Source organism: Trichomycterus rosablanca, chromosome 4 (genome assembly GCF_030014385.1).
Source record: "Trichomycterus rosablanca isolate fTriRos1 chromosome 4, fTriRos1.hap1, whole genome shotgun sequence".
In the NCBI taxonomy this organism is placed as follows: domain Eukaryota; kingdom Metazoa; phylum Chordata; class Actinopteri; order Siluriformes; family Trichomycteridae; genus Trichomycterus; species Trichomycterus rosablanca.
Genome location: NC_085991.1, coordinates 50,984,619 through 51,110,428, shown reverse-complemented (window position 1 = coordinate 51,110,428; position 125,810 = coordinate 50,984,619). Strand labels below are relative to the sequence as shown.

General features: G+C 42.3%; 7 protein-coding genes across 10 annotated transcripts; 1 reads left to right on the top strand and 6 right to left on the bottom strand.

The window, feature by feature from the left end:
• The first annotated feature begins 4,204 nt into the window (after positions 1-4,204).
• On the top strand, positions 4,205-20,219 carry LOC134312496 (phospholipid phosphatase 3-like). The gene is made up of 6 exons (XM_062994487.1): positions 4,205-4,313; positions 13,177-13,334; positions 15,902-16,182; positions 18,413-18,470; positions 19,220-19,396; positions 20,091-20,219. The coding sequence occupies exons 1-6, from the start codon at positions 4,205-4,207 to the stop codon at positions 20,217-20,219; spliced, it is 912 nt and encodes a 303-aa protein (XP_062850557.1).
• Positions 20,220-42,138: 21,919 nt separating this feature from the next.
• LOC134312487 (tripartite motif-containing protein 16-like) lies at positions 42,139-49,255 on the bottom strand. The gene is made up of 6 exons (XM_062994473.1): positions 48,652-49,255; positions 47,549-47,644; positions 47,187-47,420; positions 45,369-45,528; positions 44,598-44,657; positions 42,139-44,420 (listed from the first exon to the last, which is right to left on the bottom strand). Exons 1-6 carry the CDS (start codon positions 49,240-49,242, stop codon positions 43,894-43,896), a joined length of 1,668 nt encoding a protein of 555 aa, XP_062850543.1. The 5' UTR covers positions 49,243-49,255; the 3' UTR covers positions 42,139-43,893.
• A 3,327-nt stretch (positions 49,256-52,582) lies between these two features.
• Positions 52,583-77,091, bottom strand: LOC134311993 (tripartite motif-containing protein 16-like). The gene is made up of 9 exons (XM_062993641.1): positions 77,082-77,091; positions 76,518-76,774; positions 73,923-74,018; positions 73,655-73,797; positions 73,202-73,217; positions 71,618-71,777; positions 70,255-70,314; positions 65,083-65,575; positions 52,583-52,598 (listed from the first exon to the last, which is right to left on the bottom strand). Exons 1-9 carry the CDS (start codon positions 77,089-77,091, stop codon positions 52,583-52,585), a joined length of 1,251 nt encoding a protein of 416 aa, XP_062849711.1.
• Positions 77,092-79,644: 2,553 nt separating this feature from the next.
• Positions 79,645-92,810, bottom strand: LOC134312476 (tripartite motif-containing protein 16-like). Its single transcript, XM_062994459.1, has 6 exons — positions 92,208-92,810; positions 91,926-92,021; positions 91,532-91,765; positions 90,677-90,836; positions 88,272-88,331; positions 79,645-80,198 (listed from the first exon to the last, which is right to left on the bottom strand). The coding sequence occupies exons 1-6, from the start codon at positions 92,796-92,798 to the stop codon at positions 79,672-79,674; spliced, it is 1,668 nt and encodes a 555-aa protein (XP_062850529.1). The 5' UTR covers positions 92,799-92,810; the 3' UTR covers positions 79,645-79,671.
• A 5,705-nt stretch (positions 92,811-98,515) lies between these two features.
• Positions 98,516-100,226, bottom strand: LOC134312477 (E3 ubiquitin/ISG15 ligase TRIM25-like; the record flags this gene model as incomplete). The annotated part of the gene is made up of 2 exons (XM_062994460.1): positions 99,665-100,226; positions 98,516-98,538 (listed from the first exon to the last, which is right to left on the bottom strand). Coding segments are annotated over exons 1-2 (585 nt in total), but the record flags the coding sequence as incomplete, so codon positions are not given.
• A 4,786-nt stretch (positions 100,227-105,012) lies between these two features.
• LOC134312473 (tripartite motif-containing protein 16-like) lies at positions 105,013-108,672 on the bottom strand. Of its 4 annotated transcripts, none has more exons than XM_062994454.1 (6): positions 108,070-108,672; positions 107,543-107,638; positions 107,175-107,408; positions 106,415-106,574; positions 106,202-106,261; positions 105,013-105,549 (listed from the first exon to the last, which is right to left on the bottom strand). In XM_062994454.1, exons 1-6 carry the CDS (start codon positions 108,658-108,660, stop codon positions 105,023-105,025), a joined length of 1,668 nt encoding a protein of 555 aa, XP_062850524.1. In that variant the 5' UTR covers positions 108,661-108,672; the 3' UTR covers positions 105,013-105,022. The 4 variants fall into 4 exon arrangements, with proteins under 4 accessions (XP_062850524.1, XP_062850521.1, XP_062850523.1 ...); XM_062994451.1 differs by having other exon boundaries at positions 106,202-106,257; positions 106,393-106,574; positions 108,070-108,660; XM_062994453.1 differs by having other exon boundaries at positions 106,202-106,231; positions 108,070-108,660.
• A 14,020-nt stretch (positions 108,673-122,692) lies between these two features.
• LOC134312472 (calponin homology domain-containing protein DDB_G0272472-like) lies at positions 122,693-124,898 on the bottom strand. The gene is made up of 3 exons (XM_062994450.1): positions 123,308-124,898; positions 123,065-123,220; positions 122,693-122,950 (listed from the first exon to the last, which is right to left on the bottom strand). Exons 1-3 carry the CDS (start codon positions 124,881-124,883, stop codon positions 122,799-122,801), a joined length of 1,884 nt encoding a protein of 627 aa, XP_062850520.1. The 5' UTR covers positions 124,884-124,898; the 3' UTR covers positions 122,693-122,798.
• Positions 124,899-125,810: the final 912 nt, after the last annotated feature.

Below are 125,810 nucleotides of genomic sequence, written 5' to 3'. Positions count from 1 at the left end.
CACCACAAGGAGCGGCTGCATTGGGCAAGCAGGCATCGGTCGCAAGTAATTAGTAAGACTAAAGAAATTGAAATGAATCTGTGCTTTATTCATTTTAATGCCCACTTCATATAGAACCACTTTAAACCAGAGGGATGTTTCTTATTCTTATCTTGTTCTGAACAAATTGATTTGGATTAATTCAGCCCATCACTCATTACCCCATGAACTAAATCTAAGTGGGATGGCAAATCTTTTGGGGGCTACTACTGTCAGGAATATGAGCTTGACTGTCTCTTGGGCAGAAGTGTGTGTACTAGAGAATGCCACCCCACCCTCCAAAGCAGTGAAATTTATTACCTGATTTGGTGGGTTAACTCAGGCTTTTAAGCCAGTGATCAGATTTTAAAAAACTTAACATTACCAACACCACAATTTTCTCAGTGGACTTTTTCAGTACATTATATAATTAAATATATTTCCCTATAAGTATTAAGCAAGTTATTTCTTAAATATCTTAAATGAGTGAACCGTATTAGGAGTTATTATGATGATTATAGTTTATTAGCATTACCAGCAAGCAGCATTAAGTAAACAGCCTCTACAAAACTCATTAAATCATAGCTCATGGATCAGACACACGATCGCTCATCTATTGCTGCTGTTTGAGTTGCTTTTCTTCTAGACCTTCATCAGTGGTCACAGGACGCTGCCCACGGGGCGCTGTTACAGTGACAGTGAGGTGTTTAAAAACTCCAGCAGCGCTGCTGTGTCTGATCCACTCATACCAGCACAACACACACTAACACACCACCACCATGTCAGTGTCACTGCAGTGCTAAATATATATACAGTATATATTAGTTATTAAATATATTAAATATTAATACACTTGTATATACATACCAGGTGGCTTTTTTCTTCTAAAGCGACTTAGATTTGTGACGTGACAATCAATCCAAGGGCGTAATCATGATATACAATATTCAGATATACTCAAAATGCCCCCCAGTATACTGATATAACAATTATAAATAAACATATTCCACTCTCTAGCTTTTCCTTATAATAGGAAAAAAGTTGCCCCCCGAGTTGCAGACCTTGCTCGAGGGCCCAACATTGTCCTTGAACTAGCGAATTTCAATCAATAGTCCAATACCACTGAGCTATCACTGCTAATAAAGGTTGTGGCTTCTTTTTTTTATATGAGCAGTGGCCTAATGGTAGAGGTACTGGACTAGTAATAGAAAGGTTGCTGGTTCAAGCCCCACCACAAGGCCCTTAACCCTCAATTGCTTAGACAGTATACTGTCACAGTACTGTAAGTCGCTTTGGATAACAAGCATCTGCTAAATGCCATAAATGTAAATATGAATTATGTAATTACACCAATTCACCACTAGATAACACCAAACAACTCCTGGTTTAGAAGTGTAAGTCAGAGCAGCCGCTCATTCTGTGCTTTTTGTACATTAAAAATGTGGACACAGATCAAACCTTTTAAATGCTGTTAGTTTAACCTGTGACAGGAAGTTGTAGATCTTTACCTGATGCAGTGTTACACTATGCAATTTATGTTTATTATGCACTCAGCAGCTCCCACGCTTCAGTTAGCCGACCATACAAAGAATTCTACAGGTCAAAAGCTACAGCTAATGTGTCCAATTATAGCAGTCAGGCATCATTTAAACACCACAGGCTATTGCTGCAGACCATGTGCAGTCTAGTTTTAGAACTACAACAAAAATACACTGTTCAGGGTATTTTATTGGCTTTTACAGTCTCCAAATCTGAATCCAACAGAGCAGATTCAGGATGTGGTAGAAGAGGAGATTCGCAGCATTAATATGCGTCTGACAAATCTACAGCAGTTGTGATGCATTCATCTCAGCATGGAAATAAAAAGGAATGTTTATACAGTACTTTCTTACATTTTCATTTTCGGCATTCAGCAAATGTTTTTATCCAAAGCAACTTATAGTACTGAGACTGTAGTCATGTCCAATTACCCTGATTGCGTCCTCTATACTGATTCAACCCTTCACCGCTGACTGAGGATGCCTCTCAACTGACAACTGATGCCTCTCCAGTACAGACGGCATTTTTCACCTGCACGGGTCGAGTTCATACACTTGACGGGCACTGTGATCGGAGGGCCACACCCCCATCAGCATTATTCCTCAGCCCTGTGCCAGCAGGGGCCGCAGTCGCACCAGTTATGAGGACCTATGATCCGACTTTTTACCCTCTAACCCTGAACAACAGCCAATCGTTGTTCATTCTGCTGCCCAGCCTTGTCGGAGAGGCAGAGCTGAGGTTCGATACGATGTATTCGAAACCCCAACTCTGGTGAGCTAGTGTACTTTACCGCTGCGCCACCTGAGCGGCTTGTTTAAAACATTTAAAACATTTCATTTTTCTCCTAACATGGTTTTAGCAGATTTGTGTTCCCACTATGTATGAAAACACTACAAAAATGTCTTCTATTTTTTTGCCAATTTGTCACATTTAAATATTTCAGCTCTTCCATCTAATTTTAATAAATGATCGTTCCATTTACTAAAGACAATTTATTCAAAACCTCTATCACCCATGCGAAAAAAGTCCTGTGATGGATTGGCATTCTCACCAGTGTGTTAAAGCATGGGTACACTTTAATTCCAAGGAAACCGTATCCACTGCAACCCTGACCCGGTGATTTTTAACTAAATGTGTATAAGTTCATTAATTACCAAAAGTATGTTCTTTGTTTTCTTCTTTTAAAACCTACCTTTTATTTCAGTAATTCCTTTCTCCTCCTCTGCCCTTGGAGTTTGTTTTTACCTCTCACTATAAAAAGCGACATTTGGTATTAGAAAAGCACTATATAAATGCAACTAATTGTTATTATAATTACTATTATTATTATCATTATTATATGGAGTTTGCATGTTCTCCCTGTGTCTGCGTGGGTTTCCTCTGGGAGCTCCTAGTTTCCTCCCACAGTACAAAGACGTGCAGTCTGTTAATTGGAGATACAAAATCGTGTATAATAATAATAATAGTAATAATAATAATAGTAATTATAATAGTAATAATAAGAGTAGTAAGAACAGTAATAATATTAATAATTATAATAGTAATAATAATAATAATAGTAATAATAATAGTAATAATAATAATAATAGTAATAATAATAATAGTAATAATAATAATAATAGTAATAATAATAGTAATAATAATAATAACAGTAAAAATAATAGTAATAATAATAATAGTAATAATAACAGTAATAATAATACTAATAATAGTAGTAATAATAATAGTAATAATAGTAATAGTAATAAAAATAATAATAGTAATAGTAATAATAATAATAGTAGTAATAATAATAGTAATAATAATAATAGTAATAATAATAGTAATAATAACAGTAATAATAATAATAATAATAATAGTACTAATAATAGTAATAATGACAGTTATGATAATAATAATAGGAATAATAATAATTATAGTAATAATAATAGTTATAATAATAATAGTTATAATAATAATAATAATTAGTTATTGTGGACAGTGGTTATGGGCAGTGGTAGCTCAGTGGTTAAGGTAGTGGACCAGCAATCAAAAGGTTGCTGGTTTAAGTCTCATCACTGCCAAGTTGCCACTGTTAAGCCCCTGAACAAGGCCCTTAACCCTTGTGTATCATAATTGTAAGTCGCTTTGGATAAATGCATCCGCTAAATGCAGCAGATGTAAATAATTGTTAGTTTGTCATTGTTAGCAAGGCTTTTTTTATTTAATACGTTAATTCACCATTAATTTTATTTTGCAAATGATTATTAGTTGTTAAATATAAAAAATAAATAATATTATGATTATTTTATAAGTGTATTTGTAACTTTTAGTCAACAATGTTTACAAATAATTAAAAAAATAATAAATGTTTATTTTAGAATGTATATTTAAGAAGATATATCAGTATTACTAAGTAGATGGGATTTATGAGGTCAGTAAACCAAAGTGGGCGGAGTTATGTGTAATGAAATAAGCGGGGTTTGTTGTGAGTGGGCGGAGTTTGTGTTTTACTATAGTAAAGCGCAGTGACTAGAAGCTCAGTGGTTCAGTCCTGCGCGTTAGTGCTGTTGTGTTGATTCGGGCTCAGTGTGCAGTCTGCAGGAGTTTGGAGGTTCGAGTCCCAGTTTATTTCAGTGTAATAGAGGAGTGAGCTGAGCTGAACTCAATGCAGCGGTTACTGTGTGAGAAGGTGATGGCCTCGGAGAACAGTGAGGGCAAGGACACCAGCCAGAGGAAGATCCTGGTCCTGCTCGATCTCTTCTGCCTCTTCTTGGGTGAGTTACTGTCTGATGGTGGGATTTACATCCACTGCATGATTCTCAACCTCAAGTGTGAGTTCATAAAGAATTACATTTATATATTATCCATCAGTTGGTCCATCAAACAATGTGATTTACATTCAATCTATAAGTATAATCTAATATTGGAATCGCAGCTTGTTTGCTCAGGATGTAGTGCATATGTTTTATTTTCATAACTTTGTCTTGGTCAGAGTCTAAGTGGGTCCGGGTTCCACCAGGAACACTTGGGTGCAATGCAGGAATGCACCAGGTGGGGCCAAACAAGCCAATCATGCCCACTGAGGAGTTTGTTGTGGTAGCTCAATGGTCAAGGTACTGGACCAGCAATCAGGATTTCCCTGGTTTTAGCACCACTGTTGCCTAGTTACCACAGTTGGGCCCCAAAGCAAGGCCCTTAACCATAAGATAATCCTTTATAAGATAAGATAATTCTTTATTAGTCCCACAGTGGGGAACCTGCTTGCATTGTTTAAGCAGAATTTGGAAGTCATCTTGGATAAAATCATCTGCTCAGGTTTACATAAATGTAATTGGAGGAGAGATGCTGCTTCAACCAATAACCTGGAGGGCTGTGTTTCAAACCACACATTGTTCAGTACATAGGGAAGTACTTAGGGCACACTTCTGCTCTGTGGTGAGCCGGTAGTATCAGTGCCGCTGGAGAAATGATGTCTTGTGATGCTCTCTTTATACTTTGTGTTCTTGTTTACATGCTCGATATGTTTTGACTGGAACTAGTTGCTGGGTGTTGCACATCACATGTTATTTTCTATGGCCAAAAGTATTTAGACACCTGAACATGAGCTTGCCGGACATCCTATTTCACCCTGTTTCCTTTTTTCTCAGAAAACTTCCTACAATTCTTCGAAGTATGTCTGTGAGAATTTGTGCCCATTCATTTGAAATAGCGTTTGGTCAATAAAGCCTCAGTTGATGTTCCAATTCATTCCAGAGCTGTTCATTGGGGCTGAGTTCAGGGCTCTGTGCAGGACGCTGGAGTTTCTTTAAGCCGAGCTTTTCTTCATGCCTTTATAGAGCTATGCTTTGTGCACAGGGGAGCACTCATGCTGGAAGAGGAAATGGCCTTCCCATAACAGTTGCTGCAAAGTTGGACGCGTATAATTCCTCTTTATGTTATGGATTTATTACACTTGGTAGCGATTGTGGCTGAAACACCTACATTTAACATTTAACTGAACAGTAGACGGTGTGATCAGCATGTTGAAGGTTCCTTCATCTGAACTCGAGCTCATCACAACATCCAGGGGAGATTCAGGACATGAAATTGAACCCACTATTGTTTGAGGGTTGTTGGGTTCTTTTAGGAGCTGGGGTCAAGTTTTGGTCCTCCACTCACATCACAATAAAAAGGTTCAGGTTCCTAAGCTGCTTGGGGTTCCTAAGCTGATTGGGTACCAGAGTGCCTGATTTATCTCTGTAGGAGGACGGCAGGCTGATAGGGATGTTTTGCTTAAACTGTATTCATGGTCGTTCCTGGCACCCAAAAGTATCCGGACACCTTACAATGAGCTTGCTGGACACACCGTTCCAAAGCCATCAGCATTAATACGGTGGCACCACCACCCTCTTTATTAACACAATGGCTTTACTTTTTCTTTTGGGAATCTCATAAGAACGGGTGTGTACAAAAGATCTGGATTTATTACACTTGTTACTGATTGTTGTGGCTGAAACACGTGAATTTAAAAATCAAAAGGGGCGTCTCAATACTTTCTGTAAGAATGACCAGTAGACGGTGTGATCAGCATGTTGTAGGTTCTTTCATCTGAACTAGAACTCATTAAAACATCCAGGGTGCCGGATTTCTTTTAGGAGCTGAGTTCAGGTTTTGTTCGTACCCCCCACATCACAGTATTCAGGTTCCTAAGCTACTTGATGAACTGTCTTAAGTTCTGACTGGGTACAGACCTCATGATTTATCTCTGTAGGAGGACGGCAGGCTGATAGTGATGTTTTGCTTCAACTGTATTCATAGTCGTTCCTGGCACCCATGTCTGTCAGTGCCTCTTATCTGGACACCTTACAATGAGCTTGCTGGACAACCCCACAACCACAATGACAGCCTGTACTCTTTGGGGAAGGCTTTATATGAGATTTTGAAGTGTATCTGTGGGAATTTCCTATTTCCTATTCTATATTATCCCAGTTGTTTTCAACAGCTCTGTATAGTTTCTCCACACCAAACTTCTCCACATCAATTCAGTTCAAAATTCACATCTTTACTGAGGTTGTGCATACAGGAGCGGTCATACTGGAGCAACAATGAATGAAGAAATGACCCTTCCCAAACTGCTGCCACATATTTGAAGGCGTATATATTTATTTTACATAATTGATGTTCTATATCTCACAGGAACATGTGTACAAAATATCTGGTGGGTGTCCCAGTGTGTTTGTCCACATAGTGTATCTTAAATACGACTGAACTGTAAGATCTGGGGAGCACTGGGGGGTCGGGGGAGATCAACCCATTAACATCTTAAAAGGACCCCTTATATCAGGTCTTATGCTAATTCACATTCATGGCTCATGTGTTGATTAAGTAATAACAGCCACTAACAAGCTAATGCGAGTAAATGATGTTGATCTACGTCTGCTGCTGCTGCGCAAATCCCTGCACTCTTTCTAAGTCCAGCTATCTTATCAACAGCAGGAAGTTATCTAACTGGTGAAGTACCCAGGGTGGTCTGGTATTGCCCAGAATCCCAGACTAGAATTCACCAGGACATGTAGAGAAGATGTGGAGAAGATCACGTAAAACGGTGGTATTTGTTGTTAAGTGTTTGGTTTGATGGCCGGCCACATTTGCGGCTGCGGCGGGTTCAAGATGGAAGTAGGTGTTTGGTCAACGCCGGAAATGCTGGAGTAACTGCGCTCGTCCATCAGCGCACCGACGTCCTCTGGCACGGCCTCCGCTTCTCCACCGCCGCAGCACGGTGAGGGCTGAGGGGAAAAGATCAGAGTGGTGGTGGTTTAAAGGGTTCAGATTCATGGCTACAGACTGAAGGGTTGTGAGTTCAAATCTCAGACCGATGCCGCATATGATCTACAGCTACTCAGCTGAAATCCACCACATTTGTAAATCGGTTGGATCAAATGGAAAAACTGTTCACTGAAGTTTTAGTTGTAGTCTAGCTGTTAAGGTACTGGACTAGTAATCAAGAGGTCGCTGGTTCAAGCCCCACCACTGCCAGGTTGCCACTGTTGGGTGCTTGAGCAAGGCCCTTAACACGTAATTGCTTAGACAGTATACTGTCACAGTACTGTACGTCACTTTATAAAAGCATGTCCTTATGTCCTAATGTGTAAGTTAGCCAGTAAATGGACCCAGTGTGTCCAGGTGGACCACGACCTACGTCTGGATTTAATTCCATTTAGCGTTTCTTATGCTAGAGCGCTCGAGTGGCACAGCGCTGATTTACACTAAACCACATCCACTTGGATCAAGGGTTTGAATCCTCAGTGCTTTAGACAGTCAGGCAACCTTGATTGCCTATGTCTGGAAGGAATGTATATAAAGTAAACAGTAAGATTTGTGCTTTGATTTTTACTTTTTTTTTATACACAGTATGACCAAAAGTATTTATACACCTGATCATGAGCTTGTCAGACAAAATATCATGTCAAAAACAAACTGGTATTAAAACAGAGTGACCTCTGTGTTATGTTTTCAGTTAGAACAATAGCCACACTTATGAGACGGCTTCTTACAAGACTTTGTCTGTTGGAATTTGTGCCCATTCAGTCAAAAGAGCATTTTTATGGCTGGACACTGATGTCGCGACAGCTCAGTTGATGTTCCAAAGCTGTTAAGTGGAGTTAGGGTTAGAACTCTGTGCAACACTCTTCATGTCTTTATAGATCTTGCTTTGTGCACAGGAGCACAGTCACGCCGGAATGGGAAAGGACCTTCCCTAAACTGTTTCTGCAACTTTGGACGCATGTAATTTCCTTTATATAACTGATTTATTACACCTGTTAGCAACTCTTGTGGCTGAAACATGTGAATTCAAAAATTAGAAGCCGTAGCCTAGTGGTTAAGGTGCTGGACTAGTAATCAGAAGGTCGCTGGTTCAAGCCCCACCACTGCCAGGTTGTCGCCGCTGGGCCCTTAACTCTCAAGTGCTTAGACTGTTTACTGCATCAGTAATGTAATTCGATTTAGATAAAGGCGCCTGCTAAATGTGTCCCTATTTTTTTGTCCATATAGTTTAGGTTGCTAGAAGAACGCAGATGACACCCCCCCCCACACACACACACACATTGGAAAGAGAGATATTAAGACAACAGGTGTAGCAATCGGCTCTCATTCGTCCCTCAGTTCTTCATCCGGACTAAACCTCTGTTCTGTTCAGTACTCATAACGTCAGGCTGCGTATGAAATGAAATCTCGGCAGGTTTCCTAATCAGCTTTGTGGCTACGCTGACCGCTGTGCTGCTAATGCTAAGTTCATTCAGCTGGAGCAGATTACCAAAATCCTGCCAACCTCACCGACTCGGATCAGATCAGCACAATACTGTTCATCAGCGCTGGACTAAATTGCTTCAGTTAATGTTGATTATTACTGCGAAACAATATCAGAGCTGCACCGATCAAACTGTAGGAACGTCTCTTAGGGATGTAACGATACACTCTACTCACGATGCGATTCACGATGCTGGGTTCACGATACGATTTTGTCCTGATTTTTTTAACTGAAATTGAAGACAAATTATGACAAAGTTTCCTTTTATTATTTCTCTTTAAAAAAGAAAAAAAACTTTTTATTATCTAAATAATGTACATCCTTTTATTTCTGAGGTAGGTACAAACTACACAAAACAACTTTGAATTAATTAATTCGGCTAAAAAATCTTGGGACGGCACGGTGGCTCGGTGGGTAGCACTGTCGCCTCACAGCAAGAAGGTCCTGGGTTCCATCCCGGGGGGGGGGGGGGGTCCGGGTAGGTTCTGTGCAAAGTTTGCATGTTCTCCCCGTGTCTGCGTGGGTTTCCTCCGGGAGCTCCGGTTTCCTCCCACAGTCCAAAAACATGCGGTCAGGTTAATTGCAGACACTGAATACCCCTAAAATACTTAAATAAAAATATAAAAATAAATAAAATTAAGTTAAATTAAAATAAGTTTAATTTCCTTCGGGATCAATAAAGTATCTATCTATCTATCTATCTATCTAAAAGTGAATGGGTGTGTGTGTCTGTGTGTGTGTGTGTGTGTGTGTCTGCCCTGCGATGGACTGGCGTCCCATCCAGAGTGTTACTGTGTGCCTGGGATAAGCGGATAAGAAAATTAATGAATGAAAAACCTTGAATCTAGCAACCAGGCATATAGCACCAGTGACGTCAACCAGGCGAGGTGAATAGCGCAAGTGCCCTCTGCTCTTTGAAGTGAATATCGATTCATCTTGCATGTCAAATCAATTTGAATCGTGGATTTTTTATCGGGCACCTATGTCGCAATCAGTCAATCAACCAACCAATCAACACCCAGTACAGTGAATCCATTAGTAACACAATCACTCACTCACACCTAGAGCTAATTATGAATATTTATCTCTGCATGCGTTTGAAAGGTGGGTTGGGGTTCAGTCTAGACAGAGAGCACGCAGAATTAACACACACACCGCAGTGAAAAATTACTGTGTGTGTAGCAGTATTACAGCAGTTGTTGGGATGCATGGAATGCACGTTAATTCAGCTCACGTTTCTCACCGGTGTTTTTAAGCGCTCTGAGCCGGTACCTCAGACGAGGGTGTGAGTGGGTTCATTCCAAACACCTCCGTAAATGAACTCCAGACCCACGGCAGACCAGAGTCCGGACTGGTACTGGATGCATTAAACACACTCAGAAACGTTAATCCGTCGCTCACGGCTTTATGAAATAAAAAACAGCTTAACAGGGCAGGAATGTGCAAGAGTAATGAACACGAACGTCAGAACCAGCTCAGAAACACAATCAGTATAAACTGTGCACAGGTTCCTCAAAACAGGTGCGAAAAAAACAATCAGTATAAACTGTGCACAGGTTCCTAAAAACAGGAGGAAAAACAAACCAAAATGAGCAGCAAAATCCTCCCAATCACCACGAAACACTCCACGCCACTTCTATTAGCTTAAGAGAAACCAAGAATTTAAAAAAGTTAAAGCTAAAATATGTTCTTTAAAAAATAATTTTCTTGAAGCTAATATAAGAACCTAAGCTAAAGCACGTTATTTAAAACAACATATTTGTTTCCTTTATGGTAATAAAAACTAAGCTAAACACTTTCTTTATTCTAATAGAAGAAGCTAATCTAAAAAAAATAACTTTCTTTAAAAAAGTGTTTCCCTAAAGCTAACTGAAGAAGCCAAGCTGAAATTGCTTTCTAAAAATATTTGTTTCCTGTAAGCTATTAGAAGCTAAGCTAAAACACTTGTGTGTTCTTTTAAATGTTTTTTCTTTAGGCTTATAGAAGACGCTAAGCTAAACACTTAACTTTATTCTGTTTCCTTTAAGCTAATAATAGAATCTAAGCTAAAACACGTTATTTAAAAATGTATTTGTTTCCTTTAAGCTAATAGAAGCTAAGCAAAAATATTTTTAATTTATGTTGTCTGTAAGCTAGTCGAAGCTTAGCTATAACACGCTTTTATTAGCTTAAATGAAACAAATATTTTTAAAAGAAAGTTAAGCTAAAAAGACTAACCTTTCTTGTAAATAAAATATTGTTCTCTATAGACTAGAAGGAGAAGCTAAGCTGAAACACTTTCTTTAAAAATATAGTTTTCTATAATCTAGGAGAAGCTAAGCTAAAACACATTTTTTAACATTCAACATCAGTGCCTGACCTCACTTTGAATATATTAATTGAATGGGCACAAATTTCCACAGGCACAGTCCAAAGACATGTATAAAACAGGGACCAATTCAGTATAAATGAACATGTTGGACATCTCATTGGAATGAGATGTCCAACAAGCTCATGGTCGTGTGCCAGTACTTGTGTCCATATGGTTTACATTTTAGCCTCTCTTTAAATTATAATTTCTGTTAGCCATGTTAGCATCGTCATATACCAGTCATATCCTGACTGAGCAGCTACATCCAGTCAGAGGAAGCTCTCGTTTTAGGTTCTGCACAAGTCTGCAGGGTTTCCTTCGCCCTGTCGTACCCATTTTATTTATTTATTTCTCCAGAATAAACACTCGGCTCTTTGTTTGAGATGCTACGTTTCACTCAGTATTTCCTGATAGTTCAGTTCAAAGCTAGCATTGCTGCTGTTGGCCGGAGTACAGAAAGAAAAACCCATTTGATCTGTGTTCTCTACCCCAGAACCCTATCAGATCTCACACTGACGTGTTTCATGTTCTTCGAACCCGAGGCCGTACGATCCGCTCCTGATGTCGAGTAGCTCCAGTAAACACTCAGGGCTATTATACGCTGGTGAAAACATCTTCCGCAGTAATTAGCTGTGTTGTGGTCTGGAAGATCTCAGATCCAGCTGGATTAGCACGCTTCAGAGAGAAAGCCCTGGAGGAGGAACCTTACAAGAACCACATGCTGTTCCTGAAGCTTCACTGAATAAAGCAGAACGTGTGGGTGAAGCAGAACACAGATACACATACGCTCACAGTGTCCTCAAGGCCCTTTCCTGTTCCTGCATGGAGAGAAGCTCCTGCACAGAGTCCTGACCTCAACCCCACTCAGCAGCTTTGAAATGAATCGGAACACCAACTGAGGCTTGATAGCATACAAATGCTCTTTTGACTAAATCATCACAAATTTCCACAGAAATACTTAAAAGCACATCACAGTCACTCTATTTATTGTAATACTTTTTGTTTTTGACATTGGACATCCAGCAAGCTCATGGTCAGGCGTCCAAATAGTTGTGGCCATGTTGTGTACATATTAATTTATTTTTATTTATATATTTGTTCTCACTGCCTCTTTCTCTTTATTTCTTTACTTTTCTTTATTTCTTTCTTTTTTTCTTTCTTTCTTTTATGTTTATTTATTCAGTTCTTTCTTTTTTTATTTGTTTATTTCTTTATTTTTCTTTTATTGTGTATTTATTTATTTTTCTTTCTTTTTTTATTAATTTATTGATTTATGTATTTTCTTACTTTCATTTTCTTTCTTTTTCTTTCTTTTTTTACTTATTTTTCTTTCTTTCATTGTTTATATATTTATTTATTTTTCATTGTTTATTTTTCTTTCTTTTTAATTATCTTTTTTCTTTCTTTCTTGTTTATTTATTTTTCTTTATTCATTTGTCTTTCTTTTTCTTTCTTTCTTCCTTTTTTAATTATTTATTTATTTTTCTTTCTTTCTTTCTTTTTTCTTTCTTTCTTTTCTTTTTTAATTATCTTTTTTTTCTTTTTCTTTCTTTCTTTCTTTTTCTTTCTTTCTTGTTTATTTATTTTTCTTTCTTTCTTGTTTATTTATTTATTTATTTTTCTTTCTTTATTGATTTTTCTTTCTTTAGTTATTTTTCTTTTTTCTTTTTTTCTTTCTTCCTTTTTAATGATTTTTTTTTCTTTATTCATTTTTCTTTCTTTCTTTTTCTTTCTTTCTATCCTCTTTTTTCTATCGCTTGTTTTTTTTTCACTGCCTTACTTTTTTTTCTTTATTTCTTTTTGCTGCCTCTTTTTTTTATCTTTTTCTTCATTTTCACTGTTTCTTTTCTCTCTTTACATTTTTAGTTTTTCTTTCTCTATGTTGCTTCTCACTGTCTCTTTATTCTTTATACCGTTCTCTTTATTTCTTGTCATGTCTGACCACTGTTACAGCCTCCTGATAACCTCATGCTGTAATGTCTCTTCTTTCTCTCTGTAGCCGGTTTGCCGTTCCTGATCATCGAGTCCAGCGCTATTCGGCCGTACCGCTGCGGCTTTTACTGCAACGATGAGTCCATCAAATACCCAGCCAAGAACGGAGAGACCATCAGCGATGGCGTGTTATCGGCAGCAGGCACCATCATTGTCATCCTCTCGGTATGTTTCCTTTTTACTAAAACTAAAATTTTTATAATATTAATAAAAATAATAAAAGCACAAAAAGTGAAAACTTACTGAATTTAAATTAATTCCACAATTTCCCTTCGGGGATTAATAAAGTACTCAATCAATCAATCAAAATCGTCATTTTTTTTACTGCCTCATTCTTTCTACTTTCTATTTAATTATTTTTACTCAGTAGGTTTTTACATTTGTTACAAAAAATGAATAAATAAACATAAAAATAAAGTAAAATCAAATAACAATAAAAAAAATCGTTGGTTGTTGGTTGGCTTTGATTTTTTATTTAAATTCAGTAAGGTCTGACCGTTTTGTGCTTTTATTATTAAAATATATATATTTTTAGTTTTATTTCCTTTTTATCATTTTTAAATTGTACCCCCCAGGTCTTTATGTAGACACTGGCTGGTAGCACAGTATCGATTCAAACCCTGGATCCCTGCGATAGTGAGCTAGGGTAATTTACAGCTGCACCATTCGATCGCATCAGCTGGAGCGCAGGAACTGAGGCATTGTTTACCAGCATCAGTGCTCTTTTGACTGCATGAGCACAAAGTCTTGTGAAAAGCCTTCTAAGAAGAGTGGCTGTTGTTCTAGCTGAAAATATCACATAGCAGTCTCTCTATTTTGGTCAGGTGTCTGATTACTTTTGGCTTCTTACATAAAATAAAAGTATGTCTGTGGGGATTTGTACCTATATGGTCAAATGAGTTTATATAGCTGGGCACTGATGTTGATGTTCCGGTTCATTTCAGAGCTGTTGAGTGGGGCTGAGGTCAGAGCTCTTTATGGACCTTGCTTTGTGCACAGGGGTACAGTCATGATGGAACAGGCAGGGACCTTCCTTAAACTGTTGCTGCAAAGTTCAAAGCATAGAATTTCCTTTATATAATTGATTCTTTACACTTGTTAGGATGTCTTGTGGCTGAAACACATACATTTAAAAATTAGAAGTGATGTCCCAATACTTTTGTCCATGCAGTGGTTTTGATTCACTGTGACCACAGAAACCCGAACCCCCTCGTACTCCTCTGATCTGTCATCTACAGTCCCGAAACGGAACCGGTCCCGTGTCTGCTGCTCCCTCACCCCACTGTTTGTACAGTCCATGCAGGCGTTTTCACCTCCTAAAAAACAGGGCGTGTGGGGGTTCCTGCCGGGTTCGTGTAACCCAGGAATGTCCAGGTGTTTCCGCCCGAGCCCGAAATCCTGATGAAGGAACATGAGAACGTAAACCTGCTCTCAGAGTCCGAGGGGCCCCGGGTTTCAGACTGAGGGCCGGAGAGCACAACACCAGCGTGAGAGTGCAGGTCCAGCTCAGCACTTTGTTTTATTGGAACCAGACTCGCACCCCTCAGACCCCCCCCCCCCCCCCCCCATCCCCCCCTACCCTTCCTAAATCCCCCTCGTAAACATCTCTGCGCTCTTCGGGGAGCAGACAGACGAGGGACGTCAGGGCTCAGACATGTGGACCAGATTAGAATCGTACTGCAGAAAAACAAACCCGCACAGATTCCTCAGAAAGAGCGACATGATGTTCATCATCACTGATCAACATGTGTCCATAATCATCTTTATTATACAGCTCTAACTAACACTGATCAACACGTGTCCATAATCATCTTTATTATACAGCTCTAACTAACACTGATCAACACGTGTCCATAATCATCTTTATTATACAGCTCTAACTAACACTGATCAACACGTGTCCATAATCATCTTTTCATCATTATAACCCTATCACCATCACCGGTGCTATCACCACTCAGGTCTCTCCATACAGACATGATTAGCTGTGTCTGGGTCTTTTTAAAAAAAAAATTTTCAGTTATCTCTCTGTCTTTATGCACTTTCTTTAATTTTAGCTATTTCTTACTTTCTCTTTATTTCTTTTTACTGCCTCTTTTCTTTCTTTTTTTATCGTTTCATTTCTTTTCACTGCCTCATTATTATTATTTTTTTTTACTGTCTTTTTCATACTTTTTTTTCATTGCCTCTTTCTTTTTTTCTTTCTCTTCATTTCTTCTCACTGCCTCATTTTTGCTTTTGTTCTTCCTTTCTTTCTCTTCATTTCTTCTCACTGCCTCTTTCTCATTCTTTCCTTCTCTTTATTTCGTTCCATGTCTTCTTTTCATGGCTGCCTCCTTTGTTCATCTTGTTTTCTCACATCCTCTTTTTCTTTCTTTCTTACTTTCTCTCTTTATTTCTTTTTATTTTCTTTCTCCTCATTTCTTTTCACTTCCTTTCTTTTTTCTTTTTGTATTTTGTTTCACTGCCCCTTTTTGTTCTTTTTGTTTTTTTCATTCATCTTACATTCTTGCATTTTTTTTCTTTTATTGTTTCATTTGTTTTCATTGCCTCTTTCTTCCTCTGCCTCCTCTTTCTTGTGTTTTTACTCTCTTTTGTTCATTTTCTTTTTTTCTTTTCACTGCCTCTTTCTTTTGTTGTCCTTTTCTCTTCATTTCTTTTCCTTGAATATTTTTTTATCTTTTTCTTCTCGTTATTGAACCCTCGCTTCTCTCTGCCTCGTCTCCTCACAGATCACTATAGGAGAGAGTTACAGGATTCACTACCTGCACGAGGGTTCGAACGGCTTCGTGAGGAACCCGTACCTGTCTGCGCTCTATAAGCAGGTGGGCGTTTTTATCTTCGGCTGTGCTATCAGCCAGTCCTTCACCGACATCGGCAAGGTGTCAGTGGGCCGGCTGCGACCTCACTTCCTGGACGTGTGCAGGCCCGACTACTCCCGGATCAACTGCTCGCTGGGTTACATCACTGACTACATCTGCACCGGGGAGGACAGCAGGGTTCAAGAGGCCAGGTACGATACACCCAGAGGAATAAACAGGGCGTGGCTTCCTTCCTTCAGACCTACTTGATGCAATAGTCCCAGGTAGATTCATTACTGTTTAGTGCTTCCTCTATTCTGAGATAATTGCTTGCACTGTGGTTCGGTGCAGTCCTAAAGTCTGAAACATGGCTATGAATCTTTCTGCTCAGGGCAGGCACAGCTTCCCCCCTTTCAAAGCATAGTCAATCATGTCTGTATATATGCCTGGCCGGTTGATAGCACAGCTGAGATTCGAACCCTGGATCTCAACACATGTGGGCCAGCGTATTACACTGCTCTTTATTTTCTTAACTCTGAATGCTGTAATATTGAGGCGTAGTGTTCCTGTAGAAACTTTAAGTTGGCTGCTTAAGTGATCAAGCATGTACTATTGGGCCAAAAGTATGTGGACACCTGACTACAAGCTCATTTGATATATCATTTCAAAACCACAGACATTAATAAATAAGTAAGTGAATCTTTTAAGGATTGTAAGATCAGAAGCTGGTGTTGCTCAAGAAGGCCGAGCTCACAGTTGACATTCCAGTTCATCCCAAAGACATTGAGGCTCTGTGCAACAGGGTTCTGGAGTTATCTCAACAGCACTGAATTTACTGGAAGGACCACAAAGTTGGAAGCGTCCTTTATTTTGTATACAATCCAAGCGATTGAAGGATTAGGGCCTTGCTCAGGGGCCCAACAGTGGCAACCTGCACAGTGGTAGATCCTAAAGCAATGAACTTCTGATTACTAGAGCAGAACTTTACAATAAGGAAGGGTGTCCACATACTTTTGGCCATATAGCGTGAATACATACTGTACAAGTCTACAGATTGAAACCCGCATTTCCTCTAACGTCAGCGTTACTCTGTGTGTGGTTATGTAATGATATTAGCATGCTACGCTGCTGTATTATCTGCACTAATATCATTACGCAGACTGATGGATTAGCAGAACTTCCTCCACCTGTTGGTCCATGGTTCTGGTTTAACACTGTGTAGCCAAAAGTATCTGGACACCTTAAATTGAGCTTGCTGGACACCCAGTTCCAAAAGCACAGACATTAATATGGTGGCACCACCACCGTCCTCTTTTTTAAAGCAGTGACAGTATTTACTTTTTTGAGAAGAGTGTCACTGTGTGAATTTGTGCCTGTTTATGAGGTCAGGCTGCCTTCAGTGTTCCAAATTATTCCAGTTGTTTTCGGCAGGGTTAAAGGTCAGGGTTCTGTATAGTCTCTCCACACCAAAACATTTACACATTGAATAAAGCAGATGCTATCATCCAAAGCAGCTTACAATTATAACTGATAGTGTCTGAGCAATTGAGGGTTGAGGGCCTGGTTTAGGGGCCCAACAGTGGCAGCTTGGCGGTGGTGAGGCTTGCTAGTCCAGTACCTTAAACACAGGTTTGGTTCCACCAGAAGACAATGAACGCAGGCAGATATACCCTCGTTAGGTCACCAATCCATTACAGCCACCACCCCCAGAAACAACTGATAGCACCGCTGAGATTCGAACCCTGGATACGCTGGACCCTGGGCCAGCGTATTAGACTCTCAATGCTGTAATATCAAGGAGTAGTGTTCCTGTAGAAACTTTAAGTTGACATTTAACCACTAAGCTTCCACTGCTCTAGTAAATAACTGCTAAATCGCACATCTTACAGGCTGTAACTCTGAGGGGGGCGGCCAGATTCATACCCAAAACCACCAGACCACATCACACTGGAGGAACGGGAAATGGCCCTTCCCAAACTGTTGCCACATATTTGGATGCATATAGTTCATTCTACATAACTGATTTTATACATCTGATAGGAACAGGTTTGTTGGCAGAATATCAGAACACGTGAACTATGAGGAACCTCCATCAGTCCAACATCTAATAGTTCCCTCAATGTGCAATATTTTTTCTCATGTGCAATTATTATTTGTAATTATTTGTAAATATTTTAGTTTTTCAGAGTTTTTTCTGACTTTTTATTATTATTATTGTTATACACTGTACTTTTTATTGTCTATTTTTTTGTACTGAGTGCTTTACTGTCCCTTCGCTGCTGCAACACTGTGAATAATAAAGGATTATCTTATCTGATCTTATCTCACCCTCACATCTACCAGTGTTATGAAATAGTCCCTGCATGCACTGCTTTATTGGTGGGTGGTTTTAATCTTTTGACTCATAATTCAGTACTAATGATGTCCTTAATCTCTCCACAGGAAGTCCTTCTTCTCAGGCCACGCCTCGTTCTCCTTGTACACCATGCTTTATTTGGCTGTAAGTATCATGACACCCATTTATTCACCCATCTGTCCATTTATTTAATGAAACTGCTCCAACATTCATTCATGTATTTATTGTGTGTTTCACCACCGCTTTATCCTGGTCAGGGTCGTGGTGGATCAATTAATTGGGTGAAAGGCAGAAAACACCCTAGACAGGTTGCCAGTACATCACAGGGCAAACACACACACACATTCATTAACCCACACAGACACGGGGAGAACATGCAAACTCCACTCTGGCCGGGGAATCGAACCCAGGCCCTTCTTGTCGTGAGGCGACAGTGCTACCCACCAAGCCAGCTGTTTTTACAGTTTCCCACAGCGCTCAAAGCTCAGTCCAATTGAGCTTTGACCCAGTTTTCCGCTGAGCTTCTCGAAGCGCCGCCAATGAGACGAACTGTTTACATGATGTAGTCAGCAGTGAAGCACAGACACGGTGGAGAGAGAAACGGATTCAACATGACCAGCTTTAGAATGAACTGGACAACAACATCAGCGTGTCATATTTGGACTGAATGGGCACAAATTCCCACGGACTCGTGAGAAGCCTTTGAGAAGCTAGGCTGTTGCTATGGTCACTCTTTTTTAATAGCACTTGTCCAACAAGCTCATAGTCAAGTGTCCAAATACTTTTGTCTATATAGTGTATATACAGTACATGTAATATTGTGTGTGTATCCCATGATGGCTCTGTTAGGATTTGATCCATGACTAACTGCATCCTGCTTTGTGTTTGTCTAGCTGTACCTGCAGTCCAGGTTCACCTGGGAAGGGGCCCGACTCCTGCGGCCCCTGGTGCAGTTTACGCTCCTCATGATGGCGTTCTACACCGGATTATCGCGCGTCTCCGATCACAAACACCACCCCACCGACGTGCTGGCTGGATTCGTACAGGGTGCCCTGGTGGCCTACTTCATGGTGAGAACATACAAGTACAGATACACTATGTTGCCAAAAGTATGTGGACACCCATCCTGATCACTGAGTTCAGGTGTTTGTGCCTCAGTTAAACTTCATGGTAACACCTAGTACATAGTGGGTTGGTTTCACAGACAGGGATTAAGCCTAGTCCTAGACTACACAGCATTTTGAATGGAGATTCTCCATTTAAAGCAAAATGTAGTCCTGGACTAGCCTTAATCCCTGTCTGTGAAACCAACCCAGTGAGATCAATGATGATCTGGTTTAAAACAGTATGACCTTAGTGTGGAGGAGCTTTGGTGGCCTGAACAGACCCTTGATCTCAACCCCACTGAAGACCCCAGCCAATGCCTGACCTCTCAACTGCACAAATTCCCACAGGCACACTAGTATCTTGTGGGACAGCTCCATAAGCAGGCCTGTGGTTTTGAAATAGGATGTCCATCAAGTGCGTGGCCAGGTGTCCACATACTTTTGGCATATGTATGGTGTAAATAATGTCACACACAGGGTTTGTTTCCCAGACAGGGATTAAGGCTAGTCCAGGACTACATTTTGCTTTAAATGGAGAATCTCCATTCAAAATGCTGTGTAGTCTAGGACTAGGCTTAATCCCTGTCTGTGAAACCAACCCACAGAGTCCACATAATTATTTTCTTACCCCCAAACCCTTTTGTGTTTCATCTCTCAGGTTTTTTACGTGTCGGACCTTTTCAAGTCCAAGGACGGAGGTTCTTCCCTCCCGCCAACTCCCATAAAGAAAGACCTTCTGCAACCGGTGGACATCAGAGAACGCAACAACCCTCTGGCTTTAGCATGACGCTAAGGCTAACATCCTATCATAGACACTCTATAAACCTAGCCCGCGCGGGCTCGCCGAGTCGTCGGGCCGCTGCTGGGTCTCCGCCCGCCGGCCGGCAAGCCGCCACTGGACTGCTCTAAACCACATGTAAAGCTTACTGTGCCAAACCGACGCCACGATGGACTTCAGGCATGAACCCCGCCTCGACGCGGGGGCGACGCCGAGCTCCAAATCTCCGAGTCTCTGTGTAAAGTTGTTGTTTTTGTGTGAAGCGTATAAGCTGTGAGGTGCGACGGGTTCTTTCTTCATGTGAAAGAACAAATTCCTGACCCTGGGGGAGGGTTTTTAATAGAACTGGCAACCATGCACTGCAAAGCGAAAACATCTGGAATGAAGGCTGATTTGGGGCCTGTAGTAATTATTGAGTGCTTTATCATAGTACTTGTGCAAGTACACCCATGGGACACAAAAGTATTGGGACACCTTTTAAAATTTGAAATCAATTATATTTACAGCATTTATTCAAAGCGGCTTTACAGTACTGTGACAGTATATTTTGGCTAAACAATTAAGGGTTAAGGGCCTTGCTCAGGGGCCTAACAGTGGCAACCTGGCAGTGGTGGGGCTTAAACCAGCGACCTTTTGATTACTAGTCCAGTGCATTAACCACTAGGCTACAACTGCCTTTATATAAAGAAAATGATACGCCTCGGGCAAGCCGTAGCCTAGAGGTTAAGGTACTGGACTAGTAATCAGAAGGATGCTGGTTCAAGCCCCACCACTGCCAGGTTGTCACTGTTGGGCCCTTGAGCAAGGCCCTTAACCCTCAATTGCTCAGACTTTGTACTGTAACTGTAATGTGACGTGCTGACACCTGGTGGGACTGTACGTGAAGGTTGGTGTCTCCAGGTGCCCACACAGACACACGATTGGCTGTGTGTCTGTAGGGGGCGGGACAATGGCTGACAAACATCAGTGCCCGGCCATACAGATGCTTTTTTGACAGCATGGGCACAAATTCCCACAGATATTCAATAAACAGCCACTTTTCTGAAAAGCCCTGAGGTTTTTTCTTTTATTACTGTAGAATGGCAGTTAAGGTAGTCTGGGGGTTAAGGTACTGGACTAGTAATCAGAAGGTTGCTGGTTCAATCCCCACCACTGCCAGGTGTCACTGTTGGACACTTGAGCAAAGCCCATAAACCTCAATTGCTTGGACAATATACTGTCACAGTACTGTAAGTCGCTTTGGGTAAAAGCAATCACTAAATGCTGTCTGTTTTTGAAATGGGATGTCCGACATGCACATGATCAGGTGTCTGAATACTTTTGGTCTCAATATGTGAAAACAATTCCTGTCCTGGTTCACGAATCGGGGCTGAATTTCATGGGCTCACAACACACCTCTCCATTTTCAGGTATTTATAGTGACACCCTTACCCTAGATCAGACATACATAGCAAAGTTCGGGGCGCTCGGGTGGCACAGCGGTACATTACGCTAATCTACGACCGCTTGGAACCCGGGTTCAAATCCCCAGCCAGTCGGGTGTCTAAATACAAAAACGATTGGCTGTGTCTGAGGGGGGAGGGTTGGTGGCCGAGGCCCTGCGATTGGGATTACTGCACTGTACCCAGTGATTTCAATTTCAAGAAACTGGACCCAGCAAGACCCTGACCAGGATAAACCAGTGATAAAACATAAAAGTATTGCATTTATGATGGTGGCTGAAATACCTTTGATCTTTGAAGTGTGGTGGTATGGCAGTGCTGTCATTCCCCTAATTTGGCGCTCTGGTGGCACAGAGGCAAAGTATGCTGTGCCACTAATGCTGAGATCTGGGGAACCAGGGTTCAAATCTCAGCAGTGCTATCAGGCGGTGAGGCATCTGCATGGACATGAATGGCATAAACATCCAAGGGGTGGAAACCTCCAGGCCACAGGGAGTGCCAGTCCCAAGCCCGGATAGAAATAGGTTTGCTCAAAAAGGGCATCCGGCATAAAACTGTGCCGAGTTTGGTATGCGGACCAGATCCGATATGCCGACCCCCTCATTGAGAGGTGTGGGGTGAGACCGTGAGCTCCAGACCCGATTTGTTAGACTCCACTGTTACTGTGTTGTAGAAGGACGCGTTATTCAGCGTCTCAGTATCGTGTGTAAATGTTCACGTAACGGATCGTATCGGGCCCTTCGTTATTAAATAGGGGCCACGTTCACGTCCTGACTAAAAGAACACTATTCTTGTATAATTCTGTGGTGAGAGGAGTCAGTACCGCTGTATTTACTGTGTGTGTCGTGTATGAATGTGTGTTTGATGATGATGATGATGGTATAATCACATGTGGTTGAGAGACCAGTATAAAAGGGTCTCTGCAGATTTCGAGGCTGGGAACCTACGAATCTGTGTTTTTTTTATCTGAAATATATTTTTGTGTAACCGTGAAGACTGTGGATCTTAAAAGCTCTTCTGATACCACTTACTAATAAAGGTGCTTTCAAATGTGAAGGTTTTTATTCTCTCTCAATTTATTCTGCTGGAGAGAAGAGAAACAGAATTCAGCCATTCACTCATCCACCCATTTATTCACTCACCTACTTATCCACCCCTCCATCTATCCACTCATTCACTCATCCACCCATTTATTCACTCACCTACTTATCCACCCCTCCATCTATCCACTCATTCACTCATCCACCCATTTATTCACTCACCTACTTATCCACCCCTCCATCTATCCACTCATTCACTCATCCACCCATTTATTCACTCACCTACTTATCCACCCCTCCATCTATCCACTCATTCACTCATCCACCCATTTATTCACTCACCTACTTATCCACCCCTCCATCTATCCACTCATTCACTCATCCACCCATTTATTCACTCACCTACTTATCCACCCCTCCATCTATCCACTCATTCACTCATCCACCCATTTATTCACTCACCTACTTATCCACCCCTCCATCAATCCACTCATTCACTCATCCACCCATTTATTCACTCACCTACTTATCCACCCCTCCATCTATCCACTCATTCACTCATCCACCCATTTATTCACTCACCTACTTATCCACCCCTCCATCTATCCACTCATTCACTCATCCACCCATTTATTCACTCACCTACTTATCCACCCCTCCATCTATCCACTCATTCACTCATCCACCCATTTATTCACTCACCTACTTATCCACTCCTCCATCTATCCACTCATTCACTCATCCACCCATTTATTCACTCACCTACTTATCCACCCCTCCATCTATCCACTCATTCACTCATCCACCCATTTATTCACTCACCTACTTATCCACCCCTCCATCTATCCACTCATTCACTCATCCACCCATTTATTCACTCACCTACTTATCCACCCCTCCATCTATCCACTCATTCACTCATCCACCCATTTATTCACTCACCTACTTATCCACCCCTCCATCTATCCACTCATTCACTCATCCACCCATTTATTCACTCACCTACTTATCCACCCCTCCATCTATCCACCCATTCACTCATCCACCCATTTATTCACTCACCTACTTATCCACCCCTCCATCTATCCACTCATTCACTCATCCACCCATTTATTCACTCACCTACTTATCCACCCCTCCATCTATCCACTCATTCACTCATCCACCCATTTATTCACTCACCTACTTATCCACCCCTCCATCTATCCACTCATTCACTCATCCACCCATTTATTCACTCACCTACTTATCCACCCCTCCATCAATCCACTCATTCACTCATCCACCCATTTATTCACTCACCTACTTATCCACCCCTCCATCTATCCACTCATTCACTCATCCACCCATTTATTCACTCATCTACTTATCCACCCCTCCATCTATCCACTCATTCACTCATCCACCCATTTATTCACTCACCTACTTATCCACCCCTCCATCAATCCACTCATTCACTCATCCACCCATTTATTCACTCACCTACTTATCCACCCCTCCATCTATCCACTCATTCACTCATCCACCCATTTATTCACTCACCTACTTATCCACCCCTCCATCAATCCACTCATTCACTCATCCACCCATTTATTCACTCACCTACTTATCCACCCCTCCATCTATCCACTCATTCACTCATCCACCCATTTATTCACTCACCTACTTATCCACCCCTCCATCTATCCACTCATTCACTCATCCACCCATTTATTCACTCACCTACTTATCCACCCCTCCATCAATCCACTCATTCACTCATCCACCCATTTATTCACTCACCTACTTATCCACCCCTCCATCTATCCACTCATTCACTCATCCACCCATTTATTCACTCACCTACTTATCCACCCCTCCATCTATCCACTCATTCACTCATCCACCCATTTATTCACTCACCTACTTATCCACCCCTCCATCTATCCACTCATTCACTCATCCACCCATTTATTCACTCACCTACTTATCCACCCCTCCATCTATCCACTCATTCACTCATCCACCCATTTATTCACTCACCTACTTATCCACCCCTCCATCTATCCACTCATTCACTCAACCACCTATTCACCCCTCCACTAAAAATCCATTCACTTATTCACCCAACCACTCTTTACTGGTGTTCCTTTTACTGGTACTTTTCACTGATGTTCTTTTTCACTGGTACTCTTGTTTTCCACTTCTACTATTTTTACTGGTACTTTTCACTGGTAATGTTGTTTTTACTGGTGTTCTTTTTCCACTTAAACTATTTTTACTGGTACTCTTCACTGGTGTTCTCTTTACTGGTACTCTGCTTTTTACTTATACTCTTTACTGGTGTTTTTACTGGTACTCTTCACTGGTACTTGTATTTTTACTAGTACTCCACTGGTGTTCTTTTTTTACTGGTATTTTTACTGGTACTCTTCTTTTTACTGGTACTCTTCACTGGTGTTTGTCTTTTTACTGGTATTTTTACTGGTACTCTTCTTTTTACTGGTACTCATTTTTCCACTTATACTATTTTTTACTGGTAATCTTTACTGGTGTTCGTCTTTTTACTGGTGTTTTTTTTTACTGGTACTCTAATTTTTACTGGTACTCTTCACTGGTGTTAATCTCTACTGGTACTCTTATTTTCACTGGTGTTCTTTTTACTGATAATCTAATTTTCACTGGTGTTCTTTTTAATGGTACTTTTCACTGGTGTTCTTTTTAATAGTACTCTTACTGGTACTCTTGTTTTTACTGGTACTCTTCACTGGTGTTTGTCTTGTTATTGGTACTCTTTTTACTGGTACTTTTCACTGGTGCCCTTCACTGGTGTTTGTCTTTTTACTGGTACTTTCTTTTTACTCATACTCATCTTTTACTGATCCTCTTTATTAACACTTTTTTACTGATCCTCTTTATTAACACTCTTTACTGATTCTCTTTTAATCTTTACACAGAGAAATATAGAATCGTATTTTAAGATTTATTTATCACGCTGTAATGGGTGAGTAGAGTGAGTGCCTCGTGAACCAGGGTCACTGGGAACTGGGTTTAATCCTTTTTCCATTTCCTTTTTTCCCTAGAAACATAAAAAACAACAGTTTGGAATATTTAAAATTAAAAAAGGTAAAACATGTAATTATATGTTTTTTTTCTGATTACAATTGTTAAACAGATCAGAATGAGAAACACGCTGTTGCCTGTGAGTTGTGCTCACTGTATTTCATTTTGGTTCTAATGTAGATAGTTAGATTAGATAGATTGATATTTATTTTCATTGCTCAGTATAAGGCAATACAATGCAGCTGGCATCCATTAAAGTCCAAGTAGTAGCACTGTGCAAAACCTCAGAATGAAGTGCAGATTGTGCACCAGTGTATATCATATAACAACAGAAACAGTAAACAGTGCAACACATGATGAACAACAATAGATAATGCATAAAAAAAACAACAGACAGCGTAAAATACATTGAACAATGCAAAGAATTAGGCAGTTCAGCCAAGTAACAGTGATAAACACAGTGGACAGGATGTTGGACAGTAAATGACAGGAGTGGACAATGAACGGTACAAAACAGTAGACAATGTGGATGGACCGACAAGTTCATGTGTACCAGAGCTGTAAAGTATCCACTTAACAGCTGGAAAGAAGCTACACCATATTGCCAAAAGTATTTGGACATGAGCTTGTCGGATGACCCATTTCAAAAACCAATGCATTAAAACACAGTGACTCACAATACTTTGGATTATGTCTGTGTATGGGAATTTGTCCCCATTCAGTTAAAATATGACAGCATTTGTATGGCTGGGCACTGATGTTGGTCAAATAAACCTCAATTGGTGTTCCAGTTCATTCCAGATCTGTTGGGTGGGGCTGAGGTCAGGGCTCTGTGCAGGACACTGGAGTTACTAGCTTTATGCACAGGGGCACAGTCATACTAGTCAAATTAGAAGGGGTGTCCCGATACTTTTGGCTATATAGTGTAGATGCAGGCCCTTGCAGGTGTTCCTTTGAAATGAAATCCAAGACGTCCACACCTACACGCTGTTCTCATCATGAACTTCACCCAAAACGCTTCTATTCATGTTTTTTTTCCTCAAAATCGACGTCTTGTTTGAAGCAGCAGACAGGAATTCTAACAGGAAGTGGGCTGCAGCGGAAAATCTCTGTCTCATTCCAAGTGTTTTTTGCCCGTGTGGTATTTTAACTGGCCCCAGACCCTGGAATGCCCTTCATGTGGCAAACTGGCATCTTACATTTTCATACGGTCCATCGACCCTAATTTATTCCCCCCCATCACAGGGGCTTAAGATGAAAACACATGGACCTGCATTCTCACCCCACTCAGCTCCTTCAGTCCAGACGCTTCCTTCAAAGATCCTTCAGGGGTTCAAAGATTTAACCAAACATTTTCATCTGCAGCTTTGATTTCTTTAATGTCGGCCTACACAAGGACGGCGATTATTTGTGTAGCCTTGGTGCTGTAGTCACCCCTTACTCAGTCTTTCCAAAACTCCTGCTCGAGGGGGGAGGAGCTTCTTCTTAATGCTGAGTTAATGTCTGCAAAACCGTTCAAAACTGTTTTCCTGATGGTAATGCACTGAGGTTCATACACTACTGGCTGAAAGTATTTGGCAATACTGACCATTAGGTCCAAAACCATGGTAGTTAATACATACAGGCATAATATTATTCCTAACACCTTCCTAACTTCCTAACTGACTGGTCTGCAGTCCAATACACAACAAACTGTGATGCAGTACTGTGTATTCCTGCAGGCACCTTTCTATAATAATAATAATAATAAGTTCAACTTATATAGCGCCTTTCACCAAGCTCAAGGTCGCTGTACAGTATAAAAAGTGAAAACAAACGACAACACGCAAAACAAGACAAAACAAAAACAAAACAAAAACAATTCAACAGTGTGTAAGGATAGGTTAGAGATATAAGTTCAAGAAGTAGAATGAAAATGTTGTGAGAAGAGATGAGTTTTTAGAGACACCTTGAAAGCAGAAAGAGAAGAAATAGAGCGAAGAGTCGAGGGCAGAGAGTTCCAGAGTGTTGGGGCGGCAACGCTGAAGGACCTGCCACCCATAGTGGACATCCTAAATCTAGGAACAGAGAGCTGATTTTTGTCTGATGACCTTAGTCTGCGTGATGGTGTGTGGCGTGTGAGGAGTTTAGTAAGATAGGCGGGAGCGAGACCATGAAGTGCTTTAAAAGTCATGACCAGAATTTTATATTTAATGCGCATGGAAATTGGCAGCCAATGTAGTTCTTCCAAAACAGGGGTGATGTGGTCAAACTTTCGGGTAAATGTCAGGACCCGAGCAGCTGCATTTTGTATGGTTTGCAGGGGACGGAGGGTTTTGGCGGGAAGTCCGTGCAATAAAGAATTGCAGTAGTCCAAACGGCTGGTGACAAAAGCGTGTATCAGTGTTTCCGCCACCTCAAATGAAAGATATGGACGGAGACGAGTAATATTGCGAAGCTGAAGGAAGGCTGATTTGGATAGTGATTTCACATGAGGACCGAATGAAAGCAGAGGGTCAAACAGAACACCAAGATTGCGTACACAGCTGGAAGGTGTGATGGAAACATTCCCAATGAGGAGGGGAGAGTTTGTGAAAGAGGAAAGTGAAGTTTTAGTGCCCACGTAAAGAAGCTCAGTCTTAAGGGGATTAAGCAGCAAGAAATTTGAATGCAGCCAGGATTGAAGTTCCTGGATACACAAGGTGAGCGAGGCGGGAGGAAAAGAGATGGATGGTTTGAAGGCAAGGTAGAGTTGGGTATCGTCTGCGTAGCAGTGAAAGTTAAGACCATGTCTGCGTATGATGGAACCAAGTGGAATGATATAAATAATGAAAAGAAGAGGCCCCAGTACAGAGCCTTGCGGTACCCCTTGTTTCACCAAAGCAGTGTCGGAAACATGATTACCCAAGCGAATGAAAAAATGCCTGTCAGATAGATAGGATTTGAACCAGGAGAGTACAATGCCAGAAATCCCAATATCAGACAGACGAGACAGAAGGATGTTGTGGTTAACCGTATCGAAGGCAGCAGAGAGATCTAGAAGAAGAAGAGACGAGACAAAACCAGAGTCCGAGGAACGTATTAGATCGTTCAGCACATAGAGTAGAGCAGTCTCAGAACTGTGTTGGGAACGAAAACCTGACTGGAAAGTTTCAAACAGATTATTTGTGCTCATAAAGTCAAGAAGCTGAGAAGCTACGACTTTTTCGAGAACCTTAGAAAGGAATGGAGGATTCGAGATTGGTCTGAAGTTGTTTAACACAGATCTGTCCAGACCCGGTTTCTTTAGGATGGGAGTGACAGCGGCAGTTTTAAGATCAGAAGGGACAGAACCAGAAGAGAGTGAGAGATTGACAAGATGACAGATAGGAGCAGCTAAGAGCGAGTCACAGGATTTCAGAAGATAAGTAGGAGCGGGGTCAAGAAATGAGGTAGTGGGCTTTGAAGCGGCCAAGATCTTTAAAATAGCAGAAGAATCGACAGCAGTGAAAGATGACAGAGAACTAGGAGAAGAGAGTGAAGGAACAGTAAACGGAGTTTGATTTGTAGAATTTGATAAAGTCTTATAAATAGTAGAGACCTTATCCTCAAAAAATGTCAAAAAAGAATTACAAAGCTCCCGTGAAGCGGGAGAAGAGTCAGATGGGGGATGCAGTAGCCTCTTGACAGTAGAAAATAAGTGAGAGGGGTCTTGTCCTGCTATCTTAAATTTATCAGTAAGGTAAGTAGTTCGAGCAGCATTAAGTGCCGCTTTATATTTGTCTAGGTGAGCAGAAAAAGCAATGGAATGCACGGATGACCTGGTTTTCCTGTATAGACGCTCTAACCGTCTACCAGTAGTTTTTAATACACGTAGTTCCGGGGAGAACCAGGGAGAGGAGTGGGACCGTGGAACATACCTGGTTTTCACCGGAGCTAGGACCTTAATGGCAGATGCGATCGATTGATGGTAAAGTGAGACAGCCTCCACCAGTAAGCATACAGAAGTAATACTGGTAAAGTTTGAGTGTTCCAGAGTAGCCATGAGGGATTGAGGACTGATAGCAGAATAATTTCGATAGGAAATTAATGTCTTCGGAGAGGATTTGGTAATAGGAAGAGAGAGACAGAAAGTAATGAAGAGATGGTCAGAAACACCAGTAATATGTCCAGACACATTACTGACAACATTGCCAGTTGCACATATGAGATCTAAAATGTGGCCTTGTTTATGTGTTGGAAAAGTTACATACTGCTGGAGATCAAAACAATTCAACAGTGACAAAAAGTCTGCAGCGGGGGAAGAGTTAACGTCGAGATGTATGTTAAAGTCACCCAACAGGACTATGGAAGTAGAGGTTGCACTGATGAAATTTAGAACTTCAGCCAGCTCAGACATAAATACAGAGATAGAGTTCTTGGGAGGACGGTATACCAATACTATATATGTTGTGATACGACCGAGGATCTTAACGATCATGTACTCGAAAGACGAGACCAACTGGGACTCGCATAGCCTTACATTGACACTGTTAGGAAAAAACACAGCTAGACCTCCCCCCCTACCAGTTAATCTTGGTGACGAGAAATGTCTAAAACCAGATGGTGTAGCAATGTTCAGATGAAAGTATTCGTCTGGCAATTGCCAAGTCTCGGTGAGGAACAGGAGATCAACATGGTAATGAGCAATGCGATCACAGATTAAGGCAGCTTTGTCCGAAAGTGATCGACAGTTGAAAAGTGCGAGGGTAAACAGTCTATTTTGGGATGTTGTGGACTGGGAGGGTATATGCGGTGACGAGGATGTGGCAGATCGAGGAAACTCGCGAAGGACCCTCGGAGCCGCACGCTGCGATGACCACTTGGAGCTCTTCTTAGGCCGGCGAACCGTAGACCAGATGACTGGAATAGCCGAGACAGAAGATTGATAGCTGTGAAACAGGGTCGCACGTTGAGAGTGATGCCTCCTACGGCCGCGATGAATATAGCGTGGGCGCCGTAGAATTCCAATACTACGGCAGAAGCTATAAGTTGCAGAATCAAGGTGATAGCAGGATCGTAGGTGAAGAAGTTCAGTTGAAGAATAAACATGGAAGTAGCCATCGGAGGAAGCAGCGTAGTTATTGCAGTCTGTAATGCAGTCTGGGATTCCAAGAATTGCAATGGAGTGACCAAACAATGAAAAAACGGAGATGGCGAAGAGCATAAAGCCAGCAGATGGCATAATGCACCATATATGAAAGGTCAGTAGCCAAAATAACAGTTCAAAACAGAAATTAAGCAAAAAAGAGTTTGCAGCAGCAGCACAACCTCACAGTCACACTACACAGGTGAAAGTAGCTGATGGCAAAATCTGGAAAAACTACGTTAGCCGACCTAGTGGCAAGTACCCACATACAATCAAACAGTCGCTCAGCTAGCGATATAACTGAGGGAAAGCTGACAGCACACAAACGAGTGAACGAGAGATGACCCACTCACCACAGTTGAGGCTTATGCAGGACGTCCTAGGAGAAGGCTCGCAGCCAGACAGCCAAGCACAGTCACCGGCGAGGTTAACTGAGAGGAAGCGCAGCAGCTGGCTACTCAGCAGGTAGCAGTGGTCATCAGATGATGTCAGTTGCAGCAGAGATGAAAAATAAAAGGGCTATAGCTGGTAAAACTGGTAGAACTGCTACTTCAGCCGCTACTTCAGCCGCACGAAATAGCAGCATGCCCACGTAAACAAACAGTAGCGGCAGCGGTATCACAGCGGTATCGCCGTTAAGTACCAAGCTACATGAAAAACAGCAAAAAAAACTGAGAAATATCCGAAAAAGAGTGAAAAAAAGAAAAAAAGAAAAGAAAATCCAGCTATGAGAAACCGAAAATGGAGCGGCAGCAACACAAGCGCACAGCGTACCCAAAACCGGAACCGGAAGTTGTTCATTGGATGGATGGATGGATGGATGAACCAGCATTAACTTCTCCAGCTATTTGATCTACAGTTGAGCTCTCCACGTGTATCAATGAGCCTTGGCCGCCCATGACCCTGTCGCCGGTTTACCACTGTTCCTTCCTTGGACCACTTTTGATAGATACTGACCACTGCAGACTGGGACACACCCCACAAGAGCTGCAGTTTTGGAGATGCTCTGACCCAGTCGTCTAGCCATCACAATTTGGCCCTCGTCAAACTCGCTCATTTTTCCTGCTTCTAACATCGACTTTGAGGATAAAATTTTCACTCGCTGCGTAATATACCCCCCCCACTAACAGGTGCCGTGATGAAGAGATACTCAGTGTTATTCACTTCACCTGACAGAGGTCATAATGTTATGCCTGGTCGGTGTATGTTGTGAGTTGCCGTCCACCCTTTATAGGTTATACACTATATGGCCAAAAGTATTTGGACACCATGAGCTTGGGGACATCACATTTCAAAACCAAATAGTATTAAAACAGAGTTTCACTCTTCTTAGAAGACTTCTCACAAGACTTTGAAGTATGTTTTTGGGAATTTGTGCCCATTCAGTCAAAGAAACTTTGCATTGCTGGGCACTGATGTTGGTCAAGAAAGCCTCAGCTGATTCAGTTCTGGTTAATCCCAAAGCTGTTGAGTGGGGCTGAGCTCAGGGCTCTGTGCAGGACACTGGAGTTTATCACACCTGTTAGCAATTGTTTATGGCCAAAACACATGAATTAGAAATTAGAAGGGGTGTCCCAATATAAACAGGACTAGTCTGACTGCATCTATAAGACTGGGGTTCAAACATTACGTCACTTGGAGCCATTTCTAGACGATGTTATGTTCCAAGATCACCTGCACAGCTACTGTCTGTAAGTACAAAGCTCATGGAACAGTGGACCATTTATTTATATGTCACTCTATTTTCATTCTGGGTGGCACGGTGGCTTACTGGGTAGCACTGTCGTCTCACAGCAAGAAGGTCCTGGGTTCGATCCCCAGGTGAGGCGGAGTTTGCATGTTCTCCCCGTGTCTGCATGGGTTTCCTCCGGGTGCTCCAGTTTCCTCTTAAAGTCCAAAAACATGCAGCCAGGCTGATTGGAGACACTGAATTGTCCTATAGGTACCCGGCCGCTAGGATGCATAAACCAGTGCATTGTAGTGCCGGTCCCAAGCCCAGATAAATAGGGAGGGTCGTGTCAGGAAGGGCATCCGGCGTAAAAACTGTGCCAAATCAATGATGCGGATCACGATCCGCCAGCGACCCCTAATGAGAGCAGCTGAGGAAATAGAGACTGTAATTTCATTCCGTTTGTTTCTAAAATGGGATGTCCAACAAGCTCATGGTCAGGTGTCCAAATACTTTTGGCCATATGGAGAAAAACAGACCAGCGGGCGTGCTGGTGAAAACCCCTCTAGAGACCCACAACCATCCCCTCTCAGCGTGGAGAACCAGTCCGTCTGTATTCGCCTCTTCACTTTTTGTTTTCCTTCTTCTGTTTTCCTACCAGTCAGGAATCTGGATAAATGAGCTCCACATGTTCAGAGGAGCTCTCGTGGGAGGCAGCGCGGCTCTATAAGACCGCTGAGTGGACACAAAAACATCGTAAGGACCCGGCCGTGTTCTCATACAGCCCTGCCTGGCTGCAACAGTAAAGAAAAACCCGAGCTGCCTGCTGGGAAATGAGGTCTGGTTTGAGAGGAGCGAGAGGGGAAAATATTTCTGTGTAGAAATCAGATTAGGGAGTCTCCTGTGGGTCCTGTGTGCTGGAGAACAACACGGCTACTGAACGCCGGTGCAGTTAAAACAATCGTTGTTTTTAAAGGCTTGTGATTGTTAAAAGTGATTTAGAATAAAAACTCATCATACATACAGAAAAAATACAAATGTATTAAACTTCCTCTCAGTAAATCTCTTCCTCTCAGGGTCATGGGTTCAAGACCAACATTGTGATGGACTGGCAACCTGTTCAGGGTATTTTCTGCCCTTCGGTCAGTGAATCCGACCCCCCGCAGCCCTGACCAGGATGAAGCTGTGGTTAAAAAGACAATAAATGAATTAACTACCTATGCAAAACAATCCCTGATAAAACAACAGAACAGAAGAGTATCCACCAGTTTCTGCCAAAATCCTGGTCTGTATGGTCAGCATGGTTTATGCAGAACTAGTTGGTTAGTAAGTACTGGTTTAGGCAGGATAGTTACACTATACACCAACCAGGCATAACATTACGACCACGGTCAGGTGAAGTGAATAACACTGATTATCTCTTCATCACGGCACCTGTTAGTGGGGGGGGGATATATTATGCAGCAAGTGAACATTTTATCCTCAAAGTTGATGTTAGAAGCAGGAAAAATGGGCGAGCATGAGGATCTGAGAGAGTTTGACGAGGGCAAAATTGTGATGGCTAGACGACTGGGCCAGAGCATCTCCAAAACTGCAGCTCTTGTGGGGTGTTCCTGGTTTGCAGTGGTCAGTATCTATTAAAAAAGGTCCAAGGAAGGAACGGTGGTAAACCGGCGACAGGGTCATGGGCGGCCAAGGCTCATCATGTGAAGAAGTTAATGCTGGTTCTGATAGAAAGGAGTCAGAATAAACAGTGCAGCACAGTTTCACCCTATGGGTAGAGCTTTAGGCTGTCAATCAGATGACAGTGGGTTTGGGTCCTGGCTCTGCCATGCATCCAACTGTTGGGCCCTTGAGCAAGACCTTTACAAGACCAGGCTGACTTGGCGCTCTGAACCCAACAAATGAACCTAGCCAGGGTGGAAGGGAGGGTGGCGGCACATCAGTCCACTCCTAAGCTTGGATAAATACGGGGGTTGGGTCAGGTCAGCATCTGGTATAAAAACTGAACCAAATCAAATGCAGTTGAAGGATCCACTGTGGCGACTCATTTCATATGATAAACCACATCTTATTTGTTATTTTATAACCAGCTCCCTTACAAAGAAGAACAAATTATAATAGTTTGTAGCCAGTGTTTTATTTACCTAAATTTCTGTGTTTTGTTAACTAACTTACTTAAATGTTTTTTATTGCACTAGTAATTTTACAACCCCAAATCAGAAAAAGTTGGGACAGTATGGTAAATACAAATAAAATAAAAACACAGTGTTCCTTACATTTAGATAAATCACTTTATTAATCCCAGAGGGAACGTCTGGGATACTTTGACTATTTGATGTCAGACAGGATGAACCTGAGATATTTCATGTTTTATCTGCTCAACTTAATTTCATTTATTAATAAACATCCATTCCTGCATTTCAGGCCCTCAACAATAGCTAATATAATGGGTGAGGGATTACTTTATCAAACCTTTATCAAGCTCTACAATACAGAGTTACTGCACAAATGGCACTTAAAACTTTCTTGTGCAAAAAAGAAGCCTTATGTTAACCATGTCCAGAAGCGGCGTCGACTTCTCTGTGCTCTGAAGAATTTAGGATGGACCATCACACAGTGGAAACGTGTATTGTGGTCAGATGAATCAGCATTAATGCAGAAAAGTACATTCAGATCTTAGAGCAACATCTGCTGCCTTCAAGACGTCGTCTTTTCCAGGGACGTCCAGCATTTTTTAACAAGACGATGTAAAACCACCTGCTGCACACATTACAAAGTCATGGCTGCGGAAGAAGAGGGTACAGGTACTGGACTGGCCTGCCTGCAGTCCTGACCTGTCCCCAATAGAGAATGTGTGGAGAATTTTGAAAAGAAAAATACAACAACGACGACCCCATACTGTTGCACATCTTAAGGCATGTTTGCAGGAAGAACGGGACAAAATAAAACCTTTGGAATGTGTTGCAGGCCTGAAATGCAGGAATGGATGTTTATTAATGAATGGAATGAAGTTGAGCAGATAAAACATGAAATATCTCAGGTTCATCCTGTCTGACATCAAATAAAAGTCAAAGTAAATGTAAGAAACTCTGTGTTTTTATTTTATTATTTACATTTTCCATGCTGTCCCAACTTTTTCTGATTTGGGGTTGTGATTGTTTTTGTTTTCTTTTTCACATTGTGATATTTTGCTTTTAAAAAACAAAATACAGTCCTTGATTGTAGTATCTTGCATTCTAGTTGCGTCCCACTGGACTGGGTGGACGATCCTCCTGCAGCCCCTCCATCCGCACCAATGCTTTATAATACTTCCCTGAACTCTTGCAATCTTGCCCTGTGCCTAGAATGTCTGTTTATGAGCAAAGTTATGAATGAACTGTGGCAGGTAGGAACTGAAGACTTCCAGCTCCTCGTGCCACGATTTAATGACCATGACCTGCTTCTGCTCCTCATTAACTTACTGCACATGAGATGTCAGCTGCACTGGATTAATGCACGTTCCACTTTTCATTCTGTTATTTTAACTAGTAACTGACCATCATCAGTCAACAGTTAATCTGGTAGGAATGTACACTGTACGACCATGAGATTGATGGACGTCCCATTTCCAAAACAAATGGTATTAAAATTAAGTGACCTCTGTGTGATCTATTCAGCTATAACAACAGCCACTCTTCTGAGAAGGCTTCTAACAAGACTTTGAAGTATGTTTGTGGGAATTTGTACCCATTCAGCCAAAAGAGCATTCGCTGATTTACACCCATCAGCCATAACATTAAAACCACCTCCTTGTTTCTACACTTACTGTCCATTTTATCAGCTCCACTTACCATATAGAAGCACTTTGTAGTTCTACAATCACTTCTCTACATGCTTTGTTAGCCCCCTTTTATGCTGTTCTTCAATGGTCAGGACCCCCACAGGACCACCACAGAGCAGGTATTATTTAGATGGTGGATCATTCTCAGCACTGCAGTGACACTGATATGGTGGTGGTGTGTTAGTGTGTGTTGTGCTGGTACGAGTGGATCAGACACAGCATACGCTGCTGGAGTTTTTAAACACCTCACTGTCACTGCTGGACTGAGAATAGTCCACCAAACAAATATATCCAGCCAACAGCGCCCTGTGGGCAGCATCCTGTGACCACTGATGAAGGTCTAGAAGATGACGTTGCTAGAAGATGAGCGATCGTCTCTGACTTTACATCTACAAGGTGGACCGACTAGGTAGGAGTGTCTAATAGAGTGGACAGTGAGTGGACACGGTATTTAAAAACTCCAGCAGCGCTGCTGTGTCTGATCCACTCGTACCAGCACAACATACACTAACACACCACCACCATGTCAGCGTCACTGCAGTGCTGAGAATGATCCACCACCTAAATAATACCTGCTCTGTGTGGGTCCTGAGCATTAAAGAACAGGGTGAAAGCAGGTTTAAAAAGTATGTAGAGAAACAGATGGACTACAGTCAGTAATTGTAGAACTACAAAGTGGAGCTGATAAAATGGACAGTGAGTGTAGAAGCAATGAGGTGGTTTTAATGTTATGGCTGATCAGTGGGGTTGAGGTCAGGGTCTGTGCAGACCACTAGAGTTTCTTTAAACTTTTGCCAAACTGGTCAAACCAATTCTTTATGGATCTGCTTTGCTTTGTGTACGTGAGTGTAGAATATTATTTATTTATATAATGAATTAATTACAGTAAGTAGAAAATAGAAGAGGTGTCCACATACTTTTGACCATGAAGCGTATTTCATTTCATTTGTTACTTAGCAGAGTTCTGTTTCTAGGCTGGCGGTGTTAGTCTGAGCAGAGTGGTAAATATGACCTCAGCTTTTTGGGACATGGAGAGGAAAGTTTAGTTTAATGACGGCATGACAAAACCTTGATGGGTCATTTAATCAGGAACGTTAATGTGCCCTGATTCTGCTCCACTTGATCCCTGACCTTTCCTGGCTGTGTGGACAAATTAGAGTAATAAGGTCAATCCCAGGACCAGATATTGTATTTCAGTGTGTTATGAGCTGGATGGGAGCTCTGAGAAACATAACAGTGCTAGCCTGGATCCGTCCTGAGGGACACTTCTGTGGTTTCTGGGCTCAAGCAAACCTGAATCATCAAGCTGGCTGTCAACCATTTCCTGAGATTTTAGCACAGGAATGAAATTCCAGATGTTTTTCATAATGTGGATGAAAAATTTGCTTCCATGAAACTGGGGACAAATTATAATTCATCTCTGAAGAAAGGTTTTTTATTTCACCGTAATCACTGGGCGCAACGCGGTAACACACCCTGGACAAAGCCCACCAGACTCGACCAATCACGTCTGTATGTGGACGGCTGACCGGCCGATGGCACCGCTGGGGATTCGAACCCTGGATACCAGCAGTAGTGAGCCAGAGTAATTTACAGCTGCCCACACGAGCACGCTTAAAGAACATCTGTAACTATTTCATTTGTGATCCAAGCCTTTAAATATTCAGGTGGTCATTTATTAGCTACACTTCCATTGTACTAACACCTGTCCATTTTATTAGGAACAACACAATGTACAGTATGTACAATGTTAGGTACTTTGCACAATGTACAGTACATGGCCAAAAGTATTAGGACACCCCTTCTAATTATTGAATTCATGTGTTTTAGCCAGAAGAATTGCTAACAGCTGTAATAAATCAATAATATATAGTAAAAAATGGTTCCAACTTTGCAGCAACTGTTTAGGGAAGGTCCCTTCCAGTTCCAGAAAGGGAACAAAAAAGCAAGGTCTATAAAGACATGAAGCAAGGTCTATAAAGATATTTTAAAAAGTTCTGGTCGCTCAGGTGGCGCAGCGGTAAAATACGCTAGCACACCAGAGCTGGGATTTCAAATACCTCGTATCGAATCTCAGCTCTACCATCCGGCTGGGCTGGGCGGCTATATGAACACCGTTTGGCTGTTGTTCATACAGGGATGGAGCCGGAAAGGGACCTCATAACAGTCGAGGAATAATGTTGATCAGGGTGTGGCTCTCCATACACAAAGCTGATCCGCATATGAACCCGCCTCGTGCAGGTAAAAAGATGCAGTTGGCTACTGCGCATATGTCGGAGGGAACGTGTGTCAGTTTGATCTCCTCAATCGGAGCGGGGATCAGCACCAGTAGAGAGGAAGCATAGCACAATTGGGTTAAAATGGAAAATGCATTAAAAAAGTCCTTGGTTTAATGAAACTCCAGTAGCCTGGAGTTGCTGGACAGTGTCTCCTCTGTAACACTGGTGCTCTTGAGGGTTTAGGCTGATGGTAGTTCCTCATAGCTCAGATGTTGAATGCAGCAGATCACTGCATTTTATTGGCTCTGCAAAATGACATTAAAGTTGAATCTAAGACCTGAGAGACTTTTATCAGGACCAGATTGTTATGGCAAGTTGACTGGGTTGAAGCATCTCAGAAACAGTAAAGGATGTCACAGGCAGCCATGGTGAGTACCCAAGACACAAATCGCTGACAGGTTGCTGGACGGCCATGACTTATTGATGCCAGTGAACATGAAGGCTTTGGTGTCTGGTACATACCAACATAAGATCTACTGTGGATCAAGCTGCAGATCATTGTAACCCTGGTGATAGACGTGTGGTAGACGTGTCACAACATGGAGTGTACTGAGCCCTTCTGTGTACAGCGATGCATAGTCAAAATGCCTGTGGTAACTTCTGTCCACCACTGTGAGTGGCAACAATGAGCACCCCAGTATCAGAACTGGACATCGTAGCTGTAGAAGAAAGTCAACTGGTCAGATAAATCTGTTTTAGTTCAAGATCATGTGGACGAGTTTAATGTTTTGGCTGATGTATGTCCTGATTCTAAATAACCTCTAATAAATCCATATTAATGAACAATAAATCTACATTTCCAACAAACTGCACTACAGGGGGCATAATACTGACATCACTGGGTCAGAGTCATGTGTCCTTATATTTTATGATCTCCTAAGCATGTGAGTCAGAAGCAGAACATAAAAAGCAAGACTAGTGCGATAGTTTACGGCCCTTTCGCGAAGTCTTCAACACTTTTCCAGTTCATGCAAACCCCCAAAGAACCACAAACAGCTGAAAATGTGCCAAGGAAATAGTCATGGTTTATAGTAAGCACATTTTACAGCATTCGGTGCCGCACCTGGTCCCTAAAAAGGGTTCGAACTGACCCTGCACTCACATTTATGTTGGGACGATGAATATTTTACACAGTTTGTGTGTGAGAGGAAACGGTGGTGGTTTGAGCAAGGAGGTATAACATGATGCAATTACAGACACTACTGATCCAGTTTCACTACTGCAGTGAGGTCAACTTCAGAATGAGGTTATCACACCAAATGGCCAAAAGTATGTTGACAACCCAGAAATGATTAGGTTTAGGTGTTTTGGCCACAACATCAGGTGAATACACATCAGTTTATTATCATTTAAACTGTGTGGAAACAGTTAGTGGAAGGCCCTGTCCTTTTCCACAAAGCGTGGTCTATACATGGTCTGATGATGTCTGACAAGCATTTATGCATCCTTACTTCCTTCCTTGCCTCCATCTGTCCGTCTGTCCTTTCTACTGTCCGTCCGTCCGTCCTCACATCCTTCCTCCCTCACATCGTAAACAATTCCAGCACTTTCAGAACCTCACATGGTAAACCATCACAGCACTTTCAGAACCTCACATCATAAACCATCACAGCACTTTCAGAACCTCACATGGTGAACAATCACAGCACTTTCAGAACCTCACATCATAAACAATCACAGCACTTTCAGAACCTCACATCATAAACAATCACAGCACTTTCAGAACCTCACATGGTAAACAATCACAGCACTTTCAGAACCTCACATCATGTCAGGATGCAGGACATCACATCTTACAGCAAAATCATTAGAAATGGCCAGCGACAACCAAAGGGTATTATTTAGTAGTAGTATGCTTTGCCCTTCCTTATTTGTGGACCATAAAATTGCAGTATGTCATTGCCTGAGTGCAATAAAAATGACTATTAATTTATTTAAAATCCCAAGATTACTGGGCAAAATCCACAAATCCCAAATCGATCCCCCAAATCCCAAGGAATGGCTACACTGGGGGTGAGCCCCGCCTCCTCACTGAGCTGAAACTCTTAGCTAGAAGTTTTATAACTAAGTTAAAAGTTCTTTGCTAGGATTTTCAGAAGCTTTATGAATGCAGCTCCAGATCTTTTGGATACAGAGTTAGACGGTGCTGCCCTCTAGAGGACAAACTGACAATCCTGGTTTGTTTGGGTCTTTTAGGAACAGGCGGTTTTATTTGAGAATCAAACATTCCTACAGTTAATCTTAGATGGAATTGGAAACCAGTTAGCCTTATGTGTGATCTAGAAAGTGACAGACCTTCACCTACATTTATATAATCATGTGTTTCATTGAAATTTTGAAATGCCAATTATTACAGTTTTCTGCAGTGGCAAAATGACAGGAAAATATTTGTTTAAGAAAGAAAGAAAGAAAGAAAACAATAAGTTATTTTAGTTATAGAAGATGCTTTCTTGCACAGCAACCTTCAAGCCAGAAGTGATATTGAATCAGGTGTTATACTGTGGCGCCGGCAAGTATGGAGGAAGGGGCGTCGGGGCCGCCAGATGGTTATTTAGACATTCATTCATACACATTAACATTCACACAACAGACAGACAATCAAAGAGCTGTCTATCCAGCCCTTACCGTAGCCAACCCATCCCCAACACTGGGCTACACGGCCATGGTAAGTCCGGATATCACGGCCGCAAGGCTTTCTGGGTAAAGCCCGTTCCGGCCCCCCAGTGGCTGACGCTACAATATTATAACTAGTCTCACAGGTTTAGACTTTTTCTCTGACGTGATTAAAATCTGGATAATCTGCAGGTGATTTTGGTTTGAGAACAAGACTCATCAGGGACAATTTGAATTGTACAAGCCAATGTCTCCTAAAGGTGAAGCTTCAAGTTACATCAGTGTTTAAAGCTGCTGTGTCCCAAATCACACACTACTGTACTTGATGCCGTTTAAAAGCCTGAAAATCACTGGAATTTACAATGTCTTTATGAGAATTAATAAGATAGAAATTCAAATTGAAATAAATAATAAGATCGTAATTCAAATATTTTTAAAAGAACTAAATACAACTGTATATTCAAGATTTTAGATGTTTAGAGCCAAGTCTTATAATGAGTTTCTCCAGATGTTGAATCTTGTTAAGAGAACGGATGCTGACCTCATGAGATGGTTTAACTCGAGCTACTTTGGCCTTGTTCTTTTTACACAGACATTTTCCCCGGAATCTCTAAATCTATAATGTTATTATTTTTCGAACTGTAGATGGTAAAACCCCTAAATTCCTTGTGCACTGTAAAGCCCTTAAATTGATGGATAAACCAAATTAGATCAAATTAGAAAATGATTGAGGCTAAAACATTATCTATTTTGGGGGTTTAAACAAAGTCACTTGTACAAGTTTGGACATGTGCAGCTGTGTTATTTTCTACATGATGCTGCTAAATAAAAAAGAAACAGAATGAACTGATGCTGATGTTACAGAGTTGAAGCATCTGCATTTTGTTAAGAAATTTTAAAGTGTTAAACTATTAGAAATAAAAACACACTGAACTTGATTACTGTAAAGTTTATTGGTTGTTATTAGATACAGTAGAATATTAGATGCTATACATTGCAGAATCATATTGTATAACCCCAAACCCACATTTGTATAGAATCATTTTTGTTGTGTCATATGGGGAAAGCCATTAGTTAATTCATTATATAATTACTAGTACATAATAAATCACAGAGCACCACTGGCATTTTTGAGGAGAAAATTACCAGATAACCAGAAAACCAAATTCATAACAGATCAGTCACTTTCTGTTTGTTAGGTCGATTATTCCTCTCTCCTGAGAATCAAACTCATAGTGCACGTTTTGGATAATTATAATAAACATTAAAAATATAGCATAGACAAAGTGATTAATCATGGAACAAAACAAATAAGTCAATGCAAAGAACTTACACCGATCAGGCATAAGATTATCACCACCTTTCTAATATTGTGTTGGTTCCCTTTTTGCTGCCAAAACAGCCCTGCAACTGTGATGCTCTGTGTATTCTGACACTTTTCTATCAGAACCAGCATGAACTTCACAGTTTGAGCTACAGTAGCTCATCTGCTGGATCTGACCACACGGACCAGCCTTTGCTCCCTACGTGCATCATTAGGATTGTATGTTCAAACTCTACCTTGGTCAGTGGCAAAGTTTCAGGTGCTAATGATTGTGTCCAGTAGACCAGCGCACTAAACTTGACCAATTTTCTACGAATGTAAGATATGGCGCACCTTGGTAATTCACCAGTTAGTGAATCGGGACTATGAACTCTGAGATCTTCAAAGATGAAGAGGCAGTTCACTAAGGCTCAGAATGGTTACCGCTCTTTTTTAAGGAGTGTGGGAGGTGTGGTTATGGGTAACCAATGAGCAATAAGCAACCAGCCCTTTTACGAGAATAATGGAATTGGATACTTTTCCTGTTGCACACCACAGAGACCAACCACTTGTGGTGCCACAAGCTCAGCCTCAACATGAGCATTCTAAGTTGGCTCACAAAAGAAGTGCATACAATTATAAAAGCTATTTCCTAATACAAACTGCTACAAGAGAGATTTAAACACCTGATAGGTTCAACAACTTAGCACACACAGTCAATTACAACAAACACACTGTCCATTAGGTGAAATAACAACTTAATATTCATTACATGATATAAGTATATTAACAAATGAAATGAAGTTAAGCAGACAAAACATGAAATATCTTGGGTTTAAACTATCTGCAATCAAATAAAAGTCATTTGATTTTATTTTAATTTGCATTTTCATACTGTCCCAACATTTTCTGATTTGGGGTTGTACATTTTCAGCATGTAGCAGACACTTTTAAACAGAGCGACTTACAGAAGAGATTGCATAGTAAAAATCATTCTACTCTAGTTTAAGTAGATAGCAGTTCAAGAATACAAATCTGCTGAAACCCTGTTAGAAAAAATGTTTTTTGTTGTTGTTGTTTTTTTAAGAGCATTAGTAAGTACATGTCAGCTTAAGTGCTTAGTAAAGAGTTAATGAAGGTTTTTAATCGTCTTTTGAAGGCAGCGAGAGACTCAACAATATATTTAAATATGTTTGGGGTTTACACAACTTTGGATTTTTCTCTTTTTTTCCCTCCCAATTAAAGATGGGAAACATCCATGCCAAGTAAGCAACAAGCTAGCACAGTTGCCAACACTTTTTTTTTTTTACCAAACAGCAGAGATGTACAGAGGAACACGCTGTGGGCTGGGATGGTGCTGCACCACCCAAGCATAATTATCTAATTTCAGGATGACAGTTTCACTGTCGACCCATTACAAACCAAAAACCCCGGGTAGAGGAGCTGAGTGAACGTGGTCTGAACTCTGAAGAGAAGCTTCATTGTATCAGAGACGTTGTAGAAGGACAGAGTTCCTGCTCTGTAATCCACATACACTCCTATTCTAGTAGAACTCTGCATTATGGGAATTTCATTTCCTTTACTATTGTGCCAGAATGAAAATCTGGATTGAGAACAGAACAAACTCCAAGAATGATCATTCCATCCAAACACACACTTATTAGCAACTTCCTTCCTGCTGATGCTTTTATATGACACTGCTATAGAAACCCCAATATTCCCACTCCACTCCACCTCCCAGTAACAGCGTCCACTCACACTCTCTCTACACAGAGCCTGGGAGTAATAATCAAATCTATCTGGATGATCAGGATACGACTGTAATGTTCCACTGCAGGTCACCACTTTGTTCTTCTCAGACAGACGGAGGTGTTTATTTACTGTGTTTGGATCCAGTGTGAACTGACAGAAATCTGATGGAGAGGAAAAACACCAGTGAAGTGAAAGATTTAAACATGTTTCTGTTAGTTTAAATAGTGGTGACTGTGTTCTCTAATAAAAATACTTTCCACATTTTAGGTTATACAGTATATAGTGTACTGTAGGTTCTGATATTGCTGTGTTTATGTTTGTGTGATTAATAGACTTACATTGTAGAAACTCTCGTCTGGTTTGTGGTTCAGGTGAAGAAATCATCCAGATTTTTCTCACTACAGAAACACAAACACAGTTACAGTTCATGCAATCATTCATTTATTCATTCATTTGTAGTAACTGATTCAGCCTGGTCAAGGTCATGGTGGATACATCGCCACCTACAATCACTAATCACAGGGCATCAGATCCCAATTCATACACTCATTCACATTTATTTACTCACATATTCACAGTCACTCACACATATCTACTAACTAATACATTCATTTACTTACTAACACTGTGATTAAATCACTCTAACATTAATTCATTCATATGTTCATTAACTTACACATTTACTAACATATACATTTATTTAGTCACCCACACTTTCATTTACTTACTACTTAGTGTCAAGTAATGACACAATAAAGTGTGCAAAAAGTCAAGGCGTCTGAATACATTCTGAATCCACTGTCCACTGTATGCATTTGTAAATCTGACAGCCAGCACACCTTATTTTTGGTTTTAGACCCCTTATCTCTTCCCACATTAATCTGATTAATTTGTTAAACATTAACTGAAACAACTTTGAGCTATGACCCACTTTCTGAGTTCTGTACAAAGCTTTGTAGACTTCCCTAATATATATATATTCTCTGGCTTAGTCTAACAGGTGCAGTCAAACTTGTTCTATGTATATGGGCACAAAAATTCACCAGCTATGGTCAGTCATAATCACTAATAAGAAATGATACAGCATAACATTGAGGCCTGTAGCTCACCTCCACATGATATCTTCTCATTCTCCTCTTTACAAAATTCCTCTAGTTTCTCTCTGAGCTCAGACATGGACTTTGTTACACCCTTGTAAGTGATTAGAGGATTTAATTTGATGGTGGGTGATTCTGCAGGACCAGCAGAGACCAAATGAGACTGGAAAGTCTACAAAGAGATAAAATGACAAAAAGTAACTAAAGATGAAAACATGGCATGACTGGCATGAAGACATGAAGAGTTTGTAGAGTTAAGGTAACTAAACACTGTTCTCACAACTTTGCACATACAACCAGAAATTCATAAACAAACATCTTTTAGATTAGACAGTATTTAAGATTTTAAGCTCTCACACAAATTAAGTTGTACCGAATTCACTTAATTACCAAGATTCTCATATTTTAAGTTTCTCTCACCGTTGTGGATTTTAGGTTACATTTAAATTGTTTTTACTTTTAACGTTGCTGTGTGAATTACAAAACAATAGTCTTACAATTAGTACTTACAGGGGTTGGACAAAATAACTGAAACACCTGTCATTTTAGTGTGGGAGGTTTCATGGCTAAATTGGACCAGTCTGGTGGCCAATCTTCATTAATTGCACATTGCACCAGTAAGAGCAGAGTGTGAAGGTTCAATTAGCAGGGTAAGAGCACAGTTTTGCTCAAAATATTGCAATGCACACAACATTATGGGTGACATACCAGAGTTCAAAAGAGGACAAATTGTTGGTGCACGTCTTGCTGGCGCATCTGTGACCAAGACAGCAAGTCTTTGTGATGTATCAAGAGCCACGGTATCCAGGGTAATGTCAGCATACCACCAAGAAGGACAAACCACATCCAACAGGATTAACTGTGGACGCAAGAGGAAGCTGTCTGAAAGGGATGTTCGGGTGCTAACCCGGATCGTATCCAAAAAACATAAAACCACGGCTGCCCAAATCACGGCAGAATTAAATGTGCACCTCAACTCTCCTGTTTCCACCAGAACTGTCCGTCGGGAGCTCCACAGGGTCAATATACACGGCCGGGCTGCTATAGCCAAACCTTTGGTCACTCGTGCCAATGCCAAACGTCGGTTTCAATGGTGCAAGGAGCGCAAATCTTGGGCTGTGGACAATGTGAAACATGTATTGTTCTCTGATGAGTCCACCTTTACTGTTTTCCCCACATCCGGGAGAGTTACGGTGTGGAGAAGCCCCAAAGAAGCGTACCACCCAGACTGTTGCATGCCCAGAGTGAAGCATGGGGGTGGATCAGTGATGGTTTGGGCTGCCATATCATGGCATTCCCTTGGCCCAATACTTGTGCTAGATGGGCGCGTCACTGCCAAGGACTACCGAAACATTCTGGAGGACCATGTGCATCCAATGGTGGTGCCGTGTATCAGGATGACAATGCACCAATACACACAGCAAGACTGGTGAAAGATTGGTTTGATGAACATGAAAGTGAAGTTGAATATCTCCCATGGCCTGCACAGTCACCAGATCTAAATATTATTGAGCCACTTTGGGGTGTTTTGGAGGAGCGAGTCAGGAAACGTTTTCCTCCACCAGCATCACGTAGTGACCTGGCCACTATCCTGCAAGAAGAATGGCTTAAAATCCCTCTGACCACTGTGCAGGACTTGTATATGTCATTTCCAAGACGAATTGACGCTGTATTGGCCGCAAAAGGAGGCCCTACACCATACTAATAAATTATTGTGGTCTAAAACCAGGTGTTTCAGTTATTTTGTCCAACCCCTGTATGTGCCTGTAATAAAAATATCTTCTAAATTTGCTAAATAGCAGTTGCTTTTTATCTGGATTCAGATGTTACCTGGAGGAAATGGATGGGATCTTCACTGTGTGAAAGCTCCTCCAGTTCAGCATTTCTCCTCTGTAACTCCTCAATCTCTTGCTGCAGTTGCTTCATGAATTCTTCAGCTTGACTCACTGCAGCTTTCTCCTGATCTCTGATTAGTTCTGTAACTTCAGAGCATCTTCTCTTAATGGAGCTGATCAGTTCAGTAGAGATTCTCTCAATGTTCTCCACTGCTGTCTGTGCAGAGCTCTGTTAGAAGATAAAGAAAGAAGAAATTTTTTTAACACCTTTCTCATGTACCATGACAGTGACTGGCTGAGTTTATGATGATCCTGAAAAAGCTCTTTTATCAGTCAGTTGTTCTTATTAACACTCACCCTGTGAGACTCCACAGCTTTTCTCAGCTTCTGAATCTCCTTCTCTCTGTTCTGGATTCTCTTCTGTGATTCTCTCTGTATCTCCTCCAACTTCTTCTGCTCAGAAACACAAATTATGATTAAAAATCAGTGTTAGAGGAATTACACTTGGCAGAAATGAAAATAATTCTGCAACTGTAATTTCGTGTGACTGAATGATGAAAGACATGCAATGTTTTTATAAATTTGAGTTTAAGTTTATTGAGAGTCAGATTTTTCATGAATTAACATTCAGAAACTTTAATCGTTTTAAGAATGTTCTATAATGTCCTTTAACTTTGTGGCATGCCCTCCAATTTTTTGTGTCTGTATTAATAGGGGTAGTTTGACTGCACCCATTTCAAATTGCATAGAATAGTTGTCTTTTGTCAAGGTATAAATAAAACTGGTCACCTTATATGTGTCTGGTTAGATGTAATTAATCAAACAAGAAAGTGTACCATGAACTAGAAGCTGCTAGAACCCAAGTGATACGGTCCACTGTTAAACAAATGCTATGTTGCCATGGGTTTAGAATATGATTTACCCCTGCTTCTACTTTAGTCAAGCATAACACTAAGTCTGTGTAAAGCTCACTTGATTGTGGACAGGTTTTGCATACTGAATTTTTTATTTAATTAAGGGAAAAAAATTTAACACCAACTGGAACATAAAAGCCACGTTAAATAATCTCCAGGAGAAGTTGATTGAGCTGTAAAACACAAGTTTTCGAGTGGATTTGATAGTTGTTTCACACAAATGGATATTTGTGTTGTAGTGCACTCTAATGTTTTATTACCCACACCGCTCAAAGGTTGCATCTGAAGGTTTTACATTTCTATTGAAATAGCTTGTTCTGTATGTTCTGATTTGTTTATCTGAATGCTCACATTTGGTTACTTTGTTGTTTGCTGTGTGAAAATAAATGATTTGAATAAAAGATTCGAAATTGTCTATATTCAGAGGTTTTGAAACTGTTTAATGTGCGAAATATGTTAAAATAAAGAAACTCAGGTAAGGCTAATATGTTTTTCACAGCATTATGAAAACAATCAACTGCATTAGAAAGCTGTATAATATTTTACCTGTTTCTCAGTTTTTTCTGCTGCAGCTGATATTGTATCATGTCCTTTATGATCATCCATGGTGCACAACATGCAGATACACTGCTGATCAGTACGACAGTAAACCTCCAGCAGTTTATCATGCTGAGAGCAGATCTGCTCCTGGAGTCGTCTGGAGGCTTTAACCAGCTTGTGCTTCTTAAAAGCAAGAGATTCATAGTGAGGCTGGAGGTGAGTTTCACAGTAAGAGGCCAAACACACCAGACAGGATTTAACAGCTTTGTGTTTTTTTCCAGTACAGACATCACACTCCACATCTTCAGGTCCAGCAAAACAGTGAGCAGGTTGTGGAGCTTGAAGTTCTGTTTTCTTCAGTTTCTCCACAACTTCAGACAGAATGGTGTTTTTACTCAAGACAGGTCTTGGAGTGAAGGTTTCTCTACATTGTGGACAGCTGTATGTTCCCTTATCATCCTCCTGATCCCAGCAGTTGCTGATACACACCATACAGAAACTGTGTCCACATGGAACAGCAACTGGATCCTTCAGTAGTTCCAGACAGATTGGACAGCTGAACTGGTCCTGAGCGACTGAAATATTTGCTTCTGCCATTTTACAGCAGTTTTATAAACTAGGACAGAAACACCAGTATAAACACACCGTTACTTACAGCAGCTCAAACTTCCTGCTTCAGTCTAAGACAAACACATTAAATAACAATACACACAATAATTATTAACTTACAGTTTACAAGTGTACGTGTATAATAAATATACACTTAAACACCGAAATTAACAAAAACTACAATCGCAGATACAAAATAGATCTGAACTTACTGGTACTGAACAGGAAAAGATAAGTTTCAGTTCTGTCGAAATACAGGAGGGAGGAGGAGACAATAGGTTTCACCCATTAACCCTTTTACAGTGGTGGACCGTGAGGGCCAGCAAGGCCTTCTCTGCTGGCCTAAACACTGTCAGAATCACTGACTTATGTTTTAATATATTTTCCCATGAATATTTATAAATTAATTCCAAATAGTCTGTTTTTTTTTTCTTTCATAGATTTGTTCTTGGTTGCTTTGCTTCCAGGCGTGTATATGTATACTAGAGCTATTATCCAATCATATTTCAGTCATCATGTGTGGCCAGGGTCAAAGAAATCTGCCTTAAGGCCATCAAAATCAGTAGTGTGGGCGCCTCTAGCCTAAAATAAATGGCAATGAAATTGATACTTTAACCAATCAGGTTTTGAGTTGGCGTTAACAGTGCCATCTAGCAGGTGTGCAATTACATTGGAGTTTTCAGTCCTCTGATTGTGTGGTCAAAGAATGTGAAGTGTCAGATCTAACAAACTTTATCTGTAGTACGGAGCCCCTTAGGGGTCACTAAGGAAAATAAATATGTGAAGACAAAATCCGTACCCTCGGTTTAGTAATCCGTACCCTCGGTTTAGTAATCCGTACCCTCAGTTTAGTAATCCGTACCCTCAGTTTAGTAATCCGTACCCTCGGTTTAGTAATCCGTACCCTCAGTTTAGTAATCCGTACCCTCAGTTTAGTAAACCGTACCCTCAGTTTAGTAAACTGTACGCACAGATTTGTAAACTGTACTCTTAGTTTAAAGTCCGTCCGCAGTCACGCTAACTGCGCTACAAGTTTTACTGCGCGCCTAAAACCCGTTTTACGGTAATACAGTTGCAAAACATTGAAGAGGATAAAGCATCTTTTTGCAGCTTAATATACTATATATTAGATATCATAACACACACACACACATATATATATATATATATATATGTGTGTGTGTGTGTGTTATATCTAATATATAGTATATTAAGCTGCAAAAAGATGCTTTATCCTCTTCAATGCTTCGCAACTATATATACAGTGGGGTCAAAAAGTATTTAGTCAGCCACTGATTGTGCAAGTTCTCCTACTTAGAAAGATGAGAGAGGTCTGTAATTTTCATCATAGGTACACTTCAACTATGAGTGACAAAATGAGAAAAAAAAAATCCAGGAAATCACACTGTAGGATTTTTAAAGAATTTATTTGTAAATTATGGTGGAAAATAAGTATTTGGTCAATAACAAAATTTCAACTCAATACTTTGTAACATAATCTTTGTTGGCAATGACAGAGGTGAAACGTTTCCTGTAAGTCTTCACCAGGTTTGCACACACTGTAGCTGGTATTTTGGCCCATTCCTCCATGCAGATCTCCTCTAGAGCAGTGATGTTTTGGGGCTGTCGCTGGGCAACACAGACTTCACAAATTTTCTATGGGGTTGAGGTCTGGAGACTCCAGGACCTTGAAATTCTTTTTACGGAGCCACTCCTTCGTTGCCCGAGCGGTGTGTTTGGGATCATTGTCATGCTGGAAGACCCAGCCACGTTCCATCTTCAATGCTCTCAATGCTCTCTTAAAATCTCACGATACATGGCCCTGTTCATTCTTCTCTTAACACGGATCAGTCATCATGTCCCCTTGCAGAAAAACAGCCCCAAAGCATGATGTTTCCACCCCCATGCTTCACAGTAGATATGGTGTAACTCAGCATTCTTCTTCCTCCAAACACGACGAGTTGAGTTTTTACCAAAAAGTTCCATTTTGGTTTCATCTGACCACATGATATTCTCCCAATCCTCTTCTGGATCATCCATATGCTCTCTGGTAAACTTCAGACGGGCCTGGACATGTACTGGCTTAAGCAGGGGGACACGCCTGGCACTGCAGGATTTGAGTCCCTCTCGGCGTAGTGTGTTACTGATGGTAGCCTTTGTTAATTTGGTCCCAGCTCTCTGCAGGTCATTCATCAGGTCCCTCCGTGTAGTTCTGGGATTTTTGCTCACTGTTCTCATGATCATTTTGACCCCACGGGATGAGATCTTGACCCCAAGGGAGATTATCAATGGTCTTGTATGTCTTCCATTTTCTTACAATTGCTCCCACAGTTGATTTATTAACACCAACCTGCTTGCCTATTGTAGATTCACTCTTCCCAGCCTGGTGCTCCGTACCTTAGGGGTCACTAAGGAAAAAAAATATATGAACAGCAAAATCCGTACCCTCGGTTTAGTAATCCGTACCCTCGGTTTAGTAATCCGTACCCTCGGTTTAGTAATCCGTACCCTCGGTTTAGTAATCCGTACCCTCGGTTTAGTAATCTACGGAGCCGTGATCTTCATAAACAGCTGGTTCTTCTAAGATTTCAGTGCATCTGTGGCCACAGACGTACGTATAATATTTACATTTACATTTTCAGCATTTAGCAGACGCTTTTATCCAAAGCGACTTACACAATGAGCAATTGAGGGTTAAGGGCCTTGCTCAGGGACCCAACAGTGGCAACTTAGTGGTGGCGGGACTTGAACCGGCAACCTTCTGTTTACTAGTCCAGTACCTTAACCACTAAGCCATCACTGGCCCATAATACATGAACATGGTTCATAATACATGAACATTTGATGATACATGTATATTATTGCTTATGTATTCATTAACGTCATAAAACGTTTTTATTTTGTCAAATGTGGCATTTGTTGTCAGCATGTATTATTGTTTTCACATATGAAACTTATTTCTCCTCCTATTCGTTGCTAGGTATTGGTGAGGATTTCTTCACCGTGAGCATTGCATATTAACCCCATCATGAATAGGCTGGATCTAATTGAGCATTACTTTCACTTGGGCATAAAATATGAGGAAATCCTGTATATTCTTTGTGTAAAACACAGGATAGTTATCAGCATGAAGACCCTTAAAAGAGTCTTGAAAAGAAACAGACTTTTTCGCAGGAAGGATTTTGACAACTGGTTAGATATTATTAATGTCATACAGGAAGAACTCCAAGGCTCAGGCATTTTGCATGGATATAGGTGGATGTACAGTAAATGCAAGGCAAGAGGACTGAGTGTTCGCAAAGAAGATGTGCGACTTATTTTGTCCACTCTAGATCCACTGAGCACTGAAATGCGAAGAAAAAGAAGATTACACAGAAGAGCATACTTTGCAAAAGGCCCCAATTTTGTATGGCATGTTGACTCTTACGACAAATTGAAACAATTTGGCATATGTATTAATGGTGGTATTGACAGATTCTCAAGGAAAATGTTGTGGCTAAATGCATACTGCACTAGCAGTGACCCCAGAGTTATTGGAGGCTACTTCCTTGAGTCCTTCCTTCCACAGTAAAAGAGCTTGGTGGAACAGCCCGAATCATTAGGACAGATATGGGAACAGAAAACAGCACGGTCAGGAACATTCAACAGTACTTGCGCCACAGTGATGGTGATCCACAAGCTGGAGATAGATGCTTTATCTATGGCCGCAGTACTAGCAACCAGAGAATAGAGAGCTGGTGGGGTTTCCTGCGAAAGGAATGTATGGAATTCTGGCTTGAACACTTCCATCAACTTAAAAATGATGGGAACTTTGATGGAGACTTTTTAGACAAGAACCTCATCTTATTTTGCTTCCTGGGCCTGATACAGGTAATCTTTTCAATAACATTCCCATGCCTATTCCTATATGGTATACATACTTTGAGTTGTTAGTTCATTAGCTATACCAATGTTGTACCTTTACTTGTAGGTCCTTTTTTCATTGTAAATTTACAAAGTGCACCCATATAGTTGGTACATTCACATCTGTGTTGTATGTTCTTTTTCCACACCTTGTCAGTGTCAATGCTGTACAAAGAAAGGCTTACTGACTCAAACATAGTCAGTATTGGCCCTGTGGTAATCCCATTACATTCATGAATGGGGTAGAAAGAGCTGATCAGTTGTGGAGCTACAGATGGGCTACAGTTACAACTGTACTTTTACAAAGTGTACCTATGTATGTATATGTCTGTATATGCATAAGTGTATATGTAAGCTAGGAGTATCTAGAAAAATGGTAACGAAGTGTATATTATATTGAGTAATTTTTGTGCAAGGTGAAATATGCTAAGTTGTATAATAATGTTCATACATATGCATAATAATGTTTAAAACATTAAAAAGTAATTGTACAAACCACTGTCATCCTCTTGAAACCAACTGTAATATGTTAAATTGAGATGCTGGTAATAAAAAACTTTACAAGAATATAAGCACTATATGTTAGAAACCTAAATCTAAAAACCTTTTTCTATTTTATCTTACAGGATGAGTTGGATTCTGTTAAAGATACCTGGAACAGCCACCTCATTCGCCCTTCAAGGAATGAACTTGTACCCCATGGTCAGCCAGATGTGATGTACACGCTTCCGGAGTTATATGGCACAGAGGACCACTTATGCCTTGTGCAACCGGTAGATTGTACCACCTGTGAAGATCAGTGCACTCACCGTTGTGATGTACCTTGTGACAAGGATGTGTTCACCATGTGTATACACATCATGGCACAGCACCAACTCAGTGTCCCTATAGATGTGTATGGTGCCCTTGACCTCTATCTGTCCTTAAGGCAGGAGCTGACTACACTGTTAAATCTTGGCAGATAAAGAGCAAGGTAAAAAGTTTAATAAGAATAATTGAAATGATTTCTGTCAGCACAGGCGTAACAATTGGTTAGTCATTAGTATCAGTAGACTTTTTTTTCAGTATAGTTTTGTCCTACTCTAGATTCTTAATATTAGTTAAACTGCTTCTGTAATAAAATCACATTTAACCGAATGAAGGGCAAGATTTTCATATTAAAAAAACATTTTTATTTAATAGAACAAAGATTGTCTCATACAAATTTTCTCTGTTTGTTAACAGAAGCATGTACATTTTTAAACTATTAAATAGTAACTCCCAGGAGTTCCCCAGTTTCAATGAGCAGTGTTCTTGTAAAAATGCTCTTAAATAAATGTTAAATTGAATATGTGTTTCTGAGGTTCTTTCACAGAAAGGAAAAATTCTAAGACTAACAAAACTGCAGAACGATACTGGTAACAGCAGTGATTTGTAACAGTAACAGTGGGACAAATGATAATTAATGATAACACAGATCTGTTTTAACTTATCTGTTGAACATTAAACTACAACCCCAAATCAGAACAAGTTGGGACTGTATGGAACATGCAAATAAAATAAAAATGTTCCTTGCTTTTATTTGATTGCAGACAGTTTGAACCCCAAATATTAAATTTTTTGTCTGCTCAACTTCATTTCATTTCATTAATAAAAATCCATTCCTGCATTTTAGTCCTGCAACACATACCAAAAAAAGTTGGGACAGGGGCAATTTATGGCTAGTAATAAGGTGAAAAAAACAAATAATGATGCGATTTTAAACAAGTTATGTCAACAGGTGATTGTAACTGGGTTGCTCAGGTGGTGCAGCCGTAAAAACACACGCTGGAACCAGAGATACATCGAGAAGCTAGATGGGGTCTCTCTCATAACTAATGCAATTAGGACCTCTGCTGGCTGATTGATGGCACCTGCACAGAGATGAGAAAATAGTTTTTTACACTCCATACACAGTGCTGAGCTGCACTGCACTCGTCAAAGTGTAGGTGATAAGATGCATACGGCATGCTGCCCATGTGTCGGAGGGTTAGCTTTGTTGGATCAGCATTGGTGGAGAGGAAGCATGACGCAATAGGGAAATTGGCCAAGGGCGCAAACTTAAGCTGAACGCCCGTGATCTTCTATCACTCAGACAGCACTGCATCAAGAACCGCCACTCAACAATAGCTGATATAACCACTTGGGTGAGGGATTACTTTATCAAACCTTTGACAAGCACTACAATATGGAGTTACATTCACAAATGCCACTTAAAACTTTAAATGCTTTACTGTCCCAATATTGACAAAAACACATTTAATAAAATGATCAAGAATATTTCACAGAAAATATGTAATTACCACGCACCAGTGCAAAAACGGAGGAATTTCCCTAGACGAACATCACTGCAATTCCTGATGAACCTCTTAAGGAAATCCATGATTTGATTTTCTCGGTTACTGAGGCCTTCATGTTGAAGAATGGCCACAACCTTTCTTGTTGTAGGAGTGAGACAAGTCATCAATTCATCTAATCCTCCTGGAGGCAATCTCAATCCTTTCAACACATGGCTCCACTGCTCTGCTATGTAAGCAGGATGTTGCACAATTTCTTTGTGTGCCACCTCAAGTAATGTTTTTCTGGCATTTGTCTCAGTGACAAGAAGTTTCACATCATGAGCCTCTAAGAATTCAAACCATTCTTCACTTTCACAGACAGATAAAAAGTCTCTCATTGCTTGTTCAGCAAGTTGCTTTTCCTCTGAAGGAATTGTTTCCAAAAATGCTGCAAAGAGGTCATCCTCAGTAAATTCTAGTCCAAGAGAGTAGCAGAGGAAGGGTTTGGCAAGCACAACGGGGAAGTACTTAACAGTGTTATAACCTAGTACCATCATTTTGGCTACAAAGTCCCATTCATCTTTCATGTCATGTCTTGTCATTGGTACTTTCAGTGTATTTCCTGTCGTACATTTCATAAAAAAAGTCTCCCAGTACTCACTCAGTGCATCCCGCAAAATCCCACCATTATCCTCCCCCTTTTCAGTGATACCATTAGGCAGAATCATCTCAACTTCTACTAGTGAGTCATTTACTGATAACAAGCCATCTTTAAAAGCAGCATTCACGTCTTGAAAAACATTTCCCCTCCGAAGCCTTAACTTTGTGATGTGTGGTGGTTGAAATGCTTCTTGATCAGGGAATAAATGTTGTGCCCCTTCAAATGGATCCAGTGGAATTGTGTCATCAAGTATTACATCTTCTTGCAAGAAAGCGTAACCAATCTGGATTTCTTCATCAACTGAAATGGCACTTAAATCTTGTGTTGGATTAACTGTATCTTCAATCAACACCACACTGTCTACTGGAAGAGACAGTGAATCTACAATGACATTGCCAATTTTTGCTGTGGAAATGTTTGCAACAGAGGTAGATGGTTCGTCCAGTGATTCCTCTGCTGTGGTGGTGGCTGTGTATTTTTTTTTGCAAGACAGATAAAGTCTTAGTATTTTTACTTTCTTTAATTCATATTGGTCACCCAGTGTGGTCAGAGGATCTAGCTCTTCCTCAAGAAAGTCTCTTATCGTTATTTCAAATTCAGTTATGGCACCCAATTTGTTTCTTCCATTTGGAAAGAATAGTTTTTTCCCACATTCTAAAAGCTCTGCCATTGTAGCAGTCTTTATAGCTTTAAGGTGCCTGATTCCACCTCCTCGTTTCCCTCTGACTTGAACAAATGATTTACCCACTTCCTCAAATAAACCCATTTGGTAATTCCGCTCTGCTTTTTGAGCATTTGAGTTTCCATACAATTTTTGAGAACGATTATCCTGATGTTTTCTCTTCCAGGCGTGTCTTTCTTTCAGTTTTGACATTAGATTTTCAGTTGCCTTGGTACTGCTCATTCCCTCGGATGTGGCCACTTCCCTTCTGCAGTACTGTCTTATTGCTATGCGGTCTCCAAATCTGGGCACATATTTCATCAGTTGTTCATCTGACATGCTGTTAACAGCACAACAGTCAATCTATGGGAAATATACAAAAGAACATATTTAAGAAAAATATGACTGAAACTTCAAGTCTTCAGGTATGACTATAATAATAAGTCTAGACTCTTTAAAATGGTTTTCAATGGCTATTTGTCTGCTGCTTTTTTGGACTGTTATTGAGTTTTGATCTATGACACACACACAAACACTCACACATACATACATGTACAGGTATGATCTGCTTTACATATGTTTTATATATGTAAAACAGATCAGGCTGCCAACAACGCCATCTTCTCTTATTAGACAGACTTGACCTTGGGCTTACATTATCTGACCAAACTAAGAAATCCTCTCCTTTCTGAGTGTTGTTGCACTTCCTTTGCTGTCAGAATAATGTTCATTATCAAATATACACCATGAATATCATATAAAAAACAGTTGGTCGTTAAAACGTAATCCCAATGGCAATATTTTCCTGTACCAGATTTAATACATGTACATAAATAAAATCCAATATATGCCCATATTTATGCAAACTATATACACTACATTGCCTAAAGTATTCGCTCACCTGCCTTCACACACATATGAACTTGAGTTCATCCTGAAAAACTTACCATATAGAAGCACGTTGTTTACAATTACTGACTGTAGTCCATCTGTTTCTCTACATACTTTTTAACCTGCTTTTACCTTGTTCTTCAATGGTCAGGACCCCCCACAGGACCCCCACAGAGCAGGTATTATTTAGGTGACACACCAGCGCTGCTGGAGTTTTTAAATACTGTGTCCACTCACTGCCCACTTTATTAGACACTCCTACCTAGTTGGTCCACCTTGTAGATGTAAAGTCAGAGACAATTGCTCATCTATTGCTGCTGTTTGAGTTGCTCATCTTCTAGACCTTCATCAGTGGTCACAGGACGCTGCCCACGGGGTGCTGTTGGCTGAATATATTTGGTTGGTGGATGATTCTCAGTCCAGCAGTGACAGCGAGGTGTTTAAAAACTTCAGCAGCACTGCTGTGTCTGATCCACTCATACCAGCACAACACACACTAACACACCACCACCATGTCAGTGTCACTGAAGTGCTGAGAATCATCCACCACCTAAATAATACCTGCTCTGTGGGGGTCCTGACCATTGAAGAACAGGGTAAAAGCAAGTTAAAAGGCATGTAGAGAAAGAGATGGACTACAGTCAGTAATTGTAGAACTAGAAAGTGATTCTATGTATTATGTTTTTCAGGATAAACTTAAGTTCATATGCATGAACAGGTGAACAAATACTTTTGGCAATATAGTGTATGAAACCTATTCAAAATTGGAACAATTTCATATATTTACATATATGTGTGGCCCATAGAAATATGTATGCTCACGTGAGTTTGTGTAGTCTTAGTTATGTATATAGCGAGAGAGGGAGAGCCAACCGAGCTTCGAACCTGGGACTTCAGATTCTCGATGTAAAAGTAATAACTAAACATCACACTGCGCCATCTGGATACTTTAGGATGTGAGTTTGAATTAAACCTTAAAAATATTACATTTTGTGTGGGTTATTCCTGTTTCCACTTCTACGTGGATTAGGGGTCGAACCTCCGTTCCTATGTGCCTTCGCTTGCCGTGTGGTTTGATAATATGAGATGCATGTGGGAGAATGTACCTTAACATTGCACATACACATAGAGACTCAGTAACGGGTCTGTATTTAATTTTAAACAAATACATCACCATAAAACATGTATACAAAACACTCCAGTTAAGATGTAAAGTTGAATTTAATACTAAAACCACTAATAACGGTGTGTGAAGAAAATACAAGGTGCTTTTTGCTACTTACTGTTTACCTCCATGATAATTTAGCCACTTCATGGTCTCGTTATGTTACTTGCTTATATTTACCTTTTCATCACGGAAAGTCGAAACAGTAATGTCGTCCAATTGTCTGCCTTCTTTAAGAAATGTCAAGAAACTGTCCATTATTTCAAATTTAAGTTAAAATGAGTTCTATGTGGCATATAAACTAGAGTTGCTGTGGGAATTCACGAGTTTTGAAAGTACCATTTACGATTACTATGGAGTGACCCCTAAGGGGCTCCGTAGATTACTAAACCGAGGGTACGGATTATATCTAATATATAATATATTAAGCTGTAAAAAGATGCTTTATCCTCTTCAATGCTTCGCAACTGTATTACCGTAAAACGGGGTTTAGGCACACAGTAAAACTTGTAGCGCAGTTAGTGTGACCGCGGACGGACTTTAAACTAAGAGTAAACTGAGGGTACGGTTTACTAAACCGAGGGTACGGATTACTAAACCGAGGGTACGGTTTACTAAACCGAGGGTACGGATTACTAAACCGAGGGTACGGTTTACTAAACCGAGGGTACGGATTACTAAACCGAGGGTACGGATTACTAAACCGAGGGTACGGATTAGGGTACGGTTTACTAAACCGAGGGTACGGATTACTAAACCGAGGGTACGGATTACTAAACCGAGGGTACGGTTTACTAAACCGAGGGTACGGTTTACTAAACCGAGGGTACGGATTACTAAACCGAGGGTACGGATTACTAAACCGAGGGTACGGTTTACTAAACCGAGGGTACGGATTACTAAACCGAGGGTACGGTTTACTAAACCGAGGGTACGGATTACTAAACCGAGGGTACGGTTTACTAAACCGAGGGTACGGATTACTAAACCGAGGGTACGGATTACTAAACCGAGGGTACGGTTTACTAAACCGAGGGTACGGATTACTAAACCGAGGGTACGGTTTACTAAACCGAGGGTACGGAACACTAAACCGAGGGTACGGAACACTAAACCGAGGGTACGGATTACTAAACCGAGGGTACGGATTACTTATATTACGGATATAAGTTATCATGCCTGTCACAACAGGGAAAAGGATTCGTTCGGCACTTTCAATTGAGTATATACGAGTGGTACCCTTGGCTCACCGGCTCCGAGATGCATTGCAAATTGTATTGCTGGGAATGCCTTGTATTTGCAACTGATCGACATGGTGTTTGGATGTATGATGAAGACTCTTTGCATTGTGCTGATGGATTTAATGCGCGTCTGAATGATTTTGAGTTTTGCTTTTTGCTTCACACATTTAATGGCATTTTTGCGTATTCAGACGTGCTTTTTGCAATATTGCAGAACAAAACACTGGATGTACAGTACAGCCTCAGGCGCTCCGAGTGCACAAAAAGGTCTGGGCCAAAAAGACCTTCGTGCACACTACCACCAACTCCACAGCAATATTCTGGACAAGATTATTTTCCAGACACAGAGCAGATTTCAAGACCATGGAAAATTTATGTTTCTCTCCCTCCTTGACCCCCGGTAGTTTCAGGCACACCGAAAAAAGAAAGGAAGAGAAAGGAAGAAAGGTAGGAAGAAAGGAAAGAAAGTAAAGAAAGGCAGGAAGATAAGGAGGAAGGAAGGAAGGAAGGAAGGAAGGAAGGAAGGAAGGAAGGAAGCTTTCTCCAGCTTAACACAGAGTCATGAAACCTTATTTGATCTGCCCCAACTAAAAACAGAACTGACTGTAATGTATGCCATGACTGATTTTGAAGGTAAAAGTCCAGCTGATCTCTTTGATTTCCTCCAGCAGATAAATCTGGGTGAGAGCATGGGGCAGATATACAAATTAGCATGTTTGGCGGTGACTATCCCTGTATCCACTGCTTCTGTCGAGCGGGCATTCTCAGCTCTAAAGCGAATTAAAACATATGCCAGAAATACAACAGAACAGGCTCGACTTTCAGCATTAGCACTGATGGCAATAGAAAAGGACCTCTTGATAAAACTTCAGTGCATGGACACTCTATACAACAGGGTCATTGAACTTTTCTTAAAGAAAAGAAAGGAGGATGGATTTTGTGTACAAATAATCATGAGTTTTGGTGAGTAAAATGCATTTTATTGTCTTTTTTAAAATAATATTTTCATTTTATTATCTTATTATTGATGCATTTTGATGTGTGTCGCAGCTGTGGCTGCAGTGGAAGGACTGTATGTAGGACCATAATGATGTTATTAAGAGGTGGATTTATTCAGGCAATATGCCACTGAAGGCCTAGTTGTGAAATACAAGGCTCGCCACTACCTTTTAGTCATATGATCCTTCATTTATTTATCTTCAGTAGGCACTTTTTATGATCACAGTGAGTCAAGCACCATCCATAAATACTGGGCACAAGGCAGCAATACTCCCTGGACAGGCCATTAATCCATCACAGATTAACACACACTTACTCTATTACCTATTTACTCACTTTTATGTGTATTTATTTACATCTATTTAAAATGGTTAAAAAAGTAATATTATTCTTTGTATTAGTACAAGGCAGTGTTTGTGTTAATATTGACAATCTATATATTATATATACACCGATCAGCCATAACATTAAAACCACTTCCCTGTTTCTACACTCACTGTCCATTTAACAGCTCCACTTAACATATACAACCACTTTGTAGTTCTACAATTTCTGACTGTAGTCCATCTGCGTCTCTACATATTTTTTTACCTGCTTTAATTTTGTTCTCCAATAGTCAGGACCCCCACAGGACCACCACAGAGCAGGTATTATTTAGGTGTTGGATCATTCTCAGCACTGCAGTGACACTGACATGGTGGTGGTGTGTTAGTGTGTGTTGTGCTGGTATGAGTGGATCAGACAAAGCAGCACTTCTGGAATTTTTAAATACCGTGTCCACTCACTGTCCACTCTATTAGACACTCCTACCTAGTTGGTCCACCTTGTAGATGTAAAGTCAGAGACGATCGCTCATCTATTGCTGCTGTTTGAGTCGGTCATCTTCTAGACCTTCATCAGTGGTCACAGGACGCTGCTCATAAGGTGCAGTTGGCTGGATATTTTTGGTTGGTGGACTATTCTCAGTTTAGCAGTGACACTGAGATGGTTAAAAACTCCAGCAGCGCTGCTGTGTCTGATCCACTCATGCAAGCACAACACACACTAACACACCACCATTATGTCCTGTGATCCTGTGAAGATGGAACCGATTTCCAAATATGGTCAAAAACCATCAGTTAGGATGTGGAAGCCGTGTCCTTTTCTCCCAAACTAATACTGCTGTCCAGAACGTATTCCTGCATTACACCCGTTTCTAGGTGGACATCACTAGTGTGCCTAAACCTGGAGTTTGTTTGTGTTGGGTAAATTTAATATAATAGCAAAGGTGCAGCTATATTATTATTTCTATATGAACGTGTGTTGAGAAATTTTAAAAGCATGAAAATTTTAGAAATAAAAACACATTGACCTTGTGATTATAGTAAAATGTATTGATTGTTATTAAATACAATTTGTTTATTAGGATTTTAACGTCATGTTTTACACTTTGGTTACATTCATGACAGGAACGGTAGTTACTCATTACACAAGGCTCATCAGTTCAAAAGTTTATATCGCAACACAGTCCTGGTCAACTTAGTGTCTCCAATTAACCTTACTTGCATGTCTTTGGACTGTGGGAGGAAACCGGAGCCCCCGGAGGAAACCCAAGCAGACATGGGGAGAACATCCAAACTTTACACAGAAAGGACGCGGACCGCCCCACCTGGGGATCGAATCCAGGACCTTCTTGCATTTAAATACAGTAGAATATTAGATGCTATACATTGCAGTATCATATTGTAAAACCCAAAACCCACATTTGTTTAGAATCATGTGTTATACTGTCTCACTTGTTCTCTCATATGATTAAAATCTGAAAAAGTTTGGTTTAAAGAAACAAGAAGAACAAGCTCAGTTTGAACTGTACAAGCCTATCAATGTCTCCTAGTGGCAGATCTTAAAATTACATCAGTGATTAAAGCAGCTTTGTCCAAAATCACACACTAACGTACTTATATAGCATGTCTAATTAGTGAACTTCGAATAATGTAGTTACTCCCTATGTAGCAAATGGGATGCGGTTCGGAACACAGCCTGGAAATCACTGTAAAATCACTTAAATATGACATTTTGTAAACTGCAGACTGTGATGTATTAAATGGAATTATGAATAAATGTGTGTTCAAATCAAAACACTCTTAAGAGGAGTAAATACAAGGGTAAATCTACAGTGTATCACAAAAGTGAGTACACCCCTCACATTTCTGCACATATTTTATTATATCTTTTCATGGGACAACACTATAGACATGAAACTTGGATATAACTTAGAGTAGTCAGTGTACAGCTTGTATAGCAGTGTAGATTTACTGTCTTCTGAAAATAACTCAACACACAGCCATTAATGTCTAAATAGCTGGCAACATAAGTGAGTACACCCCACAGTGAACATGTCCAAATTGTGCCCAAAGTGTCAATATTTTGTGTGACCACCATTATTATCCAGCACTGCCTTAACCCTCCTGGGCATGGAATTCACCAGAGCTACACAGGTTGCTACTGGAATCCTCTTCCACTCCTCCATGATGACATCACGGAGCTGGTGGATGTTAGACACCTTGAACTCCTCCACCTTCCACTTGAGGATGCGCCACAGGTGCTCAATTGGGTTTAGTCCATCACCTTTACCTTCAGCTTCCTCAGCAAGGCAGTTGTCATCTTGGAGGTTGTGTTTGGGGTCGTTATCCTGTTGGAAAACTGCCATGAAGTTTTCGAAGGGAGGGGATCATGCTCTGTTTCAGAATGTCACAGTACATGCTGGAATTCATGTTTCCCTCAATGAACTGCAGCTCCCCAGTGCCAGCAACACTCATGCAGCCCAAGACCATGATGCTACCACCACCATGCTTGACTGTAGGCAAGATACAGTTGTCTTGGTACTTCTCACCAGGGCGCCGCCACACATGCTGGACACCATCTGAGCCAAACAAGTTTATCCTGGTCTCATCAGACCACAGGGCATTCCAGTAATCCATGTTCTTGGACTGCTTGTCTTCAGCAAACTGTTTGCGGGCTTTCTTGTGCGTCAGCTTCCTTCTGGGATGACGACCATGCAGACCGAGTTAATGCAGTGTGTGGCGTATGGTCTGAGCACTGACAGGCTGACCTTCCACGTCTTCAACCTCTGCAGCAATGCTGGCAGCACTCATGTGTCTATTTTTTAAAGCCAACCTCTGGATATGACGCCGAACACGTGGACTCAACTTCTTTGGTCGACCCTGGCGAAGCCTGTTCCGAGTGGAACCTGTCCTGGAAAACCGCTGTATGACCTTGGCCACCATGCTGTAGCTCAGTTTCAGGGTGTTAGCAATCTTCTTATAGCCCAGGCCATCTTTGTGGAGAGCAACAATTCTATTTCTCACATCCTCAGAGAGTTCTTTGCCATGAGGTGCCATGTTGAATATCCAGTGGCCAGTATGAGAGAATTGTACCCAAAACACCAAATTTAACAGCCCTGCTCCCCATTTATACCTGGGACCTTGACACATGACACCAGGGAGGGACAACGACACATTTGGGCACAATTTGGACATGTTCACTGTGGGGTGTACTCACTTATGTTGCAGCTGTTTAGACATTAATGGCTGTGTGTTGAGTTATTTTCAGAAGACAGTAAATCTACACTGCTATACAAGCTGTACACTGACTACTCTAAGTTATATCCAAGTTTCATGTCTATAGTGTTGTCCCATGAAAAGATATAATGAAATATTTGCAGAAATGTGAGGGGTGTACTCACTTTTGTGATACACTGTATTTCTGAAACATTTACTTCTGATCCTGTTAAATCTTTCACTGTGAATTATCCTGGTGTTAACATGAGCTACATTCAGTAAGATTAAACTTAGTGTAGAAGATTTAGTGTGGAAGATCAAATGCAGCATCAATAAATTAAAAAAACACAATAAACCCACATACATTCATACAGAAGTACAAGATGTGCAGTCCAAACATTGTAAAGCCTTAAAAGATAAAATAAAATTATGTAGTGCAATAAAATATTCAAAAATAACGTCCTGCTGTACCCTTTACAAACCGAAAACCCCGGGTAGAGTGGCTTAGTGAATGTGGTCTGAACTCTGAAGAGAAGCTTCATTGTATCAGAGACGCTGTAGAAGGACAGAGCTCCTGCTCTGTAATCCACATACACTCCTATTCTAGAGGAACTCGGCATTATGGGAATTTCAGTTCCTTTGTTATTGTGCCAGAATGAAAATCTCGATGTAGAACAGAACAAAATCCAGGACTGATCATTCCATCCAAACCAACACTCATCACCACGTCCCTTCCTGCTGATGCTTTTATATGACACTGCAATATAAACCCCATCATTCCCACTCCACTCAACCTCCCAGTAACAGCGTCCACTCACACTCTCTCTACACAGAACCTGAGTGTAAAAATCAAATCTATCTGGATACAACTGTTCTGTTTCACTGTAGCTCACCACTTTGTTCTCCTCAGACAGAAGGACGTGTTTATTTACTGTGTTTGGATCCAGTGTGAACTGACAGAAATCTGATGGAGAGGAAAAACACCAGTGAAGAGAAAAATTTAAACATTTGTACACTATAAGATCAAAAGTATGTGGACACCTGATCATTACTATAGAGTGGGCCTTTCCACTTAACCATATAAAAGCTTCAATTCTTCTGGGAAAACTTCTTACAACATTATGGAGCGTGTCTGTGGGAATTTGTGTCAATTTTGTCAAAAAAGATTTGTGTAGTAGCACTGATGTTGGATAAGAAGACCTTGTCACAATCTGCGTTTCAATTAATCCTGAAGGTATTCAGTAGAATTAGGGTCAGAACTCTGCAGGCCTCTGAAAATACCAAACTCATCATCACATCTTTATGGACCTCACAGGGAAACAGTAATGCTGAAACTGCAAGAGGCCTTCCTCAAACTGTTGCCAGAACTTGATTAGTTTGGATTAATTGAGTTTATGCAGTTAGACCAGTTAGCAGTGGGAGTGGCTAAAACAGATAAGCTAATAAATTGGAAGTGGTGGGGTGTCCACATACTTTTGGTTATACAGTGTATATATGTATATAGTCTACTGTAGGTTCTGATATTGCTGTGTTTATGTTTGTGTGATTAATAGACTTACATTGTGTCACACTGCTAGCCTCTGTGTGCTCATATGTGCCACGCCCCCCTTCTCCGTGAGCACACTCACTCCTGCCATGCCTCACTCCTGATTGGTCCTCCTGAGCAATCAGCCCCAGCTGATCCTAATCAGGGACCATTTAAAAGGAGAGCTGTGGAACAGGCTGGTGGGGGTTATTTTGGTCTGGACTCTTTTGGACTCTTTTGGACTCTTTTGGACTCTTTTGGACTCTTTTGGACTCTTTTGGACTCTTTTGGACTCTTTTGGACTCTTTTGGACTCTTTTGGACTCTTTTGGACTCTTTTGGACTCTTTTGGACTCTTTTGGACTCTTTGCTTCTTGACTTTTGTCTGTCCTTGTGTATTTACCTTGTTTGTTCTTGTTTCATGTTCTCCTTCTTTGTTCTTGTTAGCCCTGTTTAGTTTGTTAGCTTTGTTAGTTTGTTAGTTTTGTTAGCCTAGTTTATCATGTTTAGTTTGTCTAGTCCTGTTTAGTCTAGTCTGTCTTGTTTGCTTAGTTTGTCATTAATAAATATTATTTAGTTTGAACATCGCTGCGTGTGTGTCCGCCCCCTTTGTCTTGTGTTAGTCTCGACCCCCGCGTGACATAATAACCCCGCTTTATTTCTTAGGACACAGCAAGATGTCTTTTGTCCAGTCATTCCCGGAATTTGACTCTCTGCGGTTACCTCAGACCTTCACTCTCGGTCGGCCAGCTCCTTATGATGGAAGCAACCATAGTGTTGAAGCCTTCCTCCTTCAGAGCCGGCTCTATTTGCAGTACCTCAGTGACCCTAAGCCCACTGAACAACAGCAAGTGCTGTTTATGATGTCTCGGCTTAGTGGTGCAGCTCGCAGATGGGCTAGGAAGCTCTGGACTGAGAAGGGAGCTGAGCTTAACTCGGTGCAAGGGTTTGAGGGCCTCATGCGAGATAAATTTTCAGGTACTCTGGTTCGGGTGAGTCCTTTGCCAGGTCCGTCTGTTTCCTTGACTCGTAGTCAGTCTAAGTCTTTGGTTAGGAAAGTTTATGATTGTATCCTGCCAGTTTGGGTAGCTTTACGTTCGCCAGTGTCAGTCAGTCCAGTCCATGTCTTCTTCACTAGTTCTAACTAGTCCAGCTAATGTGTCGAGTCCAGTTAACTCTGTCAGTCAGCCTGTCATGTCTTGTCCGTCTGTCCAGTCTTGTCCTAGTCCGTCTGTCCAAGTCTGTCCTGTGTAAGTCAGGTTCAGTGAGTTCTAGTTTGTCTAGTTATGTTCCATGTTCCATGTTCATCGGTCTCGGTCAGTTCTAGGTGTCAGTCAGCAGGACAGGGTTTCAGAGATGGTCTGTCTGTACTTTCTGGCCCTCCTGCCGCCCAGGCAGAGTCAAACAGTTCCAAGTCCTCTCCAGTTTTGTTTCCAGCTAAAGTTCCAAGCTTTATGTTCCAGTCTGCAGAGTTCAAGCCACAGTTTACTACAGACAATCCTCCTTCAGCTCTCCTGCTGCCGCCTTCAGGTTCCGAGCAACTGATTCAAGACGAATCTTCAGGTTCCGAGCAACTGATTCAAGACGAATCTTCAGGTTCCGAGCAACTGATTCAAGACGAATCTTCAGGTTCCGAGCAGCTGATTCAAGAAACCTCACCAAGTTCCGAGCAGCTGATTCAAGAAACCTCACCAAGTTCCGAGCAGCTGATTCAAGAAACCTCACCAAGTTCCGAGCAGCTGATTCAAGAAACCTCACCAGGTTCCGAGCAGCTGATTCAAGACGCTTCACCAGGTTCCGAGCAGATGATTCAAGATGAATCTTCAGGTTCCAAGCAGCTGATTCAAGATGAATCTTCAGGTTCCAAGCAGCTGAGACAAGAAACCTCTTCAGGTTCCAAGCAGCTGAGTCAAGAAACCTCTTCAGGTTCCAAGCAGCTGAGTCAAGAAACCTCTTCAGGTTCCAAGCAGCTGAGTCAAGAAACCTCTTCAGGTTCCAAGCAGCTGATTCAAGACGTCCCTCCAAGGTTCAAGCAGCTGATTCACGACGTCCCTCCAGGTTCCAAGCAGCTGATTCAAGATGTCCCTACAGGGTTCAAGCAGCTGGTTCAAGTCGTCCCTCCAGGGTTCAAGCAGCTGATTCACGTCGTCCCTCCAGGTTCCAAGCAGCTGATTCAAGACGTCCCTCCAGGGTTCAAGCAGCTGTTTCAAGACGTCCCTCCAGGGTTCAAGCAGCTGACTTCAGACGCCTCCCCAGGGTCCTCGCAGCTGACTCAAGGAGTTTCTCAAGGGTTTTTGCAGTGGATTAATGATGTTTCTCCAGTGTTTTCACAGCTGACTTCGGACGCCTCTCCAGGGTCCTTGCAGCTGGTTAATGATGTTTCCCCAGTGTTTTCGCAGCTGACTTCAGATGCCTCTCCAGGGTCCTCGCAGCTGAGTGATGTTTCTCCAGTGTTTTTGCAAGTGACTTTGGACACCTCCAGGGTCCTCACAACTGTTTCAAGGAGTTTCTCAAGGATTTTCTCAGCTGACTTCGGACGCCTCTCCAGGGTCCTCGCAGCTGAGTGACGTTCCTCCAGTGTTTTCGCAAGTGACTTTGGACACCTCTTCAGGGTCCTCACAGCTGTTTCAAGGAGTTTCTCAAGGATTTTCACAGCTGACTCAAGGAGTTTCTCAAGGGTTGTTGCAGCTGATTAATGACGTTTCTCCAGTATTTTCGCAGTTGACTTCGGACGCCTCTCCAGGGTCCTCACAGTTGTTTCAAGGAGTTTCTCAAGGATTTTCGCAGCTGACTTCAGACACCTCTGCAGGGTCCTCGCAGCTGACTCAAGGAGTTTCTCAAGGGTTTTTGCAGCTGATTAATGACGTTTCTCCAGTGTTTTCGCAGCTTATTTCGGACGCCTCTTCTCAAGGGTCCTCGCAGCTGACTTTGGACGCCTCTTCTCAAGGGTCCTCGCAGCTGACTCCGGACGCCTCTTCTCAAGGGTCCTCGCAGCTGACTCCGGACGTCTCTCCTCAAGGGTCCTCGCAGCTGACTCCGGACGCCTCTCCTCAAGGGTCCCCGCAGCTGTCTCCGGACGCATCTCCTCAAGGGTCCACGCAGCTGACTCCCGAAGCCTCTTCGCCAGGTTCCTCGCAGCTGACTCCCGAAGCCTCTTCGCCAGGCTCCACGCAGCTGGTTCCTGTTCTTGAGTTGGCGCCCCCAGATGGCGCTCCTGTTTCTGAGTTGGCGCCCCCAGATGGCGCTCCTGTTCCTGTGTTGGTGTCCTCCGATGGCACTTCTGTTCCTGAGTTGGTGCTCCCCGATGGCACTCCTGTTCCCGAGTTGGTGTCCTCCGACGGCACTTCTGTTTCCTTGTTGGTGCCCCCTGATGGCACTCCTGTTCCCGAGTTGGTGTCCTCCGACGGCACTTCTGTTTCCTGGTTGGTGCCCCCAGATGGCGCTTCTGTTCCCGAGTTGGTGTCCTCCGATGGTACTTCTGTTCCAGAGTTGGCGCCCCCCGACGGCACTCCTGAACTCTCGTAGGCACCCCTAGATGGTACTTCTGTTTCCTCGTTGGCGCCATCCGTTGGCGCTTCTGTTCCCAAGATGGCGCCCCCTGATGGCGCTCCTGTTTCTGAGATGGCGCTCCCTGATGGCGCTCCTGTTTCTGAGATGGCGCTCCCCGATGGCGCTTCTGTTTCTGAGTTGGCGCTTCCTGACAGCGCTCCTGTTTTCGTGTTGGCACCCCTAGATAGTGCTTCTGGCTCCCTGTAAGCGCCCCCTGATGTTCTTGTTAGCCCTGTTTAGTTTGTTAGCTTTGCTAGTTTGTTAGTTTTGTTAGCCTTGTTAGTTTGTTAGCTTTGTTAGCCCTGTTTAGTTTGTTAGCTTTGTTAGTTTTGTTAGCCTAGTTTATCATGTTTAGTTTGTCTAGTCCTGTTTAGTCTAGTCTGTCTTGTTTGCTTAGTTTGTCATAGTCCCTGTTTAGCCTAGTTTATCATGTTTAGTTTGTCTAGTCCTGTTTAGTCTAGTCTGTCTTGTTTGCTTAGTTTGTCATTAATAAATATTATTTAGTTTGAACATCGCTGCGTGTGTGTCCGCCCCATTTGTCTTGTGTTAGTCTCGACCCCCGCGTGACACATTGTAGAAACTCTCGTCTGGTTTGTGGTTCAGGTGAAGAAATTATCCAGATTTTTCTCACTACAAAAACACAGAAGCACAAACACAATTACACTTCATTCATTCATCCATTCATTTTCGATAACTGATTCAGCCTGGTCTGGGTCATGGTGGATCCATCGCCACCTAGAGCAAAAATACACCTGAGAAAAGGTGCCACTCTATCACAGAGCACCAGATACTCACACATTCATTCACTCCATCACACATTTATTCAATTCCTCACACATTCATCCCTGCCTTTTCTGCCAACCAGATGTTTACAAGATGATAGACCCTGTATTATAGCTGCCACATTGGAGTCGTGTCCTTCTGCCTAGCCATTTTTGGCAGGAGAGACACAGATGATCGACATGTCAGTTAATTTTAATTGACAATCACCTTGTCTTGTCAGGTGTTTATTCACTCCAGGTAGAAGTGTTTCTATGGGTGTGTTCGAAAAGCTAGTGTGCTGTCTACATAGGCAGCATTTTACGTCATCCTGTGTGCGCTCCCGAGAAGGAGGCTGTTCGAAATCCTAGATGCCTTAATATCCTCACTACTGAGGCATCTTAAAATTTCAATGTTATTTTGGCTCAAGAACGAGTGAGCATCCGACGCTGCCTTAGTGATCAAGGCAATCCCAGAATTCATTGCGGGTTGGGTGCTCTTCTCTCACAGAAAAATAAACATGGCTGACGGGGCGGAGAAACGAATGAGAGTTATTTTCAAATGTAAATAAAATATTACTGATTTTTAACTTGTATAAACTTGTACCGAGTGTTTTTTTATTTGCAAGTTCGAGCCTGTCAGGAAATGTAACCGTTATCGGTACATGAAGGGAAATGTTATATTGACGTTAGCGTGCTGTGCTACCTCAGTTCATTGGTTTTAATGGCAAGATGCTAAATGCTAAACGTGAAACCCGATGGAATCGCTGTCTAAGTAGCGCGTTCGAATAACCTGACTTATAAGTCATTGACTTATTAGAATCCTCTCTACTGAGGCGGCTGCCTATGTAGACAGTAAGACAGCAAGGCAGCTCCCTAGGTTTTCGAACACACCCTATATATCACAGTTTCTCCCTCTTAGACTTGTCAGCATCTCTGTCTGGCAAACCTGCTTTTCTCTGTAAAACTGTGATGCTGGGCTCGATCCAGCATATTTTATCTATTTTAATGGAACTTGCGGCAGTTTGAGGATTTCATGTTTGGAACCGCCCTGGATAAGTTGGCTGCCAAAGCAAACCCCTTTTTCCAGGGCAGCCCACATATAGTGAGTTGAGATGTATGTTTTGTTTAACACTTTGATTGGATACAGCATAAAATTGAGATCTGTAGCTCACCTCCTCCTGATATCTTCTTGTTCTCGTCTTTACAAAAGTCTTCTAGTTTCTCTCTGAGCTGAGACATGGACTTTGTAACACTATTGTAAGTGAGTAGAGGATTTAATGTAATGGCTGGTGATTCTGCAGGTCCAGCAGAGACCAAATGTGACTGGAATGTCTACAAAGATGTCAAAGGACAAAAAAGAAAAAGTAACTATGGATGAAAACATTCACTTAATTACCAAGCTTCCCAAATTTTAAGGTTTTGCAATTGGAGGGATCCTGGTGGATTTGGGGTTACATTTAAATTGTCTTTTAACACTGATGTGTGAATTACACAGCAATAGTTTTAACATTTTCGATAACTGATTCAGCCTGGTCTGGGTCATGGTGGATCCATCGCCACCTAGAGCAAAAATACACCTGAGAAAAGGTGCCACTCTATCACAGAGCACCAGATACTCACACATTTATTCACTCCATCACACATTTATTCAATTCCTCACACATTCATCCCTGCCTTTTCTGCCAACCAGATGTTTACAAGATGATAGACCCTGTATTGTAGCTGCCACATTGGAGTCGTGTCCTTCTGCCTAGCCATTTTTGGCAGGAGAGACACAGATGATCGACATGTCAGTTAATTTTAATTGACAATCACCTTGTCTTGTCAGGTGTTTATTCACTCCAGGTAGAAGTGTTTCTATGGGTGTGTTCGAAAAGCTAGTGTGCTGTCTACATAGGCAGCATTTTACGTCATCCTGTGTGCGCTCCCGAGAAGGAGGCTGTTCGAAATCCTAGATGCCTTAATATCCTCACTACTGAGGCATCTTAAAATTTCAATGTTATTTTGGCTCAAGAACGAGTGAGCATCCGACGCTGCCTTAGTGATCAAGGCAATCCCAGAATTCATTGCGGGTTGGGTGCTCTTCTCTCACAGAAAAATAAACATGGCTGACGGGGCGGAGAAACGAATGAGAGTTATTTTCAAATGTAAATAAAATATTACTGATTTTTAACTTGTATAAACTTGTACCGAGTGTTTTTATTTGCAAGTTCGAGCCTGTCAGGAAATGTAACCGTTATCGGTACATGAAGGGAAATGTTATATTGACGTTAGCGTGCTGTGCTACCTCAGTTCATTGGTTTTAATGGCAAGATGCTAAATGCTAAACGTGAAACCCGATGGAATCGCTGTCTAAGTAGCGCGTTCGAATAACCTGCCTTATAAGTCATTGACTTATTAGAATCCTCTCTACTGAGGCAGCTGCCTATGTAAACAGTAAGACAGCAAGGCAGCTCCCTAGGTTTTCGAAAACACCCTATATATCACAGTTTCTCCCTCTTAGACTTGTCAGCATCTCTGTCTGGCAAACCTGCTTTTCTCTGTAAAACTGTGATGCTGGGCTCGATCCAGCATATTTTATCTATTTTAATGGAACTTGCGGCAGTTTGAGGATTTCATGTTTGGAACCGCCCTGGATAAGTTGGCTGCCAAAGCAAACCCCTTTTTCCAGGGCAGCCCACATATAGTGAATTGAGATGTATGTTTTGTTTAACACTTTGATTGGATACAGCATAAAATTGAGATCTGTAGCTCACCTCCTCCTGATATCTTCTTGTTCTCGTCTTTACAAAAGTCTTCTAGTTTCTCTCTGAGCTGAGACATGGACTTTGTAACACTATTGTAAGTGAGTAGAGGATTTAATGTAATGGCTGGTGATTCTGCAGGTCCAGCAGAGACCAAATGTGACTGGAATGTCTACAAAGATGTCAAAGGACAAAAAAGAAAAAGTAACTATGGATGAAAACATTCACTTAATTACCAAGCTTCCCAAATTTTAAGGTTTTGCAATTGGAGGGATCCTGGTGGATTTGGGGTTACATTTAAATTGTCTTTTAACACTGATGTGTGAATTACACAGCAATAGTTTTAACATTATTACTGATATGCCAGTGATAAAAAATATCTTCTACATTGGCCACTTAGCATCTGCTTTTTGTCCGATTCTGGATTTTCTCAGTGATGTTACCTGGAGGAAATAGATGGCATGCTTGATTAATATTTCAGCTTGACTCACTGCAGCTTTCTCCTGATCTCTGATCAGTTGTGTAACTTCAGAGCATCTTCTCCTAATGGAGCTGATCAGTTCAGTACAGATCCTCTCAATGTTCTTCACTGTTGTCTGTGCAGAGCTCTGTTAGGAAATAAAGAAAGAAGAAACATTTCTAACAGAGATATTTTATTAAAAACACCTTTCTTCTTGATGTTCTGATCCTGAAAAAGCTCTTTCAGCAGTCAGTTCTTCTTCTTCAAACTCACCTTGTGAGACTTCACAGCTTTTCTCAGCTTCTGAATCTCCTCCTCTCTGTTCTGGAGTCTCTGCTGTGATTCTTTATGCAACTTCTCCAACTTCTTCTGCTCAGAAATAGCAATTATAATTAAAATTGGGTGTGTTAAAAAATAAAGTCAAAAATGTACATACAGTTGGCAGAAGCATGTATTTCGTGTCTTGTGATATAAAATGATAAAAGATATGCACCTTTGTTTGAAATAAACTTTTATGAATTTGAATTTAAGTTTTTTGAGATTTTGCTAATTATCTGATTGTTCATGAATTTACATTCAGGAACTTTATTAATTTGAAGGTGCAGAAAGTTCTGTACCTTCATTTAACTTTGAGGCATGCTCTCCTAATTTTTGGTTAATAATTACCATTGTCTAAAAAATTATCACCTTATGCTCTGAAAATTTCGATTGAAGTTCGATTTGATAAACAAATGCTACATTGCCATGAGTTTAAAAGATAATCTGCCCCTGCTTCTAAAACAAAAATGCAGTGTTTAACTTTTATTTAATTGCACAGTTTGAACCCAAGATATTTCATGTTTCATCTGCTCATCTTCATTTTATTTGTAATAAATGAATAAATAACTCAATAATGATGTGATTCCAAACAGGTGATGTCAACATGTGACTGAAAATTATTGAAATGTTTAAAAACAATGAACCTCAAAAAAAGATTGGAAGGCGTTTGCATATTTCTCCCTCTACAGTGCATAATATCATTGAATGATTTAAGGACTGCCACTCAACAATAGCTGATATAATCACATGGGCATGGGATAATTTTGGCAAACCTTTGTCGTGCTCTACAATACGGAGTTACAGCACAAATGCTACTTAAAACTTTACTGTGCAAAAAAGAAGCCTTATGTTAACCATGTCCAGGAGCGACGTCGACTTCTCTGTGCTCTGAGGCATCTAGGAAGGACCATCACACAGTGGAAACATGTATTGTGTTTAGATGAATCAGCATCCCAGGTCTTTTTTGGAAAAAATGGACGACGTGTGCTCCGGACCAAATAGGGAAAGGACCATCCAGACTGTTATCAGCAACAAGTCCAAAAGCCAGGGTCTGTCATGGTATGGGGTGTGTCAGTACCAGGGTCTGTCATGGTATGGGGTGTGTCAGTACCAGGGTCTGTCATGGTATGAGGTGTGTCAGTACCAGGGTCTGTCATGGTATGGGGGTGTGTCAGTACCAGGGTCTGTCATGGTATGGAGGTGTGTCAGAACCAGGGTCTGTCATGGTATGGGGGTGTTTCAGTACCAGGGTCTGTCATGGTATGGGGTGTGTCAGTACCAGGGTCTGTCATGGTATGGGGTGTGTCAGTACCAGGGTCTGTCATGGTATGGGGTGTGTCAGTACCAGGGTCTGTCATGGTATGGGGTGTGTCAGTACCAGGGTCTGTCATGGTATGGGGGAGTGTCAGTACCAGGGTCTGTCATGGTATGGGGGTGTGTCAGTACCAGGGTCTGTCATGGTATGGGGGTGTGTCAGTACCAGGGTCTGTCATGGTATGGGGGTGTGTCAGTACCAGGGTCTGTCATGGTATGGGGTGTGTCAGTACCAGGGTCTGTCATGATATGGGGGTGTGTCAGTACCAGGGTCTGTCATGGTATGGGGGCGTGTCAGTGCCCTTGGCAAAGGTAATTTACACTTCTGTGATGGCAGCATTAATGCAGAAAAGTACATTGAGATCTTAGAGCAACATCTGCTGCCTTCAAGACGTCGTCTTTTCCAGGGACGTTCATGCATTTTTCATGCAAACTGTGTTTTTTTTTTTTATTTGCACTTTCCATGCTGTACCAACTTTTTCTGATTTGCAGTTGAATCAAGTAAAACACTTAGCTTACTAAAGCTCACTTGATTGTGGACAGTATGGTTTTGTTTGAGTATTTTATTTAATCAAGAAAATAAATGACCACCAACTGGAACTACAAGAAAAACAAATCCCCTTAGTTACTTAATTAAGCACTCACTCACTCACTCACTTGCTTAACCGCTTATCCAATCAGGGTCGCAGGGGGGTGCTGGAGCCTATCCCAGCTTTTCAATGGCAGCAAGGCACATAGAAACACCCTGGATTGGGCGCCAATCACAGGGCAGATACACATACACACACCCATTCACCTATAGGGCAATTCAGTGTCTCCAATTAACCTGACTGCATGTTTTTGGACTGTGAGAGGAAACCGGAGCTCCCAAAGGAAACCCACGCAGACACAACCAAATTTTAATGAGAATTCTGTTTAGTTAGACTACACCAACCTTGAGTCTTGATTACTGCAGCCATGTTTAATCTAAACTTCACTCAAAAAAAAAAAAAACTATTTGGCAATGTAACACATCAGAATGGTATGACCAAGCTGGTCTTTGTACCAAAATGAATTCAATTAAATTTAATAAATTAAATTAAATACATTTTAATTAAGTTACTTATAGGTCTGAAAAATTATAACAAAGCTACTGTATCTCTAAGGCTCTAATTTGTCTAATTTCAGAGGTTTTAAAACCGGTTAATGTGCAAACTAATCAATCACTTGTATTAGAATATTGTATAACAGTTTTACCTGTTTTTCAGTTCTTTCTCCTGCAGCTGATATTGTATCATGTCCTTTATGATCATCCATGATGCACAACATGCAGATACACTGCTGATCAGTACGACAGTAAACCTCCAGCAGTTTATCATGCTGAGAGCAGATCTGCTCCTGGAGTCGTCTGGAGGCTTTAACCAGCTTGTGCTTCTTAAAAGCAGGAGATTCATAGTGAGGCTGGAGGTGAGTTTCACAGTAAGAAGCCAAACACACCAGACAGGATTTAACAGCTTTGTGTTTGATTTCAGTACAGAAACTAATAGTGGCTCTTAAGAACTAAATGTCCCAGGGGCTCTCACACTCATTATAGCTGCAGATGAATTCAGCATCATATAAGCTGGATCTGAATTCAGTCTTGATTCTGTTTCACCAGTGCACTTGGGTCCAGAATCAGTATGGTGCCATCCAACTGTGTCATTCAACATCACTATATTACAGCCACCTAAAGATTTGTCTGGTTAGTTAAAATACAGATTTAAACTCTTGGATGTTCAGCAGGTAAAGTGGAGAAGGGTCTGGCTTCAGACATGCACTCACAGCCTGACATGTAGCCAGACTTTATTGGGAGAAGTGGATACTCCAGTCACTGTGAGAAGTTTTGTATGTGTATTGGTGGTGTTGGGTTAATTTGACATAATAGCAAAGGTGCAGCTGTATTATTTTCTACATGCTGCTGCCAAATAGTAAATAAACAAAATACAGATGTTTTATATGAACATGTGTTGAGGAATTTTAAAAGTGTAAAAACATTAGAAATAAAAACACACTGAACGTGTGATTATAGTAAAGTTTATTGGTTGTTAAATACAGTAGAATATTAGATGCTATACATTGCAGAATCATATTGTATAACACAAAACCTACATGTGTATAGAATCATGTGTTATAGAATCACTGTAACGTCTCACAGGATCAGACTTTTTCTCTAACGTGATTAAAATCTGGAGAATCTGCAGGTGATTTTGGTTTGCAGATAAATGGGAACAAGACTTATTAGAGAGGAACAAGTTGAGTTTAAATTGTACATGCCAATCAATGTATCCCAAGAGTGGAGTTTAAAGTTACATCAGTGTTTAAAGCAGCACTACTGTACCTAATAGCATGTCTAATTAGTGCACCACGAACAATGTAGTTATTCACTATGTAGCAAATTGGATGCAGTTTGGGACACAGCCTGGAAATCACTTGTAAACAAGGTTCATGTGTAAAAATAATATGATCTTTACACACCAGTAATTAAATATCATATTTTGTAAGCTGTAAGCTGCAGACTGTGCTGTATCATTATAAGGAATTATGAATAAACGTGTATTCAAATTCAGTCTATTTCTGAAATATTTACTGCCAAGATTTGGCTTGTTTACTTAATGTAAGTTTGAAACTGAAGCAGTGATCAATTATATAAACATTTATAGCCAAGGTTTATTTTCCAGATGTTGAATCCCGTTAACAAAATGGCAGCTGACCATATGAGACTATCCTGATCCTGGTAGATCTTTCACTGTTAATTTGTCCTGGTTTAAGATTAAACTTAATGTAGAGGATTTAGTGCACAAGATCAAATGCAGCATCAGTGAAAAACACAATAAACTCACATACATTTATACAAAAGCACAAGATATGAAGGTCCACAGATTGTAAAGCACTAAAAGAAAATTATATAGTGCTATAAAAAATTAAAAAACTTCCTGCTTGCAGGCTATACCACAAAAATCAGAATTTAAGAACAAACATTTTAGAATGATTGAAACATTGAAAGCTTAAATATTTTGCCTAAATATTGTTTGTCATTTCTTTAACAATTTCATTGTTTGTGTTACATACAGTACATACAGAAATAATCAGAAAATATGACAATGACCCAAATGTTAAAAGTGTGGAATGTAAGAAGAGTTTCAATTATAACAAACAGTTCAAGTCAAAAGTTTGCTTACCAGACCCTTTTCAGGGACGTGTACACTATATAGCCAAAAGTATTTGGACACCCTTTATAATTATGGAGTTTAAAAGTATCAGCCATACAGATTGATAAAATGTGTATAAAACTTCTTTAAATTTAATTACAGTTTAAGAAAGACTTTTTCTTGTTCCAGCATTACACATTTGGGCGCTAGTACCCAAAGCAAGGTCCATAAAAACATGATTTGACAAATTCAATGTGATGGAACTTCAGTGGCCTCCACTGAGCCTTGCCCTCACCTTCTGAACAACTTTGGGATACTTTAGAATGTCTGTTGCAAGCTAAGTCTTCTCATCCACATCAGTGCCTATAACAAATGCTTTTTTGACTTCCCAGTAAAGTGAAGCCTGGTATAGCTACAAATGTACTTGATGGTTTTTCATAATAATGCCCATGATTTGGTCAGGAATGTTCAACAAGTTCATAAACACAAACAGAGGTGTCCACATACTTTTGGCAATATTGTGCATGGTATGCAATTTCAATGAGCAACTTATTTGAAGGACAGAAACACAAAAGAAAAGAAAAAGTAGAAGCTGCTGAAACACTCAGGCAACACTCTTCCCAGGTAAGCAAGCTTGACATTACCGTGGTTTTAGTAATTGTCTTGCAAGAATGAAGCCCCTGCTCCTGCTTTTTATAGGCTGTGCACAGTGTGGTCTGTGTTCCAGCAGCTTCTACCTCATGGCAGACCCATTATTTTGTTATATATGCTTATCTAAACAGTTAGTATAAGGTCACACTTTGATTGTCTTTTATTAACATATACACATACAATTATTTGTTCATACAATTTGAGAGGTGGGATCTTGTGTTTTGGATCATTCCACAATCTTCCCAGTCTTACACTGCCCAAGTCCCAACTTTTTTGGAATGTGTTGCAGGCATCAAATTAAGAACTAATTAATAAGCTAAAAGTGTCATTTCAGCAGAATGTTAAACGTTTTAAACATGAAACTTTTTTGCATTTCTCTCCTTTTTTCTCCCAATTACTGATTACTCTCGCTACCCCCGCTGTATGCACGATATCTATGCCAAGTAGGGCAACAAGCTAGCAAAGCTGCCAATCCTGTTTATTTACCAAACAGAGGGGATGTACAGAGGAACATGCTATGATGTGGGCTAGCAAAGTGAACTTCTGCACCACCCAAGCTTAATTATCTAATTTCAGGACGACAGTTTCCCTTTTGACCCTTTACGAACCAAAAACCCCGGGTAGAGGAGCTGAGTGAACGTGATCTGAACTCTGAGGAGGAGCTTCATTGTATCAGAGATGCTGTAGAAGGACAGAGTTCCTGCTCTGTAATCCACATACACTCCTATTCTAGAGGAACTCGGCATTATGGGAATTTTAGTCTCTTTGTTATTGTGCCAGAATGAAAAGCTAGATGGAGAACATATTAAAATCCAGGAGTGATTTTTACCTCCAAAAAAACACTCATTATCACGTCCCTTTCTGCTGATGCTTTTATATGACACTGCTATACAAACCCCATCATTCCCACTCCACTCAACCTCCCAGTAACAGCGTCCACTCACACTCTCTCTACACAGAACCTGAGAGTAATGATCAAATCTATCTGGATGATCAGGATACGACTGTAACGTTCCACTCCATGTCACCACTTTGTTCCCCTCAGACAGACGGAGGCGTTTATTTACTGTGTTTGGATCCAGTGTGAACTGACAGAAATCTGATGGAGAGGAAAAACACCAGTGAAGTGAAAATTTTTAAACACGTTTCTGTTAGTTTAAATCTGTTAGTTTAAAAGAGTGACTGTGTTCTCTATTAAAAATATTACAGCACACATTTGTACACTATATGAACAAAAGTATGTGAACACCTGACCATGAGCTTGTTGATCATCCCATTTCAAATTCATGAGCAGTAATATCGAGCTGCCCTCCCCATTTTACTGATATAAAAACTTTCACTTCTCTGGAAAAACTTCTTACAGAATTTTGTAGTGTGTTTGTGGGAATTAAAAGGTGTTCACTAAAGGTATTCAGTCGAGTTAAGGTCAGAGCTCTGCAGGCCCAAAATGATCATCACGTCTTTGTGGACCTCACAGGGAAATAGCAATGCAGAAACAGGAAGGGACCTTCCCCAAACTGTTGCCACAAACTTGATTTATTCAGCTTAAATGTACATAATAATTGCAGTTAGCAGTGGATGTGGCTAAAACATAAATAAATTTATACAGTGGTGCTTGAAAGTTTGTGAACCCTTTCTGCATAAATATGACCTAAAACATCATCAGATTTTCACACAAGTCCTAAAAGTAGATAAAGAGAACCCAGTTAAACAAATGAGACAAAAATATTGTACTTGGTCATTTATTTATTGAGGAAAATGATCGAATATTACATATTTGTGAGTGGCAAAAGTATGTGAACCTCTAGGATTAGCAGTTAATTTGAAGGTGAAATTAGAGTCAGGTGTTTTCAATCAATGGGACGACAATCAGGTGTGAGTGGGCACCCTGTTTTATTTAAAGAACAGGGATCTATCAAAGAGTGGATGAGTGTGAGGGAGTGGATGAGTGTGTGAGGGAGTGGATTAGTGTGTGAGGGAGTGGATTAGTGTGTGAGGGAGTGGATTAGTGTGTGAGGGAGTGGATTAGTGTGTGAGGGAGTGGATGAGTGTGAGGGAGTGGATGAATGTGTGAGGGAGTGGATGAATGTGTGAGGGAGTGGATGAGTGTGTGAGGGAGTGGATGAGTGTGTGAGGGAGTGGATGAGTGTGAGGGAGTGGATTAGTGTGTGAGGGAGTGGATGAACGTGTGAGTGAGTGGATGAGTGTGTGAGTGAGTGGATGAATGTGAGGGAGTGGATGAATGTGAGGGAGTGGATGAGTGTGAGGGAGTGGATGAGTGTGTGAGTGAGTGGATAAGTGTGTGAGGGAGTGGATGAATGTGAGGGAGTGGATGAATGTGAGGGAGTGGATGAGTGTGAGGGAGTGGATGAGTGTGTGAGTGAGTGGATAAGTGTGTGAGGGAGTGGATGAATGTGAGGGAGTGGATGAATGTGAGGGAGTGGATGAGTGTGAGGGAGTGGATGAGTGTGTGAGTGAGTGGATAAGTGTGTGAGGGAGTGGATGAATGTGAGGGAGTGGATGAATGTGAGGGAGTGGATGAATGTGTGAGTGAGTGGATGAGTGTGTGAGGGAGTGGATGAAGGGAGGGGGGTCACACCAGATACTGAAAGCAAAGGTTCACATACTTTTGCCACTCACAAATATGTAATATTGGATCATTTTCCTCAATAAATAAATGACCAAGTATAATATTTTTGTCTCATTTGTTTAACTGGGTTCTCTTTATCTACTTTTAGGACTTGTGTGAAAATCTGATGATGTTTAGGTCATATTTATGCAGCAATATAAAAAAATTCTAAAGGGTTCACAAACTTTCAAGCACCACTGTAAGTGGTGGGGTGTAGGGCTGTCGCGCTAACCGCAATTTTGAAATATCGCGGTATAGACCAGCCAACCGCAGGGCATGCCAAGCAACCGCAACACCGCGGTGTTCACGTTTTTTCTTTCTTTCTTCTATTTTTTTTTGTTTATATTGTTGCAGGGTCCATCTTGTTTTACGCTTACATTCGGGCGTAATAAATGTTAAATGAATTCATAATGAAAATGAGCTAGGAGCGTCATTTTCCCGCAACCTGTTCTCATGCGTTGCTGCTGAGTGTCAGGCTTTGTGTTTTAAAATGTAAACAATCGCAACAGGAATTATAGGCAAGTTTATTAATGATCAAATTGAGTTCACACTCAATAAATACTTGTAATTTAGACTATATTCAAACAGCCTTGGTGAACTAAAACACTTAATGACGGTTAATATGGCATTGCAGCCTGCAAATATTCTCTTTCTGGTCTTGCTGGAATGATTTAAATGTATTTTTTCGTTGAATAAAAATGTATTGAAACGAATAATAACTTGAAATGTAGTATATATTGTTATGTTAATTATAGCTACTAAATAGATAGTTTGTCGCATTGTAAAGTCGCATGCAGGTACAGTACACGTGTATTAGTGTAACGAGCCCCATCAGAGAGAGTTTTAGTACCGAGGGGAACATCGCTACCCCACTCAGATTCTCTCTAAACCACATCAGATGAACGTGTTGGTTCTTCTAGCGCGCATAATAACGCAGGTTTAAACTCTTACAGACTTTATTATATTTCTTTTTTACCATATTTTGATTAGATGTGTATTTACAATATTTAGCCTAAACACTTTTTTTTTTCGTTTCACACTGTATATCTAGCCTAGGAGCTAAATTTAAACCTTTTTTTAATAGAGAAAAGACGCGCATCCCTGCTCTGTTCTGTATTTAACATTAAACACGCATTTCATTGGTCTTAAAGCTGTCTCATCTTTGTCATTATAAAGCAATAATATACCGAATCATAGCCTAACAATAAAGCTTGTTTATATAGCTCTAAAATGCAGATTAATTAAGTAATTTTCAAAAACAAAAAAAAATGGCGATATTACCGCGTACCGCGATATTGAGACAGGTTGAATATCGCAAGGGGAAATTCTTTCACCGCGACAGCCCTAGTGGGGTGTCCACATACTTTTGGTTATACAGTATATAGTGTACTGTAGGTTCTGATGTTGCTGTGTTTATGTGTTTGTGTGATTAATAGACTTACATTGTAGAAACTCTCGTCTGGTTTGTGGTTCAGGTGAAGAAATGATCCAGATTTTTCCCACTACAGAAACACAGAAGCACAAACACAATTACACTTCATTCATTCAATCATTCAATCATTCATTCATTCATTCATTTTCAATAACTGAGTTAGCCTGGTCAAGGTCATGGTGGATTCGTCACCACCTAAAATCACTACGAGCAAAAATACATCTGGGACAAGGTGCCACTCCATCACAAGGCACCAGATACTCACACATTCATCCACTCACTCACACATTCATCCACTCACTCACACACTCATCCACTCACACACACATTCATCCACTCCCTCACACATTCATCCACTCCCTCACACACTCATTCACTCACTCATCCACTCACTCACTCACTCACTCATCCACTCACTCACACATTCATCCACTCCCTCACACACTCATCCACTCCCTCACACATTCATCCACTCCCTCACACACTCATCCACTCCCTCACACATTCATGCACTCCCTCACACACTCATCCACTCCCTCACACATTCATCCACTCCCTCACACACTCATCCACTCCCTCACACATTCATCCACTCCCTCACACATTCATCCACTCACTCATCCACTCCCTCACACACTCATCCACTCCCTCACACACTCATCCACTCCCTCACACATTCATCCACTCCCTCACACACTCATCCACTCCCTCACACACTCATCCACTCCCTCACACATTCATCCACTCACTCATCCACTCCCTCACACACTCATCCACTCACTCATCCACTCACTCACTCACTCACTCATCCACTCACTCACACACTCACTCACACATTCATCCACTCCCTCACATACTCATCCACTCCCTCACACATTCATCCACTCCCTCACACACTCATCCACTCCCTCACACATTCATCCACTCCCTCACACACTCATCCACTCACTTACCCACTCATCCACTCCCTCACACACTCATCCACTCCCTCACACACTCATCCACTCCCTCACACACTCATCCACTCCCTCACACACTCATCCACTCCCTCACACATTCATCCACTCACTCACACATTCATCCACTCACTCATCCACTCCCTCACACACTCATCCACTCACTCACACTCATCCACTCCTTCACACTCATCCACTCCCTCACACATTCATCCACTCACTCATCCACTCACTCACTCATGCACTCCCTCACACATTCATCCACTCACTCATCCACTCACTCACTCATCCACTACCTCACACATTCATCCACTCCCTCACACTCATGCACTCCCTCACACATTCATCCACTCACTCATCCACTCACTCACTCATCCACTCCCTCACACATTCATCCACTCCCTCACACTCATCCACTCCTTCACACTCATCCACTCCCTCACACATTCATCCACTCACTCACACTCATCCACTCCCTCACACATTCATCCACTCCCTCACACATTCATCCACTCCCTCACACACTCATCCACTCACTCATCCACTCACTCACTCACTCATCCACTCACACACTCACTCACACATTCATCCACTCCCTCACACACTCATCCACTCCCTCACACATTCATCCACTCCCTCACACACTCATCCACTCCCTCACACATTCATCCACTCCCTCACACATTCATCCACTCCCTCACACATTCATCCACTCACTTACCCACTCATCCACTCCCTCACACACTCATCCACTCCCTCACACACTCATCCACTCCCTCACACACTCATCCACTCCCTCACACATTCATCCACTCACTTACCCACTCATCCACTCCCTCACACACTCATCCACTCCCTCACACACTCATCCACTCCCTCACACATTCATCCACACACTCACACATTCATCCACTCACTTACCCACTCATCCACTCCCTCACACACTCATCCACTCACTCACACTCATCCACTCCCTCACACATTCATCCACTCACTCATCCACTCACTCACTCATGCACTCCCTCACACATTCATCCACTCACTCATCCACTCACTCACTCATCCACTCCCTCACACATTCATCCACTCCCTCACACTCATCCACTCCTTCACACTCATCCACTCCCTCACACATTCATCCACTCCCTCACACTCATCCACTCCCTCACACACTCATCCACTCACTCACACACTCATCCACTCACTCACACATTCATCCACTCCCTCACACACTAATCCACTCCCTCACACTCATCCACTTCCTCACACACTCATCCACTCACTCACACATTCATCCACTCCCTCACACATTCATCCACTCCCTCACACACTCATCCACTCACTCACACATTCATCCACTCCCTCACACACTAATCCACTCCCTCACACTCATCCACTCCCTCACACACTCATCCACTCACTCACACATTCATCCACTCACTCACACATTCATCCACTCCCTCACACACTCATCCACTCACTCACACATTCATCCACTCCCTCACATTCATCCACTCCCTCACACTCATCCACTCCCTCACACACTCATCCACTCACTCACACACTCATCCACTCACTCACACATTCATCCACTCCCTCACACTCATTCACTCCCTCACACATTCATCCACTCACTCATCCACTCACTCACTCATTCATCCACTCCCTCACACATTCATCCACTCCCTCACACACTCATCCACTCACTCACACATTCATCCACTCCCTCACACACTAATCCACTCCCTCACACTCATCCACTCCCTCACACACTCATCCACTCACTCACTCATTCATCCACTCCCTCACACATTCATCCACTCCCTCACACACTCATCCACTCCCTCACACACTAATCCACTCCCTCACACTCATCCACTCCCTCACACACTCATCCACTCACTCACACATTCATCCACTCACTTACACATTCATCCACTCCCTCACACACTCATCCACTCACTCACACATTCATCCACTCCCTCACATTCATCCACTCCTTCACACTCATCCACTCCCTCACACATTCATCCACTTACTCATCCACTCACTCACTCATCCACTCCCTCACACATTCATCCACTTACTCATCCACTCACTCACTCATCCACTCCCTCACACTCATCCACTCCCTCACACACTCATCCACTCACTCACACACTCATCCACTCCCTCACACATTCATCCACTCCCTCACACTCATCCACTCCTTCACACTCATCCACTCCCTCACACATTCATCCACTTACTCATCCACTCACTCACTCATCCACTCCCTCACACATTCATCCACTCCCTCACACTCATCCACTCCTTCACACTCATCCACTCACTCACACACTCATCCACTCACTCACACATTCATCCACTCCCTCACACACTCATCCACTCACTCACACATTCATCCACTCCCTCACATTCATCCACTCCCTCACACACTCATCCACTCACTCACACACTCATCCACTCACTCATCCACTCCCTCACACACTCATCCACTCCCTCACACATTCATCCACTCCCTCACACACTCATCCACTCCCTCACACACTCATCCACTTCCTCACACTCATCCACTCCTTCACACACTCATCCACTCCCTCACACTCATCCACTCCTTAACATTCATCCACTCCCTCACACTCATCCACTCACTCACACTCATCCACTCCCTCACACTCATCCACTCCCTCACACACTCATCCACTCCCTCACACTCATCCACTCCTTAACATTCATCCACTCCCTCACACTCATCCACTCACTCACACTCATCCACTCCTTCACACTCATCCACTCCCTCACACACTCATCCACTCCCTCACACATTCAACATTAGCAGAAACTGAAAATTGTTTGAAAATGGTCCTGATTGGTGTATGTACACTTTTGAATTGAGATGTATACTCATCCACTCCCTCACACATTCATCCACTCCCTCACACACTCATCCACTCCCTCACACTCATCCACTCCCTCACACATTCATCCACTCCCTCACACACTAATCCACTCCCTCACACACTCATCCACTCCCTCACTCATTCATCCACTCCCTCACACACTCATCCACTCCCTCACACTCATCCACTCCCTCACTCATTCATCCACTCCCTCACACTCATCCACTCCCTCACACACTCATCCACTCACTCACACATTCATCCACTCACTCACACATTCATCCACTCCCTCACACACTCATCCACACATTCATCCACTCCCTCACATTTATCCACTCCCTCACACATTCATCCACTCCCTCACACACTCATCCACTCACTCACACTCATCCACTCCCTTACACACTCATCCACTCACTCACACATTCATCCACTCACTCACACATTCATCCACTCCCTCACACATTCATCCACTCCCTCACACACTCATCCACTCCCTCACACTCATCCACTCCCTCACACATTCATCCACTCCCTCACACACTAATCCACTCCCTCACACACTCATCCACTCCCTCACTCATTCATCCACTCCCTCACAAACTCATCCACTCCCTCACACTCATCCACTCCCTCACTCATTCATCCACTCCCTCACACTCATCCACTCCCTCACACACTCATCCACTCACTCACACATTCATCCACTCACTCACACATTCATCCACTCCCTCACACACTCATCCACTCACTCACACATTCATCCACTCCCTCACATTTATCCACTCCCTCACACATTCATCCACTCCCTCACACACTCATCCACTCACTCACACTCATCCACTCCCTCACACACTCATCCACTCACTCACACATTCATCCACTCCCTCACACTCATCCACTCCTTCACACTCATCCACTCCCTCACACTCATCCACTCCTTCACATACTTTTGCCACTCACAAATACGTAATATTGGATCATTTTCCTCAATAAATAAATGACCAAGTATAATATTTTTGTCTCATTTGTTTAACTGGGTTCTCTTTATCTACTTTTAGGACTTGTGTGAAAATTTGATGATGTTTAGGTCATATTTATGCAGAAATATAAAAAAAATTCTAAAGGGTTCACAAACTTTCAAGCACCACTGTAAGTGGTGGGGTGTCCACGTACTTTTGGTTATACAGTATATAGTGTACTGTAGGTTCTGATGTTGCTGTGTTTATGTTTGTGTGATTAATAGACTTACATTGTAGAAACTCTCGTCTGGTTTGTGGTTCAGGTGAAGAAATGATCCAGATTTTTCCCACTACAGAAACACAGAAGCACAAACACAATTACACTTCATTCATTCATTCATTCGTTCATTCATTCATTCATTCATTTTCAATAACTGAGTTAGCCTGGTCAAGGTCATGGTGGATTCGTCACCACCTAAAATCACTACAAGCAAAAATACACCTGGGACAAGGTGCCACTCCATCACAAGGCACCAGATACTCACACATTCATCCACTCACTCACACATTCATCCACTCACTCACTCATCCACTCCCTCACACATTCATCCACTCCCTCACACACTCATCCACTCACTCATCCACTCCCTCACACATTCATCCACTCCCTCACACATTCATCCACTCACTCATCCACTCCCTCACACACTCACTCATCCACTCCCTCACACACTCACTCATCCACTCACTCACTCACTCACTCATCCACTCACTCACACACTCATCCACTCACTCACACACTCATCCACTCCCTCACACATTCATCCACTCCCTCACACACTCATCCACTCCCTCACACATTCATCCACTCCCTCACACACTCATCCACTCCCTCACACATTCATCCACTCCCTCACACATTCATCCACTCACTCATCCACTCACTCACTCACTCATCCACTCACTCACACACTCCCTCACACACTCATCCACTCCCTCACACATTCATCCACTCCCTCACACACTCATCCACTCCCTCACACACTCATCCACTCACTCACACACTCATCCACTCCCTCACACATTCATCCACTCCCTCACACACTCATCCACTCCCTCACACATTCATCCACTCCCTCACACACTCATCCACTCCCTCACACACTCATCCACTCCCTCACACATTCATCCACTCCCTCACACACTCATCCACTCCCTCACACACTCATCCACTCCCTCACACATTCATCCACTCCCTCACACTCATCCACTCCTTCACACTCATCCACTCCCTCACACATTCATCCACTCACTCACACTCATCCACTACCTCACACATTCATCCACTCACTCACTCATCCACTCCCTCACACATTCATCCACTCCCTCACACTCATCCACTCCTTCACACTCATCCACTCACTCACACACTCATCCACTCACTCACACATTCATCCACTCCCTCACACACTCATCCACTCACTCACACATTCATCCACTCCCTCACATTCATCCACTTCCTCACATTCATCCACTCCCTCACACTCATCCACTCCCTCACACTCATCCACTCCTTCACACTCATCCACTCCCTCACACATTCATCCACTCACTCATCCACTCACTCACTCATCCACTCCCTCACACATTCATCCACTCCCTCACACTCATCCACTCCTTCACACTCATCCACTCACTCACACACTCATCCACTCACTCACACATTCATCCACTCCCTCACACACTCATCCACTCCCTCACACTCATCCACTCCTTCACACTCATCCACTCCCTCACACTCATCCACTCCCTCACACTCATCCACTCCCTCACACTCATCCACTCCTTCACACTCATCCACTCCCTCACACTCATCCACTCCCTCACACACTCATCCACTCCCTCACACATTCATCCACTCCCTCACAGACTCATTCACTCCCTCACACACTCATCCACTCCTTCACACTCATCCACTCCCTCAAACTCATCCACTCCCTCACACACTCATCCACTCCCTCACACACTCATCCACTCCCTCACACACTCATCCACTCCCTCACACACTCATCCACTCCCTCACACACTCATCCACTCCCTCACACATTCATCCACTCCCTCACACACTCATTCACTCCCTCACACACTCATTCACTCCCTCACACACTCATCCACTCCTTCACACTCATCCACTCCCTCAAACTCATCCACTCCCTCACACACTCATCCACTCCCTCACACACTCATCCACTCCCTCACACACTCATCCACTCCCTCACACATTCATCCACTCCCTCACACACTCATCCACTCCCTCACACATTCATCCACTCCCTCACACATTCATCCACTCCCTCACACTCATCCACTCACTCACACACTCATCCACTCCCTCACACACTCATCCACTCCCTCACACATTCATCCACTCCCTCACACACTCATCCACTCCCTCACACATTCATCCACTCCCTCACACATTCATCCACTCCCTCACACTCTTCCACTCACTCACACACTCATCCACTCCCTCACACTCATCCACTCCCTCACACATTCAACATTAGCAGAAACTGAAAATTGTTTGAAAATGGTCCTGATTGGTGTATGTACACTTTTGAATTGAGATGTATGTTTTAACACTTGACACAATGTTTTGACTGGATACAGCATAACATTACGGCCTGTAGCTCACCTCCACATGATATCTTCTCATCCTCGTCTTTGCAAAAGTCTTCTAGTTTCTCTCTGAGCTCAAACATGGACTTTGTTACACCCTCATAAGTGGGTAGAGGATTTAATGTGATGGTGGGTGATTCTGCAGATCCAGCAGAGACCAAATAAGACTGGAAAGTCTACAAAGAGGTAAAGTGATAAAAGGAAGAAGTAACTATGGATGAAAACATGGCATGACTGGCATGATGACTGATTTTAAGTCCTGACTAAAATGCTAACAGAATTTACTACCTACAACCAGAAAATCATAAGCAGAAAATCTTTTGGATTAGACTTTAGTGAAGATTTAAAATTTTAGGGTTTTGCACTTGGCGGGAGCCTGGTGAATTTTGGTTAACATTTAAATTGTCACACTGATGTGTGAATTACACAACAATAGTCTTAAAATTGGTACTGGGTGGCACCTCACAGCAAGAAGGTCCTGGGTTTGATCCCCAGGTGGGGCGGTCTGGGTCCCTTCTGTGAAGAGTTTGCATGTTCTCCCCGTGTCTGCGTGGGTTTCCTCCGGGTGCTCCGGTTTCTTCCCACAGTCCAAAAACATGCAGCCAGGCTAACTGGAGACACTGAATTGTCCTATAGGTACCTAGCAGCTAGGATGCATAAACCAGTGCACTGGAAGGGTCGTGTCAGGAAGGGCATCCGACGTAAAAAAAAAAAAAGAAAACTGTGCCAAATCAATAATGCGGATCACAATCCGCCAATGACCCCTAACGGGAGCAGTCTTAAAATTGGTACTAGTAATATAAACATCTACTGAATTTACTAATTAGCTGCTTTTTGTCTGGATTCTGGATTTTCTGTTCTGTAATGTTACCTGGAGGAAATGGATGGCATCCTCTGTGTGTGAGAGCTCCTCCAGTTCAGATTCTTTTTTCTTCAGATCTTTAATCTCCTGCTGCAGCTGCTTCATGAATTCTTCAGCTTGACTCACTGCAGCTTTCTCCTGATCTCTGATCAGTTCTGTAACTTCAGAGCATCTTCTGTTAATGGAGCTGATGAGTTCAGTACAGATCCTCTCAATGTTCTTCACTTCTGTCTGTGCAGAGCTCTGTTAGGAAATGATGAAATAATAAATATTTTTAAATGACATATATTATGAAAATCACAGACATCTTTCTCGTAGACCATGACAGTGACTGGCTGAGTATATGATGATCCTGATCCTAAAAAAGCTCTTTCAGCCGTCAATTCTTCTTCTTCAAACTCACCCTGTGAGACTCCACAGATTTTCTCAGCTTCTGAATCTCATCCTCTCTGTTCTGGATTCTCTGACGTGATTCTCTCTGTATCTCCTCCAACTTCTTCTGCTCAGAAACACAAATTATAATTCAAAACCGGGGTGTTAGCTCTAATTTGTCTAATCTGAGGAAATTTTAAACCATTTAATGTGAAAAATATGTAAAAATAGAGAAACTTATGTAAGGCTAATAAGTTTCTTACAGCATTATGAAAACAATCACTTGTATTAGAATAGTGTATAATATTTATACCTGTTTCTCAGTTCTTTCTGCTGCAGCTGATATTGTATCATGTCCTTTATGATCATCCATGGTGCACAACATGCAGATACACTGCTGATCAGTACGACAGTAAACCTCCAGCAGTTTATCATGCTGAGAGCAGATCTGCTCCTGGAGTCGTCTGGAGGCTTTAACCAGCTTGTGCTTCTTAAAAGCAGGAGATTCATAGTGAGGCTGGATGTGAGTTTCACAGTAAGAGGCCAAACATGCCAGACAGGATTTAACAGCTTTGTATTTTCTTCCAGTACAGAAATCACACTCCACATCTTCAGGTCCAGCAGAACAGTGAGCAGGTTGTGGAGCTTGAAGTTCTGTTTTCTTCAGTTTCTCCACAACTTCAGCCAGAATGGTGTTTTTCCTCACATCAGGTCTTGTAGTGAAGGTTTGTCTACACTGTGGACAGCTGTATATTCCCTTATCATCCTCCTGATCCCAGCAGTTGTTGATACACACCAGACAGAAACTGTGTCCACATGGAACAGCAACTGGATCCTTCAGTAGTTCCAGACAGACTGGACAGCTGAACTGGTCCTGAGATATTGAAATTTTTGCTTCTGCCATTTTACTACAGGTTTATAAACTAGGACTGACTGCTTCAGTCTGAAAAGACAAACACAAAATAACAATACACACAATAATTCTCAACCAGAACTTACAGTTTATATAATTATTATAAACTCAAACACCGAAATGAACAAAAACTACAATCACAGATACAAAATAGATCTGAACTTACTGGTACTGAACAGGAAAAGATAAGTTTCAGTTCCGTCGAAATAAAGGAAGGAGGGGACAAGAAGGTTCACTTATTAACCCCTTTAATCCCAAACACATTTTACTAAAATACTGTATACTGATATGTGATCCTTCATTCATTTATTCATTTTCAGTAGCCAGTTTATTATGATCAGAGTCTCGGTGAGTCCAGCGCCATCCCTAAACACTGGGCACAAGGCAGCAATCCATTACAGGTAAACACTCACTCACCTTTATGGGCCATTTAATGTAACCTAATTTCTGTGTGCTTTTGTAAAGTGGAAGGAAACCGAAATATCTGGAGGAAACAAATATAAATAGGCAAGATTTAAATCCAGGTCCACAGGACTGTGGTGCTGTGTGGCACTGTGAAGCTGTACCAAACCTGCCTGTGACACCTTCATACACCAGCAGAGGCCGCCTAAAGCCGCCTAAAGATTTGTCTGGTTAGTTAAAATACAGATTTGAACTCTTGGTTGTTCAGCAGGTAAAGTGAAGAAGGGTCTGGATTCAGACATGCACTCACAGCCTGACATGTAGCCAGACTTTATTGGGTGAAGTGGGTGCTCCAGTCACTGTCTGTGAGAAGTTTTGTATGTTCTTTTTGTGCCATCATGAATCTTCTCCAGGTTTTTTGGTTTACTTCCACCACTTAAAAAACAAGGCAGTAGATAAACTGGCTTCTCTAAAATGCCATTTGGTCCACATAAGGGGAAAATGTGCGTTATTCTGTGACCGATTAAAACTCTGTCCAGGATGTAATCTAGCCTCAAGCTGTGTGACCAGGATGAGGTGGATAATAAAATAAAAGGACATGATTGAAATGGGACGATTTGCTGACATCCTTTTTCCAAAGTGCTATTTTACACGCATATGTATATCAATATATATTCCAAAAGTCCAACCAACGTAAACTTCAGAAAATGAAACATACAATCTGATTACTCATACTTAAATATCTCCATTTACTAAATATTTTTAGTTTTTCATTTATATATTGTGGAAAAACTGCCAAAAATGTGGAGATTGTAAAGTATTAATCAGGACAGAAGTCAAGTCAAATTTATTTATATAGCGGTTTTTACAATGGACATTGTCTCAAAGCAACTTTACAGAATCCAGGACCAACAGATCAAAACCCCCTATGGAGAAAGCCGAGGGCAACAATGGCAAGGAAACTGATAGGTAAATACTGTCAGTCAGATAGGATGTGGAAGGTAGGTAATAACCTAGGTAATACTGCTGTTCAGTACATATTCTGCATTGCACCTGTTTCCAGGTGAATGGCACCAGTGTGCTTGAACCTGAAGTTTGGTTTTGCTGGGTTTATTTAACATAATAGCAAAGGTGCAGCTGTATTATTTTCTACCTGCTGCTGCCAAACTGTAAGGAAACAATATTAACTGTGTTGAGAATTTTTGTAAAAAGTGTAAAAATATTATAAATAAATACACACTGAAGGTCAGAGTCAGTCAGAGTCAGAGAGGTTTTATTGTCATTTCAGCTACATACAAGTACATATTGAAACGAAACAGCGTTCCTCTAGGACAGGGGTATTCAACTAAAATTTGAAGAGGTCCAGTTAGAGAAAATTTCTTGAAACAAAGGTCCGGAATGTTTAACTATATATACAGTAAATATATATATATATAGCATTTAGCGGACACTTTTATCCAAAGCGACTTACACAATGAGCAACTGAGGGTTAAGGGCCTTACTCAGGGACCCAACAGTGGCAACTTGGTGGTGGTGGGGCTTGAACCGGCAACCTTCTGTTTATTAGTCCAGTACCTTAACCACTGAGCTATCATTGCATAATATATAATATATATATTGATATATATTATATATAAGTAGCCTAGTAGTTGTATCAACATCTGCATGTAATCAATAACTGACTGTCAAATCAAATGTCTGTTTGTTTATTAGGATTATAACGTCATGTTTTACACTTTGGTTACATTCATGATAGGAACGGTAGTTATTCATTACACAAGATTCATCAGGTCACAAGTTTATATCGAACACAGTCATGGACAATTCAGTGTCTCCAATTCACCTCACTTGCACGTCTTTGTACTGTGGGAGGAAACCGGAGCACCGAAGTAAACCCATGCAGACACGGGGAGAACATGCAAACTCCACACAGAGAGGACCCGGACCGCCCCACCTTATCAAACCTTTCTCTTATCAAATTAGGAGAAAATAAAAATAAATTGTGCTCCAGTGGGAAGTAAGAACAGAGATGAGTCTCTCCATCACGGATTAAATGCTGTATTTTCGCTGTACACGTTTCTTTTTTGGAGAGCGCTATTTGTCTCCTGTCTCACTCGTCTTTTCTCAACTTTCTCCGGCACGGTCGTCTGTATCTCTCCCTTCGTTTTTTCTACGTTCGCTATCTTTCTTTTTCTTTCCACCGTCTTTTCACATGTAACTCGCCTCTAATGCCTGGTTCACACTACACGATTTTTGGCCAGATTTCGCTCGGCGACTGATTTTCCGGGTCGGAAGCAACTCAGCGTTCGCTCGGCGATCAAAACTCGGCTCTCAGTCGCTAAGTGTGAACTATCCAACAACTCGACCGGACCGGCTCGCCGACCGCTCGGCGACTGGATCGAGTTTTCTAGCAAGCCAGATATCTGATCTCAGATGTACGACTGGAAATGAGTGACATGTCGAACAGCCAATAAGAACGCAGGATACAGCGTGAGGGGAAATGCAGGCGAGGATAAAGTTTATATCATGATACACCGGCACACACACGTTTTACAGTATTTCTGATTTGGTCCTCTACAAAACATAACACCCACGCTGCATTACAAAATTATTAATTAAACCTCCAACTTACTACAGAACCATCTATACTGTTTGTGTTGCCAAATCCACTCAGATTCATTTATTTTCCTCTTTGATTTTACGCTGCACATCAGCTCACAAACTTTGATCACTCGCTACTTGTTGACGTGCATTTTTGGACGTGGTATCATTAAACCATTGGTCACTTCTCGCGTTTGTTCTCGTGACTAAACGTAGAGAAGCTCACCTGCGATTCCAGTTGGTGATGGATCGTGTAGTGTGAAACCCCCGATCGCCGATCAGTCGTGTAGTGTGAAATATACACCGACTGAAAGACTCCCGAGTGCAGGAGATTCAGTCGTGTAGTGTGAACTGTACAGCGACCTGACGACTGGGAAAGTCGTGTAGTGTGAACTTGGCATAACTCTCTCATCTGTAGAGTCGCAGTGTTTACCGACTGGAATGCACAGACTTGATTGGCTGAGTGGTGTCACGTGATCTCTGGTGTCTGTGCGTTTTCTCATCCACTAAACCGCTACCGTAAATGGTACAGAAGCTGCGCCGGTTAAAATAGAAGCGCTCCGTCAGGTTTCAAATCATAACTTTCTGTTTTGGCTGTAGGTCCGGGTCCGTATGGGACAGCTTCTGGGTCCGGACCCGGACCGCGGTCCGCCTGTTAGTGACCTCTGCTCTAGGATCACGGTGTAACACGGTACAAAAAGTGCAAGACAATACAAAACAGTGTAAATACAACAATAAATACAAAAAAATCTATAATAAATAACTACAAAAGATATTCCTAATTATCCCTAATATAAACAAGTAATTAGAAGACAGGACTAAAGACAAGTGTTAGTACATGATGGTGAATAGATGGTACAATGGTTCATGAGGTAGTGACATGTTGTACATTAGCAGCGTAAAATTGGCAATGCCGATAAGGTGCCTAAAAAGTAAATAAGGTGCAAAAATACAAGTAAGGTGCAGAAATTGCTTGTTCAGTTCCAGGAGGTGTGCAAAAAATGCAAGTAACATAGTCAATATTGTTCAGTGTGTGGCAGCAGAAAATTTCCGGAGGAAATTGTTATAGTACTGAATTGAGGAGTCTGATTGCTTGAGGGATAAAACTGTTACACAGTCTGGTTGTGTTAGTCCGGATGCTGCGGTATCGTCTCCCAGACGGGAGCAGAGTAAAAAGTCCATGTGATGGATGGGTTGGATCGTCCACAATGCTGAGAGCTTTGCGGATGCAGCGGGTGTTAAAAATGTCCGTGAGAGATGGAAGAGCGACCCCGATGATCTTTTCAGCTGTCCTCACTACTCGCTGGAGAGTCCTGCGGTCCGACGCAGTACAATTTCCGAACCAGACAGTGATGCAGCCGCTCAGGATGCTCTCGATTGTTCCTCTGTAGAACGTGGTAAGAATGGGGGGTGGCAGATGATCTTTCCTCAGTCTACTCAAAAAGTAGAGACGCTGCTGGGCTTTCTTGCTGATGGAACTGGTGTTAAGGGTCCAGGTGAGATTCTCCTCCAGATGAACACCGAGAAATTTGGTGCTCTTGACGATCTCAACAGATGAGCCGTCGATGTGCAGTGGGGAGTGGTCCCTTAGTGTCTTTCTAAAGTCAATGACCATCTCCTTGGTTTTATCCACGTTCAGAGACAGGTTGTTGACTTGGCACCAGTCCGTTAGATGTTGTATCTCCTCTCTGTACGCTGACTCATCGTTGTTGCTGATGAGTCCCACCACAGTTGTGTCGTCTGCAAACTTAACGATGGAATTCGAGCTGTGCATTGCTGTACAGTCGTGTGTAAGCAGAGTAAACAGCAGTGGACTGAGCACACAGCCTTGGGGAGCGCCGGTGCTCAGTGTGGTGGTGCTGGAGGTGTTCTTACCGATCCGGACGGACTGAGGTCTCTCAGTCAAGAAATCCAGGATCCAGTTGCAGAGAGAGGTGTTCAGGCCCAGCGTGCTCAGCTTTCCAATTAGATGCTGAGGAATGATGGTGTTGAATGCTGAGCTAAAGTCCATGAACAGCATCCTGACGTAAGTGTTCTTCCTGTCCAGGTGTGTAGAAGCCAGGTGGAGTGTAGTGGATATGGCGTCGTCCGTTGAGCGGTTAGGACAGTACGCAAACTGCAGTGGGTCCATGGTGGGAGGCAGTAGGGTCTTAATATGCCTCATGACTAGTTTCTCGAAGCACTTCATGATGATAGGCGTGAGTGCTACGGGACGATAGTCATTGAAGCATGACACAGATGACTTCTTTGGCACGGGTACGATGGTGGTCGTCTTGAGGCACGTTGGAACGATGGCGCTGCTCAGGGAGATGTTGAAGATGTCAGTGAATACATCTGCCAGCTGGTCTGCACATCCTTTGAGCACTCGGCCAGGAATGTTGTCTGGTCCAGAAGCTTTCCGTGGGTTGACTCTGTGCAGAGTTCTCCTCACGTCCGCTGTGGTGAGACGAAGCACCTGGTCATCACAAGGTGGGATCATCTTCCTCGCCAACATGTTGTTCTGCGCCTCGAACCGAGCGTAGAAGTCATTCAGCGCATCTGGAAGGGAGGCATCACTGTCACAGACGGGTGGAGTCGTCCTGTAGTTGGTGATGGCCTGGATGCCCTGCCACAAGCGCCGTGTGTCACCGCTGTTCTGGAAGTGGCTGTGGATGTTCTGGCCGTGTGCGCGCTTTGCTTCTCGGATCGCCCGGGACAGTCTGGCTCTCGCTGTTCTCAGAGCCGGCTGGTCACCTGCTTTAAAAGCGGAGTCTCGGGCCCTCAGCAGTGCACGCACCTCTGGAGTCATCCACGGCTTCTGGTTGGGTCTGGAAGTGATGGTTCTAGTGGTAGTGACGTCCTCAATGCATTTGCTGATGTAGCAGGTCACTGAAGTCGTGTACTCCTCTAGATCAGTGTAATCGCCGTATGTTGCAGCCTCCCTAAACATGTCCCAGTCAGTGCACTCAAAACAGTCCTGAAGAGCAGAGATGGATCCTTCTGGCCAGGTTTTCACCTGTTTCTGTACAGGTCTGGAGCGCCTGACGAGTGCTCTGTATGCTGGAATTAGCATTACAGAGATGTGGTCTGAGTATCCGAGGTGGGGGCGGGGCTCCGCCCGGTACGCACCGGCAATGTTCGTGTAAACATTATCCAGCGTGTTCGCTCCTCTCGTAGCAAAGTCCACATGCTGATGGAATTTAGGGAGAACAGACTTGAGATTTGCATGATTAAAATCCCCAGCGATAATAAACAGCCCGTCTGGATGAGTGTTCTGCAGTTCGCTGATGGCTCTGTAAAGTTCGCTCAATGCTTCCTTCGCGTTCGCGCTGGGCGGAAGATACACCGCGACAATAAGCACGCTGGTGAATTCCCGTGGTAAATAAAAAGGTCTGCATCTAACAATAGCAAATTCCACCATCGGAGAACAGTATGCCACAACAAGCACAGAGTCCTTGCACCATTCGGTGTTAATGTAAACACAAACTTGGGTTAGCTTTTAGCCTAGCACGGACCCCGGCTCGCTTTCCACGCTTCTGCTTCCTCGAGCACCGCTTGCGGCGCCCCCTCCCCCGGTCACCTGCTTCAGGTAACACCGAGGACTGCAGGCCTGGTTTGCGAAGTAGGCAGAGTTCATGCAGAGTTCACTGCAGATCATCTTGCAGGTTGGTTTCTGACTGTTTTCTCAATTGTAGCAGTGTCTGGCGGTTGTAAACTGAGTCAAAAGTGGTTTCCATACGTTTATAAACAAAACTGTCCTAAACAAACTTACAAACTTTTCCTGAAAACAACAAAAAAACACAGTTTTTCCGACCCCAGAGCGGCCGCTGCGTGTTAACACGCCGCCATCTTGGTCTTTATGATATAGTATCATGATATAGTATCATGTCCTTTATGATCATCCATATTGCACAACATGCAGATACACTGCTGATCAGTACGACAGTAAACCTCCAGCAGTTTATCATGCTGAGAGCAGATCTGCTCCTGGAGTCGTCTGGAGGCTTTAACCAGTTTGTGCTTCTTAAAAGCAGGAGATTGATAGTGAGGCTGGATGTGAGTTTCACAATAAGAAGCCAAACACACCAGACAGGATTTAACAGCTTTGTATTTTCTCCCAGTACAGAAATCACACTCCACATCTTCAGGTCCAGCAGAACAGTGAGCAGGTTGTGGAGCCTGAAGTTCTGTTTTCTTCAGTTTCTCCACAACTTCAGCCAGAATGGTGTTTTTACTCACAGCAGGTCTTGGAGTGAAGGTTTCTCTACACTGTGGACAGCTGTATGTTCCTTTATCATCCTCCTGATCCCAGCAGTTGTTGATACACACCAGACAGAAACTGTGTCCACATGGAACAGCAACTGGATCCTTTAGTAGTTCCAGACAGACTGGACAGCTGAACTGGTCCTGAGCTACTGAAATATTTGCTTCTGCCATTGAACTGCAGGTTTATAAACTAGGACAGAAACACCAGTATAAACACACCGTCACTTACAGCAGCTCAAACTTCCTGCTTCAGTCTGAAAAGACAAACACAAAATAACAATACACACAATAATGATTAACCAGAACTTACAGTTTATATAATTATTATAAACTCAAACACCGAAATTAACTAAAACTACAATCACAGATACAAAACAGATCTGAACTTACTGGTACTGAACAGGAACAGATCAGTTTCAGTTCAGCTGAAATACAGGTAGGAGGAGCAAAGTTTCACTCATTAACCATTTTAATACCAAACACATAATGATCTTTATTTCATGTATTAATCTTCAGCAGCCAGTTTATTATGATCAGAGTCTCTGTGAGTCCAGCACCATCTATAAACACTGGGCACAATTAAGGCAGCAATACTACCTGGACAGGCACCAATATATCACACACACATTTACCTACTCACTCTTCTTTATGGAAGATTTAAAGTAACATACTTTCTGTGTGCTTTTGTAAAGTGGAAGGAAACCGGAGTACCTGTAGGAATACTATAAATATGCAAGGTTTAAACCCAGGTCTACAGGACTGTGGTGATGTGTGGCACTGTGAAGCTGTAACGAACCTGCCTGTGACACCTTCATCCACCAGCAGAGGGAAGCACAGGACAAATAATGGTAAACTAATAGTGGTTCTAAAGCTCTAAATGTCCCAGAGGCTCCCACACTCATTATAGTTTAATGTACTGCAGGTGAATTCAGCATCATATAAGCTGGATCTGAATTCAGCTCCACTTTAAGTCTTGATTCTGTTCCACCAGTGCACTTGGGTCCAGAATCAATATGGTGCCATCCAACTGTGTCATTCAACATCACCATATTACAGCCACCTAAAGATTTGTCTTGTTAGTTAAAATACAGATTTAAACTCTTGGTTGTTCAGCATGTGAAATGAAGAAGGGTCTGGCTTCAGACATGCACTCACAGCCTGACATGTAGCCAGACTTTATTGGGTGAAGTGGGTGCTCCAGTCACTGTCTGTGAGAAGTTTTGTATGTTCTTTCTGTGCCAGCGTGAATCTTCTCCAGATTTTTTAGTTTACTTCCACCACTTAAAAAACAAGACAGTAGATAAACTGGGACAGTTTGCTGACATCCCTTTTCCAGAGTGCCTGAACCTTGAGTTTGGTGGTGTTGGGTTAATTTAACATAATAGTATTATTTTCTACATGCTGCTGCCAAATAGTAAATAAACAAAATACAGATGTTTTATATGAACATGTGTTGAGGAATTTCAAAATGGTAAAAACATTAGAAATAAAAACACACTGAACGTGTGATTATAGTAAAGTTTATTGGTTATTAAATACAATAGAATATTAGATGCTATACATTGCAGAATCATATTGTATAACCCAAAATCCACATGTGTACAGAATCATGTTATACAGTAACTAGTCTCACAGGTTCAGACTTTTTCTCTGACGTGATTAAAATCTGCAGAATCTGCAGGTGATTTTGATTTGCAGTTAAATGGTAACAAGATTTATTAGAGGGGAACAAGTTCAGTTTAAATTGTACATGCCAATCAATGTATCCCAAGAGTGGAGCTTAAAATTACATCAGTGTTTTAAGCAGCACCACTGTACCTAATAGCATGTCTAATTAGTGCACCACGAACAATGTAGTTATTCACTATGTAGCAAATTGGATGGACGCAGCCTGGAAATCACTTGTAAACAAGGTTTATGTGTAAAAATAATATGATCTTTACACACCAGTAATGAAATATCATAGTTTGTAAACTGTAAACTGCAGACTGTGCAGTAGCATTATAAGGAATTATGAATAAACGTGTATTCCAATTGAAATACCTTTAAGAGCACTCAATACAATGGTAAGTCTATTTCTGAAACATTTGTATAATGACCTTTTCCAGATGTTGAATCCTGTTAACAAAATGGCAGCTGACCATATGAGACTATCCTGATCCTAGTAGATATTTCACTGTTAATTTTCCTGGTTTAACATGAGCTACATTCAGTAAGATTAAACTTAATGTGGAGGATTTAGTGCACAAGATCAAATGCAGCATCAATACAAAACACAATAAACCCACATACATTTATACAGAAGTACAAGATTTGAAAGTCCACACATCGTAAATCCCTTAAAGATAAAAGAAAATTATAAAGTGCAACAAAATATAATAAAATAAAACTTCCTGCTTGCAGGCTGTACCACAAAAATCAGAATTTAAGAACAAACATTTTAGAATGATTGGATTATTGCAAAGCTTAAAAATTTTACAGCAGGCCTCTTAAATTTGTTTTAAACAATTTTCATATTGTCTGTATTACAATTTCCAGTTGTAGATCTAAATAAGGTAAAAGTTTGTTTTATTTATGCATTTTCTCCAGATTTAGCATAGTCAATTTGTCTTTCGCTGCTGGGGATCCCTTATTTTAGACGAGGTGGGTATATTGCCCCCTCCAACCCGCGTGCAGCCCTTTGTGGAACCTTTTTCACTTATGCACTCTGCACAGGCACCTCTCTATCTGCCAATCATGATCCTTACACAGCATTTGAAGACCCCACCCACATAGTCCGGTCATTCCACCCTAGCAGAACCGTGTCTGCTGCAGGCACTGCCAATTATGCCTGCTAATTATAAGCCCAGCTGACCGGAAATGTCGAGTTTCAAACCGAGGTGTTCAGAATCTCAGTGCTGGTGTGCTAGCAGAATATCACGCTGTGCCACCTGGGTGCCATATACAGTGTATCACAAAAGTGAGTACACCCCTCACATTTCTGCAGATATTTAAGTATATCTTTTCATGGGACAACACTGACAAAATGACACTTTGACACAATGAAAAGTAGTCTGTGTGCAGCTTATATAACAGTGTAAATTTATTCTTCCCTCAAAATAACTCAATATACAGCCATTAATGTCTAAACCATTGGCAACAAAAGTGAGTACACCCCTAAGAGACTACACCCCTAAATGTCCAAATTGAGCACTGCTTGTCATTTTCCCTCCAAAATGTCATGTGATTTGTTAGTGTTACTAGGTCTCAGGTGTGCATAGGGAGCAGGTGTGTTCAATTTAGTAGTACAGCTCTCACACTCTCTCATACTGGTCACTGAAAGTTCCAACATGGCACCTCATGGCAAATAACTCTCTGAGGATCTTAAAAGACGAATTGTTGCACTACATGAAGATGGCCAAGGCTACAAGAAGATTGCCAACACCCTGAAACTGAGCTGCAGCACAGTGGCCAAGATCATCCAGCGTTTTAAAAGAGCAGGGTCCACTCAGAACAGACCTCGCGTCGGTCGTCCAAAGAAGCTGAGTGCACGTGCTCAGCGTCACATCCAACTGCTGTCTTTGAAAGATAGGCGCAGGAGTGCTGTCAGCATTGCTGCAGAGATTGAAAAGGTGGGGGGTCAGCCTGTCAGTGCTCAGACCATACGCCGCACACTACATCAAATTGGTCTGCATGGCTGTCACCCCAGAAGGAAGCCTCTTCTGAAGTCTCTACACAAGAAAGCCCGCAAACAGTTTGCTGAAGACATGTCAACAAAGGACATGGATTACTGGAACCATGTCCTATGGTCTGAGGAGACCAAGATTAATTTGTTTGGTTCAGATGGTCTCAAGCATGTGTGGCGGCAATCAGGTGAGGAGTACAAAGATAAGTGTGTCATGCCTACAGTCAAGCATGGTGGTGGGAATGCCATGGTCTGGGGCTGCATGGGTGCAGCAGGTGTTGTGGAGTTACATTTCATTGAGGGACACATGAACTCCAATATGTACTGTGAAATACTGAAGCAGAGCATGATCCCCTCCCTCCGGAAACTAGGTCGCAGGGCAGTGTTCCAGCATGATAATGACCCCAAACACACCTCTAAGACGACCACTGCTTTATTGAAGAGGCTGAGGGTAAAGGTGATGGACTGGCCAAGCATGTCTCCAGACCTAAACCCAATAGAACATCTTTGGGGCATCCTCAAGCGGAAGGTGGAGGAGTGCAAAGTCTCGAATATCCGCCAGCTCCGTGATGTCGTCATGGAGGAGTGGAAAAGCATTCCAGTGGCAACCTGTGAAGCTCTGGTAAACTCCATGCCCAGGAGAGTTAAGGCAGTTCTGGGAAATAATGGTGGCCACACAAAATATTGACACTTCAGGAACTTTCACTAAGGGGTGTACTCACTTTTGTTGCCGGTGGTTTAGACATTAATGGCTGTATATTGAGTTATTTTGAGGGAAGAATAAATTTACACTGTTATATAAGCTGCACACAGACTACTTTTCATTGTGTCAAAGTGTCATTTTGTCAGTGTTGTCCCATGAAAAGATATACTTAAATATCTGCAGAAATGTCAGGGGTGTACTCACTTTTGTGATACACTGTACATACTTTTTAGTTTATTCAGTTTGAGAGGTGGACACATCAGACCAAAACACCTCCAATCTGTTTCCAATCTGTTTCACTCTATTTCAGATAAGCTTTAGCCCAGAGAAGTCAATGGCGTTTATGGCTGTTGTTTATATATGGCTTCTGCTTTGTGTACTAATATTCTTCCCAGTCTTACATTGCCCAACTTTTTTAGAATGTTTTGCAGGCATCAACTTCATCAAATATATATATTTGAGGTTTACACAAATGCATCTCAAATAAGACAGTTGCCAACTAGCACAGTTGCAAACCCTTTTATTTACCAAACAGCAGAGATGTACAGAGTAACATGCTATACTGTAGGCTAGCACAGTGAAATGCTGCACCACCCGAGCTTAATTATCTAATTTCACTTTTGACTCTTTATAAAGCAAAAACCCCGGGTAGAGGGGCTGAGTGAACGTGGTCTGAACTCTGTGGAGGAGCTTTATTGTATCAGAGACGCTGTAGAAGGACAGAGTTCCTGCTCTGTAATCCACATACACTCCTATTCTAGAGGAACTCGGCATTATGGGAATTTTAGTCTCTTTGTTATTGTACCAGAATGTAAATCTGGATGGAGAACAGAACAAACTCCAGGACTGATCATTATATCCAAACCAACACTTATTATCACGTCCCTTCCTGCTGATGCTTTTATATGACACTGCTATAGAAACCCCAATATTCCCACTCCACTCAACCTCCCAGTAACAGCGTCCACTCACACTCTCTCTACACAGAACCTGAGAGGAACAATCAAATCTATCTGGATGATCAGGATACAACCTGTCTGTTTCACTGCAGGTCACCACTTTGTTCTCCTCAGACAGACGGAGGAGTTCATTTACTGTGTTCGGATCCAGTGTGAACCCACAGAAATCTGGAGAGGAAAATTTTTTTTGAAATTTTTTTTTAACACGTTTCTGTTTAAATGTTGAGTGACTGTGTTCGCTAATAAAAACATTACAGCACACATTTGTACACTATATGATCAAAAGTATGTGGACACCTGACCTGTTGATCATCCCATTTCAAATACCCTCCCACTGTACTGATATAAAAGCTTCCACTCTTCTGGGAAAGCCTTTGTAGTGTTTCTGTGGGAATTTGTGTCAATTTTGTCAAAAGATTATTTGTGTGGTCTAGCACTGATGTTGAACAAGAATGCTTTGCACACAATCAGTGTTCCAATTCATCATAAATGTATTCAGTCAAAATAAAGTCAGAGCTCTGTGCAGGATGCTGGAATACCAAAATGATCATCACATCTTTATGGACCTCACAAGAAAACAGAAACATGAAGAGGCCTTCCTCATATTGTTGCCACAAACTTGATTTGTTTGGTTTAATTGAGCTTACTTAATTAATGTTATTAATTTCATTAAATACCATTTAGCAGTGGGTGTGGCTAAAACAGATAAACTCATAAATTAGGAGTGGTGGGGTGTCCACATATTTTTGATTATACAATGTATAGTGTACTGTAGGTTCTGATATTGCTGTGTTTATATTTGTGTGATTAATAGACTTACATTGTAGAAACTCTCGTCTGGTTTGTGGTTTAGGTGAAGAAATGATCCAGATTTTTCTCACTACAGAAACACAGAAACAAAAACACAATTACACTTCATTCATTCATTTATTTATTTATTCATTTTCAATAACTGATTTAACCTGGTCAGGGTCAAATCGTCCGTAATGTGTTGACTTAATACAACATAACATTGAGGTTATCTGTAGCTCACCTCCACATGATATCTTCTCATTTTTGTCTTTACAAAATTCTCCTAGTTTCTCTCTGAGCTCAGACATGGACTTTGTTACACCATCATAAGTGAGTAGAGGATTTAATGTGATGGTGGGTGATTCTGCAGGTCCAGCAGAGAGCAAATGAGACTGGAAAGTCTACAAAGAGATAAAAAGACAAAAGGAAGACGTGAACATGGCATGACTGGCATTGCAGAGGCTAATCCAAACTTTTCTACATTTAGCCCATAGAGGTTAGCAGGGGAGTCTCCCGACACACATTTCCAGTAGGCATGCACGGCAAGTCACCTTGTAATTATATAGTAGTCCATACACTGTACAATCATTACCTGTTTACTGTTTTTAATATATGCACCTTCATTTTTTACTTATCTGATCACTACTGCACCTTTTACTGTATTATATGTAAATAATCTCTATCTTGCACTTCTGGTTAGATGCTACTGCATTTCGTTGGCTTTGTACTTGTACTATGCACAATGACAATAAAGTTGAATCTAATCTAATCTAATCTAATTAGGTCCCAGTGACACACAATTAATTCACCTAATTACCAAGCTTCCCAAATATTAGGGTTTTCACTTGGAGGGATTTTGGGTAACTTTTAATTATCGTTACTTTTAACGCTGATGTGTGAATTACACAACAATAGTCTTAAAATTAGTACTAATGTGCCAGTGCCAAAAATATCTACTAAATTGGCTGCTTTAGCAGCTGCTTTTTGTGGGGATTCTGGACCTGGAGGAAATGGATGGGATCCTCTGTGTGTGAAAGCTCCTCCAGTTCAGCATTTCTCCTCTTTAACTCCTCAATCTCTTGCTGCAGCTGCTTCATGAATTCTTCAGCTTGACTCACTGCAGCTTTTTCTTCATCTCTGATCAGTTCTGTAACTTCAGAGCATCTTCTCTTAATGGAGCTGATTAGTTCAGTACAGATCCTCTCAATGTTCTTCACTTCTGTCTGTGCAGAGCTCTGTTAGGAAATACAGAAAGAAGTATTTATAACTGAGACAAATTATTGAACTTACAGACACTTGTGTATGATGTTCTGATCCTAATCCTGAAAATCCTTTTTCAGCTCATCAGTCAGTTCTTTTTTAAACTCACCCTGTGAGACTCCACAGCTTTTCTCAGCTTCTGAATCTCATCCTCTCTGTTCTGGATTCTCTGATGTGATTCTCTCTGTATCTCCTCCAACTTCTTCTGCTCAGAAACACAAATTATAATTAAACTTTAGTGTGTTAAAGGAATTACAGTAAAAAAATGAAAGCATCATTGTTTAAAACAAAATATTATACATGAGTTCATTGAGAGTTTGTTGATTATCTGATTGATGATTAATTTACATCCAGAAACTTAAAAATGCAGAAAGTTCTATAATGTGATTTAACTTTGTGGCATGCCCTCTTCATTTTTGGTTAGTAATTATGATTGTCTATAGCTTGTATACTAGTTACCATATAAATAACAAAGCTTTCTCTAAGGCTCTAATTTGTCTAATTTGAGAGGATTTGAAACCATTTAATGTGAGAAATATGTAAAAACAGAGAAAGTCAAATAAGGCTTATTTGTTTTTCACAGCATTGTGAAAACTAAACAATCACTTGTATTAGAATATTGTATAACAGTTTTACCTGTTTCTCAGTTCTTTCTCCTGCAGCTGATATTGTATCATGTCCTTTATGATCATCCATGATGCACAACATGCAGATACACTGCTGATCAGTACAACAGTAAACCTCCAGCAGTTTATCATGCTGAGAGCAGATCTGCTCCTGGAGTCGTCTGGAGGCTTTAACCAGTTTGTGCTTCTTAAAAGCAGGAGATTCATAGTGAGGCTGGAGGTGAGTTTCACAGTAAGAGGCCAAACACACCAGACAGGATTTAACAGCTTTGTATTTTCTCCCAGTACAGAAATCACACTCCACATCTTCAGGTCCAGTAGAACAGTGAGCAGGTAGTGGAGCCTTAAGTTCTGTTTTCTTCAGTTTCTCCACAACTTCAGCCAGAATGGTGTTTTTCCTCAGGACAGGTCTTGGAGTGAAGGTTTGTCTACACTGTGGACAGCTGTATGTTCCCTTATCATCCTCCTGATCCCAGCAGTTGTTTATACAGACCATACAGAAACTGTGTCCACATGGTGTAGTTACTGGATCCTTCAGTAGTTCCAGACAGATTGGACAGCTGAACTGGTCCTGAGCTACTGAAATATTTGCTTCTGCCATTTTACTGCAGGTTTATAAACTAGGACAGAAACACCAGTATAAACACACCGTCACTTACAGCAGCTCAAACTTCCTGCTTCAGTCTAAGAGGACGAACACGTTAAATAACAATACACACAGTATACACACAATAATTCTCACCCAGAACTTACAGTTTGTATAATTATTTTAAACTCTAACACAGAAATTAACAAAATCTACAATCACAGATACAAAACAGATCTGAACTTACTGGTACTGAACAGGAACAGATCAGTTTCAGTTCAGCTGAAATACAGGAAGGAAGAGACAAAAAGTTTCACTCATTAACCATTTTAATACCAAACACATTTTACTCAAATATTCTGCCATATGACCCTTTATTTATTTATTCATCTTCAGTAGCCACTTTTTTATCTGTAAACACTGGACACAAGGCAGCAATACTACATGCACAGGGCATCAATCCATCACAGGTTACCACACTCACTCATTTACCTTCTCACTCACCTTTATGGGTCATTTAAAGTAATCAATCCACTTTCTGTGTGCTTTTGTAAAGTGGAAAGAAACCGAAGTACCTGGCTGAAACACATATAAATATGCAAGGTTTAAACCCAGGTCCACAGGACTGTACGCGGTGCTGTGTGGCACTGCCCAGCTACGACGAAGTGGTCTGCAACAGCTTTTTCCACCAGCAGAGGGCAGCACAGGAAAACTAATCCACGTTGTTTAGTCGAGTTTTGCGTTGACAGCTGTAGACGGTCGGTTTAAAACTGACCTCACTAAAAAGAGAGATGAGAGATGACTTACAGTAACATGAGAGATGACTTACAGTAACCTGAGAAGAATATTGAATGTGATCAGTGTTGCTGGATGACTGAGAGCTAAACAAGTTTGCTAAATAAAAAGACTAATAGTAATCTAGCAAATAACAACTTTGAATTGATCAGTCTTTGGCTTGTCGAATTGACACAGCATTATCTTTTCCTTGGTTCATTACCACACGTTATAGAGCACATAATCTCATACTGAATACCACCTTGGGAGGTTAAACGTTCATTGAGTTACATTTCTTTTAGCTCTGGTTTGAGTATCAGTATGGTGTCATCCAACCATGGCTGGATTACTGACCGGGCCAGTGGGGCCAGCGCCCAGGGGCCCTTGAGGTCAGGGGGCCCGGGGGGGGGGGGGGGGGCCCTGGCCCAAAACATTTTGCGATGCCTATCAACATTTATGATACAATATATTTTTATTTCCGAGGGCCCTCCATTTTAAGGATCCTCTGACTATTAGGGACTTTGACCCCAGGGCCTCTTGGGGGCCCTAGCCATGCTTTTGGGCCCTAGCCATGCTTTTGGGGGCCCTAGCCATGCTTTTGGGCCCCTTATGAAAATGGATGAGGCGTTGTGGCACTGCTCTGACTTCGACTTCTGGCTATTAGGGGTCCTAGGAAAGAGGGGGGCATATTTTTAGAGGGCCCTGGTTATGAGAGCCCCTACCAGGGGGCCCTAGAGAAGAGCAGGGCATACCATTAGAGGGCCCTTGATCACGAGGGCCCCTGCTATGGGGCCCTTGACTTTCATAGAAGTCGTTTACCATGGCTCCTTGACTTTCTAGGGACCTACAAATTGCCAGGCAAGCTACCATATTTCATAACAGACGTTTTGTTGCAAATATGCGATTCAGGCCCTTACTTAATGTTTCTGAATTTGTATTGTTTCAAAATTATTATGTTCAATTTCTCTTAAGCGCAGAGATACAAATTAATTTAGCAATTTTACAATTATTTAAATTTAAGACAAGCAATTTGTCTGATGAATGCTATCTTTGACACCGATTAAATTGAGTGAATGTGGCCAAGGGTGTGATTTCACTTATGTGAAAACAACAAGCCATTTGACTAGTTTCATGTTTCCCCTTTAATAAACAACAGTAAAGAGACCAGTGGTCACTCTAGCTCTAAAGAAATGCATGAAAGGAAAAGTGCCTTTTCATACAACAGAACTGCAAGCTAATTTTACTGAGTAGCACAATTTTGGTTTGGTGACAGATGATGAAACAGCAAGTGGTTTTGTTGTAGTAGCTGTGGCTGCGTATGCGTGTAACCCTAATATTTTGTTTGAGGATTATTTATTGGAAAACATATTTTATTCAGCTTGTTATTCAATGACTATTCAATGACTATTCAATGACAGTTTGACATGACTTGACATGTTTCAAGGCAGTGTGAAGGGGTCTCGACAATAATTAAACTTGATTTAATATCATTAACACAGCATTTTTAATATACTCAAAACCTTCCTGTCTCCCTCTCCATGCCTCTCTCTCACACACACACACACACACACGCACACACACACACAACAGCATTTTTTGTAGTAGATAGTGGCTGCCCCTCCCCCACTCTCTCACTCAGTGGTGAAAAATTGTTACATTGCCCTAAATTCCCATGGGGGCTGAGCCAATCAGGTGTTGCGAGAACTTCCAAGTGAATATGCAAGATCTATGTAAAACCCCCTGCCAGTATCAAAACTCCTCACATTCAGACAGTTCAGCTTGCGAACTTGCTCTGTGCTTTTACTACAACTTTTACCTTGCTATTACCAGATCCGCAACCAACAGCCTTTTTAAAGGCTCATTGCCCTTTATACTGCATTATATTATTTTATAATATATATAAATATTTTTATATTATATTATACTATACTATATTGCATATATTCTGTTACATTCTTTTCATAGTCTTTTCAAAGGCTTATATATTATATTATATTATATTATATTATATTACATGATATAATATTATATTACTATATATAATATATTAAACTTTGAAAGGTTCACAGCCTTTTTCAAGGCTAGTGTAACTTTGCTAACTAGAAACTCAGCTTTTTTAAAAGCTTATTGTTATTTGCATATTACATTATTGATAATAGTAGAAGTGTAAGCTTTATAATATTAGTACATACATACAATACATTTACAATAACAACAATTTATAGCTAAATAGTTATAGGTCAGCCTTTTTTTTTATTACATATTGTATCTGGTTCTACAATTTTGTGATTGTATTTTTTTCCTCAACATACAACATAGTAAGTATTGGATAGGAATAGGAATTTGCAAGACAAGCTTCTATATTTGCATCTTAAGAAACACTTGCCATTAATAACATGGATCCCAAACAAAAAAGTGGTGCCTCAAAAAGAAAAGCAAAAAAGATTAAGGAAGCAAATCAGGCAGATTTCCTGAAAAGCGTTCCTTTGATCTCAAACTTCTTTGAGAAACCGCTGGATATGAGTGAGACAAGTATTGCTAATGTTAGCAGTGATCAGAGTTCTAGCAATGAAGATGTGATCACCACTGGCTTAGTGTCACCTGTCAGTGACTATGTACCTTTGCAGACCCAGTCAGGTGCAGAGCAGGAATGCCAGCCCTGCCAGGCTAACACAGACCAGCAGCAGAAAGACCATGAAAGGAAAGTTGCAGGTGTGTCAGACCCACAATCAGACCAGCCAGCTGCATCGTGTGAGTGTCGTTTTTCAAATGAGGAGGGCAAGGACCCCAACTCCTGGTGTGAAACGGTCAACGACCCTGCTTTATGGCCCAGTACCATTACCGACCAAGCCAAGTCGATTCTTGTTAGTAGAGGAGAAGCTGCATTTCAAAACAGAAGTGCTAAGTACCCAGCCTCAGTCAGGGATAGAGGCATTGGGGGTACCAGTAGGAGCTTTACAAATGCTCTACTCAGTTGCTCTCTACCCAACGGGCAAACTGTGACTAGGCAGTGGCTACTTTACTCTCCTTCAACTGGCTGTGTGTATTGTTTTGCTTGCAAACTGTTTTCCAGTAAAGCACAATACTTTTGTTCATGGATTTTCTGACTGGAAACATTCAGAGCGGCTTGGTGAGCATGAGGGGAGTGTGGAGCATAGGGCTTGCATGCTAGCATTATATAATCACTCCAGAGGCACAGCAACAATTGATTCTGATATTGTCAAACAAATTGATGCAGAAAGACAATACTGGCGGGAAGTTTTGAAAAGAGTTGTTGCAGTCATCCAGTTTTTGGGGGAGAGGGGACTTGCTTTCAGGGGAGATTGGATCAGCCCACAATGGTAATTTTTTGGGCATCATAGAACTCTTAGCCAAATTTGATCCATTCCTAGCTGAGCACCTCCAAAGGTTTGCAGGTAAGGGAAAAGGTTCTGTGTCCTACTTATCATCGACAGTGTGTGAAGAATTTATCCATTTGATGGGACAGAGAACAAAGCAGGCAATTGTTAATGAGAGATCAAAGAATCAAAATACTTCTCTGTTATAGTTGACTCCACTCCAGACCTTGCTCATGTGGACCAACTTACTTTTATTTTCAGGTTTGTTAATAATGACGGACATGTAGTTGAGCGTTTTCTAGCTTTTGAGCCTATTGAAAACCATAGTGGGGACAGTTTGGCAGAGTGTGTTGTTGCTATGGTGGAGAATCTGGGCCTTGACTTATCCAACTGTAGGGGCCAGTCATATGATAATGCAAGTAACATGTCGGGAAAGTACAATGGAGTCCAAGCTCATCTTAAACAAAGAAACCCTTTGATTTGTTATGTCCCCTGTGCAGCACATTCACTGAATTTAGTTGGTGTCAATGCTGTTGACAGTAGCCCAGAAGCTGGACGTTTTTTTGACTTTGTACAGGCAATGTACACATTTTGTGCATCATCTACACACAGGTGGGGAAAGGTTTTCCGTGATACTGATATCAAACTCACACTGAAATCACTGTCAGGTACTCGATGGAGCGCACGAGCTGAGTCAACTAAGGCTCTTTGGAAATATTATGCACAACTGAGAGAGGCATTGAATGATATGTCTAAAGATATGGAGGGGAAATGTGTAACTCGAAGTGAAGCCTCTGCACTCTGTGACAAATTGGACACGTTGGAGATGGCCTTCATGGCATACTTCTGGGATACTACAGAGGTTCCAAGCCACAAGCCTGCAGCTGCAGAAGCATGATATTGACATATGTACAGCTACACAACTTCTCTTGTCTTTACGAGACTTTGTGGCAGCACAGAGAGATAACTTTGAGGTGTTTGAAGGGGCAGCTTTAAATGTCACCACTGCTGTCTCCCAAGAGTACAGGCATGACCTCCAGCGTACAAAGAAGCGCAAAATTATGTCTGATGAAAGTGCAGAGCCAGGTGTAGCATTTAACGGAAAGGAGAAGTTTCGGATCGAAACTTTCAATGTTGTCATTGACAAACTTGTGTCCTGTCTCAACCACCGTTTGAATGCATACACACACTTAACTGAGCTATTTGATGTTCTTTCATGCCTGACAATATGTCCAACAGTGAGCTCACTTTAAAGGCTAACTCACTCGCTGCAGCATATCCTTCAGATCTGAACATGAGCCTGGCAGATGAATTGATACAATACAAATCATTCATAACAGAAAAAGAAAAATGTCCTAGTAAAATGCTCAAAACCATGATAAATTTGAATTTACAGTCAACCTTTCCAAATGTCTACATAGCACTTAGACTTCACAAATTGTGAAGGGGAGCGTTCATTCTCCAAACTGGCTCGTATTAAGAATGAACTCAGGATTAGGATGCGCCAAAACCGCCTGAACTCACTGTCACTTCTGGCCATTGAATCAGATTTAGTCAGACAGCTTAATTTTGATGAATTAGTGGATGACTTTGCAAGAAAGAAGAGTAGAAAGAAACTTATATAAAATAGATTCTTGTGTTAGGGTTAGTTATTGACAGGTTGTTTAATGTATTAATTTATTTATGTTTTTGGAATGGGGGGGGGGCGTGCGGGGTGGGGGGGGGGGGGGGGGGGCTGGCAACTCTTTGCCCAGGGGCCCAGACTATCTTTAATCCGTCCTTGTATATATACAGTGGGGCCAAAAAGTATTTAGTCAGCCACTGATTGTGCAGGTTCTCCTACTTAGAAAGATGAGAGAGGTCTGTAATTTTCATCATAGGTACACTTCAACTATGAGAGACAAAATGAGAACAAAAAATTCAGGAAATCACATTGTAGGATTTTTAAAGAATTTATTTGTAAATTATGGTGGAAAATAAGTATTTGGTCAATAACAAAAGTTCAACTCAATACTTTGTAACATAACCTTTGTTGGCAATGACAGAGGTCAAACGTTTCCTGTAAGTCTTCACCAGGTTTGCACACACTGTAGCTGGTATTTTGGCCCATTCCTCCATGCAGATCTCCTCTAGAGCAGTGATGTTTTGGGGCTGTCGCTGGGCAACACGGACTCCACAAATTTTCTATGGGGTTGAGGTCTGGAGACGGGCTAGGCCACTCCAGGACCTTGAAATGCTTTTTACGGAGCCACTCCTTCGTTGCCCGAGCGGTGTGTTTGGGATCATTGTCATGCTGGAAGACCCAGCCACGTTCCATCTTCAATGCTCTCACTGATGGAAGGAGGTTTTGGCTTAAAATCTCACGATACATGGTCCCGTTCATTCTTCCCTTAACACGGATCAGTCGTCCTGTCCCCTTTGCAGAAAAACAGCCCCAAAGCATGATGTTTCCACCCCCATGCTTCACAGTAGGTATGGTGTGTAACTCAGCATTCTTCTTCCTCCAAACACGACGAGTTGAGTTTTTACCAAAAAGTTCCATTTTGGTTTCATCTGACCACATGATATTCTCCCAATCCTCTTCTGGATCATCCATATGCTCTCTGGCAAACTTCAGACGGGCCTGGACATGTACTGGCTTAAGCAGGGGGACACGCCTGGCACTGCAGGATGTGAGTCCCTCTCGGCGTAGTGTGTTACTGATGGTAGCCTTTGTTACTTTGGTCCAAGCTCTCTGCAGGTCATTCATCAGGTCCCTCTGTGTAGTTCTGGGATTTTTGCTCACCGTTCTCATGATCATTTTGACCCCATGGGATCGAGGGAGATTATCAATGGTCTTGTATGTCTTCCATTTTCTTACAATTGTTCCCACAGTTGATTTATTTACACCAACCTGCTTGCCTATTGTAGATTCACTCTTCCCAGCCTGGTGCAGGTCTACAATTTTCTTCCTGGTGTCCTTCAACAGCTCTTTGGTCTTGGCCATGGTTGAGTTTGGAGTCTGACTGTTTGAGGCTGTGGACAGGTGTCTTTTATACAGATAACTGTCACGTGGGAAGAAAGGGACACAAATGCAGAAGTAAAATTATAAAAAGATATTTTATTTAATTAATAAGGACAACAGAAAAGGTAAACAGCTAACATAAAATAAAACAAAACCCAATCGGAAACTCCGACGGAAGCTGACAAACACCGATCTGAAAAGGAGAAAAACAAAAGAGAAAGGTTACACAACGGTAAGGCGTGGATTCGAACCGGGGATGCTGGCGTGACTGCCGATTACTTTCCGGAGTTGCCACCCAGCGGTTACAGAATCCAATGTTCCGTTTAACTAAAGGCACTGATGCCGAAATTACCACCAACGCTAAAACAGCGCGGAGTGAAAGCCGCTAATGCTAATGTTAGCGTTTTAAAGAGACAGCGATAAGGAGTCTGCCCAGCAACTGCACGAGAGCTGGGCAGCTGTAGAGAGTGTGGATTCGAACCGGGGATGTTGGCGTGACTACCGAGTACTTTCCGGAGTCGCCACCCAGCGGTTGGAGAATCCAATGTTCTGTTTGACTGAAGGCACTGATGCCTAGGATATAACCAGCGCTACTAGAGCACTGAGTGAGACCGCTAAGCTAAAGCTAGCGCTGAAACAAACAGCAGTTCGAGGACTGCGCGGCGTCGCACCACACTATTTCTAAGAGGACGAAAGAAAACCCTCATACCTCAAACCTTGCGGTTTTACTTACCCTAATGGCCTAGCGCCACCAGGGCTACCACCTATAGCTAAACAACAGTGTGGACGAGCTGCCACAAGAGACCACAAAACAAACAAAGGTGCGACACCCACTGCTGTGTAGAGCTGGCTTAAATAGCCAGCCCCACAGCTGTGGGTGATCAGCACTAATTGGGAGGTCTGGTATAAGGACCCTTTGTTTGCTGAGCTCTGTAACGTCTGTTTCGCTGGGAACCCGGGGCACGTTCACCAGCTACCACAGACCTCGTTATAGAACCCCCTCCTCTAGGGACAGCTCCTGAGGTCCCAAGACCCGCAGCACGGTTCCGTCGGAACTCGCGGATCAGTTCAGGGTCCAGGATCTGACGAGCCGGTACCCATGAACGTTCCTCAGGGCCGTAACCTTCCCAATCCACCAAGTATTGGGTACTACCCTGAACCTTCCTGCTGTCAAGTAACCGGCGAACCGTGAAGGCAGGGGCACCCTGGATGATACGAGGGGCGGGAGGTTGGGGAGGGGGTAAAACTCCCCCGCACATAAATGGTCGGAGATGGGAGACATGGAAGGTTGGATGCACTTTCATGCGGGGAGGAAGCTCCAACCTATACGTCACCGGGTTAATCCGCCTTACCACCTTGAACGGGCCAATGTACTTGGGTGCCAACTTATGTGGAACACCTCGAACGGGGAGATCCCTCGTTGAAACAAGTACTCGTTGGCCTGGCCGGAAGGTAAGAGCCGGCTGCCGCCTGCGGTCAGCTTTGCGCTTCACAGAGCGCTGGGTGGCCACAAGTGCCTGCCTAGCTTTGCGCCAGGCGGCGCGGCAGCGGCGGACCTGAAGCTGTACAGACGGGACCGCTACCTGCTGCTCTTGCTCAGGAAAGAGCGGAGGAGGGTACCCGAACTGAGCTTCAAACGGTGACATGCCGATCGCCGAATGATGCAGGGTGTTGTGAGCAAACTCTGCCCACATCAGCTTATCCGACCACGTGGTCGGATTCCCTGCCGTCAGGCACCTGAGCATCTTGCTCAGATCCTGGATAAGCCTCTCCGACTGCCCATTCGACTCCGGGTGGTAACCGGAGGATAAGCTGGCCTTCGCGCCAATAATTTGGCAAAAGGCCCGCCAGCACTGGCTCACAAACTGTGGGCCCCGATCTGACACAATGTCTGAGGGGACCCCATGTGCTCTCACCACATGATTCAGAATGATCTGCGCAGTGCCCATGGCGGATGGTAGCTTGGGCAGTGGGATAAAGAGGCAAGATTTGGTAAACCGGTCGACAATTACCAATACCGCCGTGAACCCTCTGGACTTAGGCAAGCCTGTCACAAAGTCCAGGGCAATGTGGGACCACGGTCTAGCCGGTATTGGCAACGGGTGAAGAAGGCCCCTGGGGCGCTCTCTGGGACTCTTGTTAAGAGCACACACCGAGCAGGCACGGACAAAGTCACGTACCTCATTCTCCATCCCCGGCCACCAAAATCTTCGGCGCAGCAAGACCAGGGACTTAGTCACGCCTGGGTGCGCCGCAAATGGGGAAGCATGAGCCCACTCGAAGACCTGACGCCGTACGGATGAAGGTACGTACAGTCTGTCAGGAGGTCCCCCACCGGGGTCGGGTTCAGCCCGTTGGGCATCCCGAATGACCTTCGATATGCCCCATGTGATTGGGGCCGCTATCTGGGTCGAGGGGATCACGGGATCAGGTCCGGTCTCCGGCCTGGTCGGTTCCCACTGTCTAGACAGAGCGTCCGGTTTGACGTTTTCGGACCCCGGTCTATAAGACAGTGTGAAATTGAACCTTCCAAAAAATAAGGACCACCGGGCCTGACGGGAGTTCATCCTCTTGACTTGCTGGATGAATGACAGATTTTTGTGATCCGTCCAGACAAGAAAAGGATGTTTGGCCCCCTCGAGCCAGTGTCGCCACTCCTCTAACGCCAACTTAATGGCCAAGAGTTCCCTGTCTCCAACCGGGTAGTTCCGCTCGGCTGGAGTCAGGCGGTGCGAGAAGAAGGCACATGGATGTAGCTTCTTCCCCGGCCCCACTCTTTGGGACAAAACTGCCCCAGCCCCGACCTCGGAAGCATCCACTTCGACAACGAAGGGTTCCTCTGGGTCGGGCAACTGCAAGACGGGAGCAGTCGTCAAGAGTGTTTTTAGCTTGTCGAAAGCTTGCTGGGCCTGCACCGTCCATTGGAACGGACCTTTGCCTGTGAGGTCCGTTAACGGGGCGGCGACTGAGCTAAAGTTCTTAATGAAACGCCGAAAAAAGTTTGCAAAGCCCAAAAACCTTTGCAGTTGGCGTAAAGAACTTGGAGTTGGCCACTTCTCCACCGCAGATACTTTAGCCGAGTCCATGCGCAGGGTGCCCTTGGACACTACAAACCCCAGAAACGAGACCGTGGGGGAGTGAAAGACCGACTTCTCCAGCTTGACAAACAGATGGTTGTCGAGCAAGAGCTGGAGAACTCGTCGGACATGCCCTATATGCTCGTCGATGGACTGACTAAAGATAAGAATATCGTCTAAGTAAACATAGACGAATTTACCAAGAGTCTCCCGCAAGACCTCATTGATAAATCTCTGGAAGACTGCGGGGGCATTCATTAACCCAAATGGCATCACCGAGTACTCATAGTGGCCAGTGGGCGTAATGAACGCAGTCTTCCACTCATCCCCCTGCCTGATCCGGATCAAATTGTACGCGCTGCGAAGATCGAGCTTTGAAAAAACCGATGCTCGCTGAAGGGCTTCGAAAGCCGTGGCCATCAGCGGCAGCGGGTACCGATCCTTGATCGTAATGGCATTCAGACCGCGATAATCGATACAGGGGCGCAGGGTGCCGTCCTTCTTGTTCACAAAAAAGAACCCTGCCCCAGCTGGGGAGGAAGAAGGACGGATGAACCCCTGTTTAAGCGCCTCACGCACATACTCCTCCATAGCAACCTTTTCTAGGCCGGAGAGCGAAAAAAGGCGCCCCCTAGGAGGAGTAGTGCCGGGCAAAAGGTTGATGGCGCAATCGAACGGTCTGTGGGGGGGCAAGTCCTGCGCCCGGGACTTGCTAAAAACCTCCCGTAAATCATGGTACACAGGAGGAACAGCTGCCAAATCCGGAATCGCCATCTTGGGTTCGGACGGCTCGGGGCTCGCGCCGCCTTGCAGTAGGCACGAGTCCCGACACTGCGTTCCCCAGATAAAGATCGATCCGGTGGCCCAGTCGATCTGGGGGTTGTGTCTTTGCAGCCACGAATACCCCAAAACCACCTGGAGGTGAGGAACGTGAGTCACAAGAAAGGTGATCCGTTCCTCGTGGTTTTCCAGGCGCAACGTGAGAGGTCGCGTCTGGTGGGTTATCGGGCTGCCCGCTACAGGTCGGCCATCCACAGCATGGACCGACACTGGAGTTGTTAGCGGTTGGACCTCAATCCCCAGCCTGTGTACCAGGTTGATGTCTATGAAACTCTCCACCGCGCCTGAATCCACACAGACCCGAAGGTCTGTGTCTCCCAGACCCCAAAGCAACCGGGCCTGCAGAAATAGTCCTTGGGCAGGGATGGTAGTTCGGCTCACTCCCGAGTCCCTAGCTCGAGAGCGGCCTGCTAGTTTAACGGCTGCCGGGGTCTGGCAGACGGACCCGAAGCCGTTGGGGCACCAGCGCGAGCTGACCCCAACTGCATGGGCTCAGGATCCAGGACAGGCGGAGGAGAATTGGGAGAGACCTGCGAGCGGGTGAACGGGGAACAGGTGCCCCGTTCCCGGGCTCGCTGGCGAAGGCGGGTGTCTATGGCGTTGGCCAGGACATAGAAGTCCTTAAGAGTGGTAGGAGGGTCCCTGGTGGCTAGCTCGTCCTTCACCTTACCAGACAAACCACGATGGAATATGGCAGTAAGGGCCCCCTCGTCCCAACCACACTCAGCCGCGAGCGTTCGAAACTCGATTACATAATCGGCTACTGACCGAGCACCTTGGGTAAGCTCGAGTAGACGAGGGCCTACCTCACGGCCACCCGAAGGGTGAAAAAAGGTCTCCTTTATAGCTTCCTTAAAGGAGCTTTCCGAAGAGCATTCTGGAGCATTTTGCTCCCAGAGGGCAGTAGCCCATTCTAAAGCTCGGCCAGTCAGCAGGGAAATTATGTATGCAACCTTCGATCGCTCCGTAGGGTAGCGAGAGGGTTGCAGCTCAAACGCAAGGGCACACTGGAGGAGGAAGCCACGGCACCTCTTAGCCTCTCCCGAATACCTTTCGGGAGGCGAAATAGGGGTGTCGCGGTTTCCGCACCCTCCGGAGTGGGTAGGAGAGTGGGCAGGGGGTTCAGGAGCGGACCTAAGAATTGGCGACTGCAGGGTGAGCGCAGCTACCCGCTGCGCCAACTCGTTTAGGGCCACCTCGTGCCTGCCTAACGCTACCCCTTGATGACGTAGAACGTCCGTAAGGGGTGGAACTTCTGCTGCGTCCATGGTATGGTCGCACCTTTCTGTCACGTGGGAAGAAAGGGACACAAATGCAGAAGTAAAATTATAAAAAGATATTTTATTTAATTAATAAGGACAACAGAAAAGGTAAACAGCTAACATAAAATAAAACAAAACCCAATCGGAAACTCCGACGGAAGCTGACAAACACCGATCTGAAAAGGAGAAAAACAAAAGAGAAAGGTTACACAACGGTAAGGCGTGGATTCGAACCGGGGATGCTGGCGTGACTGCCGATTACTTTCCGGAGTTGCCACCCAGCGGTTACAGAATCCAATGTTCCGTTTAACTAAAGGCACTGATGCCGAAATTACCACCAACGCTAAAACAGCGCGGAGTGAAAGCCGCTAATGCTAATGTTAGCGTTTTAAAGAGACAGCGATAAGGAGTCTGCCCAGCAACTGCACGAGAGCTGGGCAGCTGTAGAGAGTGTGGATTCGAACCGGGGATGTTGGCGTGACTACCGAGTACTTTCCGGAGTCGCCACCCAGCGGTTGGAGAATCCAATGTTCTGTTTGACTGAAGGCACTGATGCCTAGGATATAACCAGCGCTACTAGAGCACTGAGTGAGACCGCTAAGCTAAAGCTAGCGCTGAAACAAACAGCAGTTCGAGGACTGCGCGGCGTCGCACCACACTATTTCTAAGAGGACGAAAGAAAACCCTCATACCTCAAACCTTGCGGTTTTACTTACCCTAATGGCCTAGCGCCACCAGGGCTACCACCTATAGCTAAACAACAGTGTGGACGAGCTGCCACAAGAGACCACAAAACAAACAAAGGTGCGACACCCACTGCTGTGTAGAGCTGGCTTAAATAGCCAGCCCCACAGCTGTGGGTGATCAGCACTAATTGGGAGGTCTGGTATAAGGACCCTTTGTTTGCTGAGCTCTGTAACGTCTGTTTCGCTGGGAACCCGGGGCACGTTCACCAGCTACCACAGACCTCGTTATAATAACGAGGTCAAACAGGTGCCATTAATACAGGTAACGAGTGGAGGACAGAAGAGCTTCTTAAAGAAGAAGTTACAGGTCTGTGAGAGCCAGAAATCTTGCTTGTTTGTTATTGACCAAATACTTATTTTCCACCATAATTTACAAATAAATCTTTAAAAATCGTACAATGTGATTTCCTGGATTTTTTTTTTTTCTCATTTTGTCTCTCATAGTTGAAGTGTACCTATGATGAAAATTACAGACCTCTCTCATCTTTCTAAGTAGAAGAACTTGCACAATCAGTGGCTGACTAAATACTTTTTGACCGCACTGTATATATATATTTGTTTGTAGTTATTTTTTTATTATTTTAATTTTTATTATAGTGAGTTAATAACATTAGATAAGATAGATGAAAACTATTAATATCAATCATCTAACATTTGATTAGGGGGTGATATGTGTGGCGTGATCCAGTCCAATAGTCCAGGGCTGAATTTTGTTCCCAGTCCAGCCCTGGCGGCAGACCAGTCAGGGTGCCCATGCTGACCCCTGTCCACCACCAAAAGCTCCACCAATGGGCACGTGAGCATCGGAACTGGACCACAGAGCGATGGAAGAAACTGACCTGATATGATGAATCAAGTGCTACAACTACCTGTAATGTGTAATCTGTCCATTGAAGCACGATTGCTGGATTTCATTCCACCGGGTCCGTGAGCGCCGCCCTTGTGTTCCCCAGTGGAATGGAATTCTTTCTCAGCGTGCACAAAATCAAACCAACACGTCCATGAATGCATTTTATTTATTTTTATTTTTATTTTGCTTTTGGAAAAGTTGCTTTTTGGTGGCCGGCGTGTGATTGGGTGATTCGCGCCGCCCCACGTTCTCCGGATGCGGATCAGATTCGGAGCCTGAAGATCGAGGGCAGTCGACGGGAAGCCATGATGACCGTCAACACGACAGCAGCGCCGATGACAAACCCTTTGAGGATCTTGTAGCCGGTACTGGGCGTGTGGTTCTCAGGCTGGTTCTCCTCAACTTCGGACACGCCTACACAGCAACACAGAGACGACACACACACACACACACACACACGTGTTACAGGAAACTCCAGCGTTACTCCACCTAGCGTGTATAACGTGTATTTCTGAATTGAAACCAGACCTTCATCTTCACACGCGGTCTCCATCAGAGCCCCGGACTCTCCAGGTTGGGCTTCAACGATGGGAGGAACTAGGACGTAGTCCTGCGGCTGCTCGAGGTCCGATTTTTTTAAAGCCACCTTGGAGATGTTCTTCAGAATGACAGACTGCAGTGGATCTGATGGAGAAATGAAACGTGATTCAGTTTGTAATGTTCACCTTCATCAGCTCACCACCATTCATCTATAAAATCCTTCAAACGTACCTTCAGTGCATCCTCTATCCAGGTTCTGCTCCTCCAGGAGCTCCAAAGCTGCTGGATCCCGCAATTCTGTCCACTGTTTCTCAGGTGCTTCATCCATGTCATCCAGTTTCTTTCTATCCACGACTAGAACCACCCACTTGTTTGATTCATTCTTTTGGTTCCTCAGAACCATCTGTGCTTCCAGATTATCTCTCTGGTCCTGTAAACCCACCTGCTCCAAAGTCCCTGACTGGTCCATCAGATCGCTCTCAGGTTTATCAGTCCCAACCATCAAAACCATGTTCTTACTCAGATGCTTCACCATTTTGTTCATCCAATCACCCATACCTACCAGCCGGTCCCGTTCCACCATGAGAACCACCTGGTTCTGCATTTGGTTTCTACAAACCACCTGCTTCTCATGCATCTTCATTGGGATTGTCTGAACTGCCTGAACCTCCAAGTTTTGCATGTGGTTCTGAAGAACCACCCGTTCCTCCACATGCTTCACCTGGTCCATCAGAACCACCTGCTTCTCCAGCATTTGTAGCTGGTTTTTGAGGACCATTTTCTCCTCTAAGTTTGGCATGGGGTCCATCAGAATCACCTGCATCTTCAGTCTTTGTGCCTGGTTTTTGAGGACCATTTTCTCATTTAAGTTTGGCATGGGGTCCATCAGAATCACCTGCATCTTCAGTCTTTGTGCCTGGTTTTTGAGGACCATTTTCTTCTCTAAATTTGCCATGGGGTCCATCAGAACCACCTGCTTCTCCAGCCGTTGTGCCTGGTTTTTGACGACCATTTTATCCTCTAAATTTGGCATTGGGTCCAGCAGGACCACCTGCTTCTCCAGCCTTTGTGCCTGGTTTTTGACGACCATATTATCCTCTAAATTTGGCATTGGGTCCAGCAGGACCACCTGCTTCTCCAGCCTTTGTGCCTGGTTTTTGAGGACCATTTTATTCTCTAAATTTGGCATGGGGTACAGTGGAGCCACCTGCACCTCTACCTCCTTCATCACTATCTCTATAACCAGAACTATCTTCTTTACCAGCTTCTGGTCCTCAAGAACTGCCTGCTCATCCAATTTATCCATCTGACTCTCCTGAGCAACCTGCTTCTCCAGGTTCTGTATTTGGTTCTCCAGAACCACCTGCTCTTCCAGTTTTTCTGTTTGGTTCTCCAGAACCATCTGCTCTTCCACATGTGTTACCTGGTTCTCCAATCCTTCACTCTCCCTCTCTACCATCACCTCATTTCCCTTCTCACCCTCCACGTCCTGCATCGCTACCTTCTGGCATCTCTGCCACCATTTTCTCTTCTTTACTTTCTTCTCAGGTTTGTTTTTTCCCAGAACCACCTGCTTCTCCATCTTTGGTATTTGGTCTGCCTGGTCCTCTAATACCTTCTGCCCCACTCCTTGCCCCATCTCTTCACCCTTTACCCCGTTTCCCTTCTCACCCTCCACGTCCTGCATCTCTACCTTCTGGCGTCTCTGCCACCATTTTCTCTTCTTTACCTTCTTCTCCGGTTCGTTTACCCGCCTGTGCGGCTCGTCTTCGTCAGATGGAACAGTCCGACAGGAGAACATGTTCATGCTGCTTACTGTCTCGGCGTCTCAGATCAATTGAGCACAAACACATGAAACGCAGCAATTTATACCAGAGGTGTGGAGTGTGGTGATGTCATCATGATGATGTCACAATGTGTGCATGTAGCTGAGAGTGGTGCTGATCATCATCACTGCTGCTCTCAGCATCATTAACCTCTAGTGTAGAGTGGGACAGTGGGAGGAGCTTCAGGCCCTATCAATCGAAAGGTTGGGGGTTCGAATCCCAGCTCTGCCATGCAGCCACTGTTGGGTCCTAGAGCCACCAAAGTTTTAATGTATAACTACAATGATAATAAAGTCTATATATCTGTCTGTCTGTCCATCTGTCTGTCTGTCAATCTGTCTGTCTGTCTATCTGTCGGTCTAGCATTATAGTATATCTATCTATTTATCTATTTGTCTATAATTATAGTATATGTCTGTCTATATAATTATTTAATAATTATCTGTCTGTCTGTCTGTCTGTCTGTCTGTCTATCTATCTATCTATCTATCTATCTATCTATCCGTCTGTCTGTCTGTCTGCTGATCTGTCTGTCTATTATTATAGTATCATGCTGTCTATCTGTGTGAATGTCTGTCTGTCTATCATGTCTGTTTGTCTATATAATTATTTAATAATTATCTATCTATCTATCTATCTATCTATCTATCTATCTATCTATCTATCTATCTATCTATCTATCTATCTATCTATCTATCTATTATCTGTCTGTCTGTCTATAATTATAGTATCTCTCTGTTTGTCTGTCTGTCTGAGATTTCCTTCGGGATCAATAAAGTGTTATCTTATTTCATCTGTTTGTGTATCTATCTGTCCATAATTATAATATCTATCTGTCTGTCTGTCTGTCTGCCTGCCTGCCTGTCTGTCTGTCTGTCTGTCTGTCTATCTATCTATCTATCTATCTA

What these genes read in the sequence shown, in the direction of transcription:
- LOC134312496 (XM_062994487.1), top strand. Translation starts at nt 4,205, where the DNA reads ATGCAGCGGTTACTGTGTGAGAAGGTGATGGCCTCGGAGAACAGTGAG. An exon ending in TCTCTTCTGCCTCTTCTTGG is followed by an intron (nt 4,314 to 13,176) that starts GTGAGTTACTGT and finishes TTCTCTCTGTAG; the next exon opens with CCGGTTTGCCGTTCCTGATC. An exon ending in CCCTGGTGGCCTACTTCATG is followed by an intron (nt 19,397 to 20,090) that starts GTGAGAACATAC and finishes TTCATCTCTCAG; the next exon opens with GTTTTTTACGTGTCGGACCT.
- LOC134312472 (XM_062994450.1), bottom strand. Translation starts at nt 124,883, where the DNA reads ATGAACATGTTCTCCTGTCGGACTGTTCCATCTGACGAAGACGAGCCG. An exon ending in GGATAGAGGATGCACTGAAG is followed by an intron (nt 123,221 to 123,307) that starts GTACGTTTGAAG and finishes TTTCTCCATCAG; the next exon opens with ATCCACTGCAGTCTGTCATT. An exon ending in GACCGCGTGTGAAGATGAAG is followed by an intron (nt 122,951 to 123,064) that starts GTCTGGTTTCAA and finishes GTTGCTGTGTAG; the next exon opens with GCGTGTCCGAAGTTGAGGAG.
- LOC134312473 (XM_062994451.1), bottom strand. Translation starts at nt 108,660, where the DNA reads ATGGCAGAAGCAAATATTTCAGTAGCTCAGGACCAGTTCAGCTGTCCA. An exon ending in GAGAAAGAACTGAGAAACAG is followed by an intron (nt 107,639 to 108,069) that starts GTAAAACTGTTA and finishes GTTTCTGAGCAG; the next exon opens with AAGAAGTTGGAGGAGATACA. An exon ending in AAGCTGTGGAGTCTCACAGG is followed by an intron (nt 107,409 to 107,542) that starts GTGAGTTTAAAA and finishes ATTTCCTAACAG; the next exon opens with AGCTCTGCACAGACAGAAGT.
- LOC134312476 (XM_062994459.1), bottom strand. Translation starts at nt 92,798, where the DNA reads ATGGCAGAAGCAAAAATTTCAATATCTCAGGACCAGTTCAGCTGTCCA. An exon ending in AATCTGTGGAGTCTCACAGG is followed by an intron (nt 91,766 to 91,925) that starts GTGAGTTTGAAG and finishes ATTTCCTAACAG; the next exon opens with AGCTCTGCACAGACAGAAGT. An exon ending in ATGCCATCCATTTCCTCCAG is followed by an intron (nt 90,837 to 91,531) that starts GTAACATTACAG and finishes ACCTCTTTGTAG; the next exon opens with ACTTTCCAGTCTTATTTGGT.
- LOC134312487 (XM_062994473.1), bottom strand. Translation starts at nt 49,242, where the DNA reads ATGGCAGAAGCAAATATTTCAGTCGCTCAGGACCAGTTCAGCTGTCCA. An exon ending in CAGAAAAAACTGAGAAACAG is followed by an intron (nt 47,645 to 48,651) that starts GTAAAATATTAT and finishes GTTTCTGAGCAG; the next exon opens with AAGAAGTTGGAGGAGATACA. An exon ending in AAGCTGTGGAGTCTCACAGG is followed by an intron (nt 47,421 to 47,548) that starts GTGAGTGTTAAT and finishes ATCTTCTAACAG; the next exon opens with AGCTCTGCACAGACAGCAGT.
- LOC134311993 (XM_062993641.1), bottom strand. An exon ending in CAAGAAGATATCAGGAGGAG is followed by an intron (nt 70,315 to 71,617) that starts GTGAGCTACAGA and finishes GTGTTTTTGTAG; the next exon opens with TGAGAAAAATCTGGATAATT. An exon ending in CAGACGAGAGTTTCTACAAT is followed by an intron (nt 65,576 to 70,254) that starts GTGTCACGCGGG and finishes CCTCTCCATCAG; the next exon opens with ATTTCTGTCAGTTCACACTG.